This window comes from Lissotriton vulgaris, chromosome 7, assembly GCF_964263255.1.
Source record: "Lissotriton vulgaris chromosome 7, aLisVul1.2, whole genome shotgun sequence".
Classification (NCBI taxonomy): Eukaryota; Metazoa; Chordata; class Amphibia; order Caudata; family Salamandridae; genus Lissotriton; species Lissotriton vulgaris.
In genome coordinates this window covers 1,684,296,065-1,684,440,243 of record NC_141695.1, presented here as the reverse complement: position 1 = coordinate 1,684,440,243, position 144,179 = coordinate 1,684,296,065, and positions in this window count along the sequence as shown.

Here is a 144,179-nt window from a genome sequence, read left to right as displayed (position 1 = left end):
GAAGGACATCTGGCTGGGCTGCTCAAGGCTTTCACACCTACCCCTTCTTGGAGGTCAAACCTGCCTAGATGAGTAATAAGTGGGAGGAGGATAGCTTCTAGAAATAGGACGAGAATTAGGGCAACATGAAGACTCAGGGGAGTATTAGGGACTTGGAAGAGAACTGCAGCCACCAGAATACAGTGGCATTGGTATGGTGGGACACCCAGCAGAATGTAACGAGGAGCCCCTGAGTCTCCTATATCCACAGATATTCATTGTCCTGGGGATGAATGCCCACCCCTTGATGGGTTTGTGGCACACATGTGCAGCAAGGACTGCTGGGGCCTGCGTTATGCCCCTGCCAGAATATCATTGCCAGAACATGATAAGACTTAAATATGGTGTCCTAAATATCATCTACAAAAATATCACCCCATTACTACTAATAATACAAAATCCACACCCAATGGCACAATAACTTTTTAAAAGAAATTTAGAACAAGATTTTTATCTCACACCATATGGTTTTTGTATTCAATATACTGACATGCAACCAGACTAGAACTAGGAGGAGAAATGAGATTAGGTCTTGGATTAGGAATAGGACTAGGAAGAGGGCTAGGAATAGAAAGAAGACCAGGATAATGACTGGGATGAGATTGAGGGAGAGGAATTGTACTAGGGAGAGGAACATGAAGAGTAATAGGACTCGGAGTAGTGGATATGACTAGGAAGAGCAATAGGAAAAGGAAGAGGAGTGTCAGTAGGACAAGGACTGGGAGAAGGGAGCGGAGCATGAGTAGGACAAGGACTAGGACAAGGGAGCGGAGCATGAGTAGGACAAGGACTAGGACAAGGGAGAGGAGCATGAGAAGTACAAGGACTAAGACAAGGAAGAGGAGCATGAGTAGGACAAGGAATAGGACAAGAGAGAGGAGCATGAGTAGGACAAGGACTAGGACACGGGAAAGGAGCACGAGTAGGACAAGGAATAGGACAAGAGAGAGGAGCATGAGTAGGACAAGGACTAGGACACGGGAAAGGAACATTAGTAGGACAAGGACTAGGACACGGGAAAGGAGCATGAGTAGGACAAGGACTAGGACAAGGGAGAGGAGCATGAGTAGGACAATGACTAGGACACGGGAAATGTGCATGAGTAGGACAAGGACTAGGACAAGGAAGAGGAGCATGAGTAGGACAAGGACTAGGACAAGGGAGAGGAGCATGAGTAGGACAAGGACTAGGACAAGGGAGAGGAGCATGAGTAGGACAAGGACTAAGACAAGGAAGAGGAGCATGAGTAGGACAAGGACTAGGACACGGGAAAGGAACATTAGTAGGACAAGGACTAGGACACGGGAAAGGAACATGAGTAGGACAAGGACTAGGACACGGGAAAGGAGCATGAGTAGGACAAGGACTAGGACAAGGGAGAGGAGCATGAGTAGTACAAGGACTAGGACAAGGAAGAGGAGCATGAGTAGGACAAGGACTAGGACAAGGAAGAGGAGCATGAGTAGGACAAGGACTAGGAGAAAGGAGTGGAGCATGAGTAGGACAAGGACTAGGACACAGGAAAGGAGCATGAGTAGGACAAGGACTAGGACACGGGAAAGGAGCATGAGTAGGACAAGGACTAGGACAAGGGAGAGGAGCATGAGTAGGACAAGGACTAGGACACGGGAAAGGAGCATGAGTAGGACAAGGACTAGGACAAGGGAGAGGAGCATGAGTAGGACAAGGACTAGGACAAGGAAGAGGAGCATGAGTAGGACAAGGACTGGGACAAGGGAGAGGAGCATGAGTAGGGCAAGGACTAGAACAAGGAAGAGAAGCATGAGTAGGACAAGGACTAGGACAAGGGAGAGGAGCATGAGTAGGACAAGGACTAGGACAAGGGAGAGGAGCATGAGTAGGACAAGGACTAGGACAAGGAAGAGGAGCATGAGTAGGACAAGGACTAGGACAAGGGAGAGGAGCATGAGTAGGACAAGGACTAGGACAAGGAAGAGGAGCATGAGTGGGACAAGGACTAGGACATGGGAGAGGAGCATGAGTAGGACAAGGACTAGGACAAGGAAGAGGAGCATGAGTAGGACAAGGACTAGGACAAGGGAGAGGAGCATGAGTAGGACAAGGACAAGGAGGAGGAGTATCAGTAGGACAAGGACTAAGACAAGGAAGAGGAGCATGAGTAGGACAAGAACTAGGACAAGGGAGAGGAGCATGAGTAGGACAAGGACTAGGACAAGGGAGAGGAGCATGAGTAGGACAAGGACTAGGACAAGGAAGAGGAGCATGAGTAGGACAAGGACTAGGACAAGGGAGAGGAGCATGAGTAGGACAAGGACAAGGAGGAGGAGTATGAGTAGGGCTGGCACTAGGAAGAGGGCTTGGATATGTAAAAGAACTCAAAGTAGAAAGAGGTTAGGACCAGGAAGAGGACTAGTACTAGTAGAATTACCAGGAGTAGGAGGAGGCAGATGACTAGGAATGGAAAGAGGTAGAGGAACACAAATGAGACTAAAAATGAAATAGGAAGAGAACATTGTTTTCTTTTACTCACATTCTCGTCAGTCTTGGCAGTCTGCAACGGGGCGGCTTCCGATGGCGCTGGCAAATGGAGAATGTGTGGCCTGAAGGAGAGTGTTCTCACTTCTAAAATCAGTACCAAAATGGTGAGCACAGAAAAGAGTGAGGGGTTTCAGAGCCTAGATGATTAGGACCATGGTCTAGAAGACATTCTTTAAGTGTTTGTAGTTTTAAGACTGTTTAAGGTTTTTCCCAGAGGAAACAGCCTTTACAAAAAAAAGCCTTTACCATGCAATGCCTTTACCATGCAGGTAAGTATTTTTTTTAAATACATAACCATTATGTCATTACAAAATGGGTCGAGGTGCTGATAGTGGTGATGGGAGGTAAAGTAAATTTTAGGTTTTAGGATTGGGTAGTGGTAAAGGTAGGTAAGGGTAATTTTAGGGTTATGGGGTGGGCAGTTTTAAAGGGGGTTAAGGGTAATTTTAGGGTTTGGGGTGGGCAACGGTAAAGGGAGGTAAGTATAATTTTAGGATTTAGGGGTCAGCAGTGTTGAAGGGAGGTAATGGTAATTTTTAAGGTAAAGTAATGCTAGGAGTAAATTAAAAACATGGGGTTCCCCAAAAAGAAAAAAACTAAATATTTAATTAATTAGATATCATCCCTTCCCAAAACATACACAAAAAGTTATTAAAAAATAAAAATTAGATATACATATATAATTATCATGCATGGTAAAGGCTGCGTGAATAAGTCATCTGTGGTAAAAGCACATGTGGTAAAGACATCTGCGTGGTAAAGGATGCGTAGAAAAGGCATTCTTAGTAATTCCATATGTTGTAAATACAAACATTCTTTTTTTCCAGTTTGTGTTTGGTTGTGAGACAGGAGTCCACGTGGCAGCCAATAGACTGGAGGTAGCCTGCTAGGGTGAGGAGAAGTGTGAGATTCAGTCCAAAATACATTTTGGGACCTTGGTTGCTGTTTGGGGGCAGGCAACAGCCTTTCTTTGTGGATTCCATTAGCAGGAATGACTGCTACCCCATTCTCTTACATGTACTCCCTTGTTATTTCTCCGACGCCCTACAGTGGCATGAGTAGCGCTATAAAACAAATGAAATAGCTGTGGAAGAGAGGGGCCATGGAGTAATGAGGGGCACATTGGACGCCAGCCGCCTTTGATCCTACCCAGATATTAGCGCGCGGCCAAAAGACAACTCATAAATCAAGGCGTGCGATGAATTGATGAAAAGTGCACTCCGTGCTCTGTCTGTTGGCTCAGCGGCTCGAGCGGACTATTGACCGTCCGCGCGCTGGCCTCCCATCCATCACTGCTTCCAACCTCATGTCTCTCCTTGTAAGTGTATCCCCGAATGCCTGCGCGCGGGAAGCTGAGAATGAGCCCTGACTGCTTATTTCACGTGAGACGGACGAGCTGCTTACCCTTTTGCTTCAGCGCCTTATATTGATGTCCTGAGGCTGTAAAAACACAAGCTATAGAGAAGTGTAGGTACCGTACGAAAAAGTCGACATTTGTGAAACTGAATCTTCTCTTCCTTGCCGTCCCTCGTACACCCCTCTTTAGGGCAAAAGAAAAAGGGCCTCATTTATGAGGTTTTGCCGTAGGGCAGGGCAGCAGGCCTTCCTGCTGCGCTTCCCTACGGCAAAATAAAAGGGCAGGAATGCGCTGTATCTATAAGATACGGCACATTCCTGTCCTTTTCCACCATGGTGCAAGGGTGCCTGTGTTGCAGGGATGAATATTTATGTACAGGAAGGGAAACCTTTCTGTACAAAAATAATCACAAGAGGCTTCTTCCAGAATGCAGCACACATAGAAAGAGGAAAAATAGGAGAATTGAAGATATTTCTCCTCGTTGTGCCTCCCTTACCCCTCCCCTATGGAGGCGTAAGCTTTAGGTGCTGCCTCAGATTTAAGATTTCTTGTAAATCTGGGGCAGTGTCCAAAGGCCATGGATGTTGCTGGGAACGCCCCCAGCAACACCAATTGCACGCCCCTTTAAAGGAGAACACTGCGTTAAAGGGACTGATATTCATCAGGCAGCATTAAGCACAAAAAAGTACCTTAGTGCTATCTGATTATTGTCACGCAGGCTTCTGCACCACGAAACGTCAAAAAAAGTGACATTTCAACCAGGAGTCTCATAAATGAGGCCCAAAATGTATACAATTGTGCACGGATAGTTATCAACTTATGAGGAGTTAACATCACCAGAATGTACTTTTAAAAATTGTTGGATGGCATTAAGTCCTTGGCCTTATTTACAAGTCAGCATTAAGCCACTTAACGTGGCTTAATGGCACCTTGTAAATAATGCCCCTATTAATGCAGCACTTAGCATGAAAGGGGCGTACAATGGGTGTTGCAGTGGGCATTTTGCCCCAACACCCATTGCTTTTTGATGCTGGCCCATATTTACATATGGGGCAGAGTCTCAAAAATACGGCCAGGGAATAGCTGCTCTTAAGCAGCCGATACGAGGAGAAATGTTTTATTTCTCCTCGTACTTTGCTCTTTCTACGTGTGCTGCATTATGCAGCACACATAGATAGAGCAAATCGCCTTTCAAGATTGTTTATGTGCAGGAAGGTGTCTCTTCCTGCACATAAACAATCACCCCTGTAGCGCAGACACACTAGAAAAAGGGTACTAGGGTGCCTGCACGGATGTATGTCGTTACAACGCATACTTTTACAACGCCTACCTTTACAACACATTTTTTATACCGCAACATCTATTACAACGCATTCCATTACAACGCATGCCATTACAATGAATTGTTTGAAACTACCTTTACAACGCATTCCACTACAACGCATACTACATTTACAACGCATACCATTACAACACATACCATTACATTGCATGTATGGTAAGTATTGGATAGTGTATGGGTAAAAATTACAATTCTAACTCCAGGGGGTGCAACAGTAGGGTAATTATTGGATAGTGTAGGGGTTAAAATTACTATTCTAACTCCAGGGGGTTCAACAGTAGGGTAAGTGTTGGATAGTGTAGGGGTAAAAATTACTATTTTAACTCCAGGGGGTGCAACAGTAGGGTAAGTGTTGGATAGTGTAGGTATGCGTTGTAATGGTATGCGTTGTAATGACTGCGTTGTAATGACATGCGTTGTAGTGGTATGTGTTCTAGTGACATGCATTGTAATGGCATGCGTTGTAATGGATGTTGCGTTGTAAAAGTTTTGTTGTAAAGGTAGTGCGTTGTAAAAGTTGCGTTGTAAGTGTTGTTTCCCGCCTGCACGGGCTCTAGGCAGCTTTTACTTGCACAAGGGGTAACGCAGGGGTGCGCTGCATTCTTGCAAATATGGTGCATCCCTACGTTTTGAAACTGACCGAGAGCGGCATTACCATTTTTGGTGTAACACCACGCTCTGCCAGCTTCTTGTACATATGCCCCTGTGTGTCGTGCCACTTTGAACTCCAGCTGTAAAAAATGTTGAGAATCGTGGGCAATCAAACAAACTTGAACTCTATTAGAAAGAGGCACTGGTTAACCAATGGAATCATTTTTGAAAGGCATGCGTCCACCTATGAGCTTTGACAATGTTCGTGTTAGCATTGGGTTCCCATGCACTTTATTTTTAAATTTAATTTATCGCTTTACATTTTTGTTGACTATGTTGGAACGGTAAATTAAAATGCAAAAATGGCTGCCACTGCATCATGAAGCACACATGGGCATACATGGTGGAAATCTTAGAATGTTTTTCTTTGTGAAAAAACACATTACTTAACATTGGTCGGCTTTTTGTTAATTTTGTTTGATTGCTTCCTATTGGATGGCTTTGCTTCCTCTTCTTGCGTTTGTTCCTCTGCTTGCTTCTTTACCATTTATTTGATTGCACGACCTCCATCCTTCCCTGCTTACATTCCTGGTACTGCTTTTTATGTCTCTCATAGACGGTTCATGCACTGTCTCTTCAAGACATTTTGTGGTCTACATCCCGCCCATAGGCTTAGCATCGGTTAGCTTCAGAGTGCCTCACATTTGCTTATTTTCTATTTGGCACCGCATGCGTGTGTTATATCATCTCTTAAGGTTGTCCCTCCCTTGGAGCAGGGACTAAGTACTGGCTCCCCTCCACTGATCCTGTTTTTGGAGCTACTTTTTCAATTGTTTTCAATCACTCCACTCTTTTCCCCCTTTCTTTTGTACATTATTTTGTCACCTGACCCTTTATGTCACTGGTGCCTCGGAAATTCTGCATCGGTGTGGGGAGGTGAACACATCCAATACATCAGATAATTAAGAAGTCTCCATCCAATGCCATTTGAATAATACATTCCAGGCATGTATGAAAACACCTCCTGTCCTGGCATGGACACTAGTGCAAAATATCCACTGAGGACAGACAAGCTGTTCTCTTGGGTCGACATTCGATGCTGGAATTAGCCTTCAGAGTGGCAGCGCCTTTATAAAAAAAAGACAGTGAAAGCACGCTTCCGGTGGTGAAAGAAGGACAGGTACTCCCCACACCAATAGGGGGGCACTATGAGAGTTTGGGAAGAGGTTCTAAAGGGGTGGGCTGAGAGGTGGGACCTTTAAAGCTATTGATATATCTTGTAATTCTTCCATATGGACATTCTCATTCCCTGCTAATACCAGGCATTTCTATCCCACACACACCTTACATTTCTTTGTGGTACTGATACTTATAGTCTTACAAAAAATAGTAATGCGAGTAGCAAGAGAAGAGGAATTGATGATTGACGAACCCATAATTCAAATGACATGACAAATGAAACGTTCTTAGACACTCCGCGTCATACACTGTCAGCGCTGGTTTTATAGGTTTTGTTTTTGATTTGCGGTGTTCCCCCCTTAAAGCACCAGATAGCTGCTGGTGCTTTAGGACTACTTTACTCACGTGATGCGTCCAACCAGTCCCCCCGCAATCTGCAAACCCAAGTATGTAAATTCATTAACTATATCTAGCCTGCTTTTATTTAGGGTTATCTTAGGATAGCATCTGCTCCCAGCAGAGAAAGCCATTAGTTTAGTTTTCCCTACATTTACCTCAAGCCCGTGCTCTATGCAAAAGGCATCAAAAATGCCTATTGCACGCTGCAGCCCCATGGGAGTCTTGGACAAAATAAGGGTATCGTCAGCGAACATCAGGATCGGGACCCTGGTGTCCGCCAACGAGGGGGCATCGACACTAGCCCTCAGCATTCTCTCAACTATCCCGTTAATAAATAACGAGAAAAGTAGAGGGGCCATAGAACAGCCCTGCCTAACACCCCTTTCCACAGGAAAGTCCACTGTTGTCTCGCTACTTCCTCCCCATTGTACTCTGGCAAAATTGGATTCGTGCAGTTGCATAATTAATGTAAGAAGTTCTGCAGGAATCCCCAGCTTTTGGAGCACCGACCATAACTTGTGCCTGGGAACTAGATCGAACGCAGCCCGCAGATCGACGAACGCGACATACAGGCTGCCCCTTCCCAGCACAACGGTTTTCCACCTCAATATTGTGAAGCGAAAGACCTGGTCAATGGTACTAGTGGCTCGCCTAAATCCCGCTTGATAAGGGGAGAGGGCGTTGTTGTCTTCTACCCAGTCCATTAGCTGGTTTGTTACCATTTTTCCGACTATCTTCTGTACAGTGGCTATTAAGCTTATGGGCCTATAGTTTGCAGGCAGTGAGCGATCGCCCTTCTTATGGATGGGGATAATAGTTGCTCCTTTCCAGTGGTGCCTGATATTTGGAAAGGAGCAACTATTATCCCCATCCATAAGAAGGGCGATCGCTCACTGCCTGCAAACTATAGGCCCATAAGCTTAATAGCCACTGTACAGAAGATAGTCGGAAAAATGGTAACAAACCAGCTAATGGACTGGGTAGAAGACAACAACGCCCTCTCCCCTTATCAAGCGGGATTTAGGCGAGCCACTAGTACCATTGACCAGGTCTTTCGCTTCACAATATTGAGGTGGAAAACCGTTGTGCTGGGAAGGGGCAGCCTGTATGTCGCGTTCGTCGATCTGCGGGCTGCGTTCGATCTAGTTCCCAGGCACAAGTTATGGTCGGTGCTCCAAAAGCTGGGGATTCCTGCAGAACTTCTTACATTAATTATGCAACTGCACGAATCCAATTTTGCCAGAGTACAATGGGGAGGAAGTAGCGAGACAACAGTGGACTTTCCTGTGGAAAGGGGTGTTAGGCAGGGCTGTTCTATGGCCCCTCTACTTTTCTCGTTATTTATTAACGGGATAGTTGAGAGAATGCTGAGGGCTAGTGTCGATGCCCCCTCGTTGGCGGACACCAGGGTCCCGATCCTGATGTTCGCTGACGATACCCTTATTTTGTCCAAGACTCCCATGGGGCTGCAGCGTGCAATAGGCATTTTTGATGCCTTTTGCATAGAGCACGGGCTTGAGGTAAATGTAGGGAAAACTAAACTAATGGCTTTCTCTGCTGGGAGCAGATGCTATCCTAAGATAACCCTAAATAAAAGCAGGCTAGATATAGTTAATGAATTTACATACTTGGGTGTGCAGATTGCGGGGGGGACTGGTTGGACGCATCACGTGAGTAAAGTAGTCCTAAAGCACCAGCAGCTATCTGGTGCTTTAAGGGGGGAACACCGCAAATCAAAAACAAAACCTATAAAACCAGCGCTGACAGTGTATGACGCGAAGGTTTTGGGTGCAACCCTATATGGCGCTGAGCTATGGGCTTGGAATAGTCTGATGGATCTTCAGACCTCCGAGAACAAGTTCATGCGCGGGATTACTGGACTCCCGCAGAGCACCCCTCTGATCCCATTGTTTATGGAGCTTGGTAGACGCACGATCACAGACAGAGCTCGATTGCGACCAGTTCTTTACTGGAGACGCCTCTGGACGACTCCAGAAATAAGACAGTATGCGGAGGGCTTTTTGTGGATAATTAAGGAAGATATCTTCCATAAGATAAAATGGTTAAAACATCTTAAGACCATGTTGGTAAATTTAGGGTTTTCCAATCTTTGGAATAACCCTGAGGGAGAAACCTTCCCAAGCAAAGAAGCCCTCAAAGAGCAATACTGGGGTTGGGTAGGAGGCAAGATGCTGAATGATATCAGAGCAGATTCAATGTCTGGTCGTTTTTTGGAGACAAAAATTTTACCTGTCCTAGAAAATTATTGGGATAACATCACGGTGCCATTGGACAGGAAACTCATTTTCCAGTTAAGGTCAGGATCTATCCCCCTTAGGAAATTGACATCTGGTTGGCACAGACCCACTAATAGCCTATGTCCTTCATGTGAAAATGCCGAGGAGAGCATAGGACATTTTCTCTTTTCATGTGAAGCCTATGCGAATCCAAGGAGGAAATGGCTCTCGCCGGTATGCAAAAATCTGGGGACACGCGATAGTTCCGTGGCCTTACGAATCCTATGTACAACCTATCAGGATTCGATTGTCATGGGTGTCGCCAAATACATGGGTTGGGCTTGGGCGATAAGACGACGGTCTTTAGGGGATCGCAGGTAATTTCGTTATTCCTTTTAATAACTTTTATTGGTATAAATTGTTTTATCTGTAATTGTATGAGCTGCACTGTGTTTAATGAATTTTTATCCTGTAATATGTATTTTGTGTAATTGTTCTGATTTTATGTGCTTTTATGAGAATTGTCTCGAATAAAGCTTCTACAACAACAACACTCCAATAATGTTTCTCTTGGTCGTCTCTGCCCTCCTTCGATATCCTTTGAAATGCATGATGGGTAAGTTGCTATATATTCGCATGGAAGGTCACAAAAATCTGCATTTTGCATCTCAGTAATCAAGCATTGACAGCAAACATTCAAATGATTTGGCATCCTGTTCCAGCTGCAAGTTGTAGCAAGCTCTTCCTTCTGGCTAGGGAGCTCATTAAGTCAACATATTTGCTGCTGAGACTTGCCCACTCTCTGGAATCCACAAGGGCTTGTTCAGATTTTCCTCATTCCGAGAAAATGAGTACCTCTGAATATAATATTTCAGTAACAACACTTCCTATGCGACGTAATGAACCCATGCTACCTACTGCATCTGTTTGCCCCACAACCACTGTTTAGAATGTGGTTTGATGAAGTAAGCACCCTGGCAATATATGCAAGTAGCAAGAGCTTTTTAGGTTTTTTAAAACATTTTATTAAACGTTTTTAAGCCCAGGGCAAATACATAGTGAAGAAATAGGGGGAGATTTATGAAACGCAGCGCAACTCCCCACGAGGCGCGCTGCATTGCCCGGCAGGGAGGGAGCAGGAGAGTGCCATATTTTCAAAGGCATGGGTCTTTCCTCCCCTTTCCCTTGCACCGGCACTGATTACAGTTGCTGTGCGCCACCCACACACCATAGGCCCATAGCGCTGGGGTGTGTGTGAGACACACACACACAGCAGCGACACACTAGGCACACCACAAAAGAAACTCCACTCAAGGTTATATCAAAAATAGCCTTTTTATTACTCACAAAACACATTAGAACGTAATCACATATGTACACCCTGCCACCTGGCACTAGGTATCACTTTACAGGGAATTATATACAGTGTAGGGCCAATCGGGCCACTGTCAGAACCATCAGAACAGGTAAGTAATAACACAACCAGTAAATACTGGTACAGGCACTTAGCACAACCACATTATGCATAAATCACCTTAGATCAGGCTAAACCACATTATGCATCAATCATATTAGCAATGCACCACAGTAAACCTAACACAGTGCATTCATCCTCTTAGAGCCTCACGCCCCACCAGAAGACAAGGCGCTCTCAGGCCCACTGGCCTTCCTCAGGGCGGCCGTCTTGGGCTTTCCCACAATGTCCTATGTCCGCAAAAGTCAGGGCTTTAGAAGCATGTGGCTTCCACCAGCCCGTACTCTACTGGGGGCGAGGGTGCAACTTACCCTTGCTTCTCCCATGCCAAAAAAAAGAAAGGCCCCGTTGTTGCAGCTGCCCACAATCTGACGGTGCAGCTGGACACACAAATAGGCACCAACAGTGCTTTGGGGAGCTCCCCTCACTGGGGCTCCTCTCTCAGGGAATTGGCAGGCACCCGCTGTCCCCAACAGTGCTCCCCTCCAGCCCATCGGGGCTGTCCTTTCCTCTGGCACTACAAGCGGGACTTCGTCAGGGGACCCTCAAGGCTCCGGTCCCTCTATTGGCGATCACTAAGGCGGGGTAGGCTCGGCTGGGTCTCTCCATAGTGTGCGAGTCACGCCCACCAGCAGGCTCAGCCCTTGCCTGACTTCTGTCCGGTCTCCAGGCAGGTTTCTGGCCTCTGGCCATGCCCCAGGTCAGGCTCTCTTCCGCCTGACTTCCGGCGGACCTGTTCAGAACAAGCGGAGCTGGAGCCCTTCTCCTTGGGCTCAGGAAGACAACAAAAATGCACTGCCGGATTGCTCGTCATGCACTCTGCAAGGCAGGGTTGGAGCCCTTCTCCTCAGGCCTGTAGAAGCATGCGGGGCTTTCCACATTACTCCTGGAGCCCCGCCCACCACCAGGCAGCACAGGGGAATACCCACGCTGGTATTCCTCCAGAGCAGTCAGTATTCCTTTTTAGCGCAAAAAACCCTGGGGCACTCCTCACGCCTCAGGGCGGTGTGGGCTCCCCTCTGGAGCTGTGGTCACCTTGGGAGGGTGAGTGAGGCCCACGCTGCAGGGCAGAAGTGCTCCTTCCGTCTTCTGGCACAGAGCAAATAACCCTGTAGTGCTCACAAGGTGCTAAGTCCCAAATGCAGATGGGCAGAGCTGGGCACAGGCAGGTCAGCACATAGGGACCCCCAGGAAGCAGCAGCTGGTTCCCACTGTGGTTCCTCCTAGTCCAGCAGTCCTTCAGCTTCCAACAGGTTAGCACAAAGTTCCAACCTTTTCATGGGGTCACAGCCCCAGTACTTATACCTCACATGTCTTTGTTCTCTCCCCCTGGCACAGGCGTAGTCCCGGTCTAAACCAGTTCTGGGGGGCACTCCAACATTTGTTTACAGTGAACCACCACCCTCATTGTTAGTGTATGCTATGGCCCCATACACACCACAGGAGGCGGAGCCAGTATTGTACAAGGCAGGCACAGACCTATTCAGGGTCAGGGACTACTCCTCCCACCACTCCCAATGCAGAACTGCCTATTCAGCCTAGCGCTGACTTACCCAGCCCCTCTGGAGCCACTGCACATCCCCAGCCCCCGCCATCCAGAGCCAGACATGCAATACAAATGAGGCAGGTACAAAGACACATAGCACACAGAAATGCCCACTTCTAAAAGCGGCATTTCTAAAATAGTGATAATAAATCTGCGCACACCATTCCGCAGAATTTATTACCACTATTCCAAACATGCCAAACTTGATTCCGCTGCTCCTCTCATATCAGGAATTACCACTGACACACATATCAGGGAATCCCCAATGCATTCCCATAAGAGGGCAGACTCATAGTAGTGAGAAACCAAAACGACTGTTTGTCATTACCAGGACAAGCCACACAGTTAAGGCACATGTCCTACCTTTTACCTACATTGCACCCTGCCCATAGGCCTAGCTAGGGCCTACCTTAGGGGTGGCTGATATGTAGTAAAAGGGGAGTCACAGATGTGAGAACCACTTTATGTGCCACGTCACAAGGCAGTAAACTGCACGCACAGGCCCTGCAATGGCAGAGGCCTGAGACAGGTTTGAAAGGCTACTTTGGTGGGTGGCGCAAGTTGCGCTGCAAGCCTTCCAGTAGCATTTAATTTACTGGACCAGGGTGTATGGGACACACCTTTACAGGGAACTGACAGGTAAATTAAATACGCCCATTAGGTGTAGACCAATCTTACCGCGTTTACCATAGAGAGCACATGCACTTTACACTGGACAGCAGTGATAAAGTGCCCAATGTTTTTAAACCACCAACACCATGTGAGAACAAAGACTAGAAGGAAGGTAAAAAGTTCAGGGATGACCCTGCAAAAAGGGCCAAGTCCAACACTAATCATATCCGGTTTTCTTAAATTGAGAATTAGAATTCAGGCAGTTGGTATTTGACAAATAGTGGTCTGAAATGTGGGGTCTCTTATTGAAGAGGTGCATCTGCGAGTATGAAAAGATACTTCAAGTTCTAATGAGGAAATACAACCTGTCTATCAGACACAGCCTTTGATTAATCCTCTAAGCAGGGCCTACTTCAAACTGGACCATGCACAATACATGGTCAAAGACGGGTGACTGCGTTGCAGTACAATGTGCTCAAGGTAGGACAACATTCATGGTACCACACAATGGTCCACGTCAACCTGCTGCTCCACCCCTCTTCACCCAGTTCAACTACAAAAGGCCTGTGTTCCAGGAAGTGCAATCAGAACCTACTTGATAACAAACTCTCATTGCATTTGTAAAGGAAGCCCTTTCCACCTCTCTGCAGGCACAGTACTGTTTTCCTCTCCTGCCCTTCGTTTATCTTAATACAGGAAAGCCAGTTTTACTCTTAGCACACGTTTTCTAGCTTTTGCACGCTCTGTTTTAGATTGGCGCTTCAGACAACAGTTGTTATCATTATTGCCTCCTTGTATGAACACGTTAATTTATTTTAAAACAAAAAATTATTACTTGAACAGAGGCTTTAGCATAGGACTTTGCATTCTTCTAGGCCACTACTGTACTCTATACCACTGCACTCTACACCACTCTACTATAATCTGATACACTGCACTCTACAGCAATGCAGTCTATGCCTCTGCACTATACGCAACTGCACTTAACCCCCTACACTCTATGCAACTGCAATCCATGCCACTGAGCTCTACCTCACTGTGCTCTATAGAATCTTCTACACTCTATACCACAACACTCTTCTCTATGACATAGCACTCTACTTCATTAAACTCTATGCACCTCTACACTAGTCTGTACAAATCTATTCTGCACAACTCCCCTCTATGCCACTCTACACCACTACACTGTATGCACTATACTCAACGCTAATGCGCTCTACACCCAATAATCCACTCTACATCACTCTACTCTAAGCCACTGTACTCTGCACCGCTGCAATCTACACCACTGTGCTCTACGCTATTGCACTCTACTATACACCACTCTATGACATGTACTCTATGCAACTCTATTCTATGCCAATAAACTCTGCACTGCTCTACTCTGCACTAGTCTACTCTATGCCATTGCATTCTATGCCACTGCACTCTGCTCTGCACCACTCCAGTCTATCACAATGTACCACTCTACTACAATCTTAAGATTTTAATTCTTAACTAACAGCATCACTCAAGGCTTAATAAATATCGAAACAAAATTGGCCATTTCATAGCAGTTTATAGTACATTTTAAACATACTGTTCAACCACTCTTCTGTCGAAAAGTGCTAAAATAGACTAAACCAATAGCTCTCTCAGGAGCAAGACCTGTTGTTTTGCCAGTGCTTGTTTCTTGTGCTTTCAGTGCTCCATGTGAATGCATTTATTTTCTCGCCATCTTCCTCGCATGTGTGTGCTGCTTAACTCTTCACATCGAACCACCAAGCGCTCTCTCCCTGTTGCTCTACCCACCCACTGGCACTGTTTCCTCACTCCTCCCTGTACGGGCCAGCCATTTTTTATTATTTTTTTCAGACCCCCAGGCTCATCTATTGCTCCTTCACCCTCCCTACTGCTTGTGGTGCCCACCATCTCCTGCTCAGTTGCTGGCCAGTCGTTCCACATTTCATTTAAAAAATATATATATTTTGCAGTTGGAATTTGCTACCAAGCTGCTTCTTTTTCCAAATACGCCTTCACACATATTTCACTTTTTGCTTTTAATTTAACACTCTATAATCGGTGTCCACTATCTTGGATAGAAAATAAGTAGGACACTGGTGCTGCAACTTCTTCCAAAGTTCTTCATCTGTTCCTAGTCGTCTCAGAGCTATAATTTCCCACACCCTACACTTTTCTCATTGATAGAATCTTGGTGTCCTCTGTTGCCATGGTAGCGGTCACATGCTACAAGGAAAAAAAGCAAATATCCCCCCTTATGATTTAAATGTCTGGTAATTCATCCAAGATAAACATAGTTGTCCCACAAACATGTAATTTTACATTTTATTTTCAAAAATACATATATTTGTTTATACAACATACATATAAATGAATTACTTCATATCACATATAAACATTTACATTCATGTGTATAGTAGCAAACCATTAATAAAAGAAGAGCCCACTAAACTTAATAATCCAACACACGACATAATGTAACAATCATGAAATAAATACTGACCAGACAAAAAGACGAGACAAATTCAAACAGTAAGACAATATTAAACAACAACAAATACATATATACTACAATACAAAACAGTGATTATGCAATGGGTTGGGATAGAGAATAAACCAACAGAGAAAAACGCGTGGTATGAGGTATCATGTTTATTCGAAAATATGTTTTATCTTCTATGCTGTAGACACCATCATAGATGAATTACCATCCTACTGATGCCACTAAGAGTTAATGGCCTTATTACCATCCATTGAGCATACTTATAGTTTCATTTCCACCACACTGATGTCTTATTCCCCCGGCATTCCCAGGAAAAGGAGGACACAAACAATTGTGTTACCTGTTTGAGCCTGTTAGGATGAGGAAGGGATTTGGCCCAAAACCTCTGTTCCACTGAAACCTACAAGGTAAGATATAATCACATGCCTTACCCAGCACCCCATACTGTCAATCTCCACAGTCACACCCAGACCTAGACAACACAAACCCTCACATAGAATCCTCACAACACATTGACACAACCTCATTTTATTCCCACTAACTACCACCCACCTTCAAGTTACAGATATACATTTCAACACATGCTCATTAACAGTTTCTCTGCAGTACTCCCTGTTTTAGATAGTCAGACCTCATCACCTAATGCAAGCTTTACACTCTCTTCATCCCAAAAATATATGTCAAATCCTCACAAATTCTAGATGTTCTTCATTTTACAGGCTACAGCATCCATCATGAGGACAGAACATATCAGTAGAGTGGTGGCCTCAGTGTCATCGATAAGAACACTTGGTCCTACACCCTAGCCAAGCAAGTGACACACAGCTGCATAGAGCTACTGACATGTCACTTGTCACTCTATGTGACTCAGACCACCACTTTCTATCTCATCGACAGGCTTCTCGAGCAGAACAAGGACATCAATATGAATTGGCTTTCCTGTTTTCAGTTTCTATTTTTGATAAATTCTGGTGGGGTTTTTTCAGTGTTTTCAATATCTTAAAAAACAGTTGTTCTCAGTGGTTACACATTTTCGCGCCACTAAAAACAACAGAAAAAGTGTTTTCCAGTGTTTATGGAACGTTTTGCTTTTATTATTGGTTGCTTTCTGCACTGAAAGAACATGGTATATAGACAGTGTACTTATAGTGTATATGAGGTCCACTTAGATTTTTGCAAATTAATCTTATTGTAGTACACCATACAATACTTCTTCAGTGAGCCTTTGGGTCATGTGTGCTCGCTCTTTCCTTCTCATGTAAACTTCTGTGAAAAGGCCCTCTCAGCATCATAGCCCCTTGTGCTGAGAACCATCAGCTAAGGGACACAGTTGGTATGACTCTTTCTTTGATGCCACATAAAGCACGAAATGATAAATATTTGTGTTTTAGTTCCTGTGCATAAGAAAACAGTGCACCAGAATGGACTAAAAAGGCAATAGCTTCCCTCATTAACTCTGAAGATTGTAAAGATGCTTTCAGCATACCATCTAACAAGTGGCAAGGATCTCCTACAGGGAATAACTTCAGCTCGGGTATCAATTTTGACAGGTCATCACACAACTATTTTATATACGTAGCTGAATCACTGCAAATACAAACAATATCACTCCAATCTTTGTTGAATTTGGAAAGAACCTTTTTTGCAGAGCATTACAAGTGACACTGCGTTCCATGTTTTCCAAAAGACTGGTGTCATGTTTTCACCACTATCCCAGATGCTTGGTGATATATATATACTTGTCACTATACCTTGCAATGAATGTTTAAAGCCTGAGGTGTTGGCAATTCACCTACTATCAATACTGACCCACTAGAAACTATGGTCTGATGTAGTAAGGGTTTTTACCCATTCTCAGTGGGTAAATGTGATGACACATATTAGGAAAGATTTTTATGAAACCAGCCATTTTACCTATCAGTGAAAGAATCAAATGCAGCCAAAATATCAAACATGAGTTTGATATTTCCTGATTCTCTATAGTTTATAAAATAATTAAACTAGACCTAAAACATGAAACTAAACCCTGCATCTTTAGACCAAAGGCCACAAAACTGAAAAAAGTAAAGGGAAGAAGAAACAATATTTTAGTGGCATCCCTAAAGAGCAAAACTCAAGCAGAATAATGTTAGCCAGTCTTTCTTACTGCTAGCTTGTATAACAAAGTTACATTGTATTGACCCCTTCAGGAAGAAAAAAATGACTTTCACTCTGTTTTTCCTTTCTTTGATTGGCATTTAGTTTGTGGTTGTCCAGGTGTTTTTTCAGTGTTTATATGTTTTCACCGGCGAGGGCTATTTTTCTTTAAGTGGGGTTTTATCAGTTATTATAGGTTTAAACCTAAAACCCCACAGCCTAATTATGAATTTTCGGGTTCTCTTTATTTCCTCATCCATCCATCAAACCCACACCACCCTCTTGGGTGGCTTCAATCTCTCTGACAATACAAGTTCAAAAACACAACAAACACCCTCCTCAACACTCAACATGATTCAGTACATCACCCAGCCTGCATACTACAAAGGCCCAGGGGTGAGGAGTTCCTATCACCCGACGACAAGGACATATTATTTAGGGTCAAGGAAGACAAGTTTTCATGTTTACTTTGTTTGATGAGCAACTAGGGCTAAGTATGCAGTGAGCTGTGAGCTCAGCTTGCATTGCTGACAGCGGCACCATTACAAAAACAGTATACACATGTTTGCAAAATTTAGCAGTTTGCAGCCACGAGTAATACTCCTTGATTGTATGCAAAAGCCTGAAAGCAAGATTAGCGGCACCATTACAAAAACAGTATACACATGTTTGCAAAATTTAGCAGTTTGCAGCCACGTGTAATACTCCTTGATTGTATGCAAAAGCCTGAAAGCAAGATTAGTGATTTCTCTGACATATCTTTCAGTAAAATGTTTGATGCATGCCAATGTTTAAAAATACATTGATAAAGAATCAGTCTTTAATCATTATGGGCGACATGAAAATATGTTAGGGGCCTAATTCTTAAAGAAAGTGCACCCGAAGCACTCATGCAGATTTATGGCTTGCAGGAAATCACAAAAATGTGCGGAAGCATGCCTGGAAACCGCACTCCTAGCAAACTTTTGAGAATTCCATTTTCACATGAGCAAGTATAAATGGTCACAGATTCGTATCTCTCTGGGTCCACCCAGCCTTTCATCCTACTGAGGTCAATAAAATGAGCACCACTGATTTGGGCAACATAAAATAGCTGTCATTTCATCCTCAAGGGACCCTATGTTGAATGTGTGCTTTACAAATACAGGTTAAGTTAGATTTGCTTGAGTGATTGCAAATTCACTTTAACTACAGCCCCTTTTCATCCCTCACAATAGAAAAAGTTCCACTCCTGTCCTTGCCAAGAGTAAACGTCCAACCTTTTCTAGTGTGGGAAGAGAATGGAGCGGAGATTGAGGAAGACCGTTCAAAAAGTAAGTTAATGGGTATGTAAAGACTCCACTGGCATTTCAACCCTGAAACTTCCACTTCCTACCTACAGTCAGTACTAGAATCCAAACACTTATATAATATAACTGATTTTATCTGAACATAATAAGAGAGGCTGTTATGAGAGCCTTAATACAATGAGAACACTGCCATACATTGTCACCTCCCTGCATGGTACCATAAAGTTACAAGTGGAATTCTTTAGAGGACAAGGAGATTGCTGAAGAATCTCTTTCCTTAGGCTAGTAGATATTTTATAAAATTCCCTACACCTTCCAAAGGCCACATCCTCAACCTCATATTTTCAACATAACAACTATTCAGTACAAAACACCCATACACTTCATGGCATTGCATAAAGGAGTGTGATACAGTTCCTACACTGTGATGGTCTCTGATTTTCTGATGAAAGTATCATGCCTGCTGTCCTTCCCCTTGACAATGCTGTCCATGGTAGGACCTTTGAGACCCTTAATGGCAGTCTCATTGTGAAATGCAGTGAGTGTGACATTTTCCTTGATGTCATCCCAACTCTGGTACAGTGTTCAATTTTTAAAGCCCCTCTGGAATCCTCGACTGGCACAGCCAAACCTACAAAGATTTTACAGTTTACCTTGTTTGTGAGGAATTAGTTTAGCCCTGGTTAGGTAGAGACTGATCCGATACTTGCTACTCAACCTATGTGGTTCTCTCAATCCATCATAATCCTGATAAGTTCCCCCATCGACAAAAACAGCCCTGAGCCATCTTTGAAACAAACCACTTGTTCTCCGTCCTTTTCCCATGTATGGGTGAGGCAAGGTATTCATAGAGCCAGATTACTGCCCAAGAGCTGGAAGAGTTTGCGAAGCTATCACATCTCCTAGGAACTTGTCTCTCATAAGATAAATGCTCAAAAAACAGTCATTTACCAAATAAAACAGCTCTGGGAGGCCAAAGAACAACCCGTCAGATGCCCAGACTCATACTTTTCAACAGGCAAGTATGTAATTGGGGAGAGGATGTAGCCTTATGGCTAGAGCGGTCGACCTCGGACCTGGGGAACCGGGTTCGAGTCTCAGCAACGACGAGGATGTAGCCTTATGGCTAGAGCGGTCGACCTCGGACCTGGGGAACCAGGTTTGAGTCTCAGCAAAGACGCTCAACATCCTGTGATTCTGGACAAATCACTTAACCCCTTAAGAGCTGCCGTCGGCCAACGGTCGTCGCGAGCACTACCTTGACAGTGCTGCGCACGACCGTTGGCCGACGGGCCAGCGCTCGTTATTCGAATGTTCAGCACTGGTGCTGAACGTTCGACGCAGCTAAGAGGTTAATCTCCCCGTGCCTAACAAAAACTGATTTGTTTTCATCTGTAACAAAACTGGTGGTCATGTAAAGCAAAGCTCTGATACCCGTTTCTCGTGTCTAGTTCACACTATATAAAACTCTAAAAAAAAAAATATATATCAGAAACCCATGCACCACTTCAGACACCCAGGGAAACCTGTAAACAGTCCAACATCATGACACGCCTTCAGACACCCATAGATGCCCACACCCCTTTGGGCGAAAAGAGCACTGTATCATTAAACCTACCATAGTGAACAAGATAGTAGGGCCATTGCAAGATGCCCGGGTTCTCTTTGAACACCAGCACGAGAGACCTGTCTGGGACAAGGGCAGTTGGCTCGGGCTCATTTGACAAATGCAGACAGAGCCTGAGCCCAGCTGTCTTAGACCATCTCCATCCTCTAACAAGATTTACAGGCCTGTTTATTACAGAAAACCAGTTAGTGGAAGAATACTCTAAAAATGGCTTTAGCATGGGGAGGCACGCACAGCCCAAAGTAAATAAAACCTGCAAACGTGAGTTACAAACCACAAAGCCAATAGCAAGCCGCGGGCGGAATGCATTCCCAGGTCTACTTTCTGAAAGTCCCCAAGATGCCTTCTAGATGCAAGACAGCTGGTGCTGCTACTGCTGGTAGGCAGCAACCTGCAAACAACGAGTGAAAAAGGAAACGCGTAGCTGGAAGCTGACCTTTACACTGTTCACTATAGCCAGGGCCACTGGAATAATTCAGCAGAAGAGGGCCAAATTATGAGTCAGGGTTGATTAAAATATGCAGCAAGAAAAGGCAAATTATGTCACATAATGCGGTACATTTTGTAAAAGTATTACTTCATTATTTTGTCATTTTTAAACTTGGTAACATTGTCTGGGCATTGGTTGCACCTCATTAGTACCAGATTAATACCCATATATATCAATAAGCAACAGAAAGGTGACCAGTCCAGTTTTGCAAAGGGCATTTCACCACGCGGCAACACGTTTCACTGCAGTTTTAGTAACTTATGAACCGTTTGAGCTAGAACTTTTTTTTTGTTTTGTTACAATCTGCAGTTTAGGCGGCAGATGATGGAATATGTGGCAAATCTATAATTATACGAAAATCACTGCAGCTGCATAATCGAATAATTCCAGTGGCCCTCACTATAGCGAACAGACTTCTGGGGGGAAATCTCACCTACTAAACCATTATAAGTGCTGTGTATCTCCGAAAACGATGAAACTCCCCCGTCTCAAAAAATAGAGTTAAAAAAATAAATATGATGGGTCTGAATAGCAGCTATCGGGCTGTACCTGAGCGAGACCAGTAGTAGGATACACCTTCCCTTCAGCACCCACACTGCTGTACTAACTTAACCTAAATCAAGTTAAACTAAAAACAGCTGAAGGAACATGCTTCGAATTTAGCAGGCACATAGCTCCTAGGTCCATATAGTGCCTTTTGTTGTATAGTTTCATAGTTTACTTCTGCCGCGATTCAGGGCCGGACTGGCCATAGCGGGCACCGGGCGTTTCCCCGGTGGGCCGCTAGGGTGGGGGCCGATTTTGGACCCCTGGGGGGCCGTTTTTTTGTTACCGGGGGTCGGCAATATCGGCCCCCAGTAACAAAATCGGACGAAACCGGCCCTCGCACACTGCTTTGCTGCACACCCCCTCACCCCAGGGGGGGCTGGCTGACAGTGTGCCAGGGCCGGTTTCTGTTCCCAGTCCGGCCCTGCCGCGATTGAGTTGTGGCAAACGAAAAACTATCAATTGAGTACTTCAGGCAATGAATACATTCCTTAATGGTGGGGCATATTGCCACATGTTTTTGAAAAATGATTATATTGATACTCAGTGGCTACAAAATGATGTTGGGATTGACTGGCATGCCGGCTCTGGAGACCGGGTGTTACATTGTCCAATAGACTGCAGCTCCAGACTTAGGAAGAACTCTCCCTGGTATGTTATGTTAACATCATTTGCTATAGCACTCGACTCACCCGGGGGCATCTCAGCGCTGTGTCGGATCCTAACACGTGCGTACCATATGGATTCATAATAGGTATGCTTTTAGTGGTTTCCTAAATTTACAGTATGTGGATCGCAGGGTCAGTGGAAGTTTGTTCCAGTACCTTGGAGTGAGATATGAGAAGGCCTTGCCCCCCATGCGTGTTAAGCGGATACGAGGGACCTAAATGCCAAGCTATGGAGAGATCAGAAAAACTTAGAGGGTCTTCACTCTCACACTCACAGGGCCTAGCACAGTTTAGGTCAGATGGTTGCAACTATTCCTTAGCCTTGTCCCACGGCCGCAGTATTAGAAAAAATACTCCATGGCACTGCAGAGGTTTGTGTTGGGCTCACCCCCCTTCACAACACCTTTATACCTTGCCCAGGGGCAGAGGGTGCCTTAGTCTGCCTTCTCTGCCCTTGCCTAAGGGTTGGGGTGGGTATTATTGGCAATCCCCTCTTTGCCATGGGTAGGAAGACTTTGTTGCACGTACAGCCTTGGCCAAGAGAGGGAGTCATCTGCGGTTCTGCCAGCAGTGCCACAGAGGAAGAAGGCATCAAATAGTCCCATCACCTGACTCAAGGTTTGGTGGATGTTATGCCCCTGCCATAACTAAGGTTAGAGGCATACAATTTCAAAGGCTAGAAGACTTTTAACCCCCCCCCCACTTTGCCCAAGGGGGCTGCTGTTGCCACTCTTTTCCAAAGGGCAGCTTGGTATTCTCTGTGCCCTTGCCCCCTGGGCAAGGTTAGTGGCCTGCAAAAAAAGCTGGGTCAGCAATCTCCTTCCTTGACTCACATCTTTGATGTTCAGAAGGGCTGAGATAGGTTACCCCTGCCCCAGCCTCCTTGGCCAGCACCACTTTTTAAATTCTGGGCTAAGGTGGAATAATGCATCACTTTTAACTTGGAATATCCCTGCCCTTGGGACATAGATACATCTGTCCATATTTGGGAAAGATGATGGGGTTCTAAGTACCTGCCCACCCATGGTCAGGGGAATGTAGAAACTAAATACACTCCTGCCACCCTTGGGCAACCCATGAAGGCCAATAAATAACCACTCTCGCTTAGGCAAAGCTGGGGGGGCATAGAGTCTCATCAGGACATGTGTATGGAAGAGAGGCCTACACAACCCCTTAGCACCATAATTTACTTTTTTTAAATTTCTCTCATTGTTGTAAAAAAAAGGACATTGAGGAAATAGGAATCAGAAAAAAGAACTGAGTCCTCATAAACAAAGAATTGTGGCATTTCGGCAAAGGTTTTGTGTATGCAAACCTTTTGACTTCATCTACCCAACATCTACTCTCCAGTCAAAAGTAATAGTAATTGAAGAAGGCGTTGAGTTTTCAGAGGGATATTGATTCTGAAGTGCAATCTCTCCTGCCGGTGCCTCATTCTCCTAGCGTGATACGCATTTTAAGTATACAGAGGTGGAAACGCCTAAAACCATTTCACACTGCAAGACACTGAGGCCACAACATGTGTCATAAAAGGGTTTAAAAAATAGTTGACCTTTAATGGATATCTAAGGAATAGAAAACATGTGTGAGAGCTTTATAAATGTACACACTCTGAAGAAGCAATCACCAAATAGCAAAATTGACCCCCTGAAGGGACCACTCAACCAGGATGTGTGCAGCAGTCCTTTGTATTGGAGCACGACACAACAGCCAAAGCCTCTCATGAACAGACATCCTATGTCTTCCAAACAAAGTGCCAAACAAAGGGTCCTAAACACAGGCACTTAGACCCATGGGAGGAGGTCAAGATGCCAATTCAGACATGAAAAGGAACAGCTGTGATTTTGGCTTTCTCCATCTTGAGCCTTACAACTCATAAGGGAGGTTCAGAGTGGTTTTCTGTCTCTTTCTCATTTCACTGTCATAGCAGAGTCCCCTTCTAAGCAGGTGTGAGAGCCTACACTAAGGTGTGGGGCCCACAAACAATGGAGAGACGGCTCAAAGAGATGCAACTCACACCCAAACAATAGGACTGGGCTCTAAGGTGAGACTCTACCTCCCCAGGAGATAAACTCTGTTCTCTTGGAAAGTGGACCCTGCACCAAATGGGAGCCCGTGCACCAAAGTGAAGGGCATGTTCAAAATGAGTCAGACTCACGCACAATGAGTGACACTGTGCTTCAGTGTTTGAGGCTCACACCTAGTGAGTCCGGACATCTTTTGCTCTGCCGTCTTTCCGGCTCTTATGTTCCGTGCAACCTCCATGGGCTCACCTCAGGTGTGTGAGGCTTTTCTCTGTGATCACTTGATGCGCTGCAGAATTTTGTTTCAGCAACACTGGAAATGGACCAAGTAACTAATATAATATAATATAATGTAATATAATATAATGTAATGTAATATAATACAATATAATATAATGTAATATAATATAATGTAATGTAATATAATATAATATAATATAATATAATATAACATAATTTAATACAATATACTATAATGTAATGTAATATGATATAATATAACTGAGGCAGCATTTGTTGCTCTACAGCCAGCCGCTGCCTGTGCAGGTAAGTCTACGCACGGCTGTCTACAGGTAACATTGACACAACACTACATAGGAGAAACTCCCTTTGCATCACCAATGATTTTGCCTTCTTTGACCAATCAGCACCACATTTTGAAAAAAAAAATAATTATAAGTGTATTACTTTTATAATTCTAGATTTGGTGTAGCTTAAGCATGCAGGCCTAAAGTCATATTTGAAATGTATTTTATTTTTATTTATTTACTTGAAAAGTTTTACAAAGCACGAACATGACCCTTGCGGGTATCAGAGCGCTGTACACAGAGGCAGAAGCATGCATGAACTCAGAACAGTTGAGGTCAACATTGTAAAACAACAAGGAGTAAACAATCAAAGTCAGATACCTACTAGTTCAGTTTCTCATATAGTGCAAAATATTTCCATTAACATTCAGTGAAACAATCATAAAGTGGCTCGTCACAGCATAGTTGAGTAAATGACAAATCTGTAATCGGTCCACAAAGTATTCTTCAATTTTTGTTCCGAAAGGGCCCTAGAGTAAAATAACAGTTTAACAACCAATCAAAAATACGTAGCGAAAGATACGTTGGGAAAAATTTCAAATCTGTCAACAAGGGGACTAGAGTAATAGTACATTAAGATGCAGTTAATGTCTACTCAGGAAAAGCCATTTGGCCTGTTTCTTGAAATAGGCAGTGGAGGGATTGGTTCTCATCTCCGTCGGAAGAGCGTTCCAAATTCTACGTGCAAGGCTGGAGAAAGCACGTTTGTACGTACTTTTCTTTTTGAATTTAGGAGGTTTCAAGAGTAGTGTGGACGTACTTCTTAGGTTCCGAACAGGATCCAGAAAGAACAAGCTTGTTCGCCAGATAGGCCGGAGTGTTGAAATGCAGGGCTTTATGTGTGAGGCAAGCTATTTTGAAACAGATACGGGCTTCAATAGACAACCAGTTGAGCTGCAAAAGGTCAGGTGTGATGTGATCATGTTTTCTGGAGGCTGTGATGAGCCTGGCTGATGGCCAGGCTCATCATAAAGTCATAAGGATGACTTCCTAAAATGTGTCTCTCATAATTACAGTGGAAATTCTCAAAGGGTTAAAAACTCATATATGGCTAATCACGAATTCACCATCTGTTGAAGACATGCAGGACTCACCCTCATTCTGTGCTTTTTCCTAGTTTAGTAAATTTTGGATTCAGGCTGCTATCTCCCTGCCTTGTGAGCATGGGTGAAAGTGTACCATACCACATCAAGCTCAGATCTATAAGAGGAATGGCCTCATTGCTGGTCAAATGAAGAAACCCAACCCTCTTGAAAACCTGCGAGGCAGCCACTTAGGAGACACCTGCTAACATTTGGGACTCACTAGAATTATGAGGTGGGCAGCAGCAAGGTTCATAATTGTTCCAAAAAAAGCGAGCCGTAGGCATTTTAATTGACTATGGATGGGGTTCCTGCATTCCCAGAGGATCGGTGTTTGAGACGGGATGTGAAATGGACATTATGAAACTAGTCATACAACATCTAGAGAGGGACCAGGACAAGTAGTGGCAGTCGGTAACGATTTGCAGATATTTTCACTGCAGGACAAGCACCGACACACTCGGCGCTGGTGCTTGCTACCCAGTGATTTCCATTTTTGTTTATGGGGGGTTGGGAAGGTACCCCGTCGTGCCTCTACTGCCCTCCACACCCCGTCAAGGGGCATTTCACCACCTACAACTGCAGCTCTGTTTAATTAACATGCAACTAAAAATTGGCACAATAAACGGGGCACTAAGTCCGCATGCTGCAGGAAACCTGCAACTGGAATTGTGCCACTATTTGTATTGGAACAGTAGACTCTGGTAGGTCCACCCACCTATGAGAAGAGAGGCCCAAAGGAAAGGGCACTGTCCAATCACTCTTTGCATTTGTAAGTAGGGTTAGTACAGGGCTCACAGCTCAAACTTCCTGTTTTTACTTGAAATGTTTAGTGCAGTCTGAGGGAGCGAGGCATACAAGGACCTATGGAGGACCTGATAGTTCTACCAGTATTGCAGCCTACACTTCTTTTTTTTTGTTTATTTTGGGAAGTTTTATATAGCGCGAACTGGACCCAAGGTATCAGAGCACTTTACATGAACACCAGTTGCGTTACCGACAAACACATTCATTTTTGTTTGGCACAGGGAGATTAAGTGATTTGCCCAGAATGACAGGATGTTGTTGAGCTCCCTTGCCGAGACTCGAACACGGTCCCTCAGCTTCGAGGCCGACCGCCCTAGCCAATAGGCCTCATCCTCATTCTTGTCCTATAATTTCCAACGAGCCTGGTCAATTCTTCGATACTTTTTACCCAGGTGAGGTTTGAATTGACCAATTTGGTAATATCAGTACTTCTCATTACCTTTTATGGCCATGTTGTTTATACAGATATGTGCTTTCTTGGAAAAAGTTGTGCACCGGGCACAGTGCTGCATATACACTTAGTAGCGCTTACACCATATATCTGATTTGTGTATACATAACACAAAACTTCATAATTTTTTATAAAGAAAATATATTTTTTTTTATTTAGTTATTTCTTAACCATTTTATATTATTTTGTATGATAGATTATTTCATATTTTTCACAATAAATTATTTCACATTATAAAAACAACATACAGACATTTACATAACAATTTCATCACAAATCTCTTAATGTCTCTATCTTTCCCTATCTATTCAAAGACCACAGTTCTCACATGGTATGTTTTAACCTAGGGAACAGGAATATCTACTTTTGTAGATGGAAATAGTGCAAAAATCGTGTTAAATTGATAGACAAGAAGTCTATCGTGTGGTTATCTTAAGTACTTTGAAAAAACCAAAATATTGGCTATTTTAACACAAAATGTAAATCCAGTTATGACTTGATACTGGTTAGAGATGTTGAATTGCACCAACGCGTTTCAGCGGCAGCTTTCCTCAGGGTGTACACCAAAATTTAACAACACTTTTACAATCGTTGTCTTCATAGGATTTTGGTTAGTTCCTGTATTTTTTCAGCATAAACGATTCTCAACTATCGTATGTTACTTTGCAGTTATATCTTTCTGTCACAGGCAGAAGATAAATCATTCATTATTTTTCCAAGATTTGTGCAATTGTGCATGCTTGTTTAAGAGCAGTTCATCTATGAACAGAGTATTTGATCGAGGTCCTGTGGAGGGTCAATAAATGAGTCCTTTTTTGTCAAATTAATCTACTTCATTTTCTTCAACGAATGGCTCTTATTCTTTATATTCAGTATGGAAATTTATAAAAGCTTTAGAGCCTGGTAGTTGTTAGGGTAATTCTCTGGATATTCTGGTAGTGCCTGCGTATTAGTGGAGTTACCTCCAGTTCTTGTCTCTATAGGTGTTTGGGCATTTGGTGAGGATAATTCACGATGACATCTTCGTGACAAATACTGAGCATTCGGCGTGTGTAGACCCGATACAGATATGTGGCCATCAGACAAATTAAATTACAGATTAGGCGTGCAGAAACTATGCAGGTTTATACATTAAATATCATTCCATGGCACTGTTTAGCGAGATTATGTGGGCCTCATTGTTTATACAAAACAATTTCATCACATACAATTTCACTTCAGGCGTGCTGCAAGCATGTTCCACAAATGTGTAAATTTGAAAAACTGTCACTGACAGCACATTCTTCATTAAAATGGTGTTATTGTGGGAATTAATCACAGGAAACAACCACTGAATTGGCAGCTCAGCCTTGGTTGCGAAAACCTTAGTTACGTTTCACAGTTTATTGTGGTCTGTTTCAAAAAATTTAAATTGTATTGGTTTATAGGAGGCATTCAGAAAGCAAGTATCAAGATGTCAGTGCGATACAAAAACATTCCAACATGACCGTAGCAAGTCTACAAATCAAAAACATTGAAGGATAAATTGAAGATATTTGTAAAGAATGACCATTAATCCCATCAGGACCTACACAGACTGCAACAACGGAGCAAGAGACTAAAGTATAAAGTGTGGGCCGTGTTAAAGTTGAATCTGGGCAGTGAACTCCGTTCGGCTTACCCTCGCTCGCGATCATCAAAGTTGGCGAGTACGAGCCTGGAAAATCCACCTCCTGGCGAGATTTCTCATCACAGGGGGTCAGATTTATCATTGCGAGTGGCCGCATATGCTCGCGAACGCTTGCGTTCAGAAACCATCCGGTCATGTTGAGAAAGCTGCCGCTCGAGTAAAAATCTACTCGAGCGGCAGAAAGGAAGCAGCACCCGCTGGCACTGTGCATGATGCCGTTTGTGATGATTGCACAGTGCGAACAAGCACCTTGCACTGAAAATCAACACAAACTGCCTTTATCTAAAGAAACTCAGTCGCTCGCGAAGCTCTGCCATCTGCCATTACTATCATTCTCCAAAGCAATGACTGTTGGACCTGATTTTCTAGAGAGTAGAGTAAGGGCCTTGTTCGTTTTCCCATGAGTTTTGGTGCAAATTACATCAGACACCCAGCCAATGCCTCATCAATACGGCCTGCTGTACTAACTTAACCTAAATCAAGTAAAACTAAAAACAACTGAAGGAACATGCTTCGAATTTAGCAGGTACATAGCTCCTAGGTCCATATAGTGCCTATTGTTGTATAGTTTTATAGTTTACTTCTGCCGTCATTGAGTTGTGGCAAACGAAAAACTATCAATTGAGTACTTCAGGCAATGAATAAATTCCTTATTGGTGGGGCATATTGCCACATGTTTTTGAAAACTGATCATATTGATACCCAGTGGCTACAAAGTGATGGTGGGGTTGACTGGCATGCCGGCTCGGGAGACCGGGTGTTACATTGTCCAATAGAGTGCAGCTCCAGACTTAGGCAGAACTCTCCCTGGTATGTTATGTTAACATCATTTGCTATAGCACTCGACTCACCCGGGGGCATCTCAGCGCTGTATCGGATCCTAACAGGTGCGTACCATATGGATTCAGAATAGGTATGCTTTTAGTGGATTCATAAATTTACAGTATGTGGGTGTGGATCGCAGGGTAAGTGGAAGTTTGTTCCAGTACCTTGGAGTGAGATATGAGAAGGTCTTGCCCCCCATGCGTGTTAAGCGGATACGAGGGACCTAAATGCCAAGCTATGGAGAGATCAGAAAAACTTCGAGGGTCTTCACTCTCACACTCACAGGGCCTAGCACAGTGTAGGTCAGATGGTTGCAACTATTCCCACGGCACTGCAGAGGTTTGTGTTGGGCTCATCCCCTTCACAACACCTTCATACCTTGCCCAGGGGCAGAGGGTGCCTTAGTCCACCTTCTCTGTCCTTGCCTAAGGGTTGGGATGGTTATTATTGGCAATCCCCTCTTTGCCAAGTGTAGGAAGACTTTGTTGCGCCTACAACCTGGGCCAAGAGAGGGAGTCATCTGCGGTTCTGTCAGCAGTGCCTTAGAGGAAGAAGGCATAAAATAGTCCCATCACCTTACCCAAGGTTTGGTGGATTTTATGCCCCTGCCATAACTAAGGTTAGAGGCATACAAATTCAAAGGCTGAAAGACCTTTAATCCCCCCCCCCCCCCCACACACACACACTTTGCCCAAGGGGGCTGCTGTTGCCACTCTTTTCCAAAGGGTAGCTTGGTTTTCTCTGTGCCCTTGCCCCCTGGGCAAGGTTAGTGGCCTGTAAAAAAATCTGGGTCAGCAGTCGCCTTCCTTGACTCTCATCTTTGATGTTCAAAAGGGCTGAGCTAGATAACCCCTGCCCCAGCCTCCTTGGCCAGCACCACTTTCTAAATTCTGGGCTAAGGCGGAATAATGCCGCACTTTTAACTTGGAAAATCCCTGCCCTTGGGACATAGATACACCTGTCCATATTTGGGAAAGATGAAGGGGTTCTAAATATCTGCCCACCCATGGTCAGGGGAATGTGGAAACTAAATACACTCCTGCCACCCTTGGGCAACCCATGAAGGCCAATAAATAACCACTCTCGCTTAGGCAAAGCTGGGGGGGGCATAGAGTCTCATCAGGACATGTGTATGGAAGAGAGGCCTACACAACCCTTTAGCAACATAATTTACTTTTTTTTTAATTTCTCTCATTGTTGAAAAAAAGGACATTGAGGCAATAGGAATCAGAAATAAGAACTGAGTCCTCATTAACAAAGAATTGTGGCATTTCGGCAAAGGTTTTGTGTATGCAAACCTTTTGACTTCATTTACCCAACATCTACTCTCCAGTCAAAAGTAATAGTAACTGAAGAAGGAAAGAGGCGTTGAGTTTCAGAGGGATATTGATTCTTAAGTGCAATCTCTCATGCGGTCACCTCATTCTCCTAGCGTGAGACGCATTTTAAGTATACAGAGGTGGGAACGCCTGAAACCATTTCGCGCTGCAAGACACTGAGGCCACAACATGTGTCATAAAAGGTTTTTAAAAATAGTTGACCTTTAATGGATATCTAAGGAATAGAACACATTTCGTAGACACTGTGTGAGAGCTTTATAAATGTACACACTCTGAAGAAGCAATCACCAAACAGCAAAATTGACGTCCTGAAGGGACCACTCAACCAGGATGTGTGCAGCAGGCCTTTGTGCTGTAGCACGACACAACAGGCAAAGCCTCTCATGAACAAACATCCTATGACTTCCAAACAAAGTGCCAAATAAAGGGTCCTAAACACATGCACTTAGACCCATGGGAGGAGGTCAAGATGCAAATTCAGACATGAAAAGGAACAGCTGTGATTTTGGCTTTCTCCATCTTAAGCCTTACAACTCATAAGGGGGGTTCAGAGTGGTTTTCTGTCTCTTTCTCATTTCACTGTCATAGCAGAGTCCCCTTCTAAGCAGGTGTCAGAGCCTACACTAAGGTGTGGGGCCCACAAACAATGGAGAGACGACTCAAAGAGATGAAACTCACACCCAAACAATAGGACTGGGCTCTAAGGTGAGACTCTACCTCCCCAGGAGATAAACTCGGTTCTCTTGTAAATGGACCCTGCACCAAATGGGAGCCCGTGCACCAAAGTGAAGGGCTTGTTCAAAATGAGTCAGACTCACGCACAATGAGTGACACTGTGCTTCAGTGTTTGAGGCTCACACCTAGTGAGTCCGGACTTCTTTTACTCCGCCGTCTTTCCGGCTCTTATGCCCCGTGCAACCTCCATGGGCTCAGCTCAGGTGTGTGCTGCTTTTCTCTATGATCACTTGATGTGCTGCAGAATTTTGCTTCAGCAACACTGGAAATGGACCAAGTAACTAATATATTATAATATAATATAATATAATATAATATAATATAATATAATATAATATAATATAATATAATATAATATAACTAGCAGCCCGTCCCGACCTTGTCCGGGAGCAATCAGGCTCCCCAACCCCCGCCCGCCCCGACATTGTCCAGAAGCCCGGGGCCCCGCCCGGCCCGTCCCCCGCCTGCCCCGACCCCCACCTGCCCCGGCATTGTCCGTGGGTCCCCTTACCTCAGCTGCTGCTCCTCCCCCGCTCCTTGCTCCTCCCCGCTGCTGGTCACCGCTCCTACCGTCTGTCCGCTGCTCGTCACCTCACCGCCTGTCCACTGCTTGTCACCTCACCGCCGCTGGTCACCGCTCCTCTGGCCTGTCCGCTGCTCCTCACGTCACTGCTCCTCACCCGCGCCATGTCCGCCGCTCCTCGTCGCGCTCCTTGATGCCGTTCCTCCACGCGCTCCTGACGTGAGCACACACGTCGCGGCCGGCGCTACTTCGGAGGGACTACTTTTTTTTATGTGCATTTTTTAAATAACGTTTTTTTATTTATTTATATAGCCTATAACCATCTGCACACCCTGACGATTACAACGGTGTATCGGGTGTGTGGATTGGCGCTGTGGTTCCCGAGTTTACCCGCCTCAAAGCCTCAAAGTTCTTCCTTTATTATAGTAGTATAGATATAACATAATTTAATACAATATAATATCATGTAATGTAATATGATATAATATAACTGAGGCAGCATTTGTTGCTCTACAGGCCGCCGCTGCCCGTGCAGGTAAGTCTACGCGCGGCTGTCTACAGGTAACATTGACACAACACTACATAGGAGAAACTCCCTTTGCACCACCAATAATTTTGCCTTCTTTGACCAATCAGCACCAAATTTTGAAATTCTTTAATTATAAGTGTATTACTTTTATAATTCTAGATTTGGTGAAGCTTAAGCATGCAGGCCTAAAGTCATATTTGTAATTTATTTTATTTTTATTTATTTATTTGAAAAGTTTTATAAAGCGCGAACATGACCCTTGCGGGTATCAGGGCGCTGTACACAGAGGCAGAAGCATGCATGAACTCAGGACAGTTGAGGTCAACGTTGTAAAACAACAAGGAGTAAACAATCAAAGTCAGATACCTACTAGTTCAGTTTCTCATATAGGGCAAAATATTTCCATTAACATTCAGTGAAACAATCATAAAGTGGCTCGTCACAGCATAGTAGAGTAAATGACAAATCTGTAATCGGTCCAGAAAGTATTCTTCAATTTTTGTTCCGAAAGGACCCTAGACAAAAATAACAGTGTAACAACCAATCAAAAATACGTAGCGAAAGATACGTTGGGAAAAATGTCAAATCTGTCAACAAGGGGACTAGAGAAATAGTACATTAAGATGCAGTTAATGTCTATCAGGAAAAGCCATTTGGCCTGATTCTTGCAATAGGCAGTGTAGGGATTGGTTCTCATCTCCGTCGGAAGAGCGTTCCAAATTCTAGATGCAAGGCCGGAGAAAGCACGTTTGTACCTACTTTTCTTTCTGAATTTAGGAGGTTTCAAGAGTAGTGTGGACGTACTTCTTAAGTTCCGACCAGTTCCAGAAAGAACAATCTTGTTCGCCAGATAGGCCGGAGTGTTGAAATGCTGGGCTTTATGTGTGAGGCAAGCTATTTTGAAACGGATCCTGGCTTCAATAGACAACCAGTTGAGCTGCAAAAGGTCAGGTGTGATGTGATCCTGTTTTTTGGAGCCTGTGATGCGCCTGGCTGACGGCCAGGCTCATCACTAAGTCATAAGGATGACTTCCTAAAATGTGTCTCTCATAATTACAGTGGAAATGCTCAAAGGGATAAAAACTCATATATGGCTGATCACTAATTCACCATCTGTTGAAGACATGCAGGGCTCACCCTCATTCTGTGCTTTTTCCTTTTTCCTAGTTTAGTAAATTTTGGATTCAGGCTGCTATCTCCCTACCTTGTGAGCATGGATGATAGTGTACCATACCACATCAAGCTTAGATCTATAAGAGGAATGGGCTCATTGCTGGTCAAATGAAGAAACCCTACCCTCTTGAAAACCTGCGAGGCAGCCACTTGGGAGACACCTGCTAACTTTTGGGACTCACTAGAATTATGAGGTGGGCAGCAGCAAGGTTCATAATTGTGCCAAAAAAAGCGGGCCCTAGGCAATTTTATTGACTATGGATAGGGTTCCTGCATTCCCAGAGGATTGGCGTTTGAGAAGGGATGTGAAATGGACATTATGTAACTGGTCATACAACATCTAGAGAGGGACCTGGACAAGTAGTGGCAGTCGGAAACGATTTGCAGATATTTTCACTGCAGCACAAGCACTGACACACTCAGCGCTGGTGCTTGCCGCCCAGTGATTGCCATTTTCTTAAGGGGGGTTGGGTAGGTACCCCACCGTGCCTCTACTGCCCTCCAAACCCCGCCAATGGGCGTTTCACCACCTACAACTGCAGCTCTGTTTAATTAACATGCAACAAAAAATTGGCACAACAAACGGGGCACTAAGTCTGCATGCCGCAGGAAACCTGCAACTGGAATTGTGCCACCATTTTGTATTGGAGCAGTAGACTCTGGTAGGTCCACCCACTTGTGCGAAGAGAGGCCCATAGGAAAGGGCACTGTCCAATCACTCTTTGCATCTGTAAATAGGGTCAGTACAGGTCTCACAGCTCAAACTTCCTGTTTTTACTTGAAATGTTTAGGGCAGTCTGAGGGAGCGAGGCATACAAGGACATGTGGAGGACCTGATAGTTCTACCAGTATGGCAGCCTACACTTCTTTTTTTTTTTGGGGGGGGGAAGTTTTATATAGCACGAACTGGACCCGAAGGTATCAGAACGCATTACATGAGCACCAGTTGCATTACAGACAAACACATTCATTTTTGTTTGGCACAGGGTGATTAAGTGATTTGCCCAGAATGACAGGATGTTGAGCTCCCTTGCTGAGACTTAAACGCGGTTTCTCAGCTTCGAGGCCGACCGCCCTAGCCAATAGGCCTCATCCTCATTCTTGTCCTATAATTTCCATCGAGCCTGGGCAATTCTTCAATACCTTTTACCCAGGTGAGGTTTGAATTGACCAATTTGGTAATATCAGTACATCTCATTGCCTTTTATGGCCATGTTGTTTATACAGATATGTGTCCATCAGACAAATTAAATTACAGATTAGTTGTGCAGAAACTATGCAGGTTTATACATCAAATATCATTGCATGGCACTGTTTAGCGAGATTATGTGGGCCTCATTGTTTATACAAAACAATTTCATCATGTATAATTTCACTTCAGGCGTGCTGCAAGCATGTTCCACAAAGGTGTAAATTAGCAAACTGTCACTGACAGCACATTCTTCATTAAAATGGTGTTATTGTGGGAATTAATCACAGGAAACAACCACTAAATTGGCAGCTCAGCTCTGGTTAGGAAAACCTTAGTTACTTTTCACAGTTTGTTGTGGTCTGTTTTGAAAAGAAAAAGTGTATTGGTTTATAAGAGACATTCAGAAAGCAAGTTTCAAGATGTCAATGCGATACAAAAACATTCCAACATGACCGTACCAAGTCTACAAATCATAAACATTGAAGAATAAATTGAAGATATTTGTAAAGAATGACCATTAATCCCATCAGGACCTACACAGACTGCAATAACGGAGCAAGAGACTAAAGTATAAAGTGTGGGCTGTGTTAAAGTTAAATCTGGGCAGTGAACTCCGTTCGGCTTACCCTCGCTCGCGATCATCAAAGTTGGCGGGTACAAGCCTGGAAAATCCACCTCCTGGCAAGATTTCTCATCACAGGCAGTCAGATTTATCATTGCGAGTGGTCGCATATGCTCGCGAACGCTTGCATTCAGAAACCACCTGCTCGTGTTGAGAAAACTGCAACTCGAGTAAAAATCTACTCGCGTGGAAGAAAGGATGCAGCTGTGCATGATGCCGTTCATGATGATTGCACAGTGCGATCAAGCACCTTGCACTGAAAATCAACGCAAACTGCATTTATCTAAAGAAACTCAGTCGCTCACGGAGCTCTGCCATCTGCCATTTCTATCATTCTCCAAAGCAATGACTGTTAGACCTGATTTTCTAGAGAGTAGAGTAAGGGCCTTGTTCTTTTTCCCATGAGTTTTGGTGCAAGTTACATCAGACACCCAGCCAATGCCTCATCAACACGGCCTCTTTAAAACCAATCTTTGCTTCTTAGAGGAGTACTATATCACCCACTAAATCTTTACAATAGTCAAGGGTTTTGGACTTTTTAACTGGGTGATTTAGCCCCTTGGCATTGAAGGAGATAATGTTTAATGAAGACATTGGAAATTGTATTAAAATGTCGATAGGCTCACCGGTTCACAGAGCCTCAAATGTGAGGCCGTAAAGGGCAAAGAGTTGGACTCATTTTGACTCATTTTGTCAAGTTATCCCACTGGTGTGGGGAGCGGTGAGAGGTTGGGTACGGTAGAGAAACTTGGGGGCATATTATCAAGAACGGCGTTAAAAATTGTTGCCGGTTTAGTGGCAGAAAACGGCTGCTAAAGCGATGATAATGGGCTTAATAATATGCCCTGGAGAATTCCAATAGAAGTCCATGTTCTGTTGTGAACATGGGTTTCTATTGGAATTCTCAAGGGCATATTATTAAGCCCATTATCGCTGCTTTAGGCTTCAGGCTGGCAAGAAGTACCCCAGGATCCCATTTCAACACTGACTCCTCGACTGTCAAGAGAGCGAGAACCTGGTTGGTCTCAAGGTATTAATTAATAGGCCAGGTAGACTTGAGTTTCAGGATGAATCTCTGGTAGATCACAGGTTGGGCCCAATTATTAGAGGGCAGGAACGCTTGCAAGTACTTCCACAGTGTCTCAACACAAAAACATCTACCTTGTCTCAACACAAAATTAAGCAAATGTGCCTCAACACAAAAATAAGCACAGTGTTGCAACACACACTCACCCAGTTCTTTGGATTTTCAAACCTCCATGTAAACATCCACTTGAATGTTCTAAGTAAACATCTTAAATGTGTATAGTGTTCTAAACCCCAGTCCTGCTTGATTTGCTTTGCCTGTCCATCACATTTGAATGTCCATCACAAAAACACCCTAATCTCTTTGGCACATGCCAAAATAAATGGCCCAGAGAACTGTGCATAAAAGAACAACTGATAGACAGAATAATTGAAAAATGTCAAACGTTCACCCCAGTGCAAAAATCTGGGCCTAAATCCACAATTGCATTGTTACCCATGGCAGTTTAAACTCTGCCATATGCAAATCAGTCTTGATCCTGCTCCCATGGGAACAGTCCAGCCTGAAATGCCAGGCAGATCTTCCCTTGACCGGAAACAACCATCTTGGGACTAGTTTTGGGGTTTCACCCTTCATCAGCCAGGCTAGTTTGACTCCAGTGGCATGGAGAGCACAGGACCCACGTCTGGGCATACCCGTCCCACTCGGCTTTGTACCAGTGAAATAAAGGAAAATTAAAATGATAATAACTTAGTTATCATTTTAGTTCGTCCTGCTGCAGCAGCTTTGTAGGGCAGAGTGGGGATGCTCTAATGACAGAGGAGCAGAGGAGGAGTGGTGGCCCTCTGTAAGTGCTTCCTGTTCCGGTCGGTGCAAGGGACGACACAGGATAGAAGCTTTGAGGAGGTACTTTTTTGTCTTCTTTTTTTGCACCCCTACCCTGTTTCGTCACACGATCCATGGTGGCCACCCTGTTACCATGACCAAAGATTACAATGAGAATATTAATTTGTTTCATTGTGTAACTAGAAATGTGTGATGTAGAGACCACACTATATTTTTGACACTTTACTCAAAACAAACAAGTACTTAAAACATAGGGCCTAACTTATAATATGGTGGTTTTACTTCTGTCTTTGTGATCAGGTTTCTAGTGTCATGGACATGACACTAGAAACCTGATCATAAAGATGGGAACTAAAGGTCCTAAAGAGAGAAAGAAGAGCAGTGAGAGGGAATAGATGTATAAAGAGCCCTTCCACCAAGTAAGCCTAAAAACACAAGGAATCAAGCATAATTAAAGAATCCATTAAGATTGTTCAAAGACCATACATCAGCATTGAAAACGGAGGTCTGACAGTAAATCCAAGTACAGGATATTGAAAAGTAATAACATTCTGCTACAAACCACTGTGATGCTCAATAAGTATCTAGAAGGTAGCAGCGTAAGAAGGATACTACGATATAGACAAGAGCAGATTAATAGGCTTAATCTTATATAAGTGTGGCTACAATCCTACAAACAAAGGTAGAGATAAGAACGTCCCATTCTTTGAGATAAATGTATGTCTTTTAAATAAATTGTCATGAAGAAGGTGGAGTGAATCATTATAAACAACCACCGAATCCAGGCGTCGACAATTTGTGACAAAGACTTGAGTTTTATACAATTTTGTGATATTTGCTGGTATGATTGATATATTTAAGGATATTGGCATCCACAACCATTTGTAGAAGATTATCATTTGGAAATGGACTTGTGATGAAATGTTATGTATAATAGCATGTGATCTTCAAGTGTTACGATTTTTAATGCAATGTTTTCAAAAACGTCATATATAAATGTACAATAAACTGGAGTTTTAGGTAACTCAGTAGTTGGTGTTTACAGAGTTTGGAGATTCATTAAAACATAAAAGATCAAATGTCCTCTTTTTTTAATAAAAAAATAAGAGATATAGTTATGAATGGTGTAAATTAATGTATGTGAAACAAAAGGGATTCTTACTTGTTCTGATTATTATTCTGTTCACTCCACGTAACTAAAATGCGCACTTGTAATGCTTGTAATATGCTGTTCTTGAAGAAACACAGCAGAGGCTTTTGCAACATTCAAGACTTTTCCTGGCAGTCATCATTTTTTGTATAACTTCCTTTGTTTTGTAGCTAGATTCTTCTGTCACGTCTGAATACATTAGAGTAGAGTATGGCACATTAACACTCAACTTAGGGGCTAGTGTTAGAGTGATGACATTAGATAACATTGTATACTTGTTTATTATGATTTGTCAAACCATGTTTACATTTGATCACCTTATGCTGACTTTTTGATTTCCATTGACTTCCATTGTAAAATAGGCTATAAATTGATGCACTTCTGGGGGTGAGCTAGATGTCTTCTGACTCCCTGATTTAGAGGCAGAACCCTTGTTGTTTTGTCTTGTTTTTTTTTACTTCTAATATTTTTGCCTTGACTTCATTTAATTTATTCCTGCATTTTTGCAAAAATATATGCTCCTTATGCTATTCCTCCATATAGATTACTGTGCATGTTTGATTGAATTCTACTTTTTACCTTTTGTATTACACCCTGAATTATTTCTTGGTTTTAATTTTACTCTTGACTCCTGATGATTTATTTCCTTGATTTGCTATTTATTAAATTTATAATTAGGTGAGGCTTAGGGACACATTGCCTCATGCATGCTTGAGGTTTCACACCCTCCTCGATCCTGCATAGGAGCTTCAACAGTAAACAATCAGATAGCATCAACATTTAGATCCCTACATATATCCAGTCAATTCTTATTAAGAACTCCCTACAACCAAGGCTGGGTTCATCCTGGTGGTATTCACCTACCAGGATAGGAGAAGGACACCAATGATGAAGCATACCTCTATAAGATTAGCCTATCAATGCATGTGTGATGTTTTATTGTCTCAGTAACAGAATTTGACTTTTTAACAAGTAATACAATACCCCATTCCACAGGTGGTAACACTCCACACTCCAAAACACAGGTGATAAATGTGCATGTAAAACTAAGCAATGCATGCTGTAATGGTGTTACTCGGTTCACTGACAAAATATCAAAACCACAAATGTCGGGGGTCATAAATATTGTGACAAAAATATTTGAGCACAAAAATATAATTATCCTCTATTTATAATGTAAAACACAAAATTATTGAAAAACAAATGTCGTCATATACTAATATCGAACAGAATCATTTATTTTTTAGTTTAAACATACTAAATATTAAATATATTAACATTAAACAGTAATATAACGTAAATTAAATATATTTAAATTATTTAAAATGATATATAAATGGTATACTTATTTAAAAAACGTATATATGTCTCATTCGGAGGCTCAATGAAGGGCTGCTTGCATATGTCCGACAAAAGACGTGAACAATTTAACCCACTGGAGGGAAGAAAAAGTGCAGATTGGACTGCAAGTCCCAGCGTGCTATAGGAAAGCCGAGTAAGTGATTTGACACACCAGAGGCCAATTGAAAGCATGCAGGGTACGAGACAGCGCACAACAGGAGAAATTGCTCACGCCGGTCTCTGACGAAGGGGAAAGAATTCCCAGGAACGCGTAAGACCAATGGACTGAAAAATCTGAATGTGAAGTTGCTTGTGTTAATAAATTGAGGCTGTTACCTACCTACCTGGGAGTGCGGAACTCATCTCTGAGCAAAACTCTTGAATTATTATATATATATATATATATATATATTCACTGAAAAAACCATAGGTTATAGACCATATATAGTTAGGAATTAGCATTTACAAAACCTTGAAAATTCACTGAAAAAACCATAGGTTATAGACCATATATAGTTAGGAATTAGCATTTACAAAACCTTATTTTACTGTCACAAAACCATTGAAATTCGCATATATAGTTAGTTGCACTAACTATATATCGCGCACCCGCAATCCACTGCTGATCATGTCACATATTACACCATTCATGACATGGTCAGTGACATCACTGATGACATCTCAAATGACATCACTGATGACATCACTGATGACAACATCCAGTGACTGTATGTTTCTGTAAAGTTAAAATATGTCTTACATATTGAAGAATGAGTGGATGTATAAGTGTCTGGATGAAGGATTTAGTAGGTGCATGACTGACTGTATGAGTGAGTGATTAAATGTGTCTCACTGAGTGCATGGGTTAGTGACTAAACTGTCTTAATTTGTGCATCATTATGTCTGTTGTTCTGTAAAATGCTGCATGTGTTGATCAGTAGCTATATGAGTAACTATATGGGTTATTGATTGGTTGCCCAATTATTTGTATGGGAGACTGAGTGTGTGTGTGGGTGGCTGGGAGGTGTATGACTCTGTGAATAGATGTGTGAGCAGTTGATTCACTAGATATATGGGTTCAAAAGTGCATGTGGAAACAGCTGTATGGGTGGTTGACTGTGTGCATGAGTGTATTGGTGAGTGTATTGGTGTATTGGTGAGTGAATGGATATCTCAGTGCTACATGTCAAAGTAAGTACATATGTAAAACACAGTACATGTGAGAGTTGATATATATAAATAACTGTGCATAAGAGCCAGTGAATGTGTGAGTGGCTGTATGGATCATTGTGAACTTGTATCAGGGATTGTATAAGAGAGTAAATATGTGTTAGTATATGTTTGAATAAGTAAGGTGTGTATAACTGTATAGTTGAGAAAATGGAGGTGTGATTGATTCTTTGCATGACTGACTAGGTGTGTGAGTAACTCCATGGATGAGTGACAGTCTGTGAGTGTCTGTTTACACTGAGTGTATCTAAGTTTATATTAGAGTCTGAAGAGGTTCATCGTATTATCACATGAATGATGTCATCAGTGATGTGATCAGTAATGTCAAATGAGATGTCATCAGTGATGTCATCAGTGATGTCATTTGAGATGTCATCAGTGATGTCATTTGAGATGTCATCAGTGATGTCATCAGTGATGTCATTTGAGATGTCACCAGTGATGTCATCAGTGATGTCACTGACCATGTCATGAATGATGTAATATGTGACATGATCAGCAGTGGATTGCGGGTGCGCGATATATAGTTAGTGCAACTAACTATATATGCGAATTATCAATGGTTTTGTGTGAGTAAAATAAGGTTTTGTAAATGCTAATTCCTAAATATATATGGTCTATAACCTATGTTTTTTTCAGTGAATTTTCAAGGTTTTATAAATGCTAATTCCTAACTATATATTGTCTATAACCTATGGTTTTTTCAGTGAATTTCAATGGTTTTTTAATAGCAAATATCAAAAGCTGTAAAATGTATTTTTCTTTTAAAGGAAAAATATATTTTATATGTACTTAATATAATTTTTTTATGTATATACATTTTTTGAGGGAACGAATTTATCAACTATCATGCTGAAGAAGAGTGTGGGGAAAAAAAACAAAGAGGAGGACTAAGAGGAAAGAACAATCAGTTCAAAAATACAATTGCTTTAAAGCATGAAGTGCTTTTCCACACATTTACATTTAAATAACCCATATTAGAACATACAAAATATCTACAGAGTAGACGGTGTACATTGAATTTTAGACTCTTCATTGGTACCTACATGTTGGTACTTACATCACCCACACAACACAACAGCTCTATTCAGAGCTACCCTACCTCAAAGCACTCTAAAATATTATTTTACTATTTCCCTTGGTTTTCCCCTTGTTACGCTTTCCGGAACGCTACACGGTGCGCGGACCGGGCGCGGACCGTGCGAAAATTTGAAAAAAAAGGTGTTTTTTTTTTACATATATGGGCCTCCTCAGCCACCCTCAGAAAACCTAGGGGGTCAGGATATGTCTCCCATGCCCCCTTATACCCATTCCCAACATTGTTTATCCTCCATCTTGTGAATAAATTCGTCCGAAACACAAGATGGCGGACTCCCGGTACGCTACCGGTGAGCTACCCGGTTCTCGTACCGGGTAGCGCTTCCACCGTGAAAAATCGAAAAAAAATGTATTTTATTTTTTTACCCCGCGGAGCCCTTCAATAGCCCCCACATCAATCCTAGGGGGTCAGGAGGGGTCTACCTTGCCCGTTTCGTTCATTTCCCCCTTCGTTTATTTCCACCTCTTGTCTCTCGATCCTGCCGAGAGACAAGATGGTGGCCGCTCCGGACTGTTTAGAATGTTGAGAGTCACCGGAGAGCCAATCCGCTTCTCCTCGCGAAGTTCCGTTACGCGTCTGGTACGCGAACCGGGGCGCTAACCGGGACGCTGTCACAGATATATATATTTTTTTGAACGTTAATTTCTCAAAATCCACTGGAGCACATATCTTGAGACCTAGCAAAGGCACATCGGGCAAACAGTCTCTACAATTTTGCCAAGTTTCATAGAAATCCATTCAGCCGTTCGAGCTAAAAGTGAGTCCAACCACACTATGGAAAACTCAATGTTAAAAACATGTTTTGGGACCCCCCTTTTTTCTCGGCCCCCGCTTGACGAAACCCCCCCAAACTTTCAGCAGACGCTCAGAAACAAAATGTGCCATTTTCCTGAAAATTTCAGCCAATTCCGTCCATCAACGCCAAATTTATTCAACATAGAATTTTCAGAAATCCCTATTTAAAAAAATCCTAACTATATATACCTACTGGCAACCGCCAGTAGGTAATATATACAGAAACAGCAGTCTTTCACCACGCAGCCACCCAGCAAGTAGGGATAGGAAAGACCACGCAAGTCCAAACGCATTTTCGGCAAGATTTATTTCAAAGAGAGTTTACCAAATCTGACGCGTTTCGGGCATCCGCCCTTGCTCACAGATCGTCAGGTAAATGACAAAATACCCTTTATATATGGTTTAGTGCACGGTTTTTTTCAGTTTCAAATTACATTTTTTTCACTTTCACGACACCATGTGATGAAAGATAGAAAAGAAAGACACACTACACATTGCTACAATATACAGTCTGTTTTCCAAACAACAAATAATGCTAAAAAATCTGAAGGGAAAAATAGGTGCAAATATCATCTTTTGAGGTTATAAATGAATCCGATTAATTTACAAACCAATATCAATGGACTGTAAATTGCTTATAAAGTGCTGTGATGTGCATGTTAGAATATGTAGTTATACAGGCATAAGTGCTCTAGCCAAATGAACTGCTGTAAATCCAAGATGAAATGTAAACAACAATCACTTTGTGCATATTGGTGCAAATTGCGCAAATAAAGTGCAGATATATGTTGTGCAAAAAGCGCAAGACAATATGTGCAAAAATGCATAAATATATAAATATATATAAATAATTTCATGGTAAAATATTATTGATCATATATTGTAAATCAACAAGATAAAATCAGACCATAAAAAATCATTGTTCCATTCATATCAGCAGTTCAAAATGTTTCTGCATAAATGCAATAATGGCTATCTACATATTTAAAGCACTGAAAAAGTTTTTTTTGAATAAAGAAAAAAACCATGGTATTCAAACCTCAAGATAGAAACACACCTATAAACTCCCACAATCAATTGATGTTACGTGTATAGGGGAAAAACAAACCAAAATACTGTAATAGTGTCTGTGTCCAAAAAAAAGTGGGAAAAATAGTATAAATCCTATATCCAGAGGAAAAAGGAAAAAAACAAATGTGCTAAAGATACATGGAAGGAGTGAAGTTTTAAAACAAAATTCATAACATTTCATAGGTTCATGAGGCAGACCAAGATGGGAAATTGCAAAAAGATTGGGAAATATGGAGGAAAATCATGGTTACAAAAATACATGCAAGTCTTCTGTAGTGTTCAATCCATTCGGAAATCTGCAATCTAATTCTAAAATGAACTGAGATTCTAATCTCCTCAGCATTTTTTCTCTGTCACCGCCTCTCCGAGGTTTTGGGACAGATGCAATATATATATATATATATATATATATATATATATATATATATATATATATATATATATATATATATATATATATATATATATATATATATATATATATATATATATATATATATATATATATATATATATATATATATGATTGAAAGGGCTCCCAAACAGAGTTTCTTCCTCCCAGGAACCACACAAACGACTCGCACACAATCACCATTTTATACACATAACAGTGCTCAAAGTGGTAAAGGAAACTGAGGTAGGACTACATTTTAAGTCAAGACTACATTTCATGTGAACTATGAGGTAGAAGACAGACTATGTGGAAAAACGGTCTCAGACAAGTTAAATAACTGTCGTCAGATGTGTAAATTTAAACACAAAAAATGGTTTCAAATTCAATTAAATTAAATTAAAACAAATGCACGGACATATTTTATACAATTGTTCAAATTGTCACATTAATACATGCACAGTCCCTGTAAGTCTCTGGTTCAACCTGATAATGGAATTAAGTTATGCATAAAGGCCAAGTGGCCTATACTCTCTCAAAATGTCTAGAGACCAATTGTTGCTGTCACAATTGTCTGTCCTGTCAGAACCGGCCCTGAATTAGGTTGGATAGGGCTGGAATGGGAAATGGGTCACGGCCAAGTGGCCAATTTATTCTTATTAAAGATTAGTAGTTCAGTAGTAGTCTAGAAATTCAATGAAATTTAAACAAATTGAACTATGAATCCTCTAAGGAGGGGGTTCTCCCCCAAATCAGTGATGGACTGCTCCAAAGTCAAGGAGGAGCCACTCCAAAAGAAAATTAAAATAAACGAAAAATTAAGGGTGAAAGGGTGCCAAAATTCTTCTTTCAGCCCCGTGAACTATACAAAACGTGAACCCTGTGCTGCCTGAGGTTTGCCTAGCCAGACAAATCATGATCAGACAGTTTGGTGTGATTGTGAAAAATAAAAAATTGTGGAATTAGGGAAGTGCCCGTGAAAGGAACAGGAAAGGTCAATTATTTTAATAACGGTGCAATATTGACCCCGTGTCTGCCAGAGAGTGGTTTTGGCATTGGCGTTAGTTGAGGTCTAAGAATCTAAGCTTAAATGTGATGTTGAAATTAGCTAACCTGCATCAGAGAGGGCCCTCTCTGTGCAGGGTTCGTGTGAGTAAGGGGAAATTGCAAACACAGAAGCACAGGTAGAGGGATCTGGGCAAAGGCACTGAATAGGACAGTAGTGGAACTGGTGCAGTATAAAGGTAGATCTTCCGGCTCAACATAAGGTTCTTAGCCAATGTGCACGTACAGTTCCTCATCCTCGTTCAAACCAAAAGGGTTTCTCGAGTCCAGACGGATGATATATTGGGATTCCAGGACACGCAGTTGTTTGAGACGGTTACCCCCTCTGGGATTCGCTGGAACTCTGTCAATACCAAAAAAGGAAAATTGGTTAACATCACTGTTGTGGACACGCAACCAATGACGTGCAGTGGCATAGGACATATCAGCATTCTTAATTGCTCTCATGTGCTCAAGAATTCGCTTTTTTATCGGGAAGATGGTGCTCCCAATGTAGAACTTTGCACATGGACACACAATTACATATACACAATGATCAGTGTTACAGTTCATGAATTTTCCAATGTTCTCGCTTTTTCCAGTAGGGAGAGGATAAGATTTCACATTTTTACTGGTAGTACAGGCCTTACACTTGCCACACTTGTAAAAACCCTTCTGTTCTTTTAGCCAATTCTTCTTTTTCACTGGGCCCTCAAAGTAGCTCTTAACCAGCATGTCTTTAAGAGAACGTGCCTTTCTGTAGGTAACCTGGGGTGAGCTGTTGAGCAATTTCCCTATTGTGGGGTCACTTTTGACAATGTGCCAATGTTTCTTTAAGATTTCTCGTACTCTGCCTGCCTCCACACTAAATGTCGTTATCATCCTGACATTACTTGATCCCAGGCTACTGGAGTGTTTAGCTATTTTCTTGCTCAGAAGTGTCTCCCTATTTCTGGCTTTCGCTTTCTCCCTGGCTATCATCAATGCCTGGTCCGAGTGCCCCCTAACTCTGAATCTCTGGGTCATTGTATTCTGTGCTCTCTCATAGCTGTCATTGGAGCTACAGTTTCTTTTGGCTCTCAAAAATTCTCCATACGGAATATATATATATATATATATATATATATATATATATATATATATATATATATATATATATATATATATCCACACTGTTGCTCCTTCTGACCGCCCTCGACCCCACGGGAATTAGCACACACACCGGCGGAGCGCGCCGGGAATCAATCTCCGTACAAACGTAATCCACAGTTGTTGTGGGCTCTCAGAGAAAGATTCTGCAATCAGAAATCAGTTCCAAGGGTGTTTATTCATAACGACATGTTTCGGCTTACACATAAGCCTTGCTCACGTTAATGAAACAGTGCTCTGAACTGACTAATAAAGCATTCAAACAAAAAGTATTTCATGAACACAAACAAAGTACAGTAAATACATAGTATCAAGGTTGCATGCCCCAGTTAGACAGCCATTTTGAAGTGGTATAAAGTGTAAGCAAAACAACCTGTCAGATAATCATGCATACAGTCTAATGGTGATTTGATCCAATTGCTGGTAATATATTGAAAATCAAATTAACCACAATAACCATCCCAAAGTAAGAAATAAAATATGCAAGGGATTTCACGAAACTCATTATACACAAAGTGCTGGTACTGTATCAAAGCCATTAGTACATATATAATCTGTACTTTAGCAGAATGCAAAAATTGGTGGGCTGTCTTTCATTTGCAGTCCAGGCTATTGCGTTTATTCCAGTGCCGCGTAGTCGCGCTCACACATTTCGCGCATGCGTCATGCTTGCATGCATCGTAGTTTGTAGAGATCATACTCTCATGTGCAAAGAAGGGCTGTTACAACGTAAAATACACTTGCCCTCAATGTATTGAAACAAGAGTGCATCCCTTAAGTGGGTAAAAAATGACTCTCAGTGTGCAGAGCGCCATAATATGCATGTTACAGTACACTAACCCAAGGTCATGACAGTGCAGCAGTGGATTCAGCGGTACTGTTAAAAATCACAGACTCTATGAAACCACAACTTACTGGAGAAAAAGGCACTTACACTGTACCATGAACAACCCATCACATGGAAACCTTATATAGTCTTTAGAAACAGGCCCAATGTCGACAAGTGTCATTCATCACATGTGTGTCCAGGCTGCCTTTAAATTAGAATGCCCATCAGTGAAACGTGCTCAGTGACATACAGAGTGACAATCATGGTGAAGAGGGTAGGTTGCCAGTGAAAGTGGTTGGTGCGGATGGGCCCCTTCCTTTCCTCCTGGGAAAAAGAAACAGAATAAAAGTTTTATAGTGAATAAAGATAAAACATTAAAATACAAAACAAGATTTCTCATTGTACATTAGTTACAGAAATGGGGAGGAAGTACATTACGGAGGAGAGGGATGCACAGAAAAGCCGCTAACCTGGCTAGTTCTTGTGAAGCCTAGTCCTGAATCTAGTAGCTACCGGGAAGCTAGAAAACAGGGGTCATGACCTAAAATCATCAAAATCTCACAGGTGGCAGACATAGGATTGTGACCTGGCAGATGCCAGAAGTGGAGCTACTCCCTAAGATGTATCGCAAGCTCCTCATCTTGGTTCAGCCCACCCGGATCTTTTGTCTGAAAGTCCACTATGTATTTCGACTTTCTTTGTCATAACTTCAAAACTCTGTTGCCACCCCTCGGATTGTGATTGATCTGCTCAAGAATGAAGAATTTCACATTAGAGGCATCTGAGAAGTGCTTGTCCCTGAAGTGACGTGCTACAGGGTATTTCTCATCTATGTGAGTAATGGCACGACAGTGCTCCAATACTCGTTTCCTAGGGCTGTCAAGGTGGTGCTGCCGATGTACCACAGCTTACAGGGGCATTCAATTACGTAAATTACATGGGTGGTACCAGATGTGAGAAATTGTCTGATCTCTTTTTGTACGCCATTGTAACTGACCTTTTTCATGAGAACACTGGACCTGCATGCCTTACAATGGCCACAAGGGAAGAATCCCTTGAGGCCATGTTCGTGTCCAACTCCGTATGATGTGACGTCACTACTTACAAGTAGATCCCTTGTGCTTCTTCCTCTTCTGGAGCTAATGCTTGGTCTACTTGGAATGTCATTGCCAATGACATTGTCACATTTCAAGATATCCCAGCTCTTGGTTACAATCTTCCAAATATTGTTGGATTCAGCATTATAGGTCAAGATAAGTCGTGTACTGCATTCATTTTCTTCACAGGTGGTCATATTTTTGTCGGTTAAGGTGTCAAATCTTGAAATTTTATCTGCCCTTTCCTTAGCTTTGTTAAGAACCCAATTAGGATACCCTCTGCTTCTGAAGCGGGCGAGCATATCATTATACTCAAGTTGGTAGGCTGTGTCGGTGTTGCAGTTCCTTTTTGCCCTCAGCAGTTCACCAAAGGGTATACTCCACTTGAGAGTTTCCGGATGACTGCTTAGGGCATGTAGTATACTGTTGTTATCTACAATGTCAATCTTGACATCAAGATACTGTATATATATATATATATATATATATATATGTTTATGTTTTGTTAAACATATATAATTTATGTTACAATTTACACATTTTTTGAGAACTTTAAAAAAATAACAAATGAATAAATATATGTGTGTATGTATGTGTACATATGCAATAAGTTACAAACGATAACAAGTAAACTGGAAAAAACAAAACATTACATTTGACAAAAATATACTTATTATTATAATATTACAAACATTAATAAATAAAAAGAATATAATGTTAAATACACAGAACCATCATAATAATATAAATGTAAAAAATATAAACAAAACGATAACATTGTAAGAATAATATATATACGATTCCCACTCCAATCTCTGCAACAGTATGTAAATCGTTGGACTGATGAGGGGTACAAATTACTATTCTCACAGTAGGGAAAGTGCTGGATTTGCGGAGGGATGAAATGTACTATTCCCACTCCAGTCTGTGCAACTGTAGGTAAAGCATTAGACTCAGGCAGGGTAAAATGTACTATTCCCACTCCAGTCTGTGCAACAGGAAGAAAAGTGTTGGATAATGGAGGGGTAAAATGCACTTTCGCCTCCATTCTGTGCAACAGTAGAGAGTAGCTCACTTCAAACAAAAAAAAACATTTTAACAACTACATTAAATAATAGCAAATACACATTTTTAAATCTAAATTGATGTGTTCTAAGGGGTGTACTTCAAGATGCTTAGATCCCACACTGTGGTTGAGCATTTTCAGGGTACATTTGATGGAACTGGTGGGAACTCACTGCTCAGTGGATACAGCAAACCTCTGTGACACTGAAACACAAATTCTAGACAGGTCATGGCACTATGAAGACATATCAATGGCATATCTGTGCTATTCGAATTATGTTTGCCATACAAAAATGTTGAGAAAATATTGATGTCTGAAATTTCTTGGGACTGGGTTTGAAAATCTGTTTAGAATGGATTGAGTCTGCATGATAGCTTATTGCTGCAAAAACAAGACTAAAGTATAGTTTTGACTGTCGTAAGTGCCAAGAGTTTGTCTGGTGGTGGTGGTTGTAGTGGGCCAGCGCAAGTACATGCGCTTGTGGGTAATATGTGTATATGTCTTCCTTTGAGTGTGTTTTACTACATTGTTACTCCTTACATGTGTAAAAATGTTTTGGAATCTGTTGGAGTTTGAAAATGATAGCCATTTATAAAATGTAAATGAAAAGCAAATGGATATTAAGAAGCGTTTTCAAGGACAATGTGCTACAGTGTGAGAAATAGTTGACTGTTTACCACAGGAGCATTCAATTATGTAAATCAATCAACCAGAGAGAACAAGGCACATTTCTGTTTGTAAATAAAAGTCTGCATGGCTATAATTACCTCAATATGTAATCTTTCACAATCACTTCTCAGAAATGTTACATTCAATCAGGCACCTCTTGGGGCAATCAACAAAATGGTTAGAAGAAGTGTTGTGCTTGAGAGATATGTGTCTTATTAAATTCATGCTCAATTATGACAAAAGCTTCTTAAGGACATGGCAGAGCCTATGTCTGGTACAGGCTGGGTTCATAGGGTAACAGGAAGAGAATTAAGGGTGAACATTTTGCAGTTTAAACTTTTGATGTTTAGTAAAGGATTAAAAGTTCCAAAAGGGCTGGCTAAGTATTGCCATGACCTTTTTTGATCTCAGTGGAGTTGCTGATTTTGAGTAAGCCTGGGCAACATTTCTGTTAGGCAGGTTACATTTCAAATATGTTCGCAAATTGCATATTGCGCTTGTAATGCAAAGTTCCAAAAATTATGCCATTACACCACAGGGGTGATTACACCATGAGCAATACAAAATCTTTGCCGAAAAGAATGGGAACAGCACAAATGACCAGATCGCTTGCAACTACGTTTGTGGGACTTGTGATTTTGCCCTATTGTTTAGCACATACGGCCACATGCATCAAAGGTTCTGTTTGCGATTCCTAAATTGCGAAAATTAAGGAATCGCAATTTAGAAATCGCAAACGGCAATGCATGAAAAAATCACAATTTTTAGTGCGAATCGGTAATTTTCCTTAATTACAATTCACAATTTGCGAATCGCAATTAGGGAAAACCCTTCCCATTGATTCCTATGGTCCAAGAGGCCCGTAGGAATCAATGGGAAGGCATTTACAATTTGCGATTTTCAATTTGCGAATCGCAAATTGAAAATGCAATTTCAAGGGTGCAGGGGGGGTTCAAAGAACCCCTCCCTGCACCCCTGAAATTAAACTTAAGTGCAACTTACACACACACATGTCCCAAGGACATGTGTGTGTGTAAAATGCAACATTCAAAAAAGCATTTTTGTGCAGGTTTGAACGTTTTCGGTAAATTAGCATGAGGTCCAACCTCATGCTAATTTACCGCTTCCAAATTGATAATTCGCAATTTAAAAATGATCATGCGTTGCATTTAAGAAATCTGAAATTGCGATTTCTTAAATGCAATCGCAATTTTAGAAATCGAAACATGATTGCGATTCCTATAATTGCGAAATACATGATGCATTCCAATTTTGATAATTGCATTCGCAAACGGCCGAAAATTGCGATTCGCACCGTTTGCGAATGCAATTATAGTTGATGCATGTGCCCGTAAATGTGTCCTCACATCTAAAATTGATGTGAAGACACTCTGCACTAAAATGTAGTGTTACATGCTAGTTTTGCATTTGGTATAATTTTGCTGAATTTTGCACAGTTGCATAGCAAATTACATGCATTTCACACACCCCTAATGTTGAACTCAACCAATGAATGTGTGCATTGGATGAATATCCCCACCACAAATACACTTAAACTATCATTGGTTGATTGGGAGGTGTTTTATACGGAAATATCAACCACCAAGGACACCTCTAAGGGCTTGATAATTCAAAAACTGTTCTGTGACTACTACCTACCGTGAACGCTTCAAGACTGATAAGTGGTAAAGTGAGTGCAGAGTAACAAACCTAAATATTGAAGACACACCTTTACCATTACTCAAAAAACGTAAAGTTATTACAGCGGCAAATATAATTATGTTCCTTCTGTTAATGAACGCTGCTCGGCAAGTTTGGGCACTTTCAAGATGGCAGAAAAATGTCAGCTCTAATCTAGCCAGTCACAGTTGAAAAAAATCAAAAATGTGATTGACATGATTTACGAGTCATGATTTGTGAATTGAATAGGCAGAAATATACTGTGTTAACCCTTTTAAGACCATTTTTGAACTTTTTAAACTCTTGATTCTAAAAAATTCTGAATAGATTTACCCAGCACCAAAACAGTATGCTTTCTGAGTAAAGTTATACTTTTTTGCCAAGTCTGGTGTAAATTCTTCAGTGGTTTTTACTAAATCTTTCAGCGTAATTGCCCATGACAGCTAAAAAACAGAAAATCCCTGCTTTTTTCACACCCCTTAACTTTTTCCCTGTTGCGAAACTTGGCAGGCCAAAACTTAGCAAAGTGAGTAAGTAGATTGCCAAGAAATTGTGTGCAAATCCATCCATGGAATCAAAAGTTGTATGACTATTAAGTAAGATGTATTTTCAACAGAAACACATGCATGTGGGTAATATATGTATATATGTGTGTATGTGTGAGGCAAAGAAGCAGATACGGACCACAAAATTGGTGCTGGTGAATTTTATTCGGTGCAGTCATTCGCCATGACGCGTTTCGCGCTGCCCAGAGCGCTTGATCACATGACACAGCACATCACTAGGGTATTGGTTTAAATATGATATCAACAAATCACATGATGCAGCCTACAAGTTACATAGATATAGAAGAGTTACTATCCATGTTAAAACTACAATTTCTCGTAATGTCCAAGTTTTAGCGTGTTATGCAACATTTGCAAATAATCACAAGCTAAAATCACCATTTATTTAAAAATAGTATATGTTTTTTTGCAATCCAAATATAAGTTAATATTTGTATAAAAACCAACAACCCTAATAAATATGTGCAAAACAGTGCAAAATAGTGCAAGGTTAAAATCAATTTGAATCATGAAGGATAGCAGCAGTAAATTCCTTCGCTTGACTCATAGTTGTTTCAGTGTATTCACATAAATATTTCATTCTTTGAGGCCAGAGAGTGAAACCAAAGTGATAACATCAGGGCCCCGGTGTTATCCAGGTGTAAAGGTACCAAGTTCTTTCATTTTCAAATATAAATTGCAAGTGCTTCAAGTAAATGAGGATGTACTTCATATGTCGGTTTAAATACCGAATTAATAAAGAGGGGAATCTTAATGTATATTGGATCACAACAGGAGACATGAGAGGGTCTCATATCTATCACAATTATGTCTAAAGAGACACATTTATGCACACATCACTATATATCATGATTACACAATAAATAATAAATAAATAAGCCATATAATAAAAACCTTAAAATTATTAGATAATGGCTGAAATCATTATTATTGCAATCTCATCACTTAAAAGTAGTGCATAAAAGATCTGTTCACATAAAAGCTATAAATACATATAATATATGTTTAATACCCCCAAATTAGATAAGACATATATATCATAAAAATTCTTATTGTTGTTTTGTACCCAACTATTAGGGGATCCCTATAGGATAGCAGAAGACACATGATTCCTATTTACTTGTTAGTGTATTAAAGACAAGTAAATAAATCCTCAGTAATATTGAGACCTGATCGATGTTTTGTATTTAATTCTAAGATGTATCTAGTCTCAAGACGGCGTAATATCTCTTCTCTGTTTCCGCCTCTTCTACTTGCGGGGACACAGTCAATGACAAAATATTTTAGCTCACGGCTGTTTGAGTCATGCTTGGCTTTAAAATGTCTTGCAACCGGATATGTGTTATCCTGATTATTTATTGCTCTAAGATGTTGCAAGATTCTTTTATGAACTAAAAAAACCATAGGCTTCAGGGAGGTTATAGTTAGTTGGACATTTCACTCATACAAAACCATAGAAATTCCACTGTTATAGTAAGTTCAGCTAACTATAACTTGCGCCCCGCAATGCACTGCTGATGACGTCACATATTACATCATTCGTGACATGGTCAGTGACATCACTGATGACATCACTGAAGGCATCTCAAATAACATCACTGATGACATCATTGAGGACATGAATGGGTCTGCAACACAGCTCTTTGGCACTTACTGGAGGTACCTGGTGGGCTAGTTGGACCCCAGCGACCCTCAGGATTCAAGGGGACTTAATCCCCCAATTTACAATGCACCAGAGGGCCTGTTTGCACAGTGGTGAAGGAAGGGGGTGGGACCTGATGTGACAAGTGTGCAAACGCACCCTGTGGTGCATTTTAAGTTGGGGGATCAAGTCCCCTTCAATCATGAGGGTCCCTACGGTCCAACTAGCCCACCAGGTATCTCCAGTAAGCACCACAGAGCTGCGTTGCAGAGAGGTGTAAAAAGGGGCATGGTCTCAGACCACCTCTCTGAAATGCAGCCCTGTGGTGCTAATTCGAGGTACCTGGTGAGCTATTTGACCCCCAGGGACCCTCAGGATTGTAGGGGAATTAATTCCCCAACTTAAAACGAGCCACAGAGTGCGTTTGCATAGTGTTGCTGGGCGGAGGCGGGGCCTCCGGCCCGATGCCGGCTTTCTTTTTGTTTTTTTGTTTTATAGAAGGGGAGCTGTGTGATCCCCTTCCGTTCCTATATTTTGGGCCCTGGGGACCCCATCCCCCAGTGCTTGACCCCTATTTTTTTTATTTTATTTTTTTTAACGGAAGAGAGCTGTGCGGCCCCCTTCCGAGGCCATTTTCGGCCCTGGGATCCCATCCCTCAGGGAATGGCCACTATATATATTTTTCTTTTAATACATTCTCAAAGGAGGGGGCTGCGTGACCCCTCTCCTGAGGCTTCTGTTAGCCCTGGAGGTCCCATCCCCGGGGCTTTACCTAGTTTTATTTATTTTTTTACTGGGGAGGGGGGCCACATGGCCCCCCTCCCGGTACCCCATCCCCCTGGGCCGGCCTTCTACTTTGAGGACAGTGAGGGGATCACCATTGCCCCCACAGTCCCTGCCGACTCCCTGCCTCCTGCATGAGCCAGCATTGCTTTTCCACATGGAGAGCTGCTAACGTGCAGCTCCCCGTGTGGAAAAGCAATCTGCTTTGCTTCTTGAAGCGAAAGCAGGTTTTCCTGCTCTCGCTTCAATGAAGTAAAGCAGAGTTTGCTATGGCAGGGCGGGGAGCCGCGAGGTTCCTGCCCTGCCATAGCAAACAGCAGTGTCCTGGGGGTGGGCACCCCGGGACACTACAGGAGCTGGCCCTGGGGGGTGGTGGTCCCCAGAGCCATCACTGGCTCCAGGAGGGGGGCCGCGTGGCCCCCCTCCCAATGTCTGCACAGCCCCAGGGAGGTGAGGGTCCCCGGGGCTCGGGGGTCTGATACGGACCCCCGCATTTAAATATTAGTGCCCCGGGGAGGTTGTGGTCCCTGAGGAGTGTCAGGGGGCTCGAGCCCCCCACACAGGTGTATTTTTTTTTTTTTAAAAGCCCCCGTGGTGGCGTCCCCCGGGCAGAAGGGTGACAGTGTGCCTCGCTAAATGATTAATAAAAGCCACGGGGTGGCGGTCCCCGGGCTTGTGGGGCCTCCAAGGCACCCCCCACAAATTAAAAAAGAAGCCCCGGGGGTGGCGGTCCTCAGGGCTTTGGGGGGCTGTGGGGGGCTGCGGACCTCCGCACCTCATTAATATTGCCCCAGGGAAGAAGCGGGGGAGAAAGAACAGAGGCAAAGTTGTAAAGGTCTCAAGGTCATATAAGGATGATCACGGGTTATAATGCATACCAAGCAAGAGTAAGAGAGAGCCTGTGTAGGTATTGGTACCTTGTAAAGCAAGATCCAGTATTACAAGGGCAAGTCTCTAAACGACCTATGATAACATTCAATAGAGCAAAATCAATGAGGGACGACTTATTTAAAACATACATGGAATTCAAAAAGAAATGTGGGTGGTTGAAAGTCGGCCCTGGCTTCCACAAATGTTATAAATGTAAGGCGTGTCGACTTGGGAAAAACGAACAAGTAACCTCTCCCTTGTTGAACAGACCATGGACAATAAGAAATCCCTTAAATTGGAAAAGTGATTTTGTGATTTATGTTCTTAGATGTTCTTGCCCTAAACTGTATATTGCCAGCTCAACCCACATGGTCCATGTTCGTATTCTTCAGCATATGAGAGCTGTAAAAAACAATGATAAGAACTATGTGGTAGCATGGCACATCAATGAAATACACAAAGGTAACATGAATGACCTAGTATATTTTGCCATAGACCACCAGGTTCCCAAAGACCCGAGAGGAGGTGACAGTGAAGGTAAACTAAGAAAGTTGGAATCAAAATATTTACTCCTGTTCAACACAAAAACTCCCATGGATTGAACATGGAGGAGGATCTGCAGGTACACTTAACATAACTAGGCGCTGAATGTCTTCATTCCGTGATTGCAGGCACATTCTGTCAGCCTGCACGGACCCGCTTCCAAGCGGTGAGCAATGCTTCACGGCTGGGACCCAGCCGTCGATACATCCAACAAAGCAGGACAGCCCACAGAGCCAAAGTAGAGCCACCGGTATTTTTATTAGGCACATTCGAAATTTGCATCCATTTCACTGCTTGCTAGCAGATACAAAACACAAGTGCAGTCTTTCAAAAATTATCCTCTGCCAACTTAAGAAGAGTGAGAAGCAGCTTTTCTTTGCGCACCTAAATAGATATTCCTAACACCTGCCACAGTGGGCGTGGCGTTTCGCAAGGCCTTCTGGACAATGCAGTGTGCTGAACACTCCTCACCAAGTGGGGTAGCTTCCAAAGCGACCCCATTGAAGAGCAGGGGGGGGTTTGCTGGCGAGATTTGGCGGCAATTGCCGACGCGGCGGCCGAAATGTCGAGGGGGGTGATTGCCCCTCCAGCTACATCATTAGGGAAGTGCCAGGCGAACTGTGGTACCAGCTACTCTTCCTACCACTGTTATAAATGGGCAGGTACGGTATGGTATTGAGCACCTGCACTTCTGTATTTTGAAAAGGCGCATACCTGCACTCCTAAGCACTGCTGTAATACATTTAATATGAGAGCACAAGCACTTCTCAGGAACAAACAGGTACTCTAAATCTTGAGTACCTGCATTTCTGTACTTGCATGTAAAGCGCTGACTCCTACCCATCCCTGACACCCATGCTTTGAGGTAAAGCTTTTTTGCATATTTTATATAGCGCAAACTCAACCCGAAGGTATTGGAGCCCTCTACAGACCCTCCAGGATTTTGCGATTTAGCAAAATCAGCACTTTTGTAAAAATGCCGTGATTTTTACAAAAGTGCTCGCGAAATCCAGACATCTAGACCTCCCCATCAGTAGAAGGTGCTTGTGCAAAGCTCCTGTACCCTTCTGCACAGACCCTCTTGGAGCATCTTTCAACTCATCACACATGAATGCAAAACTCTTCCCATGCCGCCCACTCTATAAATCCATACCCGATCAACCAAGCTCAATGAACAGAGCAGTCTCTTGTTTGTCCATCTGATAGTGTTTTGGGACTCATCATGTATGAGGCACTATACAAATATTATAATACAAAATGTTTATAAACACTGATTTTTGTTTACCAGTACAGCAAGAGCACAGATATGCCCTAATTACGATGCCGGTCGAATCAGTTTCCGACCGGCATCATGTCGAAGTGGAAACCGACCGACAAGTAGCTAGGGGTTTCAATCAACGAATTTGGATGCGCCTGTCCATGAGTCATAAACATCGAATTCTCCATTGCAGGTTGTGCAGCGGACGGAAAAGGACTGCTGCACAACCGCATTAGAAAAATGGGTGTTGACAAACATGCATGCACCATGTACCAGGCACCTTGTGGCGCCTGGCACACAGGGTATGGATGTTTGGAAGGCACCACATGTGCCCCCAGGCCTCTTAGGGTAGACCACAGAGGAACACAAGCCCTGCTAGGTTCCCCCAAAGTCTGTTTCTGACAGCCTTATAATTGTGGTCGGGTTGCAATTGAAAGGCTACCTGGATAGGGACATCGTAATCCCTACTGCGGTGCCTGAGCAGGCACCGCCCCATTGTAGGGTATTACTTTCCGATGCTCCCATGACGGGCTCCATAAGCCCGTTGGAAAAGCAGCGGTCTGTCCCTCTGCGCCCTCCCTCTGACCTCTGCATCATAATGCGATGGTTGGACTGCTTAGCTAGATGTCGGTTGGACTGCAACCAACAGGTTGTCGGTTGCTGTCTGACTGACATCCTAAGGAGGACCATAATGTCTATGGGAAACATGTTCTTCTATGTGTGATGACAGTCGGCAAGAAGAAAAGTTGATCAACAGGATAGAAATGCAATATATTTTTACTTAGTATACATTACCATTAATGATACCAAGTGGAATAATTTCTACTAAAAATACTACTAATAGAGTATAAATTGTATTCATTGTTAATATTAAGAGCCATTTAATCAACACTATTTATTTTGCTTTATATCTAGGCAATTATAAATCCATATTTCCTATACGTTTTATGCAAATGTAATTTACAATAATGTGGGGCGCCATCGGTTACGATGGAATGATCTGCAGAGCACCAGGTAAAGAGGTGTTTTGCTATTTTGGTACTCTCTTTCCCTTGGCATCAGTGCCATTAGGCATGCCATTTATTGCAATCTAGCACTGATTTGTGGTTAAGATTGACACCTGCAATCACCTTAATGTAGCACTGACCATGAGCCTTGTCATTGTTGGTTTTGATGCCTCTGTGCAGATCATTGATGTGTTTGCTTCTTGTGAGATGCCATCTGTAGTGTAGGTACCATTTCTTTATATTCAATCTATATTAAATTAGTTGAACTGAGTATGGTGGGCAGAACTCCTTACCATTAGTTTATGGCCATTCACAAACCTCCATCCAACCCCTTCCAACGCAGGAAAAGGACAAAGTTATATATGTGCCTACGACGAGAGTAAACCCTTTTCGATATTGGGCTAAATAATCCTCACTGTTTTTATCTTTGCACTTTACTTCTGGGTTGTGTTTTTTAAAATTCCTTAGCAATTGAAGTGATGTGTTAAACAAGGGATGCAGAATGGACACCATTTTCTAGGTCACAGTGACTGGCGCTGATGCTAAAAAACAGTTGGCATATTTACAAGGATATGACAGAGCGCGGAGCTGCAGCAAATTTTGCAGCGGCACGCTCCACCATTTCCAAAATGCAGGGATGTGCCGTTTTTACAACAATACAATGCGCCCCTGGGTTTTCCCTATCGCTGGACCTAAAAATAGCTACCTAGCACCAATGCGGACACCCTTGCGCTGGTGCAAGGGTACTGCGTTGCAGGGAATGATTGTTTACAAGCAGGAAGGTGTCCCTTTCTGCACATAAACAATCAATAATGGCATGTTGCTCTTTGAAGCACACAGAGAAAAAGCAAAAATTAGGATAAATAAAACTATTTCTCCTCGTTACGCAATTCTAACGCTTGCTCTTGCTTGGCATTAGTTTTTGGCACTGCCTCAGATTTGTAGATCCTTGTAAATCTGGGGTTGCATCAAAAAGCAATGGGTGTTGCAGTGGAACGGCCAGAGCGACACCCATTGCACACCTTTTTCATAGTACAAAGAGGCATTAACCCACAAAAAGTGGCTTACTGCCACTTTGTAAATATGGATCAGGGCACTGCACCACAGGAACGTCGTTAAAAGGTACGTTCCTGTACATTCCTGTGGCGCAATGCCCATGCAAATACGCCCCAAAATGAGGTGTTGGTCTTAACCATAGAAAGGCTTTGGACTTAAATGGCATAAGGATTCCGACCGCCTCATTAGACTCTTCGGAGGCAGACAATGCAATAGTGTATGATGCCAGTTTCTTTGTCAGCAGTGATTTCATTGGTGCTGAAAGTAGGAATGGCAAAGGGCCAGCTTGTTGTTTTCTAGTCAGGGTTTGTTTTCCCTCACTGTTTCTGCAAACTGAGGATGTTTTTGCTGGCTCCTCACGGAGAGGTCACCAGTGTCACAGGAAAAGGAGAACCACTCAGCCTTGCTTCTGACGCTGTTGTTTCTTTAGTAGAGCTGGGGTGGCTGAGTGAGCTAAAGAATGGTGATGGATTAAACCCAGATCTATTGACTGGGGGTGAGTGTTTGATTTGCTCAAATGCTCCGTCCATCATCTCCTTTTGTATCGCTTTGTTCGCCCTAAGTTGGCAGGGTATGCTCAGCCGTGAGTCCCTTGCTCACTTGACCACTGGATTCAAGATAGCCTGGCTGATGAGGATTTTGAATCCGAAACCGGTCCCAGGATGCTTGTTTCCGGTCCAGGGAAGACATGGCTTGGCAGTTTGGGCTGGACTGTTCCCATGAGGCACAGGGTCAGACTGATTTGCATATGGCCATGTCTGAACTGGGGTGGCTGAGTGAGCTAAAGAATGGTGATGGATTAAACCCAGATCTATTGACTGGGGGTGAGTGTTTGATTTGCTCAAATGCTCCGTCCATCATCTCCTTTTGTATCTTTAGTAAAGCTTGCCTGTAGCATTAGTGTGACCTTCCGGCGCTCTGTTTAACTCTTCTCAGCCAATTGGAGACAGCAACATGCACGCATGGTTTAAGGAGTGTGGAGGGGGGTCTAGATAGGACGTTTTTGTTGTGCTTGCGTGCATGCGTGGTGCGTGGTGCGTGCATGCATGCTTGCGCGCGTGTGCGGCTCATAAGAATGCTCGGAGGTATGCACACTGTGCTGTTGCATACATTCCACAGGTCCCAGTGAAATATAAACTTTGGGCTCCCTGACTGCTGTTTGGGTAGTAAAATGGAACAATTATCGGGGTTCAACTGGCCCTTCCCGTGTTTCTGCGCCTGCTGCACTGCTGGTGGTGTATGCCCGTCCCGAAGCTCATCCGTTTGGATTTGACTCCATTAGATCCCACATAGATATGAATAAAACATGGGGGGCCAGCCATCCACCCAAGGCAGGGAATGTAATTTGCCATGCAGCTTTCTGCCGTCTCCCTTTCCTTCATGCTTTATTTATCCGCCTCGCTATTAATTTCAGTTAGTGTTTAGCCAGCTGAAAAGTGCAGTGAGAAGAAGGTTACAAATGCGACAAGATGAAAGCACATAATGCAGCAATCATATTTACATAAAAGCAACAGGCAGGCTCGCAGCAGGGGTTCCCTTCCGTTTCCAAGCAGCACATATCCTAGGAGGCTGAAGATGCAGGCAGGGGCGTGCAACTCATAGGCACAGACCCCCTCCTCGGCCAGGGATGCGCACTGAATGCCAGGAGGGTGGGTATAGGTTCCCATAGGGACAGATACAGCCCTCAACGATGGGCAAAGACCCCAGGGATGGGCACAGATCCCTCGGGGATGTGTAGATTCCCACACAAGGATGGGCACAGGGCACCACAGGGAAAGACACAGTCCCCAACGATGGGCACAGACCCCAGGGATGGCACAGATCCCTCTGGATGTGTAGATTCCCACACAAGGATGGGCACAGGGCACCACAGGGAAAGACACAGTCCCCAACGATGAGCACAGCCTCCAGGGATGGCACAGATCCCTCTGGGATTGGTACAACCCCATAAGGATGGGCACAGAGCACCACAGGATTAGGCAGAGTCCTCAAGGATGGGAATGGCAATAGAAAGATTTTCCCAGGGATGAGTAATGACACCAAGTATGGGCACGGATCCCCTGAGGAAGGGTAAAGTCCCAGAGGGATGAATACAGACACCCTGGGGATGGGTATAGCTCCTCAGGAATGGGCACCACAGAGCCCCAACAGGGATGGGACACTCACCCCAAGGATGGGTCCAGATCTACACAGGTATAGAGAGAGTCCCTAAGATGGAATGAGATCTCCACAGAATTGGTGCCGCCGCCGTGGAAGGGCACAGAATGCCACATGAAAGAGAACAACTCACAAAGAGTAGGCACATTCCTCTAGAGGTGGACAGGAACCCTAGTAATAGGCACAGGTGACCACAGGTTCCCACAGGGGGGTCACAAAGACTTTAGACATGGGTACAGAACTCCACAGATGTTTCCCCAGATCTGAACATTGCTCCATCTGTCCAGGTGTACTCGGAGTCTTCTCGCCCTTCATCCCCGCAAGGATGGAAATAGAGTCTCCTGTGATGCACACACAAACCTCCTTACCCTGGGAGAGTCGAGCAGAGAGCAACCAAGATATTCACAGTCCCCCCCAGGGAATATTCAAGAAACCCACAGTGATTGGCACAGTCCCCAAAGAAAGGCAGTGCCCAGCAGATCTGAGCACTGACCTCCAGAGATGGTAAAAGAGTCCTGGGAACAAGTCCAGCTGCAACTCGACTGCATGGCCAGACAACCTCCCTCACCTGCCACCTCCAAACAAAGATGAACAGAGACAATGATGCAACCAGAAAAATTACTTTTCCCGCCTTCAAAATATGTCCAAATGGCATTGAGTGGGCAACTGGCCATATCTCTACGTGGAACTGGGTGAAGGCGATTGTCACTCTAAGGTAGTTTACAAAAAAGAAAGTGCCTTATGATGCAATTACAGAAGACTTTCCCAAGACCATGTGAAGAAACCTTCATGATATCCAGGGAGTTCTGAATGGCACCCGTGAAATAAATTGAAATTTCTAAGCACCTTTTATTGGATCTGAAATTATCCGCTGGTGTTTTGGAGGGCACCCTCCTCAAGAACATATGAGATTCTTTTTTCAGACCAATAAAATGTCGTATCACACTTCCGGCACGGGATCGGGGTGGCACCATGGGTAGAGTACTATGGCAGGTTTGGCTACGTCATCAGACATGGGCTATACGTTTTTGGGTTGGAATGTGAGGGGGCTAGGCACATGCACTAAGAGATATAGGGTCCTGTCCTTCCTTTGCAGGCATAGGGGTTCCATTGCATGCCTCCAGGAAACCCACCTTGCTGATGATGGTGCCCAAAAATTGAGGAAAAAGTGGCGGGGTCAGGTGTTCCATTCTTCATTTTCCACATACGCCAAGGGGGTCCTGGTATGGGTGGCACTGGGGGTCCCGTTTGCCATCCAATATGTGGAGGCAGACATACACGGAAGATACCTGCTCCTCCGGGCAAAACTGGATGGCAGGGACGTCACCATACTAAATTCGTACGCACCCAACACAGATGACCCTGTCTTTTTCCAGACCCTTCAGGAGGTCCTGATCTCCGACCTGGAGGCACTGGTGCTTTGGTTCGGGGATTTTAACTGTGTCCTTGATCTTGTTCTGGATAGGTTTCCGCCCGAGCTGGCACAAAACCACGTATGACAGCAAAGCTTAGGGAGGTTATGGGGAATATAGGGGCTCTTGATGTTTGGCGGCAGAGAAACCCGACACAGAAAGTGTACACCTGCTTCCCACTCACAATACGCATAGTTGCTTGGTTAGGATACTAGTGGCAAATGCAGAGTCAAATATGTCCCGTGAGGTTACCCATCAGGCCCGCTTCTTATCTGACAAGTCTCCGGTGGTGTGCGTGTTGAATTGGAGTGATCCGGTTTCCCACCCCTGGACTTGGAGTTTGCCGGCAGATATCCTTCAGGACCCAGTGGGGAAGGGCATATAGAGACCGCTCTTAACGACTACATGGACCTCAACTGGGAGGGGGGGAGCTCACTTTAGCCACTAGGTGGGATGCTCTGAAGGCGGTGCTACGAGGGGCGTGCATGGGCCTCACTTATGGGGTTCAGAGGCAGCTACACCAGGATGTATGGGAGGCGGAGGATAGTCTTTTAAACTTGCTATCCTCGACGGCCCCTGGCGCCTCACAGCAGGAGGAGGAACAGACTGCTCGGTCTCGCATTCATGACATCCTAGACCGATTTGACAGATATACCCTTGGCCGATATAGACAGTGCCTTCACAGAGAGGGCGATAAATCGGGCCGCCTTTTGGCCTGGATCCTTCGGTGGGAGCAGACCCCGAAGCGTATTGTGGCCCTGAGGGAGCCTACAGGTGGTGTGGTCCATTCAGAAGTGGGCATCCTCCGAGTTCTCCAGTCTCACTTACGGCAGTTATATGCTGCAGACCCCGCTATCAAAGACCTCTTATCTCTCTTACCTTCTGGGGTTGACCCTGCAGTCCCTTCCCGAGGTGGCGCAGGACGAGTTAGATGAAGCCCTGAAGCTGAGCCACGTGCGTGCATCGTTAGGCCGCTTGCCGGAGCTAAGTCCCCGGGGAGCGATGGGTTCCCTCCTGATTACTATCAGGCATTCGAGGGTACACTTTCCCGCCTCCTCTTGCAAGTATTTCTCGAGGCGTTTGAATGCGAGACTCTCCCACTGAGTATGACTCAGGGGGAAATCTGTATGATCCTGAAGCCGGGGGGACAAGCATGACCCTTCAGCGTATCGTCCGATCATGATGATCAACACGGACGTGAATATCTTGGCCAAGTTACTAGCCACGTGCCTGGCGCTGTATATGTCCTACCTGGTCCAAGCAGACCAGTGCGGGTTTATTCCAGGACACAACAAGGCCATGAACCTGCGGCGGTTGAATCACATTATGCATGAGGTATGTGGCAGGGAGGAGCAGATGGTTCTGGTGTCGGTCGACCTCGTTAAAGCATTTGATACAGTTGATTGGGGGTATCTACTAGAGGTCCTCCAGGCAGTGGGGTTGGGCCCCAACTTTTGTCACTGGATTCGCATCCTATATATGGCCCCTCGCGCCAGGGTGAGACTTGAAGCGGCACGGTCGGAGGAGTAGCGACTGTGACAGGGTACACACCAGGGGTGTCCCCTCTCACCGTTCCTGTTTGCCCTGGCCATAGAGCCCTTTGCTTTCCGAGTCCGTACGGAAATGGCACAGTGGGGAGTTGTGGTGGGAGGCACATGCAGTGTCATCTATTTATATGCGGATGACGCCTTGTTTTACTTGACAGGTCCGCGGGAGGTGCTGCCGATATTGCTGCACCACCTGGATCGGTTCGGCGAGGCATCGGGACTGAAACGTAACAGCGGCAAGTCTTTGATCTTCCCGCTTGCGGGGTTTGACTCGGTGCCACTGGAAGACTTGCCGTATCTCAGACTGCGCTCGTAACGGGAGGCATTCCGTTATCTCGGAATTCAGGTGGCCCCGACGGACTCACCGCTGCTGGTCCGGAATATCGATCGGATACTCAGGTCCCTGCAACAATCAGTGTCCTTTTGGAATTCCTTGTTGCTTTCCTTATTGGGTCGGCTAGCCGTCGCCAAGATGGTAATGCTTCCCAGGATGCTATACGTCCTCCAGGATTTGTTGTGTCCTCTTCCCCAGCGAGTTTTTCGCACTCTCAACATGCTGATTACGTCCCTACTTTGGGCGGGCTGGCGCAGCATGGTTACTCTCCACACTGTAGTTCGTAGCTACGAAGAGGGTGGCCTGAAGGCGCCGAGCTTTGTTCTATATTATTATGCGGCTCACCTACAGCCTGCAGCCCGGTGGTTCGCATAAGCGGATAACTGGGAGACGCGCCTCTTGGCGGACAGAGCGAACGTACAGGCGCTACAGGTTGCGCTGATGCAGGGAAGGGGAGCGCACGACACTCTGCTTTATGTTGTGCGCCACACAGCAGGCATCTGCAGCGGTTTGTGGAAAAGGTTTTGCGAGGGGCGCCCTTCAACAGGGAGCTACCGGTCTGGATACTGGCCTCTTTTGTTGCCATGGAGAAACACATGTCCTTTCACAACTGGCGGGAGGGAGGATGCGAGGTTCTAGCTGACCTCTACCCCAACGAGTCCTTCCTGACTTACGAGCAGGCGGAGGAGACCTTCGGTCTTGGGAGAGGGCAATAACTGCACTACCGAGGACTACAGGATGTGGTCAAGGTTACCTGGCCTCAGTGCCCGGACGCACCCCCAATGACCCACACCCTAAACATTCTTCTTTCCTGTGGCAGGGGGCGTAGACTAATCTCTCTGCTATATACGGCTATGAAACAGGACTCCACCCCACCGGTGCCGCCCTTCTGGGTGGTATGGGAGACGGATCTTGGTGCTGCGCTGGAACAGAGACAGCGGAAGCGAATAGGGTCCCTCACGTGCAAGGTATTGTGCAACCCATGGTTCAAATTTATACACTTTAATTTCCTGCACCGCACCTACCTGACTCCGATATCGTTGAAGCGTAACTCTGGGAACAGGGGGGACAGCTGCCCCAGATGTAGTGCAAGAGAAGCAGGCTTCCTGCATTTAGCCTGGGACTGCCCTTTGATCAGGAGTTTCTGTGCGGGGGTGGTAGATCACATAGTCACCACTACAGGCCTTCAGATAGCAATGAATTCCTTGCATTGTATACTGGTGTTAGTTCCCAAGCCCAAGAAAAGGAAACTCTCCTATAAACTACTGCAATTAATGTTAGTGCTTGCCAGGCGCGGGGTGGCAATTACCTGGATGGGACAGAGGGCTCCAGAGGTGCCCACCTGGCTTAAAGATGTAAGAGAATGTTCCCTGGCCGAGGAAACTTATATGCAACTCACTCCGAGGTACGAGAAACTGCAGGACGATTTACTCGCCTGGCGAATCATGTGTGCCTCGGGACTGGCGGTGAGGGAGCGGTCTCCACAGAGTGAGTCTGATGGGGCAAGTGACAAATTGTTCATGCCAGTGGGATCGAGATCTGATGGGGCGGGAGGGGGGGACCTCCAGAGCTTATTTATTACAGGGAGTTGTGTGGTGCTCGGCTGCTTCTCATTATGTTATTTATTTGCCTGCTAATCTGTTTATCCCTGTGTTTCTGTACCTATCTAGATGCCTATGTCCTTGAGTGCCGTAATGAGGTTGTTGAACTGTGTACATGTGTTGTAACAATGCCAATTGAGGGGCTCTTTGTACATGTTACATAAAATGGAAAAATAAAGTTTAAAAAAAAGAAACAAAAAAACAATGAGAAGACATGAGACGTGATCTGTAAATCTGAGGCAGCGCAAAAATAAGAACGCCATGCAGGAGCAGATGCTAGAATGGCAAAACTAGGAGAAATATTTCTATTTATTTTATTTATTTATTTTATCATCGTTTTTGCTTTTTCTCTGTGTTCTGCATTTTGCAGCACACATAGAAAGAGCAAAAGTCCATTAATGATCTTTAAATACTGATTATTTGCTACTTCTCCATTCTGCAGCACACATAGAAGTAACAAATCAACATTATAGATTGTTTATGGGCATGGAGGGACACCTTCCGGCACATAAACAATCATTCCCTGCAACTCAGGCACTCTTGCACTATGGTGCAAGGGCGCCTGCCTTGGCACCAGGCAGCTAAATTTAGTGCCAGTTCTAGGAAAAACACAGAGCTGCACCGTATTGTTGTAAATATGTCGCATCTCTGCATTTTGTTAATGTCGGAGTGCTGCACTGCCACATTTGGCGTAGCCCCGCGCTCGACATTTCATTGTAAATAGGCCCCAATGTTTGTGCTAATATCAGAGAATCTAACAATAATACCAGTCCACCAGACCACAAAACCGGTGCACAAACTGCCAAAAAAACCTGCCTTCACATTGACATGTCTTCTGGCACTCCCAGATTTCTTTTTATGCCAGTTCGATTTTGGTTGCAAGCGCTCAATATTGCATCACACTGACAAAAAATGTTTCCCCTGTCTGAGTTCCAATTATTGAGTGATAGTCATGCGAGATATCTATGCTCATTGCTATATCAGAAGATTACTGTAAGAACTGGAAAGCTGGGTGTAAGACCACAACAGAGAACACAGCCACCAGACTGGCTTCCAAGCAAACTGTGAAAAGACAAACAGTGCCAGAGCTCTCTTGATTTTAGTTGACCATGTCCACATGCCCAATTATAACCTACACAATTATACGTTTGTGTGTGTAGGAGTGAAGCCAAGGGACGATCCAACCCCATTACCTAGTGGGAGAGAATGAAGGACCCTGTTTTTGTCACAAACTGAACACCCCTCACGAAATGTCAGACCGCTGCGTGGTGAAGTCTGAGCATGCAGGGACCCTTGGTGTCAGCTGAAGTGCCTTATAAGTATGTGTTATTGACTTAACAATCGTTTTTGATCGCAGGGTTGGACTGGCAAAGACCCCACAGGCAGGGACCACAAGCAAGATTGATTTCAACCTATTTGGGTCTCATCATTGCGGTATAGCTTGAGTCCTATGACTCAGTGAGCACCAGATCCACGTCTTGGCATACCTGTCGCACTTAGAGCATCAAATGCAAACACAAAATGATGATGGATGGAATGCTTAAATGAATGTCTGCCAATGGCAATCGCTCAAGGCCGCATTCCAGTCCATCGTTTTTCATCCAAAGACAAACAAAAACCTGTCATTTTAATAAAGCACTATTTTTGCCCCAAAAATACTAAGGTTTCGTTTTTCTGTAACTATATATTTGGTCATCAAACATCCACTTTTCAAGTTGAACAGCCTCTGAAAGTATACACATTTTGCTATCTAAAATGTAATTCTAAACTCTCAAGAAGGGCTCTCCCCTGCTCCCAGCCAACTACAGGCCTATCAGCCTTATCGATGTGCCACAAAAGATCTTCGCAAGGCTGATTCTAGACCGCCGCCAGGATTGGGTTGATGAACATTCAATCCTGAGTACCTACCAGGCAGGGTTCAGAAAAAACATTTCAACAACGGATCAAATTTTCCGCCTGACCTTACTACATTGGAAAACCATCAGGGTGGAGGGTGGTAGCCTATACACAGACTTCGTGGACCTCCACGCGGCCTTTGATCTGGTTCCACGAGGGAAACTCTGGTCTGTCCTCTTGGAGTTAGGTATCCCATCCCCACATCTGAACATAATAATGAGGCTTCACAAGGAGAATTTTGCACAGGTCAGGTGTGGGAAGAATGGATCGTTATCATCGAGATTCCCCTTTGACAGGGGGGTAAGACAGGGCTGCCTCTTAGCACCGACCCTGTTCTGCCTCTTTGTCAACGGGGTAATCGCCCACTTGAATGGGGTATTGAATAATGACGCACCCAAGGTTGCGGGCAACAGGGTGCCTGCGATTTTGTTTGCAGATGACACCCTGCTGCTGTCTAAAATCCCAATGGGGATTCAACGTGTGCTAGATGGCTTTGAGGCATCCTGTGTAGATCGGGGCCTAGAGATAAATGCCCTCAAGACCAAATACATGATTTTCAATCCCCCAACCACCACACACCCAAATCCTAGTATAGGTACCACCAGCCTGGAAAGGGTTCGCACTTTTGAATATCTGGGGGTGACTATAAATCAGTCGATGACCTGGGCTCCCCACCAAATTAAATCTCAACTTAAACTGGCCCAATTGGCGGGGGGAATCCTTAAGCTTGCCAACAAATCTACTATTAAACCCATCGGCCCACCCCTGGAGATATATAAAATGCAGGCAAGGGGCGCAGTTACCTATGGCGGCGAACTTTGGGGCTACTCGTGTAGACCAGAGATTGTTGTCACAGAAAATAAATTCTTAAGAAGGTTGTTGACTTTGTCTTCTAGTACTTCTCTGCTACCTCTGAGATTAGATTTGGGTATCAGGGCAATAGATGAGGAACTGGGCCTGAAACCATTGACGTTTTGGCGGAGGCTCTGGATCACACCCGAGCTTCTCAATTATCTGCAGGAATTCTCAGAAATCCTAAGCTTTACCCAATGTGGGGAAGATCCCACGGCTAATGTATATAAAACAAGAATGTGGGAAGCTGGGATTACCATTAATGTGGTCCGACCCGGAGTCAGCTTGCAATATGATTTCGTGGAAGCACTTGGCAAGTCTATACTATGATAGTAAACTATCAACCATCTTGCATACCCCACAAATTGGTACCTTAACTGATTCTTTTTTTTAAAGTTACAAACTTTTACTCCTTTGAGTATGTTTTGGATGATATCTTCCCAATTTTAACTAGGAAACTGTACTTACAATGGAGGTATGGCAGCCTCCCAATTAGAGCCCTTACTAGCAAGTGGTGCCCGTCCTCCCTAAAAAACTGTCCTGGTTGTAAGTGCGATCTCGAGAATGACTTGCATATTTTATTTTTTTGTCCAGTTTATAAACAGGCAAGAAGGTATCGGCTCATACCTCTTTGTAAAAATGTGGGACTTACTCACTGTATTCAAGCCTATAGAATTTTTTTAACTGATTTAACCACCTCAATTGTATATGCTGTAGCAAAATATTTGGAAGCAATGTGGCACAAGCGCAGGTTTTTATTAACAATTGTTTAAACTCATACGCATGAGTGCTTACGAATTGATTATTACTGATGATTTTATGCACGTGCAATCATTGCTGTGTCCATTTGATTTTACTTTTTTAATTGTGCATTTGTATTGTTGCTACTCTGCTAGTACTCAATAGGATTTAGCTCCTGTTTCTGTATCTTGCACTTTATTTTTAAATTGTTTGAATATCTTTTATGGTTTTGACTCTCCGAAATAAAGATTTTAAAATTAAATGAAATGCTATCTAATACAACCTTCTCATTCTTTATAAATAAATTCAGACAGTGTCCACAAAGAACAGCCCATCATTTTATCAAAATATTAGATTGAGATCGAATGTATTCTTATCTACTTTGGGATTTATCTGCATACTCATTATTCTTCCCTGGGCACAGTGTCCCTTCCCAAGCACTGTATAATCTCAAGCTTCCTGCAGCTGGCAAGGAGTTTGTTAGGCCGTTATATAAAGTTGGTGATTTAAGTTGCTCTCCCTAGGTTCCCCTGTGCACCCTCCAGGGATACCATTCATTTTTTTTGGCCTCATTCACCTCAGACTCCGACAAATGTCATCCAACCTTTATTTTCGATTCTTGCCCATGAGCAGGGGTGAGGGTAGACAAATGGCCTGGAAGGCAGCATCGCTCTCATGTTACCTGATTACCTTTTAAATGCAGCCCAGAGAGCTGTACAGGTGTAATCATTGAACTAGATATACCCTCTTTGCATTTCCACCCACCTACCCCATCTGTGCCCTTGACTACTCCATCACTGGTCTCCAGAACCCTTTCTTATTGGATGCTTTCCTTGCCAAATCTATTTTGGGCATGAAGAAAAAGGCATCGAGCCACTCCACATGCTGGGGGGGCCTGTAACTCAACCATGTCGACATATTTCCCTTCTCGCCAGTACCATTGAAATAAAAAGGTTGCTAATGTCACCATTAAACTCATCTGGATCCTCAAGTACTGCAAAGAAGATCAGAGAAAGGCTCACCTTAGCATGTACCCCAGAATGCTTTAAACAGCTGTACCCACTTCTTCCCAGAAACTCTGTATTTCTGGAAATTCCATGAACATGTGGATGTCAGTCACCTTTTCTAATCCACATTTCGCACATTTGGCTAAATTTCCTTTCCCCATCTTTGACAGTCTTTCAGGTGTCATGTAGGTTCTGTGAAATGAAAATACATTACTTCTCCTTAAAAACGCAGGTTTAACAATTTGCCAAATATTTTGGAACAGCTCCCTCAGTGAGCATCCTCCGTCACAGTTCTTCAGCGAGCTTGAAGTGCCCGTCCAAGGTCTCTAACAGTTCCCTCTCCCAAATTGATACTTTCTTCTTTCCTGGGAGTTCGCAGATAGTTGTTCTTCCAGGTGGTTCATACTCTACTCACAGCTTTTCAATTGCAGGTACTTAAACCTTCAGAGCTTTCTCCCCAACATTTTCCTTATTTCTTCCTAGGGAAGAAACTTACTGACTCGAGTGAGTTCCCCCCAAAATTGTGTTCCCACCTTCCTGCCCGTCCATTCGTGTGTCTATGGCACTAATACCTTAACGCATTATGGAGCTTTGCCCATCTCCTAACAATTCTCAGCGCTACAAAAAGCACCAGAGAGCACCCCTTTACATCATATTACTACACTCTCCAATCCTTTGTCCATTTCCCAGTACATTTGACATTAAAATGACCATTACTCCTCTTCAAGGGCAGTTGCAACTTGTAGAGGAGTGTCACCTGATGCAGACAACTGAATGGTTGATTGATTCCTCAATGCTGACCTTTCAGAAGTAAAAGTACTTTGTGTTGCAATGACCTGCACTAAAATTGAATAAAACCATCTACAAAGCTTCTAGCTCTAAATTGTCAGCTACTCCAGAAATTTTGAGAGAGTATTATATTAACACCAATTAACAAGTATATCTTTGAACTTTACCTTTGTTAGTACCAGCCTCAGCTTGAAGTTGATGAAGCTAAGAGCAATTTTAAGTATAGGGGGTATTCTGAGAATAAGCCATTTTATACACCCTCGTCTGAGAGTGAAAAGAAAGTTCCTCTTTTTAAATCTAATTGTTACCTAAGCGATTTGTTTTATCTTCAATGCCACTTTTCAAGCCGCATTACTGTGGGATAAAGACATAATAGGTTAAGAAATGCCCATAATCACTGTGAGTGGTGGGGGGGGGGGGGGTGGGGGGTGCTGCAGAACCCCCCAAAGGTCACCATGCTGGAATTCAAACGCTGAAAAGCAGTAAATATGCCTTTAAAGTTTGTATTTATCTTGTCACATTTGCTGTGTGTTCAGAGACAAAGGTCAAATGTAAGGCTATGTTTTCTAACCAATTGCTGCTTATTAGGAAACTGGTGTTTACTTTTATTTCTCTGACTGCAAAGTGAGAGTATTTTGAAAAAGTGACCAAGGTGACAATTTCGCTGGGGTGCAGGAAAGGGAAGGCTGTAGGTTGTTATTTTTTTTTCTGAAACACAGTATTTAAATACCAGCACAAGAATATTTCAAAACATATCAGCAATTAAGAAAGAGCAAATGAAGCATGATTGTTTGTAATTCTGAGGTGTGATGGAAACAAGGATTTTAATAGGATTAATATAAATCTAGACACTTTCCTTGATGATGTGCAAATGATAAATAATCACTGACACCCGATTCCGACATTTTATAATTTCTGCACTGTGTGGTGGTGTCTGAAAAACTGCAGGGCTATTCAAATTTAGTGGTCATTCCATCGGAAAATGTGATGTCTGTAAACTACTGTGGGCTACCAATCCAGTGTTCCAAAATACACCACCGGTTACCTACCACACCCACACCACGGATGTATGACATTACAACGCATACTTTTACAACGCATACCTTTACAACGCATTTTTTACAACGCAACATCCATTACAACACATTCCATTACAACGAATTTTAAAAAACTACCTTTACAACGCATTCCATTACATCGCATACTACCTTTACAACACATACCATTACAACGCATAACATTAAATTGCATGTAAGGTAAGTATTGGATAGTGTAGCGGTAAAAATTACTATTCTAACTCCAGGGGGGTGCAGCAGTAGGGTAAGTGTTGGATAGTGTAGGGGTAAAAATTACTATTCTAACTCCAGGGGGTGCAACAGTAGGGTAAGTGTTGGATAGTGTAAGGGTACTATGTGTTGTAATTCTATGCGTTGTAATGGTATGCGTTGTAATTACTCCATTGTAATTACATGCGTTGTAGCGGTATGCGTTTTAGTGTCATGCGTTGTAATGGTTGCGTTGTAATGGCATGCGTTGTAATGGATGTTGCGTTTTAAAAGTTTTGTTGTAATGGTAGTGCGTTGTAAAAGTTGCGTTGTAAAGGTTGTTTCCCCCACACCACTCTACTCCTCAATGAGAAGGGAACACTTGCTACTCTTGTATTTTTGCATGACGCTTGGGTTCTTCACAATCCCTATGACTTCAGTACTATAACATTAATTGCAGTACCCCTCCTATAAAATTACTCCAGCACCTCTGGACATGCCCGTACCTCCTCTAATATCTTAGGATTCCCATTTCAGCCTGAAAGTTTACAAGATCACACAATGCATCTGTGCACCAGAAGTATGAGGAGAAGGCTTTATTTAAGTTTTTCTTGTTAACAAGCTGGAATATTCAAGCAAGATTTTTAGGAGGATAATAAAATCCAACACTAAAAGTTTCCTATGTTTTCAAGAAGAGGTCTCTCTCTCTCTTAGACTCTAGCTGGCAGTGAGTATTGTGTATGTGCAAGCCCGTGCCTGCTTCCTTGCATGTTCTTTGTTTGTCACTGGAGATAAAGGCCCAAGCGATTACACATCAATTGCTACAGGAGGATTGTTAAATATGTTCTCTGGAGCCATATGTATCAACAAACCCTTTTGCGATTCCTAAATAGCGATGTTTAAGGATTCGCTATTTAGGAATCGCAAAATGGTATGTATGAAGAAATTCGCTTTTTATAGCGATTCCTTAATCTTCCTTATTTGCGAATTTGCATTTTGCAAATTCGCAATTAAGGAATAATTTCCAATGCATTCCTATGGGCTAGGAGGCCCATAGGAATGATTGTGTAATAATTCTCAAAATGCGAATTCGCAATTTGCTAATCGCAATTTGAGAATTATTTCAAGGATGCAGGGGTGTCTCAAAGACACCCTGCTGCACCCCTGAAATTTACATGAGTGTGCATATGGCTCACATACATGCCCTATGGGCATGTGTGTGCATCACATGCCACCTTCAAAAATGCCAATTATTGCATTTTTAGAAGAATTCGCAAGTTACCATCAACTACAAGTTGGTGGTAATTTGTGAATTCTTAACCATAATTCGCAGCCCAAAAATGCTACATACATAGCATTTAAGGAATCGCAAATCTTTGCTATTCCTTATTTTGCGAATATTTCATACATACAAAAACACGCAAAAAGGCCTTTTGCGATTCGCAAAGGCTCTGCGATTCGCAAAAGGCTTGATACATATGGCCCTTAATGTCTTAAGTTCTGAAAAGTGTTTTTGTCACCAGGTTGTTATTCCATTTCTACTATGTTGGGTGCCAAATGTAAATTGAGTTAAATAAGTTAAGAAACTGATTTTGAGTATGGCCGACAGTGTGCTCCATCACAAACGTGGCAGAGTATCCTATCTCCAAACCCTCGGTCCACATGCTTGTAAGAAATTGGGTTACAGATTAAAGGGGCTGACACCCTACTCAAGCAGCATCATCAATCCTTGCCAGAGTGGTCACAAGCAAGCCCTAAATTAAACTGTGCTCAACCCTCGAGTAGCTTAGCACACAGCAGTCAGGCTTAACTGAGAGGCAATGTGTAAAGTATTTATGCAGTACTTCAAACTCTAATAAGGTGAAAAAACAACACAAGGAAAATCCCACTCCAGCTTGGAAAAATGGAGTACATTTTATTAAATAAATCAAGATCAAAACAACATAAATGCAATCTGTAGAACCAAAGATATGCAATTTTAAAGATTTCAATGAAAATAGTGTCAAAAAGCATAAAGCACCAACTATGGTTATCTGGTCATGCCAGACTGGGACAAAATGACAAGTTCAGGTCGACAGTGATGGAGGGCAAGGCGGCTACAGGGGTCCAGTTAGGCCCGCTGATCAACAGTACCATAAACATTGGTGTGCAGAGCTTTGCAAGATCCCGCATTGAGGATGCATCATGCAGCCGATGCAAAGCAAGATCCTGGTTGGAGATGCGTCGCGCAGCGTCGGTTCTGAGGAGCTGCGAGGATGTGATGCCAGGTCCATCGTAGTCATTGAAGAGGCCATCAACAAGAGAGAGCTTGTGATGCGAAGTCCTGAATCGAGGATGTGTCACACATCAACTGGTTCCAAAGAAGCTGAGGGCCTTGCAATGGAGAGTCCTACACCATCAACAAAGATGCCATCAGCGAGGAGCTTAAGATTTGAGGGCCTGTATCAAGGATGTATGGTGCAGCAGCAGTTCAGATGAGGCTGTGGGCTGTAAAGGGGCTGGAAAGTACATACAGCAGAAGCAATGAGTCATTTCGGCGCGCAGTATGTGCCGCACATTAGAAGAAATGCATGGGTTCTGCCGGGTCTGCAGATTGTCTAGCAGCGCACCTTCAGGCCCACTTCAAAGGGTCCAGGACTGGAGTGGTACCACTTGGCAGGGCAAGACTCATGTTGACAGAGTCCAGGTGCTGGTTCCAAGAGACTAGCCCTTGGAGTGACTCTGGTGGTCTTGCGTACAGGTTGCAGGTCCAGTCCTTCTCACCCAGACAAGAGGGCTGCAGGTCAGCACAGTAGGGTAGCACTCCAGAAGAGGGGCAGTTATTTCAGCAGCAAAGAAGTACTTCCTGGCAGAGTCTTCCACAGATCCAGAAGTGTATTCAAGATTTGGGTCTAAGGGTCCAATATTTATACCTGGTACCACTTTAAAGTAGAGGAAGCTTCTAGAGGCGTCCACTCCCTTAGGTGTCAGGCATCCCCTTCCTCCATGTCCTGGCCACAGCTTTCTGGGGTCACAAAAGATTAGTGTCAAACCCTATTGTGAGAGTGCTCAGGCAGAGCCTTTGTGATGTGCAAGTGTGGTAGGTGACAATTCCTCCCCCTTGTTAACCCAAGTAGCCCATCCTGCCAAAACCTAGCTTCCCTATATCCCTATGTCTTACTGTCTAGGAGCAGTCGACAAAAATCAACTGCTACACCTAGTCATGTGACCAAGGATCAGGCTGCAGGCAGCAAATGGTTAGGACAAGAAAACAACAACTTTCTAAAAGTGGAATTTTCAGGTTGAAGTTAAAAATACAACTTTACCATTAAAGAGGGCTTCTAGTCACAATTCCATAAACAACAATTTCAAGCTGTCTAACTGCTCCCAATTGAAATGTATCACCTATTAAATGTAATATAAGAGTTTTTCACTACAAATACATGCAAAACCTAAAAGTACATGTCCAACCTTTTAAATATACTGTAGCCTGCATTAATAGGCTGCTTAGGAACTACCCTAGAGGTGACTCATATTTATTAAAAAAAGGGTTTGGGCCTGGCAAAAGGTTTATTTGGCAGGTCAAAATGGCAGCTTAAAACTGCACACAGAGGCTGTGATGGCAGGCCTGAGCAATATTTAACCCCTTCGATGCTGATGACGAGCTCAGCTCGTCATCAGCCACGGTGGTCGTGTGCGGATGACGAGCTGAGCTCGTCATCTAACGCGGCTTTTCGAAAAAAGCAGCGCAGCGGAAAAATAACCGCTGCAGCGATGCGGTTAAAGGGCTACTTAAGTGGGCCGAACAATCAGTGCTGCAGGCCCACTAGTAGCATTTAATTTACAGGCCCTGGGCACATGTAGTACCACTTTATTAGGGACTTACAGGTACATTAAAAATGCCAATTAGGTGTAAGCGAAATCTACCATGTTTAGCGGAGTGAGTACAAGCCCTAAATGCCAAAAGAAATGGGTTAAGAAAACAGGAGGGTGAAGGTAAAACAGTTTTGGGATGACTCTGAAGAAAGGGCCAAGTCCAAAAATGCTCTGTTTAGAATTGGGTGGACCATCATCTTTCCAATGCCAATGTGGTGCCAGACTGGCTCTACTCCAATGGCTCGACAGAGTAGGGTCCATCAGAGTAATGACATCAGCCACCCATGCTACTTAGACAGTGTGATGGGTTTTGTCTTCTCTCCATCACTACCAGGAAAAACCTGATGGTACTTGATAGAATAAACTAAAAATTACCAACACACACTAGATGAAAATGTCAAAGGTGTAGAGTTTATTAGTGTTTGTTTTTCAAATCAATCTACAGATTTGGGAGTTTGTTTCTGAAAATCAAAAAGGTTTGGTGTGTGGCTGTCTGTAAAGTGGCAACCATGCACTAAACTTGCAGGCCCTTTAGAGAAACCACTGTTTTGGTAGTTCCTGGGAAGGCACAGAGACCAACACTGGGCCGGGGTGATCCCTCAATATGGTAGAAGATTGGTTATCCAATAGCGGGCCACCGGCAAATCTTTAACTTTAGGCTTAAGTGTGGGGGTGGTGCAAAGGCTCCAGACAGTAGTTGTGCAAAGAGTGGGAGCTTCACTGTGAGATAGCTGCTAGACATCTGCCCACTGACCCTCGTAGCAACTATGCAAACTTTTCACTTTACAGATTCACAAATTTAAAAAAAAAATGTAAAGTGTTCTGACATTACAACTGCACATAGCCCACGTTGAAACAAAAGTGTCCCATTGTCTCTGATTTTGAATATCAGCACTGACTAGTATCACACCTACCAAACAATATTCCCTTTTCTATTTCACTTTGCCAATTCTCAAAAAACTCCTAGCAGCACTGTCTATATCCTACCTAACCTAACTGCTGGAAGGATTGTGTCTACAGATATCAAATCCCGAATATTGATGGGTCAGAATATTATTACAACATTAAGGGACACAATATCAAAAGTTGAGCGAACAGAGGAAGGGAAGGATTTAGTTGTCTTAAATCCACATATATGTACCTTGAAGTTAAATGTCATCAAGGGTCTTATGTGGGAGTTAGGTATGGAAAATGTATAGAAGCTTACCTCAATATTGTTGTAACGATATTCTGTCTCATCGATATTTGGTATTCAAGATTCTCAGCCTAGTCCTCCTGGGTGCTCAGAGTACTTGCGTTTAAAACATGAGCCGTGTGGAAAGTGTGTGGTGGCATGCCTGGGGCATACACAGGTGTTCTTATTGTGTCACATGTAGCTGCACAGATGCAGACGGGTGTGGTGCAGAGCACCCTCAGCTGCTTTCCGTTTGTTTGATAGAGTGTTTCAAAGTCGCAACTGCTGCTAATATGCAGTGGGGGGATGGGGGAGGGTAGGCAAAAAAATATACGTACCTGATCCTGCTGCAGCCTCGCACTTTGGTGCTCCTTCGTTCTCCTGCTGCTCCAGACAGTCCCTGGGACAGACTCCCCAACCAATCCAGGAGCTGCTCTCATACTATGAGAGCAGTGCCAGGATTGGCCTGAGCAGGCTGGTTTGATGCTCCTCTTAGGCACAGTGAGTCTCTGCCATTTCTACACCCAGCTGTAGAATAGAGCTGGTTTAGAGAAACCTAACTGCACATGTCTTTTTGGCTGGCCTAAGACGGCCGGCAAAACAGACATGCGCACTTAGACGTGCACCAACCACTCCTCCCTGTGACCGCAGCCACACCCCTCCATACACATACTGGCTCATCTGGCATCTGAAAAATAACACAATAATAAAATATAATTTTCTATTTCAGCAGCTGGCTCTGAGCCCATGGGGCAGTGGCGAAGCAATGGGGGGTGGTCCTGGGTGAAAGGTTTAGGGGGCGGTGGCCTCCCATGCTCCCAATTGTAGTTGTCACGGGGGATAGCCAGCACCCTCCCCCCGCACTTAGCTGCCATTGGTGCCAGGAGGCGAATGCAGGGACCGGCAGGGGCGGCCAAAGGTTTATCTACGCCACTGCTGTGGGACAATGCTTCTCCGCCATTGGGGAGGAGTCGCTGCTGGTGTTTCTCAAGAACTTGGCAGCCCATAAAATGGAAGAAAACTCTTGGCTACCCTCGGCCTGAGTACATACTTGGAATGCAAGCTTGCCAGTTCCATCAAGCAACACACAAGCACCATTGAGGAGAGAGAGGAAAGTGACTGCAAGGCAGGCTGATGACTCGAATGCCTCAGTTATCGACAGGGGAACACAGGGAATGTAAAACAGCTTTGAGGATGCTCTCAGAAAGGTAGTCCACAGAGAAGCAACTCGAGACTGACAACCTGAGCCCTTGTGCTTCTGTGCAGGAGACAGCTGACATATGGCGCCTGAGAGGCGTTGTCGTAAAAGGTTGAATTGTTAAGCTGCCTGTCAGTATCATCTTGTTTTACTGGTTTTAAGCACAGCAGGATGCTGAAGAGCAGATGTGCAATTGGCCTACTGCAGTCTGTCAGCTGCCTATTGACGGTCGTCTGACCTTTTAGAAAATAGAAAAAATGGAAGTGGATTCTATAAATGAAATTTATTGTACTCTTGCTTATTTTCCAGTAAATAAATCCATTTCTATAACAGCATGAAAATGCATATATACCTCTTAAGAACGACTTCAGAACCGAATTGTGAACCAAAACCAATACTGGAAAAACATGCGTAAACCAACCCTTGCTAAAATCTTAAAATATTCTCTCCTTCGCCTGCTGCCATTCACCCCATGCAGCTGGAGACAGAGGCTGTGGCCTTTGTCCTTCTAAAACCATCTTCGACTGTCTCACAAGTGCCCCGCCCCTCCACTGGGGATGATCAAACAGGGTCTGGTGTAATGTGCTGTGGCAAAAATTCACGTGTGGCTTTGTGAGTATTTCATTATTTTGCAACAGAGGGTTTCTGAGGCTAATTATGATCACTGGTTTTAAGCTTCCACCATCAGTTCATTTGGTACTAATTGGTTCTGATACCCAATCAAGGTGAGAGATTTAGGCGTTTGTGATTTCTTTACCTGAGCTTTAATGGTGCTCCTGGAAGACTTGATCTGCCTATGTTAATCAAAACCCAAAGCAAGTAGGGATGTCAGGTTGAAAGAACTTTCCCGGTTTTCTTCCTTAAAAAAGTGATGCGCCATCATTAGAGACTTCTATGTAAATATATTGCCGCTGGGGTTGACTGCCCATGGTTGGTTTGGTGCTGGACCAAGTAGGAGGCCAGGCCTTGCAACCACCCCTGCTATACATGTGCAAAGGGGTGGATGGCCTAACACCTGCAAGTTGAGCATAGGAACTGGCCAGACATCATGCCCAGGGGCCAGTTGCAGCAGGGGATGGCCACCTACCCCATAACCTTGCTGGCAATCCCACTCAAAGCTGCGCACAGCAGTGGATGGTCACCTGAAGTGGAAGATCACTGATTGCTACCAGCCTCCATTGCATATATTAAAGGTCATTCCCTTCGGTCAACCCTCATTGGCCTGCAGTTAGCCCTGCTTCGCAATCCTATTCAAGGATGAGCACAGCCTGCAATTGGTTGCACAGGGCCTGGCCAGAGACCAGGCTCTACTGCTAGACCCCGCCGTGCAATCCTGCTCAAGGCCAGGCACGGAGGGGTTGGCTGCCGGCAGCAGGTCACTGCCTACCTGTGGGCAACCCCCATTGCCCACAATGAAAGACCATGTGCAGCCAAAGTTGGATGCCTATGGTGGGATGGGTTTAGGGTATGGCCTCCAGCCAGGCCCTTTGGCTACACCCGTTGCACACTGTCAAAGGTAGAAGGGGTAGGACACAGGGCCTGGCTGGAGGCAAGTCCAGGCAGCCAAACCTCACATAAACATACAGTATATCAAATCATTTCCACCCAAGCACTCATGCTTGCAAGATATAATAGTTACAATTAGAGATAGTGAGATCAGTGGCTCTGAACCAAATGAATTAGTAGCAAAGATTAGCACCTGGAGTAGGACATTTAGGTGTCAATTTTCAAACATTTTCTGCTGGTTAGTATCACAGCTGTGCTGCACACCTACAAAGTGGGAAAAGCTTTTAGACTTGTCTAGGCATGGTATTTTGCACCAGAAGGGTACCCTTCCTGTACAAAACCTATGCTAGACTCACGCACACACCCTAGTGCTATGGCGATAAGTTGTGTGTGTGGCACACGGTAGCTGAAATCAGCACCGGTGCTAGGGAGTGGGAGGAGAGAGCCATATCTCTGTAGATATGGCACTCTCCCGCTCCCTCCCTGTCATGCAATGCAGCACAGCCTCTTTCGGTGCTGCACTGCTGTGCGTGTATTTTTAGAAATATTGGACCTGAGAGTTGCACAATCGACCAGAATGCTTCATTTGTAGCTATAACTACCGACATGGGCTCAGGAAGCATTTTACTGGTGACCCATCCCCGTTTCTGAAGTCTGCACTGTCCTGGTGTGCCACACCCTCAACTCACCCATAGCAACAAGGGCAGACACTGGGAAAATGACTCCACTCCCCTGCAGCCCCCCAGCACTGCATCAGCATCCTCTCCAAGGAAGCTGCAGTCAGCCACACACAAACTGCTGTCCTGACTCCAACCCTTGCTTGATGAAGGGGAATGTAAGCCAAGGTACCACAAAGTAGTCATAAAAGACATGGCATCATTTCTTTTTTTAAACTTTTCTGTGGTTGGTTGGGCTTTCCATCCGCAAAGGAAAGGGTGGACCCAGCACAGCCATTTCTATGACAACCGCCTCTGTAGAGAGGGCGCTGGAGCTGAGCCATGACTTTGTGCTGGTGCAGTGTTTCCGTTCTCATAGCGATCCCTGTTTTGGGTTGAGAGTACTAATTGCCTTATTGCCCTTACCTGCAAGGCAAATACAGTGGATCTTTACCACTCACACCAATAATAAGCAGTCGCCTGCCGCTCAGCCCAGTGATTGCAGCAGATGGTAATTATCAGCCTCCTGAGCCTAATAACATTTAATAAAATAGTCAAGATCCATACATGTATATATTACTGATATACTATCACGAGAAATATTTAGATTAATTAGAAAGTCAAAGTCATCCAGTCCCTCTTAATTTGAGGATTCACTTGAATGCGGCAGAAGGGACTAAAAGAAATAGCTGGCAGGCCCTTCTTGGACAAATCTAACCAGTAAGATGATATCCTACCGCAGCAATATTCGCCGGGTCCTGATTATAAAAAGTGTATCATCCATATGGCCCTGGGGTTTCACTCTATATCAAGAAAGAATTGAATAAGCCTGTTAGTGAATCCTTGGGCACATATCTTACAGATGTGTTTGTGAATTAATTACAGCAAATTGGATTCAATAGGACAATCCGTAAATTTGGCACTCTTGGCACCTTAAATTGATCTTTGTTCATTAAGGGCACAAAAAGGATTCTCAAAGGACCAATTGATTTAGTCCAAGGTTGAATCGTCTAGGAGCATCTCTTTATTGATGGAATAAAGGCACTTCTGTTTTTCCTTCATTAGCGCTAATAGCACATCTGCAGCTGCCCGCTCTGTTGAACTGCTTCATTATGTAGGAAGCTATGGCGAGATCCCTGACAGTTCTAACCCAATGGTCACATAGGATATAGATTTGCGTAAGCACAATCTCCTCTTTCGAGTTGGATCCTCTATTTTTAATGAGATGGCTTCCACAGTGGGGAGCCAGGCAGCAGTTGTTAAGAGCATGGGTGATTTTTCCATGGCATAGTAACGTCACCAGAAGAGATTGCGTACAGTACCTATGATTGAATGCTTTAATTCATCCATTGTAGAATTAGTATACTGATTTTTAGCTGTAACAATAGGTCTAGACATCAATCTACAGCACAATGAAGACATCTCATTATTTTGGCTTTTTTCATATCTACTTCTAAATGATCTTCTGCTCGGTACTTAGAGGGTGAATTACCCACTGCAATCTGAACAGAGCGAAACCAAAGGGGATGACGGACGGAGTTTTGAACAATGCAAGCACTCACCCCCAGTCAACTGATTTGGGTTTAATCCATCATCATTCTTTAGCTCACTCCACCACCCCAGTTCAGACATGGCCATACGGAAATCAGTCTGACCCTGTGCCTCATGGGAACAGTCCAGCCTGAACTCCTAAGCCATGTCTTCCCTGGCGCGGAAACCAGCATCCTATGACCGGTTTCTGGCTAATCAGCAAACTGAACAGAGGCGTTATCCAGTATTATCATGTTGTCAGCCAACCGGGGTTAGACATGGGCTGGCTCCTAAACTTGGCTGAAAATAGTTATCTTTTCATTATAGCTTCTTCCACGTTGTTAATATAAATGCTAAATAGGTTAAGGATCAGCAATCCAGTCTTTTAGGATCTGAAGATCCAATATCTGCATTGAAGTTTTCAATTCTTGCACCTCTTGATCCCTTGATAAATTTCTTAATTAATATGTTCTACTTTTGTAATACATGAGAAATGGAATTGAAGGTTTGTTGAGGTAGTAAAGAAGCCGAAAACCAACAGATATATATTAGAATGGACCTGGCAACAATCTTACAATCAAGCGGCTACCTTAGCCTTTAAGAATGGGCTTTACAAGTACAACTACCAAATCAGAAACAATTAGAAGATCTTTCTCACAGCAACATTTTTGCCATTTCTGCCATCATTAAAACTCTTTAACACTTTAACAGATCTCCTCTGAATAAAGTAAGCAACATTCTAACAGAAAGAGATATTGAGGAAAAGCATTCTTCAGGCCCAGGAGGTGCAATTGCCTGGTTTCTGTTCCATCAGTTTGACACTCGCTCAATGGCTGATTTTCAGTGGACACTGGGCTTTAGTCTTTTGATGGATCCGCCCTTGATCCCAGTGAAGTAAAATATCAGAAAGTCTGCGCAACCGCCATCGTTGGCCCAACCTGAGATGCCTGAAAAACTAGTGGTTAGGCATTGGACAAATTCAGTCTTCAAACCTGCTTTGGTTACGTCCTTGATGACACAGTCCATCCTGGACACAAAGATCATCCTTCAGGCCCTCACGACTTCAAGTTGGAAGTGTCAGAGATAGTCCATGTTCGATTATATGAGTTTTATGCACACAGTGTATGAAAGGCTTATACCAGTGTGATCATCGGCGGCATGAAATTCATCTAAACAAGGCTCTTATGTTCCCTATAAATTCTTGACAGGTATATATTTTTTTTATTTATATCCAGCAGGTATGCATTAGGCAGTGCCTAGTTTGAGATGGTGGGTGAGGCGGGGTCCACCAAAACTCTTTTTTGGGCACCCGCACTTATTTTTTCTCATCAGATTCTCACCAAGAGCAAAAACAAGAAAAACACAAAAGGCGAAACGAAGGAGAAAGGACTAAGAAAGAAAGCAAGGATGACATAGAACCTGAAAGAGTGAGATAAAGGGGTAGGAAGTGTCTAGTGGTGGAAAGAAAGAAGCTTGAGGTCGAATCAAGGCCATGCAGCATGGACATTCAGCGACCAGCATACAATAGCACTGGCCACAGAGTTCTGAGCAATCCGTTTGGCCGGACACTTATTCTAAGCACTGGCTTAGGGAAAAACAGTCTCTGAAATCTATGGCACTCTGGCCAAAATCATCTTTTGCTACATCAAGAGAGTACCATAAAAAACCACCATTGCTCACTGGTTGGTTTGAGTCTCTATCAAGAAGGCCCATCCAATGCTCTGATGTAATTGAGGCTGCAGATCCAAGCTGCATTGTTCACCAAGGCAGGCATGTAAGCCCAGTGTGTGATTCCATCAGGTAACTTCTAGCTGCTTCAGCTTCTGTTTCATAAAACATGGACCACCTGCTTTAGAAGGAAATCATTTAAATCACTGGATGAATGGCGGATATTTTTAGTAGATTGGCCTTTTAAAGCATCTCATAGACAGGATCAGATATATACATAAAATAAGTCAACACAAGGTGAAAGAAATATGCAAAGTTTTGGCGATTCATCTTTTACCAAGACTTAAGCCTCCTATCACATTAGAGGCACCTACAACTCTACCACCATGCCAATTTGCCTCTATTATTGCCTCCTTGGTGGTGCTTGACAGCCACCATTGGAAAGTTCAACCAACTTGTCCATGAAGGGAATGATCTTGTTGGATACCCAGGTCTTGGAGGTAGGACTCTTCTTGGATGAGGGTAGAGTGGAATGCAGCTGCGGCCCATGCAGGTAAGAGCGGTGGGGCTGGGTGAGGGGGGATTTCAACAGATTACGACGAGGGAAAAGTCATTATTTATTTCATTTTGCCTCGTGGTCGTCTGTCGAATCTCCCCATAACCCGGCCCGGCCCCATAACATTATAGCGTGTCATTTCTGCCAATTTGACTCCCTTGACTGAGTAATGCCACTTTTGTGGCAACACAAGAATCATATTATATGCACCCATATCCAGTTTCCAGCCACTATGCATGATTTTTCTACCAACCTATGACCGCTAACACATAGCCTTACTTGCATTGCAGGATGCCTTTTTAAGTCATAGTTAGTTTAACTGGAAAACGTGATTCAATCGCAGAGGTTTCAATTACCTTGGTACAGGAAGACGCTTAAAATTGTAGATATTGCCCCTTTTTTTCAATGGTATGGATATTAATGAGGAGAGCTGTGTTTTAAATGGGATGGTACTCACCAGTACTTATAAATGTTTCCCCATTGAGTAACTGAGGAGAGTACCTGTGCCCTGAGAGTCAGTCAGTGCTTGCCTTGAGCCAGTGGATGCAGATGGGGCCACCCGGCACTCATTTCTGAGGACCAGCACTTATTTATTCTCATCAGACTTTCATCCAGAGCAAGAGGGAAAAAAGGCAGAACAGGGATAGAAGGAGGAAAACAGTGGAAAGGAGAGAAAGCACCAACGATAAAGAACCAGCAAGAGTGAGCCTAAGGGTTGGGGTAAGTCTGGTGATGGATTAAAGAGGCATCGGGTGGAATCTTGGTATCAGACTCCAGCACTCGACAGAGCCAGCCGCGGGCTTTTGAGCAAAACTTTGGGCTCCATCACTTATTCATTTACAAATTAAGCCCTGGGGGCAGTGGAAGCGCAGGCTCAAATTAGGCGAGTAGCAGCAGATCACCTAATTGCTTCGGGACTGCAAGAGGTCGAGAAGGTTCAGCAAAGCGCTGTGATTGACATTCTAGGGTCCAGTCATCCCCTATGCAGTCAAACACTGTGGGTGGGTGACGTAGCAAGGGCTGCCATGTCCATGGGCATGCGGGAAATCCTGACCCTGACATGATGAGTGTCTGGAGCTAGGCTGAGGATAGGTGGTGACCAGTGACCACAAGGCCGAACAGACGCGCTTCAAATGTTTCATTTATTTTTAAAAAAATTGAATGCTGTTCCTGCGTGGATGGGCAAGTGACTGCATGTATGTGTGTCAGGCGTGCAACGCCCATAGGGCTAAAAGGGCTTCAGCCCCCCGTTGTGTGTCTCAGCCCCGGCTGCTGAAGGTCCAGCTGCTGTAGGCTCAACTGGGCAGTGTCTGGAGTCTTATCTCCGGCACGCCAGAGTTTTTTACAGGTCTGTAAAGACCAGTTGCATATTTGCATACCTTTGTAAACTGGTTACAGAGGCTTAGGTTTTTTTTCTGGTTCCAGTACTCCTGGGCCCCCACTCTGCCTATTCCTTACACTCATATTTTACATTTAATGCCATAGTGTGAGAATGCATTTCATAAAAGGTTTATAATGAAGGGTTATCAAAAGAAAAATGCCAGCCATGTGTTGTTGCAAAGACCTCGCCTTGACACTAAATAGGGTTATAAATTAAAAAGTATGTATTCATTTGTAATGTGACTTTTCTGTCTTTGTTCCCTTTAATTATTGGTCATGGATCATTCAGGCAGCCCTACAACACAATTAAAAGTGCTTTCTATTTATATTTTCTGTTCGAAGTATGCACAGATAAGTGCTGAAAATAGGGCTTTAGGTGACTGTTCATTTTTGTACTGTCTGGGACATCAAATTAATTAGCTGGCAACCCTAATCATAAGACTGGAAGTTTGTTGCAGGATCATCACATTATATATTTCCTCTACCCTCGATCCCTGATTAATGCCATAACGGCAATAGTTTAACTTATATCTAAATCACTATGCGGCCCAATGTCAATAATAAGCTGAGTTACTTCAAGTGTCTGGAAATGCACTCTGCATTCAGACAACTCACTCCGCATTCTCGCCCTTCACTTTCACCCTCACCCTGCACTCACAGCAATCACAATGCTCTCACACTGATCACCATGCACTCACACCATTCACTTACTCACCCTGCACTCACAGTGATAACTCTGCATTCACAATGCACTTGCGCTGTTCACCCTGTACCTCACCCTGAAGTCGCACGAGCACACTACTCACCTTGCACTCATGTTGCACTTCACTCACCTGCCCCCCTCACTGCTCAATCTGCAATCTCACTCAGACAAGCCCATCACTAACCATGCATCAATTCGTCCCACTCTGCACTTACATCCACACCCAAATTCATATGGTCACCTCACTTGCCCTGCAGTCACTCCTCTTACCCTACTCTCACATTGTTGCATCGCTCACCATGCACTCACATGGGCACACCTGCCACCCACACAGCGCAGAGGGTTAATGTGCCTGCTACAAAGAACGTGTACCATTCAAATCACAGAACTGAGTGTGAGTAAAGTATGAGTAGCGCTATGAAAAAATTAAGGGGCCGATTCACAGAACTAACTTAGGACAAAATCCTGAACTTACTACTGTTGGTATTCACAGAAGTTAGGATTTTGTCTTAAGTTTGTCTTAAGACAAACTTAAGACAAACTTAGACTGAGTCAGAGAGGTGCTATAGACAGATATGGTGCATTGTTGGTAAGTGGTAGGGAGGGAATTCATGGAGAAGGAGGAAATGGGGGAGGGGGTACCAAAAAGACTGTTGCACCATGTGCGGCTAGTGCTCTGGGCCAGCCCTGGCTGGAAATGTTAGCCCCCCCGACTTTCGGGTCTAGTTGCACCCCAGATGTGCATGCATGCGCGATGTGTTTCTGCAGGGGCATCTTAAGGATTTTGGGGGACCTGGACCAACCATATTTTAGGGTCCCTTGTTCGGAATAGTTTTAAATTTATCATCCAATGTCAGATTAATATGCTCTCTGAGACAGGTCACTGACATTGTACATGCGGACAGGTCCAAATTCTAAATGTGTTTCGTCTAATATTCAGGAATTGTGATGTGTGTTTTCAATATTGTAATACAGCAGCAGTTTTTTGGGTGGATGTTGCATGGTGTTGCAAAACATAAACACAACAGTTCTCTGCAAAATGTCTGAAATAGAGTCCCACACATTGCCATACAGGAAAATGGTATTTAAAACAATCAATGTTTGTAAATGATTCAAGATCATCAGGGCAGGACTGTGTGGAAGACAGAGCCAGATCTATCGGGGCCCCCCTAAAAGCCTAGGGCCATGCGCCGGAGCCCACTTTGCCCATGCCTCTAAACGTCTCTGTGTGTTTGTACTCTCTAATGCAGAACTCTGGTCAAATGCTATTAATTCCGCACAAGTCACACAAGTCACCACAAGTTCTGTATCAACACATGGTAGAGCACAGCCTACGAAGGGAATCTCATTTTGATTGGTTGATGAAGGAAGCAGCGTACCTTGAAGGGCATCAGAAGAGTAAGCAGGGGTGCAGAGAAAATGTGAGAGTTGGACTGGGAAGTATTTAGACTGGTAGTAGGGTGGCTTATATTGTGCCTCTTATCACACTGCCCCAGAAAGGTCCTTGGAAATTTCACAGTTTAAGCAGCCAGGAGTGTACAGTAGCAACGCAAAATGATGGGGCGCCACTGCAGAATGTGATGAGGGCAGTGGCGGCTGATACAGAGTAGAATGGGTGGGGTGGGGGTAGAAAAATAAATTAAAAGTTACTTACCTTGCTACCGGCCTCTATTTTGCCTCGTCTCCATCCTCTTTTGCCGGAAGCAGGAAGCCCACACAGGCTCCCCAAAGCCAATTGTGCGCTGCTGTCACTATGACAGCAGCGTCGTGATTGGTCTGAGCACCATCGTTCGGCACTCAGACGGGACTCTAAGCCTGTGCATGTTCTCCAGCCAGACTGTTATACAGCCACTGGAGAATATACAAAGTGCGCAGGACTGTTAAGTGCCCCAACCACTCCTCCCCTTGTGGCTGTGATGACAGCCCCATCCACCCCATAAACCTACCTGACAATGGAAAAATACATTTTAATAACATAGGGCCCAATGTAGGTAAATGGCATTTACCGATTCATAAATACCGAATTTTACCGATTCGGTATTTACAAATCGGTAAATGCTATGAAGGTATTTTTACCTATTTTTTTACCGATTCGGTAACATTGGGTAATTACCGAATCAGTATTTACCTATTTGGTAAATGCCATTGATTCCTATGGGCCTTGAGGCCCATAGGAACCAATGTCAATTACTGAATCGGTAAATACCGATTCGGTAAAATTACCAAATTTATAAGGGGGACAGGGTGTCACTTTGACACCCTGTTGCACCCCTGATTCAGGCTTGTGTGCCATGTGACACACATACATGCCCTCAGGGCATGTATGTGTGCCACCTGGCACAGGTGTACATGCACAGATGTGCATGTACACAGGAATTCGTTATTTACCATGCAATAGTATTACATGGTAAATAACGAATACTTAGGGGCCTGTGGCACTGTTTCCAGTGCCACCTACATGTAGATTTACCGATTCGGTAAATTTACCGATTCGGTATTTTACAGAATTGGTAAATTTACCGAATCGGTAAATTTACTGATTCTGTAAAATATAGGCCCCCACATCTTAATCACCAAATACCGGTCGGTAACAGCTGAAATCGGCCGTTACCGACCGGTATTTGGTGACCTACATCTGGCCCATAGTGTTATTGTCATTGTATTTTTCATTTTCCCACTGCTCTAAGAACAGTGGGGCAGCGCTGCTCCTCCTTAGTGTAGGAGCCGCCGCTGGATGAGGGGCCTAAGGGGCATATGTATGAACGAGCCCTTTTGCAATTCCTTAATAGTGATTTTTAGCAAATTGCTATTAAGAAATCACAAAATTCTATGTATGTAGGAATCTAAATAATAATTGCGATTACTTAATATTTCTTAATTGCGAATCGCAATTCGCAATTAAGGAAAACCTTCCCATTAATTCCTATGGGCCAATGGGCCTAGAGGCCCATAGGAATGAATAGGAAGACATTCTCAATATGCGATTCGCAATTAGAGAATCACAAATTGAGAATGAAATTTCAAGGGTGCCAGGGTGTCAAAAGGACACCCCTAAAATATGTATGTGTACACATGTGTGCGCCATGCAGCATGTATTAATCGCTGCAAGTGTGAAGAGAGCCCTCCTTTAATGCAACATGCCTGCCAGCCACCTACTGTTGATGCACTCTGCAGTATAGCCTTATTAGGTCCTGGTTGTGGCTTCGTCTTTTGCACCGAAGGAGATGTTAGCCACATTGTGCTTCCTGTAGTAATGGAACACGACAGGAATAGATTGATGTGCTGCCTGCTGCTCGTCTCACCCTAACATAATCAGTGTGTGCAAACTCTCTCGTGCACAGGGCTGGAATGAGGGATAGTGGGGGAGGAGACAGCCCTGGTTGCTAAGTTCATCTTTGTAAATGCCAGTGCTGGGTTGCTTTGGTCCAAACTGAGGTGACATGGTGAAAAAAGATCGATTGTGATGCTGCAACGAGCCATTGCCAGTGTCTGAGATTAATTCAAGCATTCCATCCATCAGCTTGATGTTGTTGCCCTAAGTGTGATGGCTATGCCCAGACATGGGTTCCATGCTCACGGTGCCACTGAAACCAGGCTATACATGGCGGATGAGCCCTAGTAAGGGCAAAAATCAGTCCTGGGTTGCTTGTGGTCAGGCTCAGAGAGGCTCGTCCTGGCAGGCTGGGCTGAACTGTTCGCATTGGAGCAGGGTTCAGACTTAATTCAAGCATTACATCCATCACCTTGTTTTTTGCCTGCAGCATGAATGAAACACTCCATTCAATTAGATAGCCAAGTTTCACTCAGCTGGGTGGGTGACGGATAGAAGGTAAAGAAGCACTGGCAAAGCCAATAGTCTTGCCTTTGGAATCTATTTTTCGCCAATCTCTTTTAGCCATGCTGTATAGTATCGCCGATGCTGAACAGCATGGCTCAAGAGGGGGAACAAATAGCTATGATGCAGACACATCATTTTGGAGGCCCCCACCACGCATGCACATGTCTAACAAAAAGATGCAGGCACTTTTTTCCCCTCATTTAATGATCTGACTTGGATCTGTAAGCCTGGAGAGTGTGAGTGAGGGTAGCAACACAAAGGGTGGTTACGAGACAGTGAGGGTGAGGAGAAGAACAAAACACAGGGGAGAAAGTACAACGTGGAGTGCAGGTGGGGTGACGCAGTTGAGAGAAAGCAAAGTGGAGCTGTGAAGTAAGAAGCACAGGTAGAAGAGAGAGCAATGTGTGGAAGAGAAAACACTGAGGAAAGGAGTGCAGCACATATGGGGGACCTGAAGCCCACAAGTGAGACAGCTGAAAAACACATGCAGTCTTGCAGAGTGCATAAACAAAACAAATAAGTAGTTCCCTAAGGTGAGCAGTGGAAGGACTCAAGGGAAAGAGCCTATGCTCCAGAAGAGGGCAGACCCAAGCAAGACAAGGCAAGCCATTGAATTAGAAGCAAGCAAATGAGAGTGACAATAAAGCCAACCAAAGCTAAGTATTGGGCGGGCTCTAAACCCAATGTATGATGTCAATAGGTCTTTCTCAAAAATACAGCTTTTGCTGTTTCGTAGGTGAGACCAAAAAAGGCGGGGAAGTACCCCTTTTCTTCAGTCGCTTGAGAAGGCAAAGAGAGACAGAGAGGAGAGGGAATGGCAGGAAAGAAGAGAGAAAGATACATAGCAGGTAGTGGGGGATCGACAGTGGATGGTATTAGACTGTGGTGCGATATAGTTCATACGGCCATAAGAGAGATAAGGGGGAAATTGGCAGGTTATCAGTGAGACAATGGGGAGAAAACAGACCAAGACAGAGGAAAAAGTGGGCATCGAAGACAATTGAGACAAGGAGCCGAAGGGGCAGTGTCATGGAAATAATTGGGTCAAACCGGGGTAAAGGATCAAGTGAGAGAGAAAGAGAACGTATGAGAATCAGAGAGACAGGGAAAGAGGAAAGAAGTCCAACAAGGGCCGAAGAGGAGAGAAACAAGGATGAGGAGATCCGAGATATCATTTGGCAAATGTCTATGCACACTCTGACACTATACAAAGGGCACACATGTCTACTTTTGTCTCAGGTATTGGCAGACTGAGAAAATCTTGATCTTATTAAAAGCCTGTGTGCTAGCTCTACCCAAACTCTATCCCAAACTCCATCCCTAGGCTAAACTCAACTTGGTGAATATTTGTACCCTTTTTTCCATTTAAAGCTCTGCAGAGCAGTTCAGTCCCAAATCATTACATGGTATGAACCTCAGCATCACCGGAAAAAGAAACTGAAGTGGGGGTTTGTTTTCAACAGGACACAAAATTACTTCGATCCCTGGCTCCCTTGGGGAAAAGAGCACACTTACTTGAAATAGAAAATATTTCTGCATCACAAAGAAGTTTTGTAGTAAAACATATTTTATATGGAAAAAATTATGTGCAGATGGTTTAAGCAAATGCAGATTTGTAAGTGATATAAGACTAAAAGATGGGTTTTACGCGTGGATTGTTCCATCTGAGTTAGGTTATAGTATGTCGTGATATGTCATAGCAAGGGGTATCCATGTCATTGTCACCTTTAGATGATCCTGGAAATCTCATCTGTAATTGGCACTGTTAGACCTGGCGATACAAAAGGGGATGATGGACGGAGCGTTTGAGCAAATCCAACACTCACCCCCAGTCAACTGATCTGGGTTTAATCCATCACCATTCTTTAGCTCACTCAGTCACCCCAGTTCAGACATGGCCATATGTAAATCAGTCTGACCCTGTGCCTCATGGGAACAGTCCAGCCCGAACTGCCAAGCCATGTCTTCCCTGGACCGGAAACAAGCATCCCGGGACCGGTTTCGGATTAATAATCCTCATGAGCCAGGCTATCTAGAATCCAGTGGCCAAGTGAGCAAGGGACTCACATCTGAGCATACCCTGCCAATTTAGGGCGAACAAAGCGATACACTGTTAGACCTGGCATCATCGGCGTGGGTCTCCCTTCCATTTTTTTGCTGTTGCCTCCTGTGTTTTTGCTATGTGTTTTGCTGGTCTAGATGCTTTGGGCACTTTGCCACTGCTATTCACTGCCAAAGGATAAGTATTGTATAGGATTAGTGACTCCATGATTGGTTTATTTGTACTTGTCAGACCCTAGTACAGTGCACCATGTGTGCCCAGGGACTGTAAATCAAATGCTGCTGGTTGGCTTGCAGCACTGGTTGTGCCACCCACAGAAGCAGCTTGTAAAATGGGACTCAGGCCTGCCAATGCAGAGCCTGGGTGCAGCCTGGGGCTGCCATGTCGACTAGGCAAGTGCACACACTTGCTAGTCCCTAAACCTTTCCTTTTCTACATATTAGTCACCCCTAAGGCCCAATGGCAGGGTGCATTGTATGTAAAAGATAGGACATGCCCTGATGTGTGTAGCATTTCCTGATAGTGAATTACAGACAATGTAGTTTTTCACTATTGCAAGGCTAGCTGTTCCTATAGGCCAGAATGGACAGTTTGATTATAACATCTTATAATCCTAACTGACAATATAGTTTAGTATGCCTGAACTCAGAATGATAACATACATCTTTTAGGAAAGTTGGTTTTAGTATTCTGTGTTTGAAAATACCACTTTTAGAAAGTAGGTATTTTCTTGCCGAACCATCCTAGCCTGCACTTCTAGGTTGTGTATTTCTTGTCTGATTTGTGAGTGACAGGGGCTGAGGTGGCTTCAGGAGACAGTGTGAGTCAGCACAGGGCTGAATAGACCTATCTGCATTAAGAGTGGTGGGAGGAGAGCACTTGGGTCTGCATAGGGCTGTGCCTGCCTTCCACAATGCTGGGTTCACCTCCTGTGGTGTGTGGGAGGACCCTGGCCCACCCTGACAAAGGAAACAAGGAGTCTTGTAAACAAAGTGCTCCAGGACTGCACAGAACTGGTTTGGACTAGGTAAAGACACTCTCTGCCTCCAGAGAAAAAGGATTTTGGTGTATAAAAAGGGGGACCTGGACCCCAGAACTTTAGATCACTTCTGCGAATCAAGCCAAACCTTTGCCAAGGAGAAGAACCAAGGACGCAATGAGGAGAAGCGTGTTGCCGCCGCAGCAGTTGCTGTCACTTCGCCGGAGAAGCATGCCGCCACTGCAGCTGTTAGCCATCGCATCATCAACGAAGCGTGTTGCAACACTGGAGAAGCGTGTTGCTGCCGCAGAGGTTGTCGTCGCATCACCGGAGAAGCGTGTCGAGGGCCTGTCACGGCTCAGAAGTTACCGAGGCCGCCTGGTTAGAGGCGGCAGACCCGAGAGCAGAGGACGGCCCGGGACCAGGGTTCGATTCCCGGCGCGGCAGGTTTCTGGACCAGGGTCAGCGAACTCGATAATTCTCTCGCCTCGGTGCCCACTCTGATCAGCGATCACACTCGGCAACTCTGGGCATTAGCTTGCCTCATCTTCACTAACGGCCCCACCAGACCGCCGGGGATGCCTGGTCTCACCCTGGAGATACCCATTAAGGGACCATCTCTCAGGGAAGCCAGGAAGGGTTTCGCAGCGGTCGAAGCGCCTTGGGACCCTACGGGTAAGTAGTGCGCTATATAAATGCCTATACATACATACATACATACATACCACCGTCGGGCATGCATGCATCAATCCAATGTTGTAGCATCGCATCGAGACGCCATTTTCTCACATCGCACCGATCATAACATCACATTGAGGCGCCATCTTGTTGCATCGCACCGGATCACAATAAGAAACTGGCGCATCACCTCCTCTCCGGTAAGGAACAGATGCATCACCTTCCCTGCGCTACAGTACGGAACTGACGCATCACCTTCCTCGAAGCAAGAAATTGACGCATCACCTTCCCTGCGACCCTTTAGTTTGTATTGCGTGACGCATCCAAGGTACTTTGAGAGTAAAGTGTTGTATTTACCATCTACATTGAACTGAGCTATATATACCATTTTAAAGTCTTATTTTTGATTACAGTATTGTGGATTTTTGTTGTTTGGTCTTGTGTTAAGTCTAGTAAAGATTACTTATTTTTCGAAACTGGTGTGGTGTCCATTTGTAGTGTTTTCACTGTATTACTGTATGCGTTCACAAATGCTTTACACACTGCCTCTGAGATAAGCCTGTCTGCTCGTACCAAGCTACCAAGGGGGTGAGCAGGGGTTATTTTAGAGGTGTACCCCCTTACCCGGACTAGAAGCAAGGGTCCCTATTTGATCAAAGGTACATACCTCTACCAACCTGAGACCTCCCAGTTCTAACAGGCTCAAAGCTAGGAAATGTGTTACTGCTTAGTGTGGTAAAACCTGTTTTGTTTCTGTTAAATGTCCAGAGAATTTGATCAAATCCTCTTATTTTCATCATATTAAACAGCAGCTAGCAAAGCACAAGCTTAGCAAAACTGTGAAACATTATAGTGTGTACTTCGAGGTTTGTGCTTTATGAAAAAGAAGATATCACTGTTTGAGGATGTCATTCATCTGGTGATGCACTGACTGTATTGCTGTCGGTGCAATTAGAAAAAGATTAACATATTTCAAGCAAAGGGACTCAGCAGAGTCAAATATTCATCCATAAAAAAAATGATTGATTAGTGCACCTCGACTCAACAAATACAAAATATTAGACAAACGGGCATATTTCCAAGCTTCTTTCGCCAACACAACGTCACTTTTTCTGAATTTCTGGTGGTGATAGGGGTTTCCCCTTATTTATTCACAAGGCTCCATTTCAGATTATTTATGTGCAGGAAGGAACACCTTCCTGCATGTAAAATATCTTCACCTACAACGGGCAGGCATCCTTGCACTATGGTGCAAGTGTGTCTGCATTGGTGCTAGGCAGCTAAAATTAACGCCAGCGCAGGGGAAAATGCATGGCTGCACTGTATCCTTGTAAATACGGTGGAGCCCTGCATTTTTTAATTGACGCATCGTGGCATTAAGCAAAAGTGGCTAACACCACGCTCCACCACATCCTCGTAAATATGCCCAAAAGTACGAAAAAACGACCCATTACTCAGTTCTGACAGATGGAACAACTGATTGCATCCCCCTGGAGCAGGTCTGCACATGTGCAAGTGTATAGTAGTACACCGTACTCCATTGTTATGAAAATCATGATGCATTTTAAGTTGTTGCTACTTTTTCTTCAGACTAAACAAATTGGGTCTTGATCTTCAATTTTCACACAAGACAGTGGCCCAAGGATGTACGCTGTAGAATGGGGCAAACAATAGGTTTTTCAGCCAATTTAAAGAAAAGCATATTCTGGAGTGTTCTGGGTATGGTTAAACTTAAGGGAACCTTTGTAACAATCTTTAGTCTTCTCTTGATGTAGTAACCATGGTGGAGTCTATTTATAAATGGTGCACCTCTTTCAAACTATCATTTGGGTAACCATGCAATTTCAGTTAAATTGGTGACTTATTTATTAACAACTATTTATAAAACATCACTGATTAAAAAGATGACATGGAAACTTAGGGGGTCATTAGCATTGTGGGCGGATCAACGCTGCCAGGCCGGCGATAGCTACTGCCGGCCCGGTGGTGGCGATCCACCAGCCATATGTCCCTTGTTCTCCCCCCGCCATATTAGTATGGCGGTGGGTTCCCCGGCGGACGGAAAGACTGCCTGCCGCTTTTCCACCGATCGGGCTGCTGACCAGGCAGAAAAGGGAGCTAATGTGGTGGCGGTGCCTTGCAGGCACCACCATCCATATTAGCATGGGCAATCTGAAAGGCATTTCCATGGCAATGATGCTGCCATGGAAAGGCAAGCAGAGATTGCTTTGGGGGCCCGTTACGGGCCCCCAGGGGGGTGGGGGTTGCACTTGGGGGGTACCTATGGTACCCCCCTACATTGGCATGTGCAAGGTGGCAGGCACCGCACGGTGCCTGCCACGTTGTGCATACCAATGCAAATATGCATCTTGGACATCGTGGCGGGTGCTGCTTGAAGCACCGCCTGCCACAATGTTCGATATGTGGGATGCGACCGCTAGGGTGGCGGTCGCATTTTAATAGGCACAGCGGGACCGCCGCACCCCTGGCGGGTGGCCCACATACCGTTACGGTGGCGGACGGAAAATCGTAATGGTGCCCTAAATTAGTTTAACAAAGTGAGAGCAGTTGAACTGCACCATATGGGGTTGAGACAACTTTTGCAACAAGTAATGTGGCCCAAGAAACTTTTCTACATATGAGTGTGGAGTAAAACATAATTTTATATTCACCACTCATATCTAGTATAAAATCTATCACTTCTAACGCTGCAGGTGGTCGTGTTTTGCAGGCCAACAACTCTCTCAAATGTTTTGCAGCCGCAGTAATTTATTTTTAATTAATTATTAATGTGTTGTTAATCAATATTAATTAATTAATTAATTGAAAATTAAATATGGAAGTTGTGTAATTATTTTAGGTGTGGGTTGTGGGGTTTATAGGGGTAAAGGGTGGGAAGTAATTTATTTTTATTGAATTAATATTTTGTTGTTAATTAATATAATTTAATTAATGCAGTATTAAATATGGGAATTGTTCAATTAATTTTTGGTCAGGATTGTGGGGTTTATAGGGGTAAAGGGTGGGAAGTTGATTAATTGTTATGTGTTTTAATTTGTTTTTTATTATTAATGTTTATTTAATTGATAATGAATGATGTTAATTATGGAAGTCCTTTTTATTTTATATTTAAATGTGGGTTGGAATTGTGTGGTGTTATAGGGTAGTATATAAATGAAATAAATTTAGGTAAAATGTAAATAAAAAAATATTTGTTTGTTTGAAAATTATGTTTATTTTTTATTTACTATAATATTTGTAGGTATCTGTGATATGTATTTAACATTATAATATGTTTTAATTTTTTCTAAATTTATAATGATATATATAAATAAAAATGTAAATGGTCGTTTGCTCAAAATCGCAAATATCCGAAAGTTCTTCACCGATTGCTTTGAAATTTTGACACAACGTTGGATTAGAATAGGGGGGGTGTTTTTGTATACACAACATTGGATTCCAATATGCGTGTGTCGAATATGCGCGTGTTTTTAATCGAAAGCCTGAACTGACACATAAAAATGACAATGTTCCTTTGTTCAAAATCTTAAATCTCCAAAAGTTCTTCACCGATTGATTTGAAATTTTGACACAGCGTTGGATTCGATTAAGCAGTGTTTATATATACACAACGTGGGATTAGAATATATGGGGAATATCTATATATATTTATTTGTTACATTTTCATATATTTTGAATATTATAAAATACATTTAAATTAATAGTTTATTAATTGTTGTACAGTAAATATATATAATTATTATATATGTTCGTGTTACTCTTTTAGGTTAAGTTAATTTGTTATTTTTGTTAAAATGTATATTAAATCTATTTATTTTACTAAGTGTATTATTTAATGTATTTAATATATATTATTTTATATTATATATATATATATATATAAGAAACAATATTTTTTACATTTATATTTATAATAATGTCATCGATATTTTTTTCCCAATAGTTTTGTACTTACCTTTATAAATATAGGATTACATTTTTTTGACATAAAATATTTATGACTCGATATTGTGGTATGGGGATGTTTTGGGTGTCAATGTTTTGTCAGTGAACGGTGTTTTAGTATGTCATTCACATTTATCGCCCACACGCTGCAGCATTCAACATAGGGCAATGGGTCAGCCACATCAGCCATTGGCTTCAGGTCCCACATATTTTTGTTTTCTGTATATATATATATATATATATATATATATATATATATATATATATATATATATATATATATATATATATATATATCTCCGATGCAGGTGAGGCTCCTAAACCACTTGGAGGAGGAGCCCACATAATAATGTAGAATGGGGAGCACGTAGTTGGACTTTAGCATCTGAAGAAGGCACATGCCGAAACCGGCTATGCTCAAAAATCCAATAAATAGCAGCCTCTGAAGGCCCTGCTGTGTCCTTTGATTTCTTCGACCGGGAGGAAGGAGGAGTTGATGTGTGTATATATATATGTGTGTGTATATATATATATATATATATATATATATATATATATATATATATATATATATATATATATGATCAAGACTGCGTAGCAGTAGGAATGCGTAACTGGATAAAAAAATACTAAGGAATAATAAGGAAATACTGATGATGTAAATACTGTATGTCCTGTACTTTATGTCTCAGCCAGAATACTGGCAGGAGATTTTAACTTTGTGTTATCATATAGGTGAGGTTTAATTATCCTCTTGAAGATGAAATTATGCATTATTTTCATCAATGCTGAGTTTTTCAGCTGATGACATCAGAGGTGCTTACAGCTCTATTGTTGAGTAGTGAATGCTCTGTCTCTGCGTTTACAGCACAAATAGAGCTCTCCACTGATTCATTAGTTCATGGAACTTCCAAAAGGATAGCATTGACTACCAGGGTACACCTTTTGTGCTTTGTAATGTGTATCATACACAACTATCCTTAACCATTTTTAATATTGTGTGAATTTGATTGATGTACTTTTATAAAATACCAACGTTACGAGTGTAGTCGGCGTCTCAAGCTCCCTAGCTGCTTCCTGGTCACTCCCCTCTGGGGCGGCCAATCACAAAGGGTGAGGGGAGGAGCTTAAGCAGATACTGGACATTTATGGTGGCCGCAGCGCGGGAGCAGGCACTCAATAACTGTGCCGCTACCCGGTGAACAGTGATTTTATTAAAACTGCAACTATCCTTAACTATTTCTAACATTGTGTTAATTTGATTGATGTATCTTTAAAAAATACCAACGTTATGAGTGTAGTCGGCGTCTCAGGCTCCCTAGCTGTTTCCTGGTCACTCCCCTCTGGGGCGGCCAATCACGAAGGGTGAGGGGAGGAGCTTAGGCAGATAGCGAATATTTATGCTGGCTGCAGCGTGGGAGCGCAGCGCAGCCGACGTGTGCAGCGGGTACGCCGGCAGCACGCTGAAGGTGTGCCAAAGACAAGCCCGTCCGCGCCCATCCGGGCCCAGGCGCCAGTCACTATGCCCAATCCCTTACATACTCTTCTTAATAACTAAGACAGCTTCACTCAGACGTTTACTCACTCAATCCTGCCACCAGCGCAAGTTTGAGTTAAAATGGAGTCTCGCTGCAACGGAAATCCTTCCCCGAAGTCTCACATTATTACACACCATACCATCCAGCCACAGAGATAGAATAGACACAGGTGCTCTGCACTATCAATTTATTACCTAAATACACGCTCCTTAGTCAAGCGCCAGCTTGACATCTTTAAATTTCTAGCCTCAGAAAAACCTGACTCCTTCTTGTAACTGAAACCTGGCTCAAACACGAATCTTCCCCGGACATCTGCGCTGCGCTACCGAATGATTATTACATACTTCAAACAAACCGGCCACCAGGTAAAACGGGGGTGGAGTAGCGGCCATTATTTGGGTCGATGAGTTTTGAAACGTGTTACAACTGTAAAGAAAAACGTGTGCATTCCTGTCGTCATAATGGTAGGTTTCACAAGAGAGTTACATAGCTTTATTTAAACAGTAGGGTGTAGTGGCTGAATGGCATGGGGCACTGTTCATGGTGAAGGGTTTTTGATAATTAATTTGCTTGACAATTATGTGGAGCTATCGGTGGGACTGATGAGTAGTATAAAGGAAGATGATAGTTTTTCATGCATATTATATACTCAGGAAGCATGGTTTATTCATTTTGGGGTTCAAGAAAGAATCGTCATATATCATTGTTGCATGTGAATTATGTTTAGTTGATGCATATCGAGAATATAAAAAGGCTAGCTTAATGGCTAAAGCCTCTAGAATTCTGACCTCCAATAACAGATCTAAGAAAATCTTTACAATTGTAAATGAACTGTCCAATTCAGACAGAGTCTTAATTAAACTTACACCCACTCAAGCACTCTGCGACTCCCTGGACAACTTTTTTATCAAAAAGATCTCCACCATTAAAGCCAATATCCCCACATGCACCTCTCAGGAAATATCTTCCCCTATGCCTCGGAACCCCTGCTCTTTCAAATCCTTTCTGGCCATTAACACCTAGGCCTTCCAAGACCTGCTGTCGAAAGTAAAATCTGGATCCTCTACGGACTGCTGCCCACCACATGTCCTAAAAGATGCTCTCACCATCCTCCCGGGTCCAGCCCTCGCTTTTTTGAATGGTTCCCTATCCCAGGGTTGTGCCCCCAAGGCCTTTTAAAGAGGCACTTGTGGTTTCTTTCTTGAAGAAACCATGGGAAAACCCACGGATCTTGTCAAACTACTGCTCTATCGCCTTGCTCCCGTACCTGGCCAGGTCCTGGAGGCCCATGTGACGAAGTGTCTGTCCAATTTTATGGAACAAAGCAACTACCTCGATTCACACCAAGCTGGATTCAGTTCTGCCCACTCAATGGAGACAGTAATACTGGAAGTACTGGACTCCCTGTGAGAGAAGGCTGACAGAGGTACCCCTCAGGCCCTGGTGCTGTTAGATCTCTCTGCCACCTTTGACAAGGTCGACCATGGCATCTTGGCAGATCATGTCAGGGAGGCTGGCATCCAGAGCTCAGCCTTCGGCTGGATCAGTTCTTTTCTGGAAGATCGCTCCCAGTCATAGCCCAGTTTACGGCACTTAAGCTAAGAACCACATGTGGGGTTCCGCAGGGTTCCTCACTATCCCCTCACTGGCTTAACCTCAATCTTATCTCGCTGATCCGGTCCCTGTAGGAAAGGAAGTGGCCACCTTTAGATATGCCGATGATTTACAATTAATGTTTACCATCGACAACTCACAGCAATCAGCCTCTGAATTTCAGTCTACCATGCTGTTCATCCGCCACTGGATGAACTGCAACCATTTAAAGCTTAACCCAAACAAGACTGAACTATTCCTGACGCGGGGGAGCCACAATTTCTGGGGCCCACACTATTGGCCAATGGAACTAGGACCCTCCCCAACCCCTTCCTCCTCTGCCAAAAGCCTTGGTGTTAGAATAAATAATGACTGTCTCTAAAATCACAAGTTGGCTCTTTAATCTCTACTTTCTTTTTCCAGCTTTGAAATATTAGAAAGATTAGCAGACTACCCACCCACGCAGTATTGATACAGGTCATGATCGCCACGGTTCTGTCAGACCTAGACTACGCCAACTCAGTCTTCCTTGGTCTGCCACTTTTTCTAACCAAACGGTTACAGATGGAACAGAATCAAGCGGCCAGACAGATTTACCAGCAACTTAGGTGGCAACATGTCACCCCTCTCGTGAGAAAGCTGCACTGGGTCCACATTCCTCAACGCTGCGCATTCAAAGTAGGTTTTTTGGTGTTTAAATCTCTACATGGCCAGAGCCCCAAATTCATAGATAGCCTCATCTCAAGGTACACCCCCTCACACAACCTTCTCTCAGCTCACCTCCAACTTTTGGCAACTCCTACCTTTAAGTTGAAGCGACAAGGGTTTGTAGCTTTGGCTCCCAGACTGTGGAAATCCCTTCCTCTGGAAATTAGCTCATGTACCGACCTACTGAGCTTCAGAAAATCTCTCAAAAGATGGTTGTATATCCAGGCCTATGAATAAACTCCCACTGGGTTCAGTATCTCCTAGAATCAGCGCCAAGAAACCAACTGGTGTACGTGCGCTTTATAAAATCCTTATAACATAACCTTATCTTAACAGAGATTTCTGTTGTGCTGTATTGCCACTGACATGTACTCACAGAGCTATTTTATGTGCCTATCTGATAACAAATCGATATTTTTTGTTTGCAAAAGATGGGAGAGGCTTGGAAAAGATGGGAGGGTCTTCAAGCCCACATCCTGAACACAGTGGGCCTCATTTATGAGGCTTTGCATCACTTTTACGCCGCTAGTGAGTCACTTTTTGTGACGCACCAGTGGCGTAAAAAATGCGCCTTGTTGCGCCATAATTACAAAGTGACACATCTAGGTAGATGCGTCATTTTGTAAACCCCTGCGCCACATTATACCTGCGCCAGTTTTAATGTATGCAAGGGGGGGGCGTTTTGACGCAAGAAAGGGTCATGGAAGTGACGCAGTGAAATCTATGAGATTTCACTGCGTCACTTCTAGGACTCAAATGCGTCAAAATCTTACGCCTGCTTCATGGCAGGCGTAAGACTGACGCAGGCCCTTTCACATGGGGCTGGCCCCATGTGAAAGGACACATTGCTGGAGTTGCGTCACTTCTGTGACACACTCCAGCAATGCGTCACTTTTGCGCCATACAGATACGTCAGAAATACTGCATATCTGTAACTCCTTGCGCAATGATGCGTCATACTGTAAATATGACGCATCATTGGTGTTGCAAGTGGGCGCAATAAAAAGTGACGCATCGCTGTTTTCACACAGCGATGCGTCACTTTTCATAAATGAGGCCCAGTATGTCTCAACAAGATAGCGCAAGCGCTGCCTAGGCAAGGCTTAAAAACAAACTTTTAGCTGATGAAATTCTACTTATTTTCCAATCATCTCCTCTGGTAAACTTTTAAAAAAGAATCAGGGAAAAACAATGACAAATATATGACAATGTAAAGCATTGCACAGCTCCTCAAAAACAGAGCACGCAATTACAAATAAATTCCTTTCAGAGCCTTTCATCCATGGTTTCCAAATGAAACAATAATTTGTCATTAAAGCTTAGAGTGAACACCCTCTTTTCAAAAGAAAGGAAGATGACTTTTGCTTTTGCATTGCAAGGTCGGAGCACGAGAATAGGGAGAGATGCCAGTATAACTGATTAAATGTTGTTTCTCTAGCTTTGGAAGCATGAAAAAAGTTAACTTTCAGAGAAAGTAGAATGCATGTTTAGGGCTTGATTACCGAGTGCTGGGAAAATTTGAGGCATGTATGCAAGTTACTAGTGTGTCAGCGTTTTCCGAGCACTGAGAGCTTTCCACAAATTAACACTACTCCTGTTTGCGGGATAGCAATGCAGCAGAAAATAAAGGGACATGTGGATATTGCTGTGGTGAACACCAAAATCTGTATGTTATTCCTCATTATCATGTAAAACTCGTACTTGAAGTTATTTATTGCAGATGATATAAACAATCCCCTGGGCATCATTTATCGGGTGTGATAAACAACGCATCAAATACTAGGCACTAATAATCAAGGCAGTAGAGGGTCGCCAGATGAGATAGTGCACGCGTGTTCTTTTTTTTTTTTTTTTTCTGCTGAATCCTTATTTTGCAAAGCTTCTGTATAAGGAGTTTTGGGAGACCTTTGTTTCAACGTTTTGTACCGTCACTGCCCCATAATTCTTGTCTGGTCGGGGAGTATCCCTTTGGGTTTCGTTTCCAAACAGGTTTTTCCTTTTCCTTTATCATTTCCAATAATTCTGTTTCGGCGATGGAGGAGCTAGCCTACTCGGCTACTCGGCGGGAATGATTTCCGCTTGAATTATTGTTATCGCTTTAATCATTGGATTTTGGATTTCGGAGACCATATTAAGGATGTTAGTTAGTTGTTTGGATATAGTGTTCCTATATTGCCCAAAATTCTAATTTCTTACTTGCTTTCCCTTTTATGTCTAGTTTTATTGGTTTTTATATTCGAATTTAGCCAATTTGTATGTGAGGGAGGAATTGGTTTGATCCAATTTAAGCAGATCTCTCTCCTAGTTAGCAATATTAATATAAACAAGAGTTTTTCTTGTTTTTGGACAGTTTTCTCAATCCTATATCATTAGTAAAATGAATCCCAAAAATAATTAAAATAGTACTTACTTCAATTTGGGTTCCCAGTACTAAATTAATTGTCTTACCAGCTTCCTGCCAGAAGGAGGAGAGTGAGGGACATTTTTGAAACGTGTATATCATCTGCTTTCTCCATTCCACACTTTGGACACAATTTTGTAGTTGCTCCTTTGAATTTTTTTTGGAGTCCAGTATGACCTATGGAGTGTGAACAAGTGATTTCTCTTCAGGTTTGCTGGTTTTATTATAGACCAGCAGGTTTCTAAGGATTTTTGCCAAATAAGTTGTAAATCGATTCCCGGCATTTCCTTCTTCCATATTGTTTCAGGGACTGTGCACTCTTCTTCGCCGCTCATTATGAAGGCCCAATACCACCTGGATATTTCCTTTTTTATTGGTGTGGGTTTGATCATTTCCATCTCTAGATCTTCATTGCCTGTGTTTGTTTCTGTCAGGGATTTGGCCCAGCTGGTCATCTGATAGTATTTAAATTGTGATAGAGAATAGTTAGTAATTAAGGATATTTGGTCCCATGTAATTATACAATTCTCTACCAGTAGTTGTCCCCAATATTCAATTTTTGCAGTTTTTAGTGGTGTGGCCAGGGAGTCATTTAAGCAATCTGGTGTGCCTGGAGAGTTCCAGATCGGAGCCAAGGAGCTGTAGTATGGTATGTTTAGTGTGTTCCTAATTTGGTACCATAATTTTACAGCATAGAGTATAATCTTTAGTTTTACTTTTTTGAAAAATGTTGGATGGCCAAATTTAAACAGGAAGTGATCAAGTGTGCCTGTCAAACCGGGTAGGAAGTGTATTTTCCTAATAGAGGTCTCATATTTTTTAATTGAAAAGCCCTGTAGTATTCGAATAGGTCTGGACTGTCAATACCTCCATGTTCTTTTTTCCTCCTTAGTTTTTTCCCAGAGATTCTTATGCACTTGGATGACCATATAAAACTGGATATTTCCCCTTGAATTTTCTTTAGCTCGTTTTTCTTGAACTCTAACGGTATGGTGTTGAATAGGTATGTGAATTTCGGTAAAATTAGCATTTGTATTATGTTGGATTTTCCCAGGAAAGTCAATGGTAGCCCATTCCATACTTTGAGTAGTCTCATTGAGTCTTTAAGGACTCTGTCCAAATTTAGTTGGGGGACTTTCTCCAGATCTTTAACAAGATTGATACCGAGGTATTTTATTTTATTGCTATTATATGGAGTAATAGGGTGTGAGTTCCAACTCATGGCTTCCGTTTTTGTTTGGTTTGTTAGATAGCCTGACACTTTACCAAAGTTTAGCATTGTATCTTCTATTGCCTCTTTAGATTTTTCGAGGCTATCAACATCGAGCTACCGTGTGGTTTCCAATACATTTTTTTCCTGTAATTTTATATAGCGTGAACTTGACCCGAAAGGTATCGGAGCACTTTACATGTGCACTAGTTGCATTACACAAGGACACGTAGGCACGGGGAGATTAAGTGATCTGCCCAGAGTCACAGGATGTTGAGTGTCATTGCTGAGACTAGAACCCGATTCCCTAGATTAGAGATCCACCGCCACAGCCGCTAGGCTTCATCCTCTCCCCTCATTGTATCTCAGAAAGACTCCTACTGCATCTACTTACCGGATTGTGATAGTAGACGTGGAAGATGATGACGTGCAGGCACGGGCCGTGCCGGGCGTTACACTGGGGGGTGACGTCAGGCAGGGGAGTGTCAGGGTGGGGGGGATGTAAAATACGGGATAAGGACCATTAGAGGTAAGTATTGAAAAAAAAGAAAAAGAATTTCGTTGCCCACTCTGCATCGCCAAATGTGATGCAGAGTGGGCAACGAAATTCGCCCCCCGACCCTCCCCTGCCTGACATCACCGCCCCAGTGTAACGCCCAGCACGGCCCGTGCCTAATGACGTGAATGCGCGATGATGCAGTGCAGGGTATAAGTTACTGAATAATAGGGCCCGATTCACAAACGGGCATACAACTCGTAAAGCTACAAGTGCTGAGTCTCCTCACTCATTGTGGAATCTCCTCACTGGGGGGGGAATCTCTAAACTGCAGTGTTCTGTGCTAAGATTCCACCTCAAGTGCGGAAACTCTACCCTGAGGGGCCCATTAGTATGGCGGGCGAATTGCCTCTGCCAGGCTGGCGGTAGCCACCGCCGGCCTGGCGGGGGCAATCTGCCCGCCATCCTCACCTAAATGACCCACCGCCATATTAGGATGGCGGGGGGGGGGGACCGCAGCGTACGGAAAGACCGTCCGCCGCTTTTCTGCCCCAGTCTCCTTGCGACCGGGGCGGAAAAGGTACAATATGGTGGCGGTGTCTAATAGACACCGCCAGCCATATTAACAGGGGCTTTTTTAGATGCCTTTCCGCGGCGGCAGAAAGGCATGCAGTCTTCACTTTGGGGGCACCCCGGTGTGAAGGAGAGGTGGGGGTGCACACGGGGGTACCTGTGGTACCCCCCTGCATTTGCATAAACAAAGCGGTGCCTGCCGCTTTGTTTATGCAAATGCATACGAGCATTTTTAGCATTGTGGCGGGCGGTGCTCAGAGCACCGCCCACCACAATGCTAAAAATGCAGGATGCACCCGCCACAGTGGCGGGCGCATCCTAATCCCCCCACGGAACCGCCGCCGTTATGGCGGCTGGTCCCAATAACCGATAGGATGGCGGGCGGACTAAGTCCGCCCGCCATCCTAATGACCCTCTGAGTGCGGAGACTCCGCACTTGTAACTTTACGAGTTGTAAGTCCTTTTGTGATTGCCCACTAAGTGTTTGCATCCTAGCTCATCACTGAGGCATTGCTGTGGTGGTGCACTGGCATAAGTGAAGGAACTTTCACTCAGAGCACAGGAGGTTGTTCTCTATACCATCCTGCTTCCCTCGAAGCAGATTATAGCCGGTCCAGTGGTGGTTGTATGCCATCTTTACTTCAGGTGCAATGATTGGTTAATTTACTGATATTTCTTCTTTCACCACTTCCTGATCTCTGCTTAGCCTGGGTTTAGGCTTTTTAGCCTCAAAGAGGCCCTGCAGTAGGTAATGGAACATATTATTTATCAGGACCATCCATGTCTCCTCCACTTCCGATCGGGCTGGTCTCCCCCATGGGATGGTATTTTCCTGTACAGCTAGAATCTGGTCCTAGAGGACCAAATTCAGTGTATTGACCCATCATTCTCTCCTTACCGGACCAGAAAACTTACTAATGGACTTCTCAATGTGTACTCTTGATACAGAGGATGGCTTGTACCAGAAGGTGATGGTCATGGAAAACATAGCCTTATGATCTGGTAGCATTGCAGAGTTTGACGCAGTCCAGCGTTCATTTGCAAAAAATCACAAATAGCGCAGAAAGCGTGTTCACTTATCTCCCACAGATTAACAACAAGGTTATAACTGTATATTATACATGCAGAAACAATGGCAGTTTTTAATCTCAACTACTATTTAATGCCCACTCGGCTCAGCATTTATAACATGGCATCCTCCACTTATAATGTTCAGAAGCAATCCTGGTCCATCATTCTATACATCACACTGTAACTGCACCTTCGTTACATCCTTTTTTTAAATCTTAGTTACATCCTTGTTGTAAACACCAATGCCTTGTAGTAAATGTCACATAACACCAAGCTCATAGCTGTTTTCTATTATAAGATAATTTTTCATGTATAAATAAAATGGACATTTTAGATAGTGCCAACATCTAATATTTGGTCTGAATAAATGTCATGGGAACCATCATGCTTTTGTTGTGATCAGTCTCCAGAGTAATCTTTGGGCTACATGATGAACATAAGTGTGTATACGCATAGGCTGCTGTGACCTTGACATTCAGTATAGTAGCCAACTGTATGACCAGCCTTGCTTCACAGCTTGATGCTGTGGTAGCTGCGCTGATAGCCAATCTGCTCCTGGTGGTGCAAGACCAAAGAGTAGAACACACAACACAAGCATCTCCAAGCCAGAGGGTCACAGCAATGTGCACTCACAATATCCCACCAGTCCCCGCCTTCCTCAGTCCCTGATACTTACCTGACATGAGAAGACTGAGGTGATGTCATTCATTCTGGCTTTTTGTTTCCGACACAAACCTGACCCTACTCTCTAGCAACACACATAGAGATATATTGGGCCATATTATCAAGCCTGGGCGATAAAATTATCGCCAATTTATCGGCAGGAAACTGCCGCTAAAGTGGCGATAATGGGCTTGATAATATGCCCTATGGAATTCCAATCGAAGATCATGTTTAATGTCCTTCACATCTAACATGAGCTTCGATTGGAATTCCATAGAGCATATTATCAATCCCTTTACTGCCACTTTATCGGCAGTTTCCTGCTGATAAAGCGGCAATAATATGCCCCATTATCTCTTGAAATTTCGATTTGATCAGCATTAGCAAAAGTTTTTCTACCACTTGGGTCATTTGCCCCCGTGCAACAATGACTTGCCTCTAATGGGGAAAATATTTTTTCTCTCACAAATTTGCTTTCTTTAGTACTCACACATCGCTCTCTCTACCTCATTCCCTCTCCTCCTTCTTCTTTCACCCTCTTTTTTAATCTCGAGGAATAGATTCGCTACACAACCCTGGCCTACCTACCTGAAGGGAAGTTATTTTTTTTCTCAAGGATTCAATTCAATCACTGCTCCGAAAAGAGGTTTTCTGAGATGTGTTCACTCACACAACTCTAGCATGCTTATTAAGATAAAAATACCAGTTTCAAGGCAAAGTGAATTAAATGAATGGTCTCAAAAATCACTCCCTCTTAAGCCACATCACCCACACACAGACTAAGGGGTATATTTACCAGGAAATGGTGCAGCCATGGTGCGAGCAATTTAGCAGCACCGCAATGCGTCATTTAAAAAACAGGGATGCACCATATTTACAATATACGGCGCACCTCTGTGTTTTCCCTTGCGCTACAAAAAAAAGCTGTCTAGTGCCAACACATGGATATACTAGTAGGACCCTCACCCACTAGTACCACAAGTGGCATGCTTCATCATTGAATCATCACTCACAGCACCTTAGTGTGAGTGGGTGGGCTCAACGCGGTTTGTAAGCGGAGCACTTACTAAAACCTAAGTGCACGTTAAAAAAGCCTTCAGGATCCTAATTCTTGTTTATTAATAAGGTCCTTTAACTGGTATAAAAACAGTGTGATGTTCTATGAGTGCAATGACCCCTAACATCTATAACTCAGTAAGGTTGACATGTTCCAGCCTGTTACAAGTGCCACTCAGGGTCAGCAGCCATTCTTCAGGACCCACAAAATCGTAGATTTCCTACATATTGAGTAAAATACCAACTCATAATGCAGGTTTACAAAGTACACTAAATATAAAGCATACAGTCATACAGAATATATAGGACATTTTCCCTCTAGTGGTCTCTGAAATAGAAAACACAAAAGCATTTTTGTTAAGGGGTGAATTACCTGGGTGCAGATTCCTTTCCACTTTTATATGTATTGAGACCAGTTATTTTGACCTCTTAAACCGTTAGGAGGTCATCAGTTGTGATGCTTTCCCTATCTTTTGTACGTTTAAGGGAGGCTGAAGTTTACCCCAATTTAGCTTCTCACTCCTCCTTGTTTTTCTACATAGTGCCAACACAGACACCTTTCCGCCATAGTGCAAGGGTGCCTGCATTTCAGGGGTGTTCGTGTTGCAGGGATGATTGTTTGTTTGCAGGAAGGGACACCTTCCAGAACATACACAACATTCAAAGGCGATTTGCTCTTTCTATGTGCGCTGCAGAATGTTGCTAGGTCTGCCTGCTTGGTAAACCATGCTATTTTGTTAATATATTTCAAATGTACATGTATACCAAATATCTGTAACTTACTTTAGTCAACATCCATCACAAAAGCCCTCCTTGCTTTTCTTGTGACGAATATTGTATTTATTAACCAATTCAATTCATTCAATGTACCAAAAATGTTTTCACATTGAGGTGTTACTTTACAAAACTCTGGCCTTCCTGGTTGTGATTGTCTATTTTTCGATTACAGTCAGTGCTTCCAAATCTCTATTGCTCTCTCTCTCTCTTTCCCTCTCTCTCCCTTTTAGTTGTATCCCCTCGTAAGAGCCTGTCCTGCCAAGCTATCAGAATTGATATTTTTTTATTATTGTTCAGTCACTTTTTCTCCAATGCCTCCACTCCTGTAGTTAAGTTCATTCACAGTCCTAACCTGCCTGACTGGATGAAATTGTATTTTATCCATCACATCTAATGACATGTGTGCTCCCAGATAACTCTCTCCCTAGAGTTGCCTCCCTTCAACTCTGGGAAGGATCTCTGGGTGAAAATAAGTGTTCACCTGCAGGTTCAGTTCAGTGAGTGTTTACAAATGCCGTCTTCTCTTTCTCGTATACAAACACTATCCTGACTATCCAGTAGTAAATGTCTTCCTTCACTCTTTATTTCATTTAATGAGCCTGCCGAAAAGTGTTGAGGGGGTAAAGGAAGAGGGGGCACAAATGTAGAGAGAAAGCGATAAAAAAAAGAGAGAAGGAAAAGCTAGGGAGACCGAGAGAGTAACGGATGAAAGGAGACAAAATCATAGGAGACCAAGAGAGTCGGAGAGCGATAGATTTATATAGTTTGAGTAGAATTTGGAACAAATGAAGAGGGGCGAGAGAGAGAAAGAGGTAGAGGGAGGATGAGCAACAGAAAAAGAAGGACAGTGAGAAAGCAAGAAAGAGAGTTAACTAGAGAAAGAAAGAAAGCTAGAGAGGGGAGCGTGAGCACATGGTCGAACGGAGAGTGTAAAAAAAGAGAGAGAGAAAAAGAGAGACACAAATACCCGGCACAATCTTGAAATTAAATTGACCAAGATTAATTCCATAATTATAGAGGATAGAGGTGATAATTTAATTATTGGGAACCACATTCATATCCTGTATAACCAATGTCACAAAAATGAAGGTAGATTCAAAATATTATTAGAAGGGAATACTTTTAAGGGGGTGCTATAGATTACATATTCTCATATTACAAAACCATGACCAAGCGTGTGCATTTGAGAAGACTAATGAGGTGTTTGAAATAAATGTGGACATTCAACTTAGTATCACTCCCATCAACCACACAAACATATTCCTTGTTCTTATGTATTCCCCAGTCTCTGGTAGTGTTTATCAGTAGAGGAAGACAATGTTGTACACCTGTGGACATTGAAGATGGGGCTCACCATTAAATGTGCAAACATCAAAGGCCACCAGGCTCTTCCAGACATGGGTCAGTGGATTTAGAGACGTGGCCACTTATGAGCTTACACTTTGCTCTCTGTTGTTGCGGTTGCTAATGTCTTGTTCCCTCTCTATATTTCAACCTTCAAACAGTTAAAATTAGTGCCTCTTCTTTGTTTACCAGCCAAGTACCAGAAGAGTGTTAAAGAGAGATCTGAAAAGTGTGTGCACAATTAAAAAAAACCTTTGTAAAAGTTACCCACTCATCATGAATACTTTGATACAACAATTTCTTTCCATGTTGCATGTGGGAACCGTAAATGGAGGTTAATTCCCTATCATTTTGTATCAAGCCATTTTTCTTTATGACAACATCACTTCTACTTAGATCCAAGCTTTAGTAAAATCTGTCTTTTTATAGCTTCATACAACAGGCTGTTGTGTAAAGCTCTAATAAAGTCTGATTTTAAAAGCTTGGATTTACATGGAAGTGAGTATTTAGAAACTCATTGTAGGAAAGTAAGATCTGCTTCTTATGGTTCCCCCCACTTTTTGCTAAATTATGATAATGTTTCTGAGTAGTCTGACTGCAATACTGCTAATCCGGACGCCAGTCTATCTGCTTTCTTACTAAACTGTGATGTTATGTACTTAGGTACACTCCAGATTGGATACTGGGGTACCCTTGTCAGTCCCTAGTATATGGTACCCATGACACAGGTACCACAGAGGCCTCCCATAGGCAAAGCCTATATTATGCCACCCATGAGAGGCCATGCAAAATAGAACTACAGGCCTGCCACTGCACCCTGTGTAAGATGGAGCATGCACCACTTACCTAAGATATAGGTTTACTGTATCTAAGGGTCACTGCACTTAAAACCTATAAGTCAACCCTATAGCAGGCCTTACCTGTCCTGAAGGCAGGGTGATTGGTTCTAAGTAAGAGGGTACCACTGCATGCACAGGACACCCCTGCAGCCTATGGAGTCCATTTTCCCGGGTTGTCAGTGTATCAGCCGTTTACAACATATAGAGTGGCATTATGCGACTGCATACTGACCAACTCTAAAACGGCTGAAAGTAACCCTGTCGTGTTTGGTGTCAAACATTGTGGAATCATAATCCCACACCGGTAACCCATGTGGGAGGAGTGATTCTAGCTCTCAGAAGCGAGTTTCATTGGGTCCCTGGTGTTCCAGGTACCAGCCTTCTAAACCCAGGCAGTACAAAATGGTTGCTGCCGACTAGAGAGACATTTCTGCGCTCCTGCTGCTGAGCCAAACTCAAGCACAGGAAGGTGGAACAATAGGCATCCTGTCACAGGGAGGTGTGACCACCCCCCAGACAGGATTCTGTGTAGTAGAGCTGGGTGAGTGTGCTTGCCAGCAACCGAAAAGACTGCATGAGGGGCACATTTGGTGTCCCTGTGCATAGTTCTGTTAAAACCAGTTTTGGGAGCCGTTGGCTCCTGCTCTGGTGTAAACTCTAAACAGGACATGGGAGTAACCTCCCCACTGTCCAGACCCTCCCCTAGGAGGGTCCCCTAAATCTGTCCACTCCTCTCCCGTGGGTACAAAAAGGCTTACCTGGCTGTAGGACTCTAGATTCAACGCGGACAAGATTCTGAATCAGAAACCACTGAACTCCGACTGTCTGGACACTCTGGAATTCGCTGGACCTAGTTTGGGCCCCACTTCGCCTCCACTCTGTTTTACAATTGAATCCACACAAATAGGATACCAACTGGGTCCTTGTGAGGTCCCGATGAAAGCAAACTAGCCCTGTGTGGCATTGGTGTGATGGCTGAAACCTGTTGACCCCGGGATACAGAGGATACTAATTTCCTAAGTGCATCCCCACCTATTTGCAACTCTAACAGGGTGCCCTTTGAAAATAAAATGAATCCGCAGGACACCCTAGATTATTTAAAATCTAGAATTTCAACCAATAATCAAAGAGCTCCCTTGGCTACCAAGGTTGAGCCCATCCAAATATACTAGGTATCCAGATGAAGCTTCTATAATGAAGCATGTCACTTGGAATCCTAGTGGGTGAGAATCCTTTTGACACCAAAATGTGATCCCCTATTTGAGATAAGCTTGCAACGATATTGATTCTGTTGTAGATGTTACTGGTGAAAGAGAAGCTGAAGCTGATACTGTATGTAGATGCAGTTGCGGCTCGCATGACTCGCAGTTGGGGTGGTCGTGCGGGGGTTTGCGTGGGGGATGATGAATAAAAAAAAGAAGACTTACCTCACCGGGTCTCGCACTGCCTCTACTGCTGGCTAGGTCCCGCGTTTTCCTGCTGCATCACGAGAACAGGAAGCAGGCATCCTCCCTCTCCTAGGCCAATCACATTGCTGCAAAGGCAATCACAGCACGAAAAGCAGAAACATAAAATGGTATTTAAAATACCATTTTATGTTTCTGCTTCTCACAATGCGAGAAAGCAGCGGGCGACGCTCCTCCGCCCGAATGGAGGAGCAGCCCTTGTGTAGATGTTATTTGTGTGACGGAAGCTTGCATTTATACTGCGTCTGTTGTAGAGGTTACCCGTGTGAAAGAAGTTTACACTGATACTTCTTTATGGCTCGTCTCTGTTAGAGAGAGAGCTTACACTGATACCGCTCTGTTGTAGATGTTACCCGTGTAAGAGAAGCTGATACTGACAATAGGTGTCATTTGTGTGAGAGGGAGCCTACACTGAGACTGCCTCTGTTGTAGATGTTACCCGTGTAAGAGAAGCTTACACTGATAACTCTTTTAGCTGGTTTCTAAATGAGAGAAGCTTGCACCGATATTGACTCTGTTGTAGATGTGACATGTGTAAGAGAAGCTTACGTTCATACTGCCAGGAGATGGTATTAGTGTGAGGGGTAGCTTACACTAATACTGCCTCTGCTGTAGTTGGCACCTGTGTAGGAGAAGCCTACGCTAACAATTATTTTAGCGGATCTCTGTATGGGAGAAACTTGCACCGACACTGACTCTGTTACAGATGTTCCTTGTGTTGGAGAAGCTTGCGCTCACACTGCCGGTAGATGTTATTTCTGTGAGAGGAGCTTACACGTATACTATGGTAGATGATCTCTGTGCAAGAGAAGCATGTTGTTCCTGAGCACACAGTGGATATTCTCCTGGTGATGGAAGCTTGCACTGGACTGCCTGTGTTGGAGATGTACTATGTGTGAGGGAAGCTTGCACTAATACTGCATCTATTGTAGATGTTACCCATATAAGAGGTGCTTAAGTCAATACTGCCAGTAGATATTCTCTGGGTAATGGAAGCTTGCACTTTACTGCTTGTGTTGTAGATGTACTATGTGTGAGGGAAGCTTGCACTAATAGTGCGTCTGTTGTAAATGTTACCAGGGTAAGAGAGGCTGATGCTTATACTCCCAGTAGATGTTATTTGTGTGAGAGGAGCTTACACGGATACTTAGGTCGATGTTCTCTTTGCAAGGTAGGCATGTTGTTTCTGAGCACACAGTGGATAATCTCCAGGTGATGGAAGCTTGCACTGGACTGCCTGTGTTGTAGATGTACTATGTGTGAGGGAAGCTTGCACTAATACTGCATCTATTGTAGATGTTACCCATGTAAGAGGTGCTTACGTTGATACTGCCATTAGATATTCTCCGGGTGATGGAAGCTTGAACTGTACTGCTTGTGTTGTAGATGTACTACGCGTGAGGGAAGCTTGCACTAATACTGCGTCTATTGTAAATGTTACCAGTGTAGGGGACGCTGATGCTTATTCTGCCAGTAGATGTTATATGTGTGAGAGGAGCTTACACGGATACTAATGTAGATGTTGTCTTTGCAAGGGAAGCATGTTGTTTCTGAGGATGCAGTGGATATTCTCCAAGTGATGGAAGCTTGCACTGGACCGCCTGTGTTGGAGATGTAACCCGTGTAAGAGGCACTTACGCTCATACTGCCAGTAGATGTTATTTGTGTGAGCGGGGCTTGAACAGCTTCTGTTGTAGATGTGGTCTTTGAAAGGGAAGCATGGGCCGGGTCTGCAGATATTCTCCGTGTGATGCCGGCAATCCTTCAAAGGATCCCTTCATGATGAGACTGTGCATTGCTGCTGCCCTTGATGTACCGGGTCCAAGTGTCAGGGAAGAAGGGCTGTGCCTCCTGTTTCGACTGTCAGCACTTTTCTCGAAGTTTTGACATATATCCTACATGTTTTTTCCAATCAGAGCTTCAGAGAAGGCACTGTTAAGCTTCCAATAGTTATTTGCAAAGCAAGACTCCTGTGGATGGTTTTCACAGGACTTTTACTACCTTCCCAGCATGCATCTGGGAAAAAGGAGCAATTAATTACCAGCACTTTCAAATTAAATTTCCGGCGTGCGTGAGTTTTTTTTTCTTTTTGCATGAGTAGCTGATGGCTCCCTTGTTGCCGGGGTGACCGTTTTGGAGCCTTGAGTGGGAGGCTTGAGACGATTGCTGAATGCCTCCTCTGCTCCTGTCTGGAACCCCAGGAGTTCTGTAATCCAGTGTCATCTCAGGTCACTCTGCTTTTGCCGCCGAATCTCAATGCTATGTAGTGTGCCTTATAGTGTAACAGGACCTGTGAAATCCCTTTCAATAGGGCCGCAGTGGCTTCTGTGCTGTTTATGTAGGTGGCTAGAAAAAAGGCTCAGTGTTTCTGTATCTTGCATGTACTCGGAGCCTGCCTAGTGCTGGGCAAAAACAATAGATTTAAGCCCAGATCTCTGTACTGGGACGAATGTTTGACATTGTTCAGCATTCTGTCCATCAATTGTTCTTTTTGAATTTGTCACACCGAGTGGGACGGATATGCCCAGACATGGGTCCTCTCCATTCCACTGGAGCCAAGCTATTCTGGCTGATGAGGGGTGATACCCCGAAACTGGTCCCAGGATGCTTTTTTCCAGTCCATGGAGGACCTGGTAATTTGGGTTGGACTTTTCCATGGGGAACAGAGTCAAGGCTGATTTACATATGGCTCGGTTTAAACTGGAATAGCATGGGGAGCAAAAAACAATAGATTTAGGCCCAGATCTCTGCACTGAGGTGAATGTTTGACATTGTTCAGCATTCTGTCCATCAATTGTTCTTTTTGCATTTGCCACTCTGAGTGCAACGTGTATGCCCAGATGTGGGTCCTGTGCTCTGTGTGCCACTGAAGACAAGCTAGCCAGGCTGATGAGGGATGATACCCCGAAACCAGTCCCAGGAGGCGGTTTGGGCTGGAAAGTTCTCCCGGGGAACATGATCAAGACTGATTTGCTTATGGCTGGATTTATTCTGGAATGGCATGGGGAGTAAACATTTTTTGACATTGTTCAGCATTCTGATTCTGTCCATCAGTTGTTCTTTTTGTATAGTGCTGGGAAAGCCACATATTTGTTAAGGTGAGCAGCTTCACCTTCAGAGCTAAAGCACAGCTAAGCTAACAAATTACTTATTTTGTAAGTACCACTGCTGATGAGATGTTAAAATTATGTGACAAAACTGTTTAAAATGGCAAAACATTTTTATTATCCTGTTCTACATTTCTGTGCTAGCTCAAGGGTCTTCAGAGTTTGTAATGCTGGGTCCTGGTTGTGTAACAAATTCTTCAGTTGGAGTGGTGGAGGTGGGACCTGGAAAGAAAACATATGTTTTCACAATAATTCTTTAAGTTGCCTGATCTAAAGACATTTAACAATTCAAACATTACAATAATGTTCAGTTGTCTCTGCACATGTGGTTAAGTACATGATTGTCAAAATTCTATGGGTATCCTAGTGTTTCTAAAGTGTAGGTTTTCACATATCCATGGCTTGATGAGTTTTTTATTCCATTGGGAATTTCCACAGTGGGCTGGAACCTTTGAAGGCCCGTTTTGTAAGCCTATGGCTACATTTGGTTCCTCTGTCACTTTCCATAGCTCCCAGATATTGTTTACAACAGGCACAGGGGGCTTCACGAAAGAGAGGAAAAGAAAGAAATATAGGGGGAGCGGGATGGCGAGAGAATGACAGATAAGAGAGAGAAGGAATGAGAATAGAAGGATGGAAATATAGATTCAGACTGAGGAAGGGACTGGACCTGGTTTGAGCATGTTTTCCAGGACTGCTTTTGATTCCCCCAGTCCGGCTCTCCTCTTGGCCGGTAATAAGCCTGCGCCCCCATATCAATTCTGGGCCCACTGGGGAGCCAACACCTATGTTAGAGAAGCTCTGCATTAGATCATTGTAATGAGTGACATTTATGATTATTTGTAGCTTCTAAAAAAAATTACGAAACCTTGGAAAAGACAGATTTGTAATTTATGAGACTAGAAACAGTATCATTTTTTTGTGCACTTTATAAATTGTCTATACAATTAAGCACTTATTGTGTACTGGCCAACAATACACTTTTTCTTTATCCTTTATTACATTTATAATACCTCCATGAACAATCGCATCGCCTTCCACCAACCACCAAGACACCTCAGATCTGCAGGACTCCTACTCGCACATGTAATGTTGTATGTTCCTCCCCACAGAGCACATGAAGCAAGGGTAGTGAAACAACTGCTTTATTCACCGCTACAATCAAATTGCTTTCTCATAGAGCGCCGAGCATCTAATCCTCTCTAGCTCCGGTCGCTTCTGCCGTTAGCCTAGCTCGCGCGCTTTTCCCTAGCCTCTCGCGCATGCGCGGTCTCATGCTCTAGCTCCGGCGTGGCACGTCATTACGCCGGCCGCCGAAGGCTAGAGCGCAACACCACATATCTCCTCCTTTTTATAAACAACACAACAACAACAAAAGTCCCAGCTCAATAGTCACTCATATCATAGTCTTTGAATCGAGGAGGCAGGATGACTGCTCTCCCTGCACGGGTACACCTTACCAGGTTGGACTCTTCACTGTTACCTCCATCGGAAAGACTCCTAGTGTCCATCTGAGTCCCTTTCTCCGTCCCCCCAGCCGGGGTTCCGTTGGTTCCTGCTTCTTCAAATGTTCGTGATTCTCCGTTCCCTTCATTGTCCTCCACAACAAGTTTTTCCTTCTGCTTTTCCTCGCTTATCTCCATCTCTCCGGGTTGCCGCTGCTCTTCAGCCTCCTCTTCCTTGACCGCCGGCCACTGCATGATCCTGTTGACTCTTGCCATGCGGTCTTGGGACCACACTCTCCCACCGCTGAGCAAGGCCGCTCTTCCATACACTTCTTGAACCTGCAAGGGTTTGCTGTACTTGCTTTCTCCCTTCTTTTGGAGAGTTGGGAGTTTGACTCTAACCCACTCCCCTTTTTCCATAATGGTGTCTTTGGTGTTGTGCCGCTTGTTGTAATGTGCAGCATACACTTTTTGAGCTTTTTCCAGATTGTACTGCACTACTGCCGGTGACCATTTACTAGTCACTGTCTTTTCTCTCCACACCACATTGTCTCTTGTGAAGGGGAACCTGCCTCTCAGGATTTGGAAAGGGCTGTATCCTAGCACCGTCGGAGTGATCTTGTATGCCCACAGCATGTTTTGGACTTCTATTTCCCACTCCTTCCCTTGCATTATGGCAGCTTGTATTGACCCCATCAGTACGCGGTTGAACCGCTCCACTTGCCCATTACACGCTGGGTGATAGACTGCAGTGTGCTTGGACTTTATTCCATTTCTCTTCATGTATCTGGTCCATTTGTCCGAGGTGAACTGTGGCCCATTGTCACTCAATATTGTTTTTTCAAGAACAGTGAGGTGAGGAATTACAACACTGTGTCCGTGTCCATGGATTCCTGCACATCGATCTCAGGCAATTTAGAGTATTTATCAATGACCACACACAGGTATTTGGCAATCCCTCTGTTGTCGAGAACGGGGCCTAGTATGTCCACAGCGATATCTTCCCATGGGTTCTGGGGACGGTCAAATTCCCCTAACGCAGGTCTCAATGGTCTCAGTATCTTATCAGCTCCTTGGCACTGGACACACTCCCTCACCTGTCTTTCGATCTGACTGTCCATTCCGGGCCAACAGTACATTTGTTTCACCCTGACCTTCGTCTTCACAATGCCTAGGTGTCCCTCGTGAAGTTGGTTTAGTAGCACAGGGATTATGGCCACCGGTGGTATCACTCTGTCACCACGGTACATGAAAATCCCTGAGTCACTCATCGATAACTCTTCCCGAATCTCATAGTACTTCCTCAGGTCCGCTTTGAGATTCCGTTTTTCTGGCCATCCGGAGATGAGATATTGTTTGACTTCCACTATCTCGCGGTCATTTTCATACGCCTCGGTCCATTCTTGCCGACTGATCGTCCTCTCCGTGTCAGCCATGTCTGCCACCATCTCGTCCGCGTCAGGCAGGGTCACGGGTGCGTCTTCCATGGCGGAGGCCCTGCTTAAGTAGTCCGCTACCTTATTCTGTGTCCCTGGCAGGTACTCTACATCATACGTGTAGTCCAGCAGCTTAAGCGTCATCTTGGCAATGCGTGGTGTGGCTGTGTCGTGGCCGCAAGATGTCAACACTTTGACCAACGGTTTGTGGTCAGTTTGAAGTTTGAAACGGGTGCCCCAGATAAATTGCCTAAATTTTCCCATGGCCCATGTGACCGCCAGCATCTCTTTTTCGATGACGCTATATTTCTGTTCGGTGGGGGATAGCGCCCGGGATGCAAAACTGATAGTCTCTATTGTGCCATCCTTCTTTTCTTGTGCCAGCACCGCCCCTAATCCTTTTTCACTGGCATCTGTCGTCAATATGGTGCTGCCTGTGGGGTCATATCCATGTAGGGGTACTGCCCCACTGATGTCATTCTTCAGTCCCTCGAACTCGCTTTGTGCCTCTGCATCCCACTTGAACATCGATTTGTCCCTGATGAGCTGATGAAGTTTATGAGTCTTGGTGGCAAAGTGCCTTACAAATTTGCTGTAGTATTCAGCCTTCCCGAGGAATGACCGTACTTCTTCCTTGTTGACTGGGGCCCTGGCATCACAAATGGCTCTCACGTTCTGTCTCTTGGGGGATATACCATGATTCCAGATCTCGTGGCCCAGGTATGTGACTGACGACATGCCTAACTTGCACTTGCTCCACTCCGCAGTGAGACCCTTTTCTTGGAGTACTGTTAGCACCTTTGTCAGTTTACTGTCATGGTCCTCTTGGTTCATTCCCATGATCAGGATGTCGTCCTGGAAGTACTGGACTCCTGGTAGATCCTTAAATAGACGATGCATCAGCTTCTGGAACACTGCGGCCACAGAGGCCAGTCCAAATGGCATGCGGCGAAACTGATAACACCCAAAAGGTGTGATGAATGAGGTGTATTTCCTGCTCGATGGGTGCAGGTCGATCTGATGATACGCTGACGTGAGGTCGACGGTAGAAAACCATGACACTCCTTTCGTTCTCGCCAACATTTCCTCAATCCTTGGCAGTGGGAACTTCTCCACTATTAGGCACTTGTTGAGCTCACGGAGGTCCACACATAAACGGACCTTGCCATTGGGTTTCCTGGCTACGACCAAGGGGGCCAACCATTGGGAACTGTCAATTGGTTCGATTATCCCCTGGTCTTCCAACCATTGGAGTTCCAGCTGGACCGCTTCTTTAATGGCGATGGGGATGTTCCTGACTTTGTGGGACACCGGGCGGGCACCCTCCTTGAGGAGTATCTTGTGTACAAACTTTTCCAATTTTCCTACTGTGCCTCCGAAGACTTTGGGGAAGGCTTGCTTCAGTTTGTCTCGTTGGGGCGATTGGTCGTCTTCTGTTAACAGTATTTGCTCTTTGCCGCCGGGATCCAACTTAATTCCCAAGTCACCTTGGTCTATCCAGCCTAGTACAGAGGGTCCCTTCTCCGCCACGTATAGCTTGCAGGTGGCTGATCTACCTCTGAATTCGAACTTGAGGGCACGGAAACCCACCATGGGAATTGCGTTGCTGGTGTATGAAATGGGACGGATATCTGGTGGGTGTAGCATCGGTCCCAGGGTGGGTACAAAGTCTTCTTCCCACACAGATCGCTGTACTATGGACCACGGAGATCCCGAGTCGATTGCTATGTGCACCTTTAGCCCACCAATTATCATGTCCGTGCGCGGCTTGTCTGAGCGCTTGCCTGTCACATCCAGCACTTGCTCGTCCACACACAAGACCATATCGTCGTCCTCCTGGTCTTCTTCCGTCAGGTCCTCCGACTGGGGCTGCTCGATGCACTTCACCATGGTCTTCTTCCCCTTTTTTCGGCACACTTTTTCAAAATGGCCGACCAGGCCACAGAAGGCGCATCTGGCGCGAAACGCCGGGCACCGTTTGTCCTGCGCCGAGTGGGCCGTACTTCCACACCTGTAGCATGAAAATCTGTTGTCCGTGGGTTGTCTCCCTGGAACCGTTTGCTTCCCTGTCCACCTCGAATCCTGCTTCCGGTCACCTGTGGATCCCCTTTGTTTGTATGCTGCAGGAGCCTCGTCGATCTTGTTGACCATCTGCTTCTGCGCGCATTCTTTCTTAGCCGCTTCTGCGCAGCGTTTTGAAAGTTCCGCCTTTTTCACCATGGCTATAACGTCTTTGAGCGACGCTTCTCCCTGTGCCCACAGCTTGTCCTGGACCGACTTGTTCGTTGTGTGCATGTCTATCTGGTCCTTGATGTATTCGTCCTGTAGCTGCCCGTATTTACATGTGATGGCAAGACGTCTCAGGGCTGCTACGTAGTCATCTATCGACTCTCCTTCCTCCTGTTTCCTTTGCTGGAAGTTGTACCGGTCGATAGATACACACACTGCTGGGCGATAGTGGTTATCTAGATCTTCCAGAGCATTCTTGAAGACATCATCGTCCGTGTCAGGTCTCTCTTTAGGTACAATGTTCGCAAATACTCGCACGCCCTCCGGGCCCAGGTTGTGCAGTAGCAGCCTTTTCTTCCGTGCACTGGGGAATGGCTCACCATTTTCATCCTCTAAGGCCTCCACGTAGTTCTTGAAGTACTCCCTCCAGTCCTCCCACTTCATCAGGGGTTCACCCGGTCTGGGTAGGAAGGGGATGGGAGCAGTTAGTGAAGTCGCCTGGTTGGCCATTCTGGGCTCTGTTCTGGGTCCCTCAGTCTGATTCCCCGGGCTGCCTGGTGCACTTGGGGCTCCTTCACCGACTGAAACGTCTCCCTGGCTTCTGGGACTGCCCGGCGCACTGATGGTTGCACCCTGTGTGGCACTGGGGAGGAGTATTCCCTATTCCACCTTATCAATGTCCTTTCTTTCAGCCAGGATCCTGACTTAGGGCCCCTCTGCGCGCCGAGTATGCACTGACCTTTATTTCTGTGGTTTTGTGCCACGTGTATGCAGGCTGCTGTGGATTTCCGCTGCTGCCACGCTCTGTAGAGAATAGCACTGCTGCACGGACCAGGTCCCTTCTGAGGTGCTGTTGTAGACTGCCTCTGACCTGGTCCTGAGTTCTTGTGCTCCTGTAGCTGCTTCCCAGTGGAGCTGTGTGGAGAAAGTGGGGTGCTCCCAGTCCTCGTCACCACTATAATGTTGTATGTTCCTCCCCACAGAGCACATGGAGCAAGGGTAGTGAAACAACTGCTTTATTCACCGCTACAATCAAATTGCTTTCTCATAGAGCGCCGAGCGTCTAATCCTCTCTAGCTCCGGTCGCTTCTGCCGTTAGCCTAGCTCGCGCGCTTTTCCCTAGCCTCTCGCGCATGCGCGGTCTCACGCTCTAGCTCCGGCGTGGCACGTCATTACGCCGGCCGCCGAAGGCTAGAGCGCAACACCACAGCACACACGTACACAGAATAAGATCAGGAGATGGGCATTCTCTTACATCAGTACTAAAGCATGGAATGTCCTCCCACTTCACATCAGATCCTCCTCCTCTCTTCTTGAATTCTACAAGAAGCTGAAGACCTGACTTTTGAAATGACCAACCTATCATTGTCAGATCTTAATCATGTGCATCAACGAGGGCACATAGCACCTGGATGGTTTTGAATACAGATTATGAAAACAAACGAAGGACTACAGTTCTTCTTACAGTTCTTTTTTCAAAGCGCTGTACCTGTTTTTCGTCAGCCATCAGACCCAAGCACAATACTGGAATTCAGATACTCTTTAACAATATTGTGTGGATGCACTCTTTCCTAAAAATGTTTGAGTATATAAACAATTAAAGGTAGCGCAGCAGCGTGTGCACTCTTTAATCGAGTTTTTAAACACTTTACTAAATGAATTCATTTCAACAATATAGTATTCACTAGCGTGCAAAATGGTAAAAGGTTCTGCTAAACCTTTGAGCTTCAAACAAAAGTAAAGTCCGGGAGGTGTCCCGGAAACCAAATGCACTGCGTGTATTCACTTCAACAATATAGTATTCACTAGCGTGCAAAATGGTAAAAGGTTCTGCTAAACCTTTGAGCTGCAAGCAAAAGTAAAGTCCGGGAGGCGTCCCGGAAACCAAATGCACTGCGTGTATCACTCACACGAGTGGAAACATTTCTTCAGTATCAAATGAAGGACACATTGGGATGTGTGATTTCATATGTTCTCTTCGTGTCACGACTTTGTGAATGTTTAACAAACTCAGTGAAGAACACTCAATAAAACTTTATTGAGCAACTAAGCTATGAAGTGATATGTGCCATACAAGACATTTAAATGTTTAAATTTATGTTCATCATCTTGAAATTGAAAAAGTGATTTGAAATTTATTGTTTTCATTTGATACTGAAGAAATGTTTCCACTCGTGTGAGTGATACACGCAGTGCATTTGGTTTCCGAGTATATAAACAAAGCATGCAACTAATTGGAACCTTTGTGCAGTAGATTAAAGCTGCCTGTGAAGAAGAGGCTGGAGCCTCGAAACACGTTGGCAAATAAAGACTTTTAACCCGGAACACAGATGGTGGTTTCCAAACTTAAATGAATGCCGGAAGGTGTTCATTGGCTGTCGGGTGCATTCTCAAGCTTTCGGACGTTTGTTGAATAATTTACCACACAGCTGCCCTGTCGTGGAAAATTGCACCATCCCTGAAGACGAGAGGCTGTGGGGTTTGGAACTGTGTCGAAACCGATCTAACAGCACAGCTAATGTGGAACAATGAACCGGCACTGTATCCTGGGGCCCACTGGAGGTATGTGAAAAGCTAAAAAGAGAAGACTGTGGCACACAACTCACTGAGAGTAATAACTGATCCAATGTGGACCACATGTCCCACCATGCTTTAAAATTAATCGTCCTAAGCGTAGCCCACTGGGGGCGTATATATAAACAAAGCATGCAACTAATTGGAACCTTTGTGCAGTAGATCAAAGCTGCCTGGGAAGAAGAGGCTGGAGCCTCGTAATGTGTTGGCAAATAAAGAATTTAACCTGGAACACAGATGCTGGTTTCCAAATTTGAATTAATGCTGGAAGGTATTCATTGGCTGTCGAGTGCATTCTCAAGCTTTTGTGCGTTTGTTGAATAATATATATATATATATATATATATATATATATATATATATATATATATATATATATATATATATATATATATATATATATATATATATATATATAACGCTCAAAATCCTTCCAAACTCGGTAGAAGAACGAGACAGCACTCGAAGGGTAGAATACTTTCAACACGCTATTTTTTTTTTTAGCGGAGGGAGACACACACGGCTCCCAGGTTGTCCACCTTTGAGTAGCACACGAGCAGCAGCTTGATTTATGTGTAGGTGAGGACGGGGATCCGCTTGTAGATGCCGCTCCGTAATGGATCTGTCCGACGCGTTTCGAAGCATAATACACAGTCTCATTTGAGCCTCCCATTGGTGGGTGTGACATATGGAAAATGGAGAAGTGGGTTAGCGGTTGCGCACAGTGCTTCCGTTAAAGCCCCTGAAGAGAAGCATATGGAGCTTCAAAACGCGTCGGGCAGATCCATTACGGAGCGGCATCTACAAGCGGATCCCCGTCCTCACCTACACATAAATCAGGCAGCTGCTCGTGTGCTACTGAAAGGTGGACAACCTTGGAGCGACTATATATATATATATATATATATATATATATATATATATATATATATATATATATATATATATATATATGTATGTATGTATGTATGTATGTATGTATGTATGTATGTATGTATGTATATATATATATATATATATATATATATATATATATATATATATATATATATATATATATATATATATATATATATACTGCACATTGCTATCAGTATAATAAAAAATTAGTAGGCACACTCATGTGAATGTCTGAATTACACTTCTTGTAAACGGGTTGTGATTCATTCATGAAGGATACATTCATTGATGGATTGCCGTCTAAATCTTGTTGGATGCTTCACACACATACACATTTAACAGCTCAAAGACATAGGAATCTATCTCTAGACATCCCATCACCTTTTGGGTGTTTGTTTGCCAGTAATAAGCCTGCAAACTTGGGGTTGCTGCAGCTTACTAAGTCAACTACTGTCAATGTTTGTCAATTCTAAAAAGTATTACATATGTACCCACTCACGAAGTACTTATATGGTGTGCATTTTCAACTTTTTAGGTCGAGCTGACCTAGCATTCAATGCGAAAGCATTGAATGCTGTCAGCAAGACAACTAATGTTACCCGTATTTGGGAATGTGGACAGCAGTCAGACGCGCGCCTGTTCATTGTCAGTTTTCACCGCGGGAGCGCGCCTCTCAGACGCGCTTGCGCAGACACGCACACACAGCCCCTGCTTTCGCTTGGCTTGCATGCAAACACGACGCACCCACACACAGCCAGCCCCCACCCCTGCACACACACATACAGACACGCACACACAGACACGCACGCATACACATGCACGCATACACCCGCCGCAGCCCCCAACCCGGGAGCCGCATACATACAAGCGCACCCCCCCACCCCGCCCCTCTTACCGCCATTCTAACCTTCTGCAGCCTCCGCGGGGCTCTCCCTCGGGCATGGGAGCCCCGCGTCACCAGCACTGCTTCTCTCCGTTGGCGCGTGCGCGGGCTTCTGAAGACGGAAGTCCCGCCCCATGGAAGGTTTCGGTTTCGCGCAGCATGGTCGCCTTCTATGCCTTTCTTGAGGTGCGGTTGCTTCCTGAATTGTTCAGCATTTTGTGTTTGTCTTCTCGGATATCCTGTGTTTGGTGGTTTTCTCGTCAGTTGCCCGTCATTGAGTGGGTATTGCTTTTGTTGTGTGATTTTGTGGCTTTCTCCTCCTTGTCCTATATTAAACGTGTTCCTCCTGTGTTGTCCGAAATTCTGTGTTTTCCCTGTATTGTTCTATGTTATGTTTTTCAGAGCATTCTAAGCAGCACATAACATTCAAGAAAAGCCTCTAAGTCAAGAGAACACCAAACCCTTACTTACAGCATAATATGGGGTAATCTTTCTTAGCTGTCTTTGTACGTCACCCCATGTTTGATATTAAAACAAAGCGGAGAATAAAAGCACTTACTTTAGTACTATCTGCCCTCTACAACTGCAGAAAATGTAAATGTATTGTTTTTTGGATTCCCGTGAGTGAGCAAAGGGAAACCCTGAGACTGTATGTCGTGCGCACGTAAAGAGAAACCAGGGTACGAGGGGTCTGCGTGAGTGAAGCTGGGAGAGACACAGGGGGGTAAAAGCGGAGTCGGCAGGGATAAAGTCGGAGGCCCTGTGGAGTTTGTACAACACAGTGGGCTAGTGCCTGTTTTACTGTCCCTGTACGGTACCTTTGTGGGGCGAGATTTCAACACTCCACAGATTGAAACGAGGTTTTGCTTTTAGGTGTCCTGTTAGTGTCACTCTGTAAAACCTTTACTTTCTTTCAATGTTCTCCCCTCCTAATTAGGGCCCGAGTGGGCTTGTGGTGCCTTATTTGCTTCTATAGGTACATGTCTGTCCTACAGGAGCCTCCGAGCAGGATGCAACAGAGTCCCCATTAAAGTCAAGTAAACTGTGGGGGCAATTTTATTTGGGGGGGGGTGAGCTCCCCACCTCTTTTTGGGGGAGTGTGACAAAAATTGGTGTTTATAGGTGGTTTATAGATTACAACAACAGTTTGAACAGTGAACCGACCTGGGAGTTGCTTTTCTGTCTTTACTTTCTGTTCATAAATGACATGGATAGTAACGGTTGAAGACCCCTGTCGGGGTTTGCTAGGAAGCTTGGGGGAGGAGCCTGCTTTCTATACAAAGAGCACAAAGTTATGGGGGGGTTATGCATTAATTTGTCGATGGCAGGCTCAGTAGTGTGTTCGGTGTTAGAGGAATGTATGTTTACTAGTACTTAAGATGAAGAATCGGTGGCTTGTAAAAGCTCGTGCTAGAGAAGGCGAAAGGGAATCCTTTCATAACCTGGCGAAACACTTATCTTTGGGCCAGACAACGTAAAGTCTTTTATCGGTTGAGTGCTGTCATAAAGATTCTTCACAGTGTCAATTCAAACACTCAAATCATTGTCACGCCAAATGTTATGTCTGTCTTCGCACACAGTAAAACTTTCGGTCCTCGTAGTACACTCGTTTGTCACGTAAATACAACACATATTGCATTACAAATGCTATAGGTGTCACATTTGCGAAAGTTAAAACTATTGGCATTGTAAATGACAAAGCTATTCAATTCACTATTTTCCAAACCAACACATTAATAAAAAATGTGTCATTTACAATACCAATAGCTCAAACTTTCCTAATGCGAGACCTATTGCATTGCAAATGCTTGTTTGGCAAAACGCTCACTACGTATATTTAAAATCCCAATCCAAAAAAATGAACAAGTTAAAACCTTTTAGTGGAATGAGAACGACATGAAAAACTGACATTGACATAGCAGACCCGACTCATGCCCCCCAAGGCCAACTAGCAAACCAAGAATGCTTTTGAGGGGCGTCACACCCCAACTGAAGCTATGCCCCAGCCCATTCCACCTGATCCTGGTAGTTTTATCGGGGAACCTATGACTACACCCATGTAAAACACAGTGGCCAGGAGTCCTTACTCTGGAATCAGTTCATTTTAATGTATTTTCACTGCTCGCACTCTTCTTCACCTCTGCTACAAGAAGCCTTGATGGAAGAGTTGTCAAATAAATACATGTGGGCAGGGCTCCATGTTACTAGTCCTTACCTTTTACAAATAATTTGTTTTCTATCTTTGCTCTAAGGGTCCATGCACGAGCTGATTCATGAAACACTTGGCATGTATTTCATATAACAAGCATAGTTTTAAAATATAATGCAATCACTTCAAATTCAACTTCAATTTCAAAAAAGAGTATTTCATTAACATGTGGAAGCATCAGAATAATATATCACTGCAGAGACAGATATTTACTAAAAGGGATAATTTTTAGACTCATTCATTGCTCGCCCCCAGGTAGGATGTCTTTGGTGAACTTAGATGCAAATCATTAGTCATGTAAACCTTAAAATTGTCTCAGATTCTTATTATAGATCGAGCAGCATTAAAGTCTATTAAATCAAATTAAAAAGGAGCTTGTATGGGACACATATTGTACTCAAGTATTTAAATGTGCGCTCATATCTTATAATAAAGAAAAGGAGGCTCTGGGAAATGGGAGTGTGTGCCTAGGATTGCAAACTTTAGACAAGCAGGGAAGCTGGTTGATTCCAGGTTATCTGGTTTCACATTTTGAAATTCAGCCACCAGGTGGGTATCTGTGCTTATTGCCTGCTTACATTAAAGTTCACTGTTTTGTCTTTCATTTTTGGCTCACAACGAGAAACACCGACACAGAGATAGCAGCCATGACTCACTGCCCCCAGACCCAACTACCATGCCAAGAATGCATTTATTTGGTTGGTGTCACACTCCAAACACCTCCACACCGAAGCTGCAGTATGTGTGTAGTGAACTCTTTCTCATTGCATCATAGAGGAATTGGGGTCTAGAGAGGCTAGAGTGTGGGTTCTAAGCAGTATCAGACTAGCCTTAGCTCACCCGCATACATGAAACCATGTGAAAGGGGTAATCACAACCCTTGGAATGATCAAATGTAAGGATTCCCTTTCACAGCACAGTGGGTAAATATGAACAGAGGTGGCTGGCCTTTACAAATATTGAGAATATATTTTGACTGAACTTGGAAAGGTTAGCAGGACTGGGCAAAGTCAATAATTTGTTAGGTGAGGCTAAAGTTAAAAAAGTAACTTAGCATTAGTGACTGAACAGCCTTGTTTGTATATTAGTCAAGTGTAAAGAAATGCCTTTTTTTGCATGTTCACCCCCACTTTCCTGACTGATGCTGCTGGTTTTTTGACTCTGAGAGTGCACTGAGGCCTGCTAACCAGACCTCAGTGCCAGTTTTCATTTCTTTTAAAATGTGTATGTCGAATGGGCTATCCAAAATTGGCAAGAACTGACTTACTTTCAAATCCCGAGTAAAAGGTACAGAGGGTACCTAGGGCATGTAGGGCAGAGTGTCCACCCACGGCTGCAGCACTGATTGTGCCACCCTGAGTGTGTCAAAAGAACAAAATGGTTCCCAGCCTTCCACTGCAGACTGTAAGGGCAGTGTCACACTGATAGTTTGACTTTGCCTATTAAAACCACTGCCAAAACCACCATTTCTGTCGAACACTATATGTAAGTCTCCCCTTAGGAGGGCCTATAGAGCCCTATTGCTGGGAGCAACATATTGTTAAGTAGGACATATATGTTTTAACAGCAAAACCTCTAAATTGTCTTTTGCTGTCTGTACCCCGTCACGATACACCTCCGGGGGCAGCTCTTACCGCGACGGGGTACCGATGGACAGAGCGGGCCCCCTTCCCTGAGCTGGTGCCTGTTAGAGGTGAGGTGTTTTATCCTACAATTGAGGATATTCCCAGTAAATCCTCATATTGCTTTGCAGGATTACTGGTGTTGTATCATTTTCTCTTATTTTTATTATCACCAATACCAATAATAGCAGCAGCTTCAATAAACATCTCTCTGGTCCTGAAGAAAGCCAATGATACAAAGTATTGATCACTAGGCTGAAACATGTTGACCTTATTTAACGAGTAGTTTTAAATCTATACTGCTCATCGCACTGCTTTTTTAATCCTGCCAGTGAGAGCAACCCAATAATAAAAAAAGAAAAATTGCAGTTTTACCTCACTATTAGTCTTCCTTTCATCACTTTTTGCGCTGCACCCACACTACACCAGACCTTCACATATGGGATTTTAGCATACTAGTCACACTAGGACATCTGTTGAAAACATCCCTGAGCTCCTTCCTCACAGTGAGGGAGTTGTAGCCCTCAGCAGGAGTAGGATTTCCTGCTGGGAGGAGGAACCCATATGATGAAGCATGTCACCTTAGGGTGAGTGAGGGTTCTAGTCCTTAATGGATAATTCCCCCTTATTGGTTATATCTGTTTCACAATCCTTTTGAGAGTACTTGTACATTCATCACACACAATCCATGTGCTAACATATAGACCCGAGGTAATATTGTGTTATTTATTATGTGTAGGGGAAGTTCTCCTCGCTGGTCTTTAAACTAATTTCGCTAGGACCCCACCCCACCCTATTGTTTGTTACAAACACAATATTTGTGCCATTAAATGTGATCTGATGCCCAGGTCCAATTTAATGTCACTTTTAAAGTTAAGCAACTTTTAGAAAGTTGCTACTCTGCACCCTAGTGGTCTGGTAGGCTCACCCTGGCTGGTACCCACAGACACCTTTCTGCTCACCTGGGGAGTGGTGTTAATGACTCCCAGGCTTAGGATCAAACACAGCCTGCCCCAGGTTGAGGTGTTACCTCCCCTTTGCAAGAAGGCAGGCGTGGTGTTAGCCCAAAAGCCACTCTGGGTGTTAACCCAAAAGATGAGCTTCAAACAGGAATCGGCAAATGATGATAACACTCCAGAGGTGCTGCTGTTTTTTAGGCCAACAAACTGGAGAAAGGGACAGAGTGGGAAGACCAGTGCCCAGACCATTTTTTCCATAGGTGTGTAGATAGCAGATAGTCCCACCTCTAGTGCTGGCTACTGAGCGCCTTACATATCATTATCCTATTATCTTGAGAGTGGCCTGAATGGCGCAGTCAGGGATTGCCAGATGCCACATATCACTGAAAAGTCATCACCCAAAGGGAGGGTACCTGGCTAGTGACCGCGTGGTCCCCTCAGGGCACTTAAATGGGATAAGAAGAGCACCCCTTACAACCTGGACTCTTAGTTCAAACTGGGTTTGGAAAGAAGACCAAAGAAGGACTGCCCTGCTATCCTTGTAATCGCACAAAGAGAGACAGAACCATCTGCTGGACTGCACGTATTGCACTTTGTGCTAGCTAAGTTTGAACTGTACCGGTGGCTTCTAGCTCGTGGAGCAGTTGATTCCTAGACCAAGGCATCAACTCGAAGGATCAATATGCTGATCTCCTGGCACAAGCTCCAGGGACAAAAGAGCTGAAGTAGCCCAAACAGGCAAGTTGCTAGCCACTGGAAAAGGTTTGCTGCTAGCTGCTACCGGGAACCGCAAGATACTGATCTCCATTGGCCAAAAGTTGCACCCGAGTTTGCTGGATCCAGAAATGTCATCAACGTCTGGATTGGTTGCTCACGAGGGACACTAGCTCCCACTAACAGTTTTTTCTTCAACAACTGTATCGGGAGACCAGAAGCCCAGCTGACGATGCCCTTCTACCCCCAGAAAGATGGCTTTGTGGGACCCCAAACTCTGTGGCCAAAGCCACCTCACATCACCCAGGGACCAAGGAACCACTGCAAGGGCACCCTTTTCAATTGCATCACAACTGGAGCATCCTTAAGCATCTTTTCATCCTGTAACCCCAGCATCAGGTACCACTCTATTATAGTCTATGGCAGTCATGCTGTTAAGGCTGGAACTGAGCTGGAAAATGCTCTAGTAGTCCAAATCTACCCCACAGGCCCTCTAGACCTCCATCCTGTAGGATTTGATCGCTCAAGTCGGGTCGGAATAGTTGAACACATTTTTGAAAAGTTTGCAAACTTATTATTAACCAATGCTTGTTTGCGGTTGAAATTAAAAGAGATCAAATATTTGAAAAATGATATCTCCTGAACCCTCTGGTCGATTTTGCTCATCTTGCACCCTAAACATTTATAAAAAGAATACACCTAATTTTTATAAATTGTTTGAGTGTTTCTTTCATTTTGGGTACCTTTTTTTGTTGTTTGATACTGTTAAATGCTTAACACTAAGGGGCACATTAGGATGGCGGATGGGCTTTGCCTGCCCGCCACCCTAGCGGAACTCGGGACCGCCCGCCTAAAGGGCAGGGGTCCCGACATTGCCATTAGGATGCGCCCACCACAGTGGCGGGCGCATTCCTCAATTTAACATTGTGGCGGGCGGTGCTCACTGCTCCGCCCGCCACAATGTGAAAAACAAAAGCACGCCTTTGCACAATCGAAGCGGCAGGCACAGCGCGGTGCCTGCCTCTTCGATTATGCAAAGGCAGGGGGGTACCACAGGTAACCCCCCCGTGAGCCACCCCCCTTTGGCCTTCACTCTGGGGGCCCACAGGGGGCCCCCGGAGTGAACACCGCATGCCTTTCCGTGGCGGCATTGCCGCCACGGAAAGGCATTTAAAAAAGCCCATTGTAATATTGCGGGCGGTGTCCAGCCGACACCGCCTGCATGTTACTCGTTTTCCGCCCCGGCCGCAGGGCGACCGGGGCGGAAAACACGTTGGCGGTATTTTGCACCGCCACCTTCCCCTCCGCCATCCTAATATGGCGGGGGGTTTTGGGCTTGCGATGTCGGGCGGTTTGCCTCCGCCAGGCCGGCGGTGGCCACCACCAGCCAGGCGGAGGCAAACCGCCTGACATCGTAATGAACCCCTAAGGTTCTTTGTTCAAGCCTTTCTGCTCGAAAGCCATAGCTACCCAGGGCTGAGCTTAAGGCTGTTCAAATTAGCCTGACTGGACCCAATAAAGGTTTTGCACTTGTATTCCATGATAAGGCCCCACTGCCATATCAAATAATACTTCCAGATCCTCACATCAAGGATAAGTGCATTTTTCAACAAACACTCAATTCTCACCCCACGCACTTATATTAAAAACAAAATTCTGTATAATGTTTGGCTTACCCGTTTTTGCACTTGTCTTGGTATTATGTATTTTTTTTTAAATACAAAAACAAAGACACAACCAGAAAAGACAGCAAAGAAAAAAACACAAAAATGGGGAGAACATACTTCAAGCATTCACCTCTTCATAACTAAAGGCCTGATTACAAGATGGACTGCCGAACCTGTGGTGGAGGTGCGGTGGCAGTCGGGGACTGCCGCACCAGGGGTCAGACCACCCTGTTATGAGTATGGCAGTTAGACCGTTTTGGGACTGCTGAAACCACCAGGGAACGTGATGGCGGTCTTGCAACGACCTGGGGAAGCAATATTCATGGGGGTGACCCTGCGGCACCGCCAAGCATATTACGAGTTTCCCCACCCCCAGCCTTTTCATGGGAGTGAGCCCACCATGAAAAGGATGGCAGTGGGGAAACAAAGGGTGCCCTTCTGTCCGCATGTACCCCCATTCCTGCATGGCATGGACTGCACATTCCATGCAATGCAGGAACGGCCTTAGGCGCTCCCATTGCGGTGCCTTTTTAACCCCTCCCATGCTCGTGACGGAACCATTCCGTCACGAGCCTCGGGTGGGCTGTGCTGGTGCTGGTGATGGAACGGTTCCGTCATGGCCCTCTCGCCGCGCCTGCGCGGCACGAATTCCGCGCCTGCGCTAATGTTCTGTAGCGCGGACGGGGCCGTGACAAAACCGTTCCGTCACCAGCATAGCTCACCCTCGTGCCGTGATGTAGCGGTTCCGTCACGAGCACGGGACCGCCGCGCGGCCCCCCCACCCCCTTAGCACTGCGGCAGAATAGCCGCCGCAGTGAAGGGGTTAATAGGCAGCACAATGGGCCCGACATGTCGCCTGCCTGCTAGACAATGTAATCTGGCGGGCAGGCACTAGTCAACTTTGGCAGTATGGGAGCGGGGTGCTGGTATGGAAGCCACCTCCCAGACCACCAACGTCATAATCAGGCCCTTAGACACAACCAGTCATACCTTGAAATCTCATTCTACACTTCATAACTCTCTGTTATTTTGCTTACACTATACATCCAAGATTCATTCAAGAAACTATCTGCGCTTGCATTACAATTTTTTTTTTGCAAATGTTGATGCTGATGAGAGTCACTTTGGGCCTTATGCACAAAGGTTTAGAATAGCAATTTATAGGAAATCAGTGTTCTTAATGTATCATAATGACCGGTGCTCAATTTGGAAATCAGGTTGATTTGCATACATAAATTTACAATTTCCTAATTCCATTTCTTTAAATACCAAATCATCATTTAGAGTGTTTTGAGGCATTTGGATTGTTTTTTTAACCAACATGTCCTCAGAGGATACTGGGAAAGAAACATGAGGGCACAAAAGGAAGGTAAGATTCAGTGAGAAGGAGCTGGAGGTGCTCACTGAAGAATGTTTGTTACCTCACAGTGAGCTTTTTGTATAAAGCTCTTTCTAGATTCCAGATAGCCAGAAAAGGGAAGTCTGGGAGGACTTTCAGGAGAAAATAAGTGTTGTGGGGGTGACACAATTTGCCACTGAAGAAATAAGGAAACGTTAGTATGATCTGCGTTCATGCCCATAAGAGAGGTTGGCAAACTGGCTTTCTAAAACATGTGGATCAAGTGTGGGGTATGTCAACTCAGCAACTTCAACAACTATGGTGACCTCATCAAAAGCTCTGTAAACAACAAAGGAGTATCACCATCGGACCAAGTCAATGGCCCTAAATGGGATGTAGGGAGATGGAGAAATAACAAAAGAAGAATATTCTTTTGTTAGAAGACCCCTCACTCACCAACCTGGTTGGTGACATCCTTCATTATAGGGGTCCCACCCGGACAGCCGAGTGCCATCCGGGTGTGCTGCGACACCTGACTACAGTGGAGCGGGTTTTTTTTGTGTGAATGTAGTTCAAAAAAAGGTGATGTTAAAAATTGTCCAAGTATAACTTGCTGAAATATTTTTTTATTCTGAAGCTACTGGACAATGTTATAATTAGTTGTGCGATACTTCTGTTGGCTACAATGACCAGGAGTATCTATGTGAATGGGAAATAAAGGTCTACATGTTTCAACCTGTGATGGAATCTACCAGGTTTTTGTCAGGACCAAGTGTGCGGAAACTGGGCAGTATACACACTCTAACGTGTATCCAACCCTCGATTCCTGAGACCTAACTATATACTTGCAGTTGGTGTCCTCACAACCTTAATAGGCGAGGAGGAATGGAGAAACCTGTGGAAGAAAAAGAACAATCACAAACAAACAGATTACGTGCCTGTAACATAGTGTAGTTTCTCTGTAATCAACATGCTCCATGCGAATCCCATTCATGCTGAAGAAAATAACCCAAATGGTCCATACTATATGGTGGCCAAAAAATGCTGGCGCGAGCTAACATTGTGATCCAGGTATGCAGAGATTGTAAAGTGGTTTAATATTGCCGTGTTTAAATATCTCACAAACTCACAATATCACACTGATCATTAATTGTGGGAAAAGTGGGTGTGAAATAATATTTTAGTCACTTTTACATATCTTTAGAAAAAGTGGCTATCAAACGCTCACATCCATTTGTGTAAACGTTTCTAATGCATGCATTGTTAATTCATTTGTCAATAAAGCATCGTCAAAGGTGGCGGTGGGAGAGGTATGCAAGGTCAAAGATTAAAATCTTACTCGAGAAATGAGTTTCAATGGCTTCACGGGGGCGGAGGATAGACCTGTTCTGTATGAAACTAATTCTGTTGTAGTAAAGGGAAACAGACTGTTAAGAAAAAATGCGGGCTGAAATATGCGTCTGTGCGCGAATCGTTCGGCACCGCTTTACGATTAGTAACCGCTGGTGTTGTATCGCTGTTGTCAGGAAAGGGATTGATCTAAGGAAACTTACAGTTTCTGTAGAAAGAAGAAGGCCGTTGTGCCTAAACGCCTGTCCTGAGCTCCCCGCAGCAGTGGGAGACTGCCGGCGGTAGCGTTAAGAGGCCGCAACTTCCGGGTGTGGGCGGGGCTAAGCATCACGTGACTAGCGTGATGCTATGGTGCTATGGTAACCGTCGAAGCCACGGTTACGGTGGCCCAGCGGTTTTTCAGAGGAGCATGTTATGTGTAGGTGAAAGAAAGGATTGCTAGTATTATCGCAAATAAATAAAATGAGTAAATATTCGCGCACACATGGTACTAATAACCATGGAGTGAGTTGGCCCGGCAGTTTATCAGAGGAGCATGTTATGTGTAGGTAAAAGAAAGGATAAGCTAGGGCATTGCTATCGCAAATAAATAAGGTTAGTAAATATTTGCGTATTAATGGTACTAATAACCATAAAGTGAGTTGGCTGATGTTTAAGATGCTATTAGTACCAGTGAGAAAAGGATGTAGTTAAATTACTGGCAAGGGAACAATGTAGTTAATATCTGCTGGCACTTGGTAATGAGGTAGTGGGGGTGACAGCTATGTATTCAGAAAGCAATAAATGTTGCTAAGCAATCTATGAGGGCAAAAAAACACAAACCACAGGTGCTAGTCATGTTTCAAAAAGGCTCATCAAGGTCAAATGGCATAGATAAACCCATGTGACAGTTGAGCAGATGTGGTGGACGTCCTGATCTGAATGAAAAAAACATAATAGTGTCATAGATCATCTCTGGAGGACTGAACCCCAGGGGATGTTGTCATTAAGTCCAGATACATGTGTGGCAAGTCTGTAAATCCAGTGTTGCTCTTTCTCAAAGAGGCATTGCTGCATGTTAGGCCCTGTCTGGACCTGTTCCATAACAGTCCACTCCATGTCATTAAGGGTGTGATTCCTTTCTAGAAAGTGGTTTGTCAATTTGTAGCACTCTTACTACATCGGGTAGTACTGCGATGTTCGCAAATCCTTAGTTTAATCTTCCTAGATGTCAAACCCACGTAAGATTTATTGCAAGGACATTTGATGAGATAGACAACGTTGATGCTGTTGCAATTGGTGTGTGCCAATTGGTTCCATGTTTTACCGGGTTCCAAAAACAGGGTTTTTGTGTTGCTGGTTAGGTGACAAACACTGCAGTCTCCGCAATGAAAGTGGTCCGTCACATCCGGGAGGCTCCAGATTCTAGTGATTGACTGGACCTTGTTCTGATTAGTGTCTTTAGGCCGGGTATTCACCAGCGAGTCTCCCAGGCTACGGGATTTTTTGAATGAGAACATGGGTTTTTCCCAGTGCAGATTTCCTGTGTTTAGTATGGACCAGTGTTTATTGATAGACCTTGTCATCAGGTTAGAAGCTGTACTGAAGGTTGTTACGCATCTGAGTGGTATGTTTTTGTCTGCATTCACTTCGTCTTCCAACAATGCCTCCCTAGGTTGGTTTTGTGCTCCTTTTTGGCATTTCTGGATTAACTTTTTAGGATATCCTCTTGCTGCTAGTTTCTCTGTGAGTATTACAGCTTGGTTATGGTAGTCCTTTGTTTTACTGCAATTGCCGCGGAGTCTTAGGTATTGGCAATAGGGTACGTTTTCCCTCAGAGGGCGCGGATGGAAACTCCCAACCCTCAGTAAATTGTTGTTGGCGGTTGGTTTTTTGGTAATTTTTGGTTTCAAGGCGGGTATTCTCCTTGGTTATGGTAATGTCTAGAAAGACCATAGTATCTTTGTCATGGGTGTTAGTGAATTTCAGGTTTTGGTCGCAGGTATTGATCCAAGTGATGAATTCATGGAGTGTTTCTATTGGTCCTTGCCATATGGCAAGGACATCATCAATATATCTCTTCCAAGAACTGATGTGGTTATGGAATGGAGTTTGGTCATTCAGAATGAATTTTTGCTCGAAGTCATAGACATAAAGTCCTGCCACGCTGGGGGCAAAAATGCTTCCCATGGATGTCCCCCCTGTCTGTAGGTATAGGGAGCCTTCGAATTCAAAGTAATTTCTTTTTAGTGCAAGTCTGGCGCATTCAAGGATGAATGACTTAGGTGTGTTGTAGGTCCAAGGGCTCTCATTCAGAGGTTTTTCTAGGACTGATATGGTGTCATCCTGGGGAATGCTTGTATACAAGCTTTCAATGTCGAAACTAACCAAGATGGTATTTTCGTCCACCGTGATGTCTTGTAGTAATCTGAGCAGGCTCTTGGTATCCTGTAAATAGGTCGAGGTTGACTGTACAAGGGTTTCAAAAAGAAATCGTAAAATCTGGACATCACCTTTTTTTGCACTACATTCACACAAAAAAACCCGCTCCACTGTAGTCAGGTGTCGCAGCACAACCGGATGGCACTCGGCTGTCCGGTTGGGGCCCCTATGATGAAGCATGTCACCAACCAGGTTGGTGAGTGAGGGGTCTTCTAATAAAAGAATATTCTTCTTTTGTTATTTCTCCATCTCCCTACATCCCATTTAGGACCATTGACTTGGTCCGATGGTGATACTCCTTTGTTGTTTATAGAATTTATAGTCCAGGGGGCCAGGAGTACCTCCTTCCACCACCATGGAAAATCCCTTACTTTCTTTTTTGTTATTCCGACCTCATCAAAAGCACCTTTGCCCCAGAATGTATTGGTGGGCTTTCAGAAATTGATGCTGCTGCCTCATCCTCTACATTCAAGCGTAATACAAACATGTTATTCTAAGTATTCGTCATGTGTAATAGTTATCCTTTTGTCCCTTTTAATTGACTAAAAAAAACACTCCTGAGCAATGCTTAGTATTACCTTAATGAAGCATTATGGGAGTTGTAGCACGTAGACGTTACATTACGTTTTACAGTGCATTGTAAAAAAAAATCATCATCGCTAAACATTTATTAATGATAATACATAATTTAAGATATAGAGAGAAATAAGGATTTGTAATTTTTGAAAAACAATAAAGAAAAAACATTAATTTGACATTCAGTATACTAAAAATCTTGTCATTTCTATCACAGATGTACAATTCACAGGAAGGGATGAATCTGAGCATGAGGCAACCCAGAACATTCCTTCAGACATGGAGGACGATAATGATAGCACACTCATACCAGACCACATGTGCCACCCAGACTTAGAGAAGCAGTCTCCCCCCTGCCAGATTATCTCAGGAGTCAGATACCCTAACCATCCCTGCGCGGAAATCACCCTACTACGAGAGGCAGACACATTGGTCCAAGCCTTCTTTAATGCTCATGCAATGCAACCAGAAGGCGAGGTTTACACATTCAAAGGCAAATAGATGAAGGAGGCACTACAGCTTTTTTTGGTGGCTGTAAGGTCTCGATATTGGGCGCTTAGCACCTGCAAAATAGGAAGATTACAAAAGTGATATTGCAGTTAGCTTCCATGAATAAAAGAATTGGGCATATCAAAGACGGCTCGGATAGGGTGAACAACCCTGCAAAAGGTTGGTGCAGATAATTTCAAACAATTTACTGAGCCAGTCACTAACTTTATGCATAGAAATGATCATAGATGCTGCCATCATCAGCTGGTGCTCTGCTTAGATGGATTTACAAGGTCTGTTCACTCACTCACACGTGCAAACAGCAACGTTATCAAGGCAGACAGTGAACATGCAGGTGGAGATGGGTCACTACAGTGGGGACGTAGCAAGTGGCCTATTACAAGTCACCAGTCCATTAGAATATAGTACAATTTCCCACATCCCTGCAAATGGGAAATTAGGTGGAGGTGAAAGTGAGAAGGTGTCAAGCCTCAGTAGCATTTCTGCACCAGAAACTGCTTCACACTCAGAGGCACAGTGCAGCTAGTGATGTCTCCTAAACTCATAATGTTGAACTCACAGAGAAGGAAAGAAGGAAAGAAAGAAAGAAAGAAAGAAAGAAAGAAAGAAAGAAAGAAAGAAAGAAAGAAAGAAAGAAAGGAAAGAAAGGAAAAGGAAAGAAAGGAAAGAAAGGAAAGAAAGAAAGAAAGAAAGAAAGAAAGAAAGAAAGAAAGAAAGAAAGAAAGAAAGAAAGAAAAGAGGAAGGAAGGAAGAAAGGAAAGAAAGGAAAGAAAGAAAGAAAGAAAGAAAGAAAGAAAGAAAGAAAGAAAGAAAGAAAGAAAGAAAGAAAAGAAAGAAAGAAAGAAAGAAAGAAAGAAAGAAAGAAAGAAAGAAAGAAAAGAAAGAAAGAAAGAAAAGAAAGAAAGAAAGAAAGAAAGAAAGAAAGAAAGAAAGGAAAGAAAGAAAGAAAGAAAGAAAGAAAGAAAGAAAGAAAGAAAGAAAGAAAGAAAGAAAAGAGGAAGGAAGGAAGAAAAGAAAGAAAGAAAGAAAGAAAGAAAGAAAGAAAGAAAGAAAGAAAGAAAGAAAGAAAGAAAGAAAGAAAAGAAAGAAAGAAAGAAAGAAAGAAAGAAAGAAAGAAAGAAAGAAAGAAAGAAAAGAAAGAAAGAAAGAAAGAAAGAAAGAAAGAAAGAAAAGAAAGAAAGAAAGAAAGAAAGAAAGAAAGAAAGAAAGAAAGAAAGAAAGAAAGAAAGAAAAGAGGAAGGAAGGAAGAAAGGAAAGAAAGAAAGAAAGAAAGAAAGAAAGAAAGAAAGAAAGAAAGAAAGAAAGAAAGAAAGAAAGAAAAGAAAGAAAGAAAGAAAAGAAAGAAAAGAAAGAAAGAAAGAAAGAAAGAAAGAAAGAAAGAAAGAAAGAAAGAAAGAAAAGAGGAAGGAAGGAAGAAAGGAAAGAAAGGAAAGAAAGAAAGAAAGAAAGAAAGAAAGAAAGAAAGAAAGAAAGAAAAGAGGAAGGAAGGAAGAAAGGAAAGAAAGGAAAGAAAGAAAGAAAGAAAGAAAGAAAGAAAGAAAGAAAGAAAGAAAGAAAGAAAGAAAAGAAAGAAAGAAAGAAAGAAAAGAAAAGAAAGAAAGAAAAGAAAGAAAGAAAGAAAGAAAGAAAGAAAGAAAGAAAGAAAGAAAGAAAGAAAAGAAAGAAAGAAAGAAAAGAAAAGAAAGAAAGAAAAGAAAGAAAGAAAGAAAGAAAGAAAGAAAGAAAAGAAAGAAAGAAAGAAAGAAAAGAAAGAAAGAAAAGAAAGAAAGAAAGAAAAGAAAGAAAGAAAGAAAGAAAGAAAGAAAGAAAGAAAGAAAGAAAGAAAGAAAGAAAGAAAAGAGGAAGGAAGGAAGAAAGGAAAGAAAGGAAAGAAAGAAAGAAAGAAAGAAAAGAAAGAAAGAAAAGAAAGAAGGAAAGAAAAAAAGAAAGAAAGAAAGAAAGAAAGAAAGAAAGAAAGAAAGAAAGAAAGAAAAGAAAGAAAGAAAGAAAGAAAGAAAGAAAGAAAGAAAGAAAGAAAAGAAAGAAAGAAAGAAAAGAAAGAAAGAAAGAAAGAAAGAAAGAAAGAAAGAAAGAAAGAAAGAAAGAAAGAAAAGAGGAAGGAAGGAAGAAAGGAAAGAAAGGAAAGAAAGGAAAGAAAGAAAGAAAGAAAGAAAGAAAGAAAGAAAGAAAGAAAGAAAAGAAAGAAAGAAAGAAAGAAAGAAAGAAAGAAAGAAAGAAAGAAAGAAAAGAGGAAGGAAGGAAGAAAGGAAAGAAAGAAAGAAAGAAAGAAAGAAAGAAAAGAAAGAAAGAAAGAAAGAAAGAAAGAAAGAAAGAAAGAAAGAAAAGAAAGAAAGGAAGAAAGAAAAGAAAGAAAGAAAGAAAGAAAGAAAGAAAAAAAGAAGCACTAGCAACATGTCTCTGCAAATATTTTTTCTATTATTTACTGTTTCAAATAATTTGTAATGTCAAAATAGGCATAATTGTTTTGCACAATATTTGCATTTGTTGTTGTTTGACTTAGAAAACTTACCACCTAAAGGAAAAGTAACACAAATGTAAGGTTAAAGAAGCATTGTTGTCTGTCATATGTTCATAACTTGTAATGTTATACTTTAAAAATAAAGAAAAAAAAGAAAGAAAGAAAGAAAGAAAGAAAGAAAGAAAGAAAAGAAAGAAAGAAAGAAAGAAAAGAAAGAAAGAAAGAAAAGAAAGAAAGAAAGAAAGAAAGAAAGAAAGAAAGAAAGAAAGAAAGAAAGAAAAGAGGAAGGAAGGAAGAAAGGAAAGAAAGGAAAGAAAGAAAGAAAGAAAGAAAGAAAGAAAGAAAGAAAGAAAGAAAGAAAGAAAGAAAGAA